The sequence below is a fragment of the Salmo salar genome, chromosome ssa01, assembly GCF_905237065.1.
Source record: "Salmo salar chromosome ssa01, Ssal_v3.1, whole genome shotgun sequence".
NCBI lineage: Eukaryota > Metazoa > Chordata > Actinopteri > Salmoniformes > Salmonidae > Salmo > Salmo salar.
The window spans coordinates 56,378,822-56,523,000 of record NC_059442.1 but is presented as its reverse complement, the minus strand read 5'-3'; the positions used below and the strand labels follow the sequence as shown (position 1 = coordinate 56,523,000).

The 144,179-nt window shown below is 44.2% G+C and overlaps 2 protein-coding genes and 1 long non-coding RNA gene across 6 annotated transcripts; 2 read left to right on the top strand and 1 right to left on the bottom strand.

The window, feature by feature from the left end:
* The first annotated feature begins 45,251 nt into the window (after nt 1-45,251).
* Nucleotides 45,252-89,659, top strand: LOC106605759 (E3 ubiquitin-protein ligase UBR2). 4 transcript variants are annotated; one of them, XM_014201684.2, is made up of 46 exons: nt 45,252-45,408; nt 57,854-58,113; nt 58,574-58,652; nt 59,255-59,365; nt 62,553-62,683; nt 62,826-62,964; nt 63,051-63,113; nt 63,252-63,372; nt 63,558-63,665; nt 63,862-63,950; nt 70,303-70,401; nt 71,162-71,325; nt 71,438-71,537; nt 71,885-72,013; nt 72,157-72,340; nt 72,449-72,510; nt 74,588-74,698; nt 74,808-74,900; nt 75,017-75,139; nt 75,230-75,293; nt 75,517-75,641; nt 76,116-76,168; nt 76,366-76,517; nt 77,213-77,367; nt 77,471-77,573; nt 77,845-77,954; nt 79,008-79,091; nt 79,190-79,371; nt 79,499-79,698; nt 79,928-80,021; nt 80,558-80,716; nt 83,129-83,220; nt 83,411-83,480; nt 83,588-83,736; nt 84,219-84,274; nt 84,371-84,467; nt 84,653-84,720; nt 84,964-85,099; nt 85,312-85,408; nt 85,614-85,744; nt 85,878-85,986; nt 86,351-86,407; nt 86,890-86,967; nt 87,261-87,431; nt 87,508-87,609; nt 87,800-89,659. In XM_014201684.2, exons 1-46 carry the CDS (start codon nt 45,325-45,327, stop codon nt 87,939-87,941), a joined length of 5,286 nt encoding a protein of 1,761 aa, XP_014057159.2. In that variant the 5' UTR covers nt 45,252-45,324; the 3' UTR covers nt 87,942-89,659. The 4 variants fall into 4 exon arrangements, with proteins under 4 accessions (XP_014057159.2, XP_014057166.2, XP_014057174.2 ...); XM_014201691.2 differs by lacking the exon at nt 70,303-70,401 and adding an exon at nt 70,131-70,229; XM_014201699.2 differs by having other exon boundaries at nt 45,253-45,408; nt 74,835-74,900.
* A 2,927-nt stretch (nt 89,660-92,586) lies between these two features.
* On the bottom strand, nt 92,587-98,481 carry LOC106605756 (peripherin-2). Its single transcript, XM_014201669.2, has 3 exons — nt 97,347-98,481; nt 95,335-95,581; nt 92,587-94,014 (listed from the first exon to the last, which is right to left on the bottom strand). The coding sequence occupies exons 1-3, from the start codon at nt 97,925-97,927 to the stop codon at nt 93,808-93,810; spliced, it is 1,035 nt and encodes a 344-aa protein (XP_014057144.1). The 5' UTR covers nt 97,928-98,481; the 3' UTR covers nt 92,587-93,807.
* Nucleotides 98,482-100,181: 1,700 nt separating this feature from the next.
* On the top strand, nt 100,182-102,924 carry LOC106608641 (uncharacterized). Its single transcript, XR_001329556.2, has 3 exons — nt 100,182-101,370; nt 101,522-101,606; nt 102,047-102,924. It is a non-coding gene; the product is annotated as an uncharacterized lncRNA (long non-coding RNA).
* Nucleotides 102,925-144,179: the final 41,255 nt, after the last annotated feature.

Genomic DNA, 144,179 nt, shown 5'->3' with positions numbered 1-144,179 from the left:
CTCTGGCAACAGCTCTGTTGGACATACCTGCAGTCAGAATGCCAATTGCACGCTCCCTCAAAACTTGAGACATCTGTGGCATTGTGTTGTGTGACAAAACCTCACATTTTAGAGTGGCCTTTTATTGTCCCCAGCACAAGGTGCACCTGTGTAATGATCATGTTCTTTAATCAGCTTCTTGAGGTGGATGGATTATCTTGGAAAAGGAGACATGCTCACTAACAGCGATGTAAACAAATTTCTGCTCAAAATTTGAGAGAAATATGCTTTTTGTGCCTGTAGAACATTTCTGGGATCTTTTATTTCAGCTCATGAAACATGGGACCAACACTTTACATTTTGCATTTATATTTTTGTTCAGTATATTTCATCCACAATATTGTTGCTTTCTCAGCCGCTGTCCTTGGTCTGCATCATACAGCCCGGGAGTCCTCAGTCCTGTAAGACACTCGAAACCCATAGGTTGTTGAATAGTCATTATGTCGGTCATGGATCCATTCCATACATTACGATTTTGCTGTTTTTAGTTTAACTCAGAGAACTGAGACTCAGGGAGGGATTCTCTCTCTGTATACAGTCAAGACAGTGCTGTCGGGTCCTACCCACTTTGTACCTCTACACGCAGGCCAAGCCACCGTTAACTAGCTATCCATTTCACATCGGTTACCCTTTTGACCTCCTCCTTTTCCGCAGCAACCAATGATCCGGGTCACGGCACCAATGTAACAGTATAGCTTCCGTCCCTCTCCTTGAACTTTACCTGAACTGTAGTTTGCACGTTTTGATATTACTTTGCAGCATTTTGTATCACACTGGCAAGCAAGCACACACTCGCTTTCACAGCTAAGTTTATTACTGTAGAGACACCTTTCAATTTTGGAGACAGCTTCGTGTTTGGTAACATAAAAGGTGGTACCGTAGCGTTAGCTAGGACCGGTAAAGCAGGGATATACTCATTGACCTATATATTAACTTACCTACTTCATATGGATGTACTTCAGTGCACAGTTACCTATACTATAGATAGCTAGCCAGCCAGACTTGTATATAGTTATATGTATATGCCCAACAAGTTTACAGAAACGACGATGTATCCAGCTGTGTTGACATTTCACCTATCCACGTCTTTATCAACTTTTGATGTCACTAGCTAGCTATCCAGCTAATGTTAGCTAGGTGGCGTTAGCCATGAAGCTAGCCCCTGATATGTGTGCCTTAACAGGCTGCCAAGTGAATGCCAGTAGCTAATCAGAATAATATTCCCTCTTTTCCTACTCACCGTTTCATTTTACATTTTTACATTTTAGTCATTTAGCAGACGCTCTTATCCAGAGCGACTTACAAATTGGTGCATTCACCTATAATATCCAGTGGAACAACCACTTTACAATAGTGCATCTAAATCTTTTAAGGGGGGGTTAGAAGGATTACTTATCCTATCCAGGTATTCCTTGAAGAGGTGGGGTTTCAGGTGTCTCCGGAAGGTGGTGATTGACTCCGCTGTCCTGGCGTCGTGAGGGAGCTTGTTCCACCATTGGGGTGCCAGAGCACGCTTTTACTGGGCTGAGCGGGAACTGTGCTTCCTCAGAGGTAGGGAGGCGAGCAGGCCAGAGGTGGATGAACGGAGTGCCCTTGTTTGGGTGTAGGGCCTGATCAGAGCCTGAAGGTACGGAGGTGCCGTTCCCCTCACAGCTCCGTAGGCAAGCACCATGGTCTTGTAGCGGATGTTTCCTGTCACACACCCCCCCCCAACAGCTCCAGATTGAACTAAGTGCATTACAGACAGCAGTAATATGTAGCACCAGGTTGTAAATGGGAAGTAATGAGCCCGTACATGTACATGTTTTGTAGGTGGTTCCAAATAAAATAAAACCATCCTATAAAACCATCCTACGCAAGACACGTATAGTCAGATATAAATGTACGTCATTTTCATCATGAATCACACGGTATAGACGCGGACCCGGTTCAAGCCCAAATATATTGACTCAAACAATGACTTATTGACTTAAAAAGTGCAACGTCACAGGTCAAAAGGATTTTCACTGGTGTATGTGTTTAACCTTGTTATCCACTTTTTCTTCAAACAAGGAGGTGACTGAAAATGTTGTTGTAATGTGTTTGATGCAAGAAACCACTTAAAAATATTATTAGTATTATTACAGCGAATCAGACAAAAAAATGTATGCTTTTTGAAGCCTTTCTCAAAACACAGCACTGCTCCTATAACCCCTTAGGGCTGATGTCACTGCAAACCCATCATTGCCTGCGGGCCAAATCTCACAAAAAACGTTATGAAACATGATATGTACTGTAACAGACCAGGAACAAGGAAACTAACATTCTTTCCTGAAGCCCTTTTATAGTTTCTCAGGCCGTGTCTAGACTTGACAGTTAATGCAGCTTTAGTATTCTGATCATAGAGTTCTGATCATGGAATTCCAAACGCGTTATGCGTCGACACCTACAGTGGGGGGAAAAGTATTTGATCCCCTGCTGATTCTGTACGTTTGCCCACTGACAAAGAAAGGATCAGTCTATAATTTTAATGGTAGGTTTATTTGAACAGTGAGAGACAGAATAACAACAAAATTATCCAGAAAAACGCATGTCAGAAATGTTATAAATTGATTTGCATTTTAATGAGGGAAATAAGTATTTGACCCCCTCTCAATCAGAAAGATTTCTGGCTCCCAGGTGTCTTTTATACAGGTAACGAGCTGAGATTAGGAGCACACTTTTAAAGGGAGTGCTCCTAACCGCAGCTTGTTACCTGTAAAAAAGACACCTGTCCACAGAAGCAATCAATCAATCAGATTCCAAACTCTCCACCATGGCCAAGACCAAAGAGCTCTCCCAGGATGTCAGGGACAAGATTGTAGACCTACACAAGGCTGGAATGGGCTATAAGACCATCACCAAGCAGCTTGGTGAGAAGGTGACAACAGTTGGTGCGATTATTCGCAAATGGAAGAAACACAAAAGAACTGTCAATATCCCTCGGCCTGGTGCTCCATGCAAGATCTCACCTCGTGGAGTTGCAATGATCATGAGAACGGTGAGGAATCAGCCCAGAACTACACAGGAGGATCTTGTCAATGATCTCAAGGCAGCTGGGACCATAGTCACCAAGAAAACAATTGGTAACACACTACGCCGTGAAGGACTGAAATCCTGCAGCGCCCGCAAGGTCCCCCTGCTCAAGAATACATATACATGCCCGTCTGAAGTTTGCCAATGAAAATCTGAATGACTCAGAGGACAACTGGTGAAAGTGTTGTGGTCAGATGAGACCAAAATGGAGCTCTTTGACATCAACTCAACTCGCCGTGTTTGGAGGAGGAGGAATGCTGCCTATGACCCCAAGAACACCATCTCCACCGTCAAACATGGAGGTGGAAACATTATGCTTTGGGGGTGTTTTTCTGCTAAGGGGACAGGACAACTTCACCGCATCAAAGGGACGATGGACGGGGCCATGTACCGTCAAATCTTGGGTGAGAACCTCCTTCCCTCAGCCAGGGCAATGAAAATGGGTCGTTGATGGGTATTCCAGCATGACAATGACCCAAAACACACTGCCAAGGCAACAAAGGAGTGGCTCAAGAAGAAGCACGTTAAGGTCCTGGAGTGGCCTAGCCAGTCTCCAGACCTTAATCCCATAGAAAATCTTTGGAGGGAGCTGAAGGTTCGAGTTGCCAAACGTCAGCCTCGAAACCTTAATGACTTGGAGAAGATCTGCAAAGAGGAGTGGGACAAAATCCCTCCTGAGATGTGTGCAAACCTGGTGGCCAACTACAAGAAACGTCTGACCTCTGTGATTGCCAACAAGGGTTTTGCCACCAAGTACTAAGTCATGTTTTGCAGAGGGGTCAAATACTCATTTCCCTCATTAAAATGCTAATCATTTTATAACATTTTTGACATGCGTTTTTCTGGATTTTTTTGTTGTTATTCTGTCTCTCACTGTTCAAATAAACCTACTATTAAAAGTATAGACTGATCATTTCTTTGTCGGTGGGCAAACGTACAAAATCAGCAGGGGATCAAATACTTTTTTCCCCCAATGTACATTTAAATGTGTTCCTGTGCTATATTCTAATGCCAGTATGCATTCTACAAAAGGTGGAATATGCAAAATATGATAATAACACAACAGCAAATGTTGGCAGTAGCTAAATACTGTAGCTAACTAGCCAGCTAACCTCTGTAGCTAACCAGCAAGCTAGCAAGCAATGCTAAAGGGATTGCAAATGGATTAGCATAACTCTAGCCAAACAACACATTTTTTTCCTAAATATTAGCTAGCTGGCTAGCATTTATGAGGCCAGCAAACACGTTTCTCACACGCTAGCAACATATTCCTCCAACGTTTAATGGAAAGGTGCCTTTTGGTCCCAAAACACAAGTTTTCTGGAGACTTGAGTGCTGATGAAGTCGCCCACTGTATGCGCTTTCGGTAGCCTGATTGAGTCCAGACTGAGGAGAAATCTGCACTCAATGCATCCCTGACCACCTCCTGAAGTTGTCAGCCAGATCTGAGCACAATTAGACCACAAAGCAACCTTTGTGTGACTAGACCCATCTTTTCAATGCAATCTTTGTGTTCTGATTGTAGATATAATGGCGCCCGAGGGGATGGCTGCTGTTTTACAGGCTCCTAACCAACTGTGCTATTTTGTTATTTAAAAAAAAATAAAGTTGCTGCTACCGTCTCTTATGACCGAAAAGAGCTTCTGGGCATCAGAACAGTGATTACTCACCTTGAACTGGACAAAGATTTTCTCTTTAATGAGTCCTATGCGAAGGCTATACTGCTTTCCGGAGACCAGGCCCAAATCCCCGTCATTCGCGTGAAGAAAAGGGGTGTCATGTTCGTCGTAAGGATGGGATCAAGGCGCAGCGGGAATGTGAATACTCATCTTCTTTATTATGAAGAAAACCAAAATAAACACTTAAACAAACACAACGATGAGAAACCGTCCTGTTAGGCACACAGCTAAACACGGAACAACTACCCACAAAAACCCATGAAAAAAACACCCCTACTAAATAGGACCTTCAATTACAGGCAACGAGGAACAGCTGCCTCCAATTGAAGGTCAACCCAATAAACTAAACATAGAAATAGAATAACTAGACACAGACATAGAAATAGAGTAACATAGAATATTAACCAAAAAACCCCGAAACACATAAAACAAACACCCCCTGCCACATCCTGACCAAACTTACAATAACAAATAACCCCTTTACTGGTCAGGACGTGACAAGGGGGAGATACAGAGGGAGAATTTCGGGGTGCCTTGTGAGGATTCGGAGGCGAGTGAGTAAATCGCCACAACTATCGGTTCTATTGGTCAACATGCAATCACTGGAAAACAAACTCGATCTACGGTCGAGACTATCCTACCAACGGAACATTAGAAAACGTAATATCTTATGTTTCACAGAGTTGTGGCTGAACGACACGGATAATATAGAGCTGGCTGGGTTTTCTGTGCATCGGCAGGACAGAGGTCTCGAGGTATTGCTCGCCTGAGGTAGAGTACCTCATGATAAGCTGTAGCCCACACTATCTTCCAAGAGAGTTCTCATCTATTTTAATGGTAGCCGTCTATTTACCACCACAAACAGATGCTGGCACTAAGACCGCACTCAATGAGCTGTATAAGGCCATAAGCAAACAAGAAAATGCTCTTTAACTGCAGGTAAACTTAAATCCGTTTTACCTCATTTTTACCAGCATGTCACATGTGCAACCAGAGGGAAAAAAACTCTAGACCACCTTTACTCCACACACAGAGACACATACAAAGCTCTCCCTTGCCCTCCATTTGGCAAATCTGACCATAATTCTATCCTCCTGACTCTTGCTTACAAGCAAAAACTAAAGCAGGAAGTACCAGTGATTCGCTCAATACGGAAGTGGTCAGATGACGCAGATGATACTCTACAGAGCTGTTTTGCTAGCACAGACTGTGGTTCATCCAATGGCATTGAGGAGTATACCACGTTAGTCATCGGCTTCATCAATAAGTGCATTGACGACGTCATTCCCACAGTGACCGTACGTACACATCCCAACCAGATAGCCATGGATTACAGGCAACATCCGCACCGAGCTAAAGGCTATAGCTGCTGCTTTCAAGGAGCGGGACACTAATCCGGACGCTTACAAGAAATCCCGCTATGCCCTCAGACGAACCATCAAAAAGGCAAAGCGTCAATAAAGGGCTAAAACTTAATCCTACTACACAGGCTCGGACGCTTGTCGGATGTGGCAGGGCTTGAAAATTATTACAGACTACAAAAGGAAACCCAGCCACGAGCTGCTCAGTGATGCCAGCTGACCAGAGGAGCTAAATGCCTTTTATGTTTGCTTTGAGGCAAGCAACACTGAAGCATGCATGAGAGCACCTGCTGCTCTGGATGACTGTGTGATCACGCTCTCCGTATCTGATGTGAGCAAGACCTTTAAACAGGTCAACATACACAAGGCCGTGGGGCCAGACGGATTACCAGGGTGTATACTCAGAGCATGTGCGGACCAACTGGCAAGTGTCTTCACTGACATTTTCAACCTCTCCCTGACCGAGTCTGTAATACCTACATGTTTCAAGCAGACCACCGAAGTCCCTGTGCCCAAGAATGTGAAGGTAACCTGCCTAAATGACTACCACCCCGTGGCACTCCCGTCAGTAGCTATGAAGTGCTTTGAAAGGCTGGTCATGGCTCACATCAACACCATCATCCCGGAAACCCTAGACCCACTCCAATTCGCATATTGCCCCAACAGATCCACAGATGAAGCAATCTCAATCGCACTCCACACTGCCCTTTCCCACCTGGACAAAAGGAACACCTATGTGAGAATTCTGTTCATTGACTACATCTCAGCATTCAACATCATAGTGCCCACAAAGCTCATCACTAAGCTAAGGACCCTGGGACGAAACACCTCCCTCTGCAACTGGATCCTGAACTTCTTGACGGGCCGCCCCCAAGTGGTAAGGGTAGGCAATAACACATCTGCCACGCTGATACTCAACACTGGGGCCCCTCAGGAGTGCGTGTTAAGTCCCCTCCTGTACTCCCTGTTCACCCACAACTGCGTGGCCAAGCACAACTCCAATACCATCATTAAGTTTGCTGATGACACAACAGTGGTAGGCCTGATCACCGACAATGATGAGACAGCCTATAGGGAGGAGGTTAGAGACCTGGCAGTGTGGTGCCAGGACAACAACCTCTCCCTCAATGTGAGCAAGAAAAAGGAGGGCCGAACAGGCCCCCATTAACATCGATGGGTCTGTAGTGGAGCGGGTCGAGAGTTTCAAGTTCCTTGGTGTCCACATCACCATCAAACTATCATGATCCAAACACACCAAGACAGTCGGGAAGAGGGCACGACAATAAGATTTGGCATGAGTACCCAGATCCTCAAAAAGTTCTACAGCTGCACCATCGAGAGCATCTTGACCGGTTGCACCACTGCCTGGTGTGGCAACTGCTTGGCATTCGACTGTAAGGCGCTACACAGGGTAGTGCGTGTGGCCCAGTACATCACTGGGGACAAGCTTCCTGCCATCCAAGACCTATATATTACGCGGTGTCAGCAGAAGGCCCAAAAAATTGTCAAAGACTCCAGTCACCCAAGTCATAGACTGTTCTCTCTGCTACCGCACGGCTAGCGGTACCTGAGCGCCAACTTTAGGTCCAAAAGGCTCCTTAACAGCTTCTACCCCCAAGCTATAAGATTGCTGAACAATTAATTAATCAATTGGCCACCGGGACTATTTACATTGACCCCCCCCCCCCCCCCCCCCTCCCCCCTTTGTTTTTACACTGCTGCTACTTGCTGTTTATTATCTATGCCTAGTAACTTTACCCCTTCCTACATGTACAAATGACCTCGACTAACCTGTACCCCGCACATTGACTCTGTACCGGTAACCCCTGTATACAGCGTCATTATTGTTATGTAATTTTATTGTGTTACTTTTTAGTTTATTATTTACATTCATTTATTTAGTAAATATTTGATCAATTCTACTTCTTGAACTGCGTTGTTGGTTTGGGGCTTGTAAGTAAGCATTTACACCGGTTGCCTTCGGCGCATGTGCCAAATAAAATGTGATTTGATTTTAGAAGTCGCATATAAGCGTCAAGTGTAGACATGACCTCGGTTAGTCGGAATGTGTGTGCAGGGTTTTACTTTGAAATGGCTTATACAATGGCTTTATTCAGAACTTCATCAGAGCCAAGTGATATTCTTGCTCTTATCAAAGTGTCATTCTTTTATATTACAAATTTCAATTTATGCTTTACTGGTTATTATCATGTACAAATGATAACCAACCATTCCAGCCCCTCCACATCCTCTGACCCCGTCTTTTCCTTTTAGCCGTACAAACTCAATACGGACGTCTTAAGGCCATTTTTCACACTGTTATGAAGGGATCAATAAACTATTGAGCACAACGGTTAAACAACAGTCATTAAGGAAGCGCTGAGTGAATTGATTTGACACTGAGAGAAACGGATCTCCTTCTTAACTGTCCTTTCGGTTGAACAGCAGAGTGGACTCCACAGAGAGGTGGACTGCCTTGCGAAATGGCAAAACACACACCCAGGTGTAGAATCCTCATTTGACCTGTGACCTCATGATCTTTAGTTACTATTATGTCTTTTGTTCTGAGCGAAGCTACATGAGAGAATCCCTCGTCATTTTTCTGTATCTGTCTACCCCCAACTCTATTTATTTTCCTTTCTCTCTCTCTTCCCCTCTTCCTCCTATTATCTGTCTGACTTTGTCTGTCAATCTCTTTCTCTCTACCCCCCTCTGTCACTCGATTGATACCTCTGCAAGTTTACCAAGGGCTGCGCCTCTGTTGTCATATCACCATGACAACATCATGTTGCTGTCTCCATCTGTATCTTTAATTACATTTAGACAAAAGTCAGTGTCTGTTTTTTTTCTTCTTCCTCTTTTTCACATTCCCCCGTCGGAACCTTCCCTCCCAGCTCGGGCTAGACGTGATTAGCGTTCGTCGGATGGATTTGCATAAGCACAGTGAGACAGTGGCGGCAGCGATGGGGTGTAGGAGACCCCAGGAGAGATTAGCGACATTAGCATGCTGGAGCCTACAGGGCCCTTCCTACAACTAACTGTGTCTGTGCAGGAGGCTCCACTGATCAGCTTCTTAGAGAGAAACATGGACAGTTGAAGGTTGGACAGATACAATTTACATGCAATATTATAACTAATAGGATCTCTGTAATTGTACACAGGTTTCCTATGGGCCTAGTACTTACTCTGTCCTAGGGTCCTCTGTCCTAGCGTCCTCAGAGCTGGGCTAGGGTAAGTCAAATCAAATCCAATTTTAAAAGTCCTTTTAGTGCAGCATCTTGGTTAGTGTGGATCTGGCCTGGAATCTGAGCTTACAAGAGCTGCTTGTTTGCCAAGGGGCTTTTCTTGTCTATGGGGTTGTTGGCTGGGGGGGGTTTCTATGCTTTTGACAGGACAGAGAAGCCAAGTCATTCATCTCACTGTCCGTACCATTCTATACATCTGATCCCAGAGATGAGATTCCCAGAGAATCAACTACTGCAGAACTGATATCAACTACTGCAGAACTGATATCAACTACTGCAGAACTGATATCAACTCCCGCAGAACTGATATCAACTCCCGCAGAACTGATATCAACTCCCGCAGAACTGATATCAACTCCCGCAGAACTGATATCAACTCCCGCAGAACTGATATCAACTACTGCAGAACTGATATCAACTACTGCAGAACTAATATCAACTCCCGCAGAACTGATATCAACTCCCGCAGAACTGATATCAACTCCCGCAGAACTGATATCAACTACTGCAGAACTGATATCAACTACTGCAGAACTAATATCAACTCCCGCAGAACTGATATCAACTACTGCAGAACTGATATCAACTCCTGCAGAACTGATATCAACTCCTGCAGAACTGATATCAACTCCTGCAGCACTAATATCAACTCACGCAGCACTGATATCAACTACTGCAGAACTGATATCAACTACTGCAGAACTGATATCAACTCCTGCAGCACTAATATCAACTCACGCAGCACTGATATCAACTCACGCAGCACTGATATCAACTCCTGCAACACTGATACTCATTCCTGGGGTCAGGAATGAAATGACTTCACTGTACTGAAGGAACTCAACATTGAGAGAATGGAGTAGCCATTACAGCTACACATACACAAACATAGACCCTCTCACACAGATAGACACACACATTGTCTCATGATAGAGAAATGCCATCACTCACTCACACACTCACACACACACACACACACACACACACACACACACACACACACACACACACACACACACACACACACACACAGAAGACGACTCTGTGTCACAGTCCATCAGCAGCAATGCCCAGCCTTGGCTGAGATTAAACGTAATTGCCCTGGCCTGCTTTGAGACTTTGAGACCACCACACAGCTGGAAAGGGCCTTCGCCATAAATAGGCAGCAGTATTTTGCTGACAGTGTGCAGATACATCACGGAGAGAGGAGCAGGACAGGCTACTGCTATCATCAGGGGATATGTGCAGGAGTCTGGCTCAGAGACAACACAGGGCTGAAAGTTTGGCCCAGAGCTTGCTTCGTTTACACCTGTGGCAATGGACACCTTTCTGTCACCTTTTCCCATCTACTGAATCCAGAGATGCTGTCTATAACCATCTCTCTGTCCCTCCGCGGCATGACTGTTTTTCTCCATGTACAGTCTTTCTGCCAGTGTAACAGCACTCTGTCCCACTGCATAGCGCTCCGTCTGTGTTTGTATAGGGTTGCTGTGCAGTTTGTGTGTGTAGAGGTGGGCTGTGTATGGGGGGGACTGGAGGCGGGTGGAACAAGGATGATGATAGGAGGAGTGTGTGAACAAATGCAAATGAGAGTAATCATCATATCCACTGGGATAATTGCTGTCTGCAGGGGCAGAGCTTAGCTTTCACTCCCATGGGTGGGAGGCATAGCCAGGGCCCCCCTTCTGTGCGTAGAATTGTGCCCAGTATGGGCAATCGCTACCTGATTTTCCAAGTTGAACCTGTACAGAGAATACTTTTGACTGGTACTGTGTATATATGTATGTATGTGTGATGGGAGGTATAGACATTATGGACAGTATGTGGATAGAATATATAGTATATCTGAAGAATACGTGGATAGAATAGTATGTGTACAGCATTCGTTGAATAGGGCACCCTTAGAGTTGATTAAGTATTCAGATTTAGAATTCAAAGCCATGCCAATGACTCATGCAATAGAAGCATTGTTTCAGTAGTTCATTATGTTTATTATGGAAAACGTGCTAATGCTATGTTGGAGTAAAATGAAATAAGGTTGAAGAGTTGAAATAATGTTGAAGAACGTGTGTTTGCCTGAAGAGTCTCAGGAGTGAATGTCAGAAAATAGAAAAACAGGCTTATGATCATTTTTATTGGTGAGATATTCTTTTCATCATCGCTATGCAAACAAGGCTGATTTGAAATCTGGACCTCGAAGCCAGTTCCACTGCTTTTTTCATCCTTCCCCTCTAATCAGGGACTGATTTAGGCCTAGGCCACCAGGTGGTGCAATTAATTATCAGGTAGAACAGAAAACAACATCAGCTGTGGACCTCGTAACGGAATCACATATTAAAGTGACCAGTGTTCCATTATTAAAGTAACCTGTGTTCCATGTCTATGTACATAGGGCAGGGGGGTAACATTAGGCTATAAAGGTACAAATTGAACAGGATTCATCAAGGATTCATGAACAGGATAATCCAAAAATATTTCAGCACTGTCTCTCTCTGGACAGCTCCCAAGACATGGGCAAATCAGAATGCCACTTTCCTAACCTTCATGTGGGCAACGTTTTCTATCATTCACTGTCATTTCTCAATCAACAAAAAGAAGAGCAAGGCAAGAGAGGCGCTTCAAGTTTTAATCAACTTCAGATGGCTGAAAGACTGCTCTGTCTGCGTGCTGCTGATGTTTAGGCTAATAGTAGAGTTAGCCTAAAGACCAAATTAAATTGACAGTAGTCTGATGGTTGAGAATATTAATTGATTGTTAAATTGTAGGCCTATATGAAGAAAATGATGAACAGCGCAGGTAGGAATTGACACAGAGGCAAGGAAGCGACGCCAAAAATAATCACACGTTTCGCTTCTACGGAAGTGGTTTCCAATTATAATTTAAATTTTTTTTTAACTAGGCAAGTCAGTTAAAAACCAATTCTTATTTACAATGACGGCCTACCGGGGAACAGTGGGTTAACTGCCTTGTTCAGGGGCAGAATGACAGATTTTTAACTTGTCAGCTCATGGATTTGATCCAGCAACCTTTCGATTACTGGCTCAATGCTCTAACCACTAGGCTACCTGCTGCTCCAAATCACCTATCCTTGTCAAAGAACCCCGTGAGCTCTATAACTTAGCCTAATATAGCCTATTACTTCTTGCCAGAATTATCACAAGTCCTTGCGTTCCCTGCATCTGCACTCTCAACACTCAATGCACAGTAATACTGTATATTTAAACCAAAAAATATGCCATCCTGTTTTGAAATGCATTTTCTTAAATTCATGTTCTTTAAGACCTACCTTAACCTCTATGGGCTAGGTGGGACGCTTGCGTCCCACCTACTCAACAGCCCGTTGAATCCTGTGGCGCGTTATTCAAATACCTTAGATATGATATTACTTCAATTTTTCAAAAATATGACTATTTTACACCATTTTAAAGATAAGACTCTCATTAATCTAACCACACTGTCCGATTTCAAAAAGGCTTTACCATGAAAGCAAAACATTAGATTATGTCAGCAGAGTACCGAGCCAGAAATAATCAGACACCCATTTTTCAAGCTAGCATATAATGTCACATAAACCCAAACCACAGCTAAATGTAGCACTAACCTTTGATGATCTTCATCAGATGACAACCCTAGGACATTATGTTATACAATACATGCATGTTTTGTTCAATCAAGTTCATATTTATATCAAAAACCAGCTTTTTACATTAGCATGTGACTAGCATGTGACTAGCATTCCCACCGAACACTGCCGGTGAATTTACTAACTTACTCACGATAAACGTTCACAAAAAGCATAACAATTATTTTAAGAATTATAGATACAGAACTCCTCTATGCACTCGATATGTCCGATTTTAAAATAGCTTTTCGGTGAAAGCACATTTTGCAATATTCTCAGTAGATAGCCCGGCATCACAGGGCTAGCTATTTAGACACCCAGCAAGTTTAGCACTCATCAAAGTCAGATTTACTATAAGAAAAATGTTATTACCTTTGTTGTCTTCGTCAGAATGCACTCCCAGGACTTCTACTTCAATAACAAATGTTGGTTTGGTCCAAAATAATCCATCATTATATCCAAACAGCGGCGTTTTGTTCGTGCGTTCTAGACACTATCCGAAAGGGTAAATAAGGGTGGCGAGCATGGCGCAATTAGTGACAAAAAAATTCTAAATATTCCATTACCGTACTTCGAAGCATGTCAACCGCTGTTAAAAATCTATTTTTATGCCATTTTTCTCCCTGCTTGAAATCTTCTCAGGTTTTGGCCTGCCATAGGAGTTCTGTTATACTCACAGACACCATTCAAACAGTTTTAGAAACTTTAGGGTGTTTTCTATCCAAAGCCAATAATTATATGCATATTCTAGTTACTGGGCAGGAGTAGTAACCAGATTAAATAGGGTACGTTTTTTATCCAGCCGTGTCAATACTGCCCCCTAGCCCTAACAGGTTAACTCATTTATAATGAATTATCTTTGTGATGGTGTTTGTTTAATGGATTTTAACACTTCAATTGTAGTGTTTTAGTGGTCTTTCATTTGTTCATACAGTTACATAAACGAATGAAAATGCTAATGTTACTTAAGACCTTCATAAACACAACTGAATTATTATTTGGGGGTTTGCATAATGAAATGCATTTATTAGACTGTTCGAATGTTGACATCCAAAAGACTCATCATTGGCTTGAAGTGGGGTCCGTCGACGCCAGGCTTTTCTAGATTTAAATTAATGCAGATATAAATGACTTATCAATGCCAAAATACCTATTTTTGAAACAAAGTATAGCAATCAACAACAACAAATTCATAATATCATTTATTCTGCTTGTGACAATGTTTTTGCAATATGACAAACGTTCTTGGGGGCCCCTCTCATTGGCTGCCTGTGTGGTTCCCAGGAGAATCCTTTGGTCCAAAGCACACAATTTATCTGTGAAGGGGACCACATAATTATACCCAGCTTGTTTAAAAGAGGACAGAGGACCCCACACACCTGGTTGGTCACACATACATACACACACCTGTGTCACAGTCCATTTGCTGCGTGTGATTATCCTATGTAGATTTCAAGGTGATCCAGTCAGATAAAATGGAGGACCTTTATGACACAACATCCCATTGATGTTCTACAACACTGCTTCTTGTGGAAATTTCTGGGCTGTGATGAGGGTCCTTTTCTCTCACAGTTGGAGTTTTACACTGTGCCTTTTTCCAATGAGTGTGTGGGTGTCTGCGTGTTGTGTGGCACAAATGACAGTGTTTGTTTTGCTCATTGACGATGATCAATCTCTCTCTCAACCTTTCTATCTCCTTCCCCTTCTCGTTTTCTTTCTCTTTCACAATTTTCTTCACTTTCTTTCTGTCTCTAGACTCTTAAGGATCTAACCCTTTTTTTCAATTTTCGCCTAAAATAACATACCCAAATCTAACTGCCTGTAGCTCAGGACCTGAAGCAAGGATATGCATATTCTTGATACCATTTGAAAGGAAACACTTTGAAGTTTGTGGAAATGTGAAATTAATGTAGGACAATATAAAACATTAGATCTGGTAAAAGATAATACAAAAGAAAACAACATGTGTTTTAATTTTTTGTTTTGTTCTATCATCTTTGAAATGCAAGAGAAAGGCCATTATATGAGTTAGGAGTCTAGGCACAATTTAGATGTTGGCCACTAGACAGCAGCAGTGTATGTGCAAAGTTTTAGACTGATCCAATGAACCATTGCACTACTGTTCAAAATGTTGTATCAAGTCTGCCCAAATGTGCCTAATTGGTCAATTGATACATTTCCAAGTACATAACTGTGCAACATCCTCAAACAAGCATTGTATTTTTTTCACTGTAACAGCTACTGTAAATTGGTTAGTGCAGTTAGATTAACAAGAATTTAAGCTTTCAGCCCGTATAAGACATGTCCTGGAAAATGTTCTTATTACTTACAATGACATGCTAATCACATTAGCGCATGTTAGCTTAACCGTCCCGGGGGGGGTCATCACTCCCATAGAGGCTAGCTGGCTGTCCCGACTCTCTCATAATGGAGTTGCATCACTTCCGGGCCCTCAATGATGAACAGTGTACCCAAACAAACAAACAACCCCACCCCAAACTCCTATCTGGAGGGAAACTAGAATACCTACCTCTACCTCCACCCCAGTCTCAACCTCAGCCATCCTGTCTCATTCAGGTCACATGGGAAACCTGCCATGGTCTCTCTGTCACATTGTCACATCTGACACTCCTTTATTGTCTCCTCTGGTGCCACACCTCCAAACAGCCTAACATCTGTCCTAAGGAGCAACACCTTTCTCTCCATCCATCCCTCAACCCCTCAGCCAGGGAGAGCAGGAGTCATTCCCTTCCTCGGAGTGGACGAGAGGGTTTTAAAAGGGAACATCTAACATGCTGACCAGACTGGACAAGTCGCATGCGCAAGTGTTGCAAAATAAATGTAGAAATCCATGTTATTCAATTATTGCACCCGCACTGCTCGTGCGCGCCAATGAGCTTCTGGGTTGCCAAGGGCTAAAATAGAAGTCATTCCTATTTCTGATGCAGATCACGCTGCAAGTCCTGCCTCTCCCATCTCCTCATTGGTTTATAGAAGCGGGTACCCACGTGCCATCTCCTCATTGGTTATACCCACGTGGGTGATTGAAAGACAAACTGTTTTGCCTGTCGTCGTGGTAATACTATGAAAGTTTAGATGCCAATCACCATATAAGTTCAAAGATGAAAAAGCCTGGAAGGAGGGAACATGACTAGAAACGATTCGGTTGACCGTTTTATGTGTGGATTAATTGTCGGAGTAGAGGACCTTGTGCATTTCAGGTAAAATAACAACTCAGTGTTTATATCCCAGGACAAATTAGCCAGCAACAGCAAGCTAGCTAAATAGGACAAATTAGCTAGCATGTGCAAGCTAGCTAGCTAAATGCCATACATGTTTAATGCTTTCGACCTGTCCCCAAATTCATGTAATTGGTTCAGAGTTTGTTTTGATATTTTAACCTGCGTGTCGTGATCGCGTTTGGTGTGGGGGACAAAATATATTTATGCACAATTTTATTTATTTTATTTATTTCACCTTTATTTAACCAGGTAGGCAAGTTGAGAAGAAGTTCTCATTTACAATTGCGACCTGGCCAAGATAAAGCAAAGCAGTTCGACAACATACAACAACACAGAGTTACACATGGAGTAAAACAAACATACAGTCAATAATACAGTAGAAAAATACGTCTATATACAATGTGAGCAAATGAGGTGAGATAAGGGAGGTAAAGGCAAAAAAAGGCCATGGTGGCAAAGTAAATAAAATATAGCAAGTAAAACACTGGAATGGTAGATTTGTAGTAGAAGAAAGTGCAAAGTAGAAATAGAAATAATGGGGTGCAAAGGAGCAAAATAAATTAAATAAATAAATGCAGTAGGGGAAGAGGTAGTTGTTTGGGCTAAATTATAGATGGGCTATGTACAGGTGCAGTGATCTGTGAGCTGCTCTGACAGCTGGTGCTTAAAGCTAGTGAGGGAGATAAGTGTTTCCAGTTTCAGAGATCTTTGTAGTTCGTTCCAGTCATTGGCAGCAGAGAACTGGAAGGAGAGACGGCCAAAGGAGGAATTGGCTTTGGGGGTGACCAGAGAGATATACTTGCTGGAGAGCGTGCTACAGGTGGGTGCTGCTATGGTGACCAGTGAGCGGAGATAAGGGGGGACTTTACCTAGCAGGGTCTTGTAGATGACCTGGAGCCAGTGGGTTTGGCGATGATTACGAAGCGAAGGCCAGCCAACGAGAGCGTACAGGTCGCAGTGGTGGGTAGTATATGGGGCTTTGGTGACAAAACGGATGGCGCAAGCGATGGCGCAAGCGGGCAGCCGGTTTGGGTTCTGTGTAATTCTGTCTACTCTACCGCTCAATACACTTTATTCACCCCCTATACCAGGGGTATTCAAATCTTACCGTACGAGGTCCATAGCTGATATTTTTTTCTGTTCTACTTGATAATTAATTGCACCACCTGGTGTCTCAGGTCTAAATCAGTCCCTGATTAGAGGGGTTGTTTGCATAGCGATGATGAGAAGAATATCTCACCAATAAAAATGACCATAAGCCTGTTTTTCTACTTTCTGTCATTCACTCCTGAGACTCTTCAGGCAAACACACTTTCTTCAACATTATTTCAATTAACTCCAACATAGCATTAGCACGTTTTTCATAATAAACATAATGAACTACTGAAACAATGCTTCTATTGCATGAGTCATTGGCATGGCTTTGAATTCTAAATCTGAATACTTAATCAACTCTAAGGGTGCCCTGTGGCTCCATCACTCAGTGAAATGCTACATTTTGTAAGCTTAAAGGGATACTTCTGGATTTTGGCAATGAAGCTCTTTATACTTCCCGAGAGTCAAATTAACACATGGATAGCATTTTTATGTCTCTGCATCCAGTATGGAGGAATTTAGAGGTAGGTTCACGAGCCAATGCCAACTAGATCTACCGAAATGACTGTCAGTCTATGGTATTTACTAGCATGCTAGCAGTTACCATAGAATTCCAGTCATTGCGCTTACACTTGTTAGCAATTGTGCTAACACTAGTTGCACCTTTCTTCAAAATGCACGCAGAGACATAAAAATAGTATCCACAAGTTAATTTGTCTCTGGGGAAGTAGATAAAGGGCTTAATTAAAAAATTCCTGAATTATCCCTTTAAGTTGTGTGAACTGGATGGTTAAAAGCCCCTCCCAGAGCTGGCCGTTTATGCAGATATGTGATTGAGGCATGCAATAATGAAGGCAATTAGCCTTTGTCACAGAAACAATTAGCATGAATATGTGTCTGGTCATAATGCTGTGTGTGTGTCTGTGGTTCTGTATATGAACTGTATAATGTGTACGTGCTTGTGCATGAATGCACCTCTCTTTTGCTCTTTCTTTCTTTCTTCCTCTCATTTTCTCTCTCTCTCTCTCTCTTTCAATCTCTCTTCTTATATCTTTCTCTCATTTAAAGACTTAATAGAGACATGAAATGCCTATTGCCAAAGCGGAAATTCATAAATAACTAATGAAGTAACTACTGAATCTCAGTAGAAGCGGTACCAGCGGTATGCAGTGGAGGAGTGCCTACTCCAGATGGGAGGAGTGTTGTGTCCAGATGGGAGGAGTGTTGTGTCCAGATTTTTTATTTAATTTTTTTATTTCACCATTATTTAACCAGGTAGGCTAGTTGAGAACAAGTTCTCAATTACAACTGCGACCTGGCCAAGATAAAGCAAGGCAGTGGGACACAGACAACAACACAGAGTTACACATGGAGTACACAATAAACAAGTCAATGACACAGTAGAAAAAAAAGAAAGTCTATATACAGTGTGTGCAAAAGGCATGAGGTAGGCAATAAATAGGCCATAGGAGCGAATAATTACAATTTAGCAGATTAACACTGGAGTGATAAATGAGCATATGATGATGTGCAAGTAGAAATACTGGTGTGCAAAAGAGCAGAAAAGTAAATTAAAAAAAACAGTATGGGGATGAGGTAGGTAGATTGGGTGGGCAATTTACAGATGGACTATGCACAGCTGCAGCAATCGGTTAGCAGCTCAGGTAGCTGATTTTTAAAGTTGGTGAGGGAAATAAAAGTCTCCAACTTCAGCAATTTTTGCAATTCGTTCCAGTCACTGGCAGCAGAGAACTGGAAGGAAAGGCGGCCAAATGATGTGTTGGCTTTGGGGATGATCAGTGAGATATACCTGCTGTGTCACGCCCTGACCTGAGAGAGCCGTTTTTCTCTGTTTAGTTAGGTCAGGGTGTGATATGTAGCGAGGGCCAGCCGACTAGAACATACAGGTCACAGTGGTGGGTGGTATAAGGTGATTTGGTAACAAAACGGATGGCACTGTGATAGCAAACTGGATGCAGTCTGAGTAGAGTAATGGAAGCTATTTTGTAGATGACATCGCCGAAGTCGAGGATCGGTAAGATAGTCAGTTTTACTAGGGTAAGTTTGGCGGCGTGAGTGAAGGAGGCTTTGTTGCGAAATAGAAAGCCTATTCTAGGTTTGATTTTGGATTGGAGATGTTTAATATGAGTCTGGAAGGAGAGTTTACAGTCTAACCAGACACCTAGGTATTTATAGTTGTCCACATATTCTAGGTCGGAACCGTCCAGGGTGGTGATGCTAGTCAGGCGGGCAGGTGCGGGCAGCGAACAGTTGAAAAGCATGCATTTGGTTTTACTAGCGTTTAAGAGCAGTTGGAGGCCATGGAAGGAGTGTTGTATGGCATTGAAGCTCGTTTGGAGGTTTGTTAGCACAGTGTCCAAGGAAGGGCCAGAAGTATACAGAATGGTGTTGTCGTGTCTTTGGGGGTACCATTAAACGGAAGATATGTTTATCAATTAGCTCCCTGTAATTATTATCACGCGATTAAACTGATTAATCGTTTAGTTGTAATTAACTAGGAGGTCGGGGCACCAAGGAGAATATTCAGATTACAAAGCTATAATTTTCCTAATATAACTTTCCTGTACTATAATATTATATTCTATTATAGTATAGGTCGATTATCTTCTAAGTTTAAATGGTGGATTTACCTCTAGTCCAGTCTCATTCCAAAACGTCGTAAATTGTTGTATCTGCACGAACCCAGTCTTTACTAAAATCATCCATACATCAATTGTCTTAAAATCATTTATTTACTACACTAAGTAATTAACAGAAAAACATACAAACAGTAATTATCGTCAACAAAGGATTGGTATCGGAATGTGCCCTTGTGGGCTAAACAGGCTGGTCGGCCTGTTGAACAATGGGTCATAAATGGTCAGCTGAGAAGTTTACACAGAGTTCATTAACAATTGACAATTGAAGGCTCACTCATTCGGGAACAATTGCAATCAATATATATATTTACGCTCAGTGTGTCGTTCTGATTCTTGTTGGAGAGTAGTTTTGTTGGGGAGTTTTGTCCGCGTTCTCTCTCTCTCTCCCGGTTAGAATGGATCTTTCAGAGCGACCTTCATTAATGTCGTCATCGAATGGTTGCTTCGTTGGTCTTCGCGTTCAATGATATAATTTACTTAGCTGCAGACTAATAATTAATATCAAAGACTTGTTCTTATTCTGTCAGTATCGATAGTCTAAAAGTTAACCACGTGGTATGGTTCACTTTCAGTAGAGGAATTAGATGGTAGAACCTATTTGGCCAACGGAGTGTAGGCCTGGTCTGATGAAATGTAAATCAGGGAGTGTTTTATAGTGCCCATCGAACAGGCTGGTCAAATGACGCCTGGTCCTGTATATGTCCCTGGGGCGTGCCTATGACTGAGTTAGATTTGGTTACAGAAATACAATTCTATCACATTACATCAGTACATAGCATCTCAATGTCTTACAAAAGCTTTATCCTTATCAATACATTCCATACACCCATATGAGGCAAGTCTTAAACTGAGTCTATTATATAAACAGTTTTATGGTAATATGGCTACATTGTCTCTTCTGAGTATCACAAAATGGTACCAGCGGATCAGTTCGTAGCTGGATTCTTCAATTCTATGAGTTGGAAGAATTTCCTTTGTCTCTCTATGGGCCATGTGGCCAGAGACTTTCCTGGAATTTTAGAGTTTTTCTACCCTTTACACACAGGGTGGATTGTGTGCAAAAGGGAGAGGCCAACGTCATGACAGTGTCGTCTGCATAGAGGTGGGTCAGGGAATTGCCCGCAGCAAGAGCGACATCATTGATATATACAGAGAAAAGAGTCGGCCCGAAAATTGAACCCTGTGGTACCCCCATAGAGACTGCCAGAGGTCCGGACAACATGCCCTCCAATTTGACACACTGAACTCTGTCTGCAAAGTAGTTGGTGAACCAGGCGAGGCAGTCATTAGAAAAACCAAGGCTATTGAGTCTGCCGATAAGAATACGGTGATTGACAGAGTCGAAAGCCTTGGCCAGGACGGCTGCACAGTACTGTCTTTTATCGATGGCGGTTATGATATCGTTTAGAACCTTGAGCGTGGCTGAGGTGCACCCGTGACCGGCTCGGAAACCGGATTGCACAGCGGAGAAGGTACGGTGGGATTCGAAATGGTCAGTGATCTGTTTATTAACTTGGCTTTAGAAGACTTTAGATAGGCAGGGCAGGATGGAAATAGGTCTGTAACAGTTTGGGTCCAGGGTGTCACCCCCTTTGAAGAGGGGGATGACCGCGGCAGCTTTCCAATCTTTCGGGATCTCGGACGATACGAAAGAGAGGTTGAACAGGCTGGTAATAGGGGTTGCAACAATGGCGGCGGATAGTTTTAGAAAGAGGGTCCAGATTGTCTAGCCCAGCTGATTTGTACGGGTCCAGGTTTTGCAGCTCTTTCAGAACATCTGCTATCTGGATTTGGGTGGAGGAGAAGCTGGGAGGGCTTGGGCGAGTAGCTGCGGGGGGGGGCTGTTGACCGGGGTTGGAGTAGCCAGGAGGAAGGCATGGCCAGCTGTTGAGAAATGCTTATTGAAATTTTCGATTATCATAGATTTATCGGTGGTGACCGTGTTATCTAGCCTCAGTGCAGTGGGCAGCTGGGAGGAGGTGCTCTTGTTCTCCATGGACTTTACAGTGTCCCAAAACTTTTTGGAGTTAGAGCTACAGGATGCAAATTTCTGCTTCAAAAAGCTAGCCTTTGCTTTCCTGACTGACTGTGTGTATTGGTTCCTGACTTCCCTGAACAGTTGCATATCGCGGGAACTTTTCGATGCTATTGCAGTCCACCACAGGATGTTTTTGTGCTGGTCAAGGGCAGTCAGGTCTGGAGTGAACCAAGGGCTATATCTGTTCTTAGTTCTGCATTTTTTGAACGGGGCATGCTTATCTAAGATGGTGAGGAAATTACTTTTAAAGAATGACCAGGCATCCTCGACTGACGGGATGAGGTCAATATCTTTCCAGGATACCCGCGCCAGGTCGATTGGAAAGGCCTGCTCGCATAAGTGTTTTAGGGAGCGTTTGACAGTGATGAGGGGTGGTCGTTTGACCGAAAACCCATAGCGGATACAGGCAATGAGGCAGTGATCGCTGAGATCCTGATTGAAAACAGAGGAGGTGTATTTGGAGGGCAAGTTGGTCAGGATAATGTCTATGAGGGTGCCCATAGAGGGTTCCTTGATGATTTGTGTGAGATTGAGGGCATCTAGCTTAGATTGTAGGACTACCGGGGTGTTAAGCATATCCCAGTTTAGGTCACCTAACAGAATGAACTCTGAGGCTAGTTGGGGGGCGATCAATTCACAAATGGTGTCCAGGGCACAGCTGGGAGCGGAGGGGGGTCGATAGCAGGCGGCAACAGTGAGAGACTTATTTTTGGAGAGATTCATTTTTAAAATTAGAAGTTCGAACTGTTTGGGTATAGAGCTGGAAAGTATGACAGAACTTTGCAGGCTATCTCTGCACTCCTCCCCCTTTGGCAGTTCTATCTTGACGGAAAAAGTTGTAGTTGGGTATGGAAATCTCAGACTTTTTGGTGGCCTTCCTAAGCCAGGATTCAGACACGGCAAGGACATCAGGGTTGGTGGAGTGTGCTAAAGCAGTGAGTAAAACAAACTTAGGGAGGAGGCTTCTGATGTTGACTTGAATGAAACCAAGGCTTTTTCGATCACAGAAGTCAACAAATGAGGGTGCCTGGGGACACGCAGGGCCTGGGTTTACCTCCACATCACCCGAGGAACAGAGGAGGAGTAGGATGAGGGTACGGCTAAAGGCTATCAAAACTGGTCGCCTAGAGCGTTGGGGACAAAGAATAAAAGGAGCAGATTTCTGGGCATGGTAGAATAGATTCAGGGCATAATGTGCAGACAGGGGTATGGTGGGGTGCGGGTACAGCGGAGGTAAGCCCAGGCACTGAGTGATGATAAGAGAGGTATTGTAGTTGTAGTAATTTAGTTTGCTAGCCGGGAGATGCGCCTGGCTCACGGCTAACTGGTGCTAGCTTCGGGCCTGGGACATTAGCCACTATAGCCACTCAGTAGCAGCGGTGATCCGGTGCCAAGGTCCAGAGCTTACGGCGAGGATCCGGCGTAACCTGCCTCACTGGGTGAGGCAGGTTACCGGAAGGTATAATTGAATTGAAATGGAAAAGAGATTGAAAATAAAATTGAAATATATACAAAAAAAGACGAAAAATACAAAAGTACACGAGAGGACGAACAAAACACATCTCCACTGCTACGCCATTTTGGGATTTTTTTTGAGGGGAGGAGTGTTGGAGGAGTGTTGTGTCCAGATGGGAACAAGTGTTGTGTCCAGCCCTCTGTGGAGCAGGCCTGCTGCCTGAGGACGACAGAAGGATGATCCAGTGTCTGCTCAGCAACGGTTTGGGATGCAGGGTGAGACACACACACACACGCAAGCACACAACACATGAAAAGACACTGGATCTATTGTTCACTGCCCTTTGTTTAGATTGGGTACCCTGACCCTTGGCCTCTCCTCATCTTTTCTCGGATTGGTGTTTCCATCAGCAACGCCCTCCCCTCCATCACGCAAATGCAATCATAGTACAATTAAGATGTAATTATGACACAATTTGCATGATGTTCTCTAATTAGCCAGTCGATTAAAGATTAGGATGTAGTTCACCATTCATTAGGGCTGACTGATTGCATGTTTGCAAACATCAACATCATCATTACAGGGATCTCTCTCTCTCACACACTTTTTCCTTTCTCTGTCTCTCTCTCTCTGGCTCCACTAATGGAAACAGCAGCCTAGCTTAGGAAACAAGGTTATTTTATTGGAGCCACAGGAGTCTCCTTGCCTTCAAAGAGATATATGTCACTCAAGACTGCTGTTTTAAAAAGAGAGAAAGAGATAGAAAGAAGGAGTTTGTGCCTGTGTGTGTGTGTGTGTGTGTGTGTGTGTGTTCTGTGTGTGTGTGTGTGTGTGTGTGATGGCACACTCGCGTACGTACGTTCCAGTCCATCCAGAGGTCTGGGGGAAGCAGATAAAGCCTTTATAGGTGTCCGGCTGCTACTATAAGAGGGGGGTCCTGTCACTTTAACACTCCCCGAGATGCAGTTCTCTTTCGGGGGGGGGGGGGGTAGGATAATGGTGAGCTGGCTTCTCTCACAGACTCCACATACATAAATCAATATCGCCCCACTCCCTCTTTTTTATGTCCTCCCTGATAGTGTTTGTGAGCTGGCTTTAGAAGCCCCCTGCTGCAGCTCTGGCAGGAAGTACAGCTCAGATAGACTCTGGCGGACCCGGCTGCAGCCGTAAGCGCCAATAGAAACCGTGGTCAGGAGAGGCGACCTGTAAACATGGAATAGGACTGGTTATCTCTCTGGCCGTGCAGGTCCTCGTCTCGTCCACCAGCCGGCTCTCGGTTGCAATTAGCCGGGGGACAGGCCCTAGCACATAATCTGAACTCAGTCAGGGGAGGTCTTTAGGGCCAGATAAGGAGAACTGCAGGGTGTGTGTGGGTGTTCATATACTGTGTGTGTGTGTGTGTGTGTGTGTGTGTGTGTGTGTGTGTGTGTGTGTGTGTGTGTGTGTGTGTGTGTGTGTGTGTGTGTGTGTGTGTGTGTGTGTGTGTGTGTGTCTGTTTGTGTTAGAGAGATAACCATGCAATATTCCCTTGAGTCTTTTGTGTGTCTGTGTAATTGTAGTTAGCAGATGTACAGCAAGAGAGTGTCTTTATGACTTGTGTCTGGAGTGACATGAAGGTGCGAGAGTCAGAGGCTTTCTTCTTATGAGAGAGAGAGAGTGAGGGATGAAGAGGGAGATGGAGAGAAAGTAAGGGTGTCAGGGAGGGCAGAAGGGGACGACTTTGGCACTTCATCAGTAAGCTCTCTCACAGAGCTCTTCTTAGAGCGTCACTAGAATGCACTCATTTAGAAGGGTTCACGCTGCTGCTGTCACACTTAGTTCAAACCTTCATGCTTCTGTACTGAGACAGACTCTGCAGTGTCCTGAACCTACACAACTCTGTCTGTCTGTCTGTCTGTCTGTGTTCCAATCACCAAAGGCTAAACACCCAGCTGGCCAATTGGCGGGTGCGTGAGGGCCTGTTAGTGTGTTACAGTTTTTCTCAGTCGCTTTGGTGCATTTTTCACATCATCCCTAACATGTGCAAAATAATAAGTGCATTTCTCAGAACAATTTGTACAAACTGCAATATACAATAGATGTGTTTCTAAAGCTAGTCAGTCACTAAAAATCCTTAGTACATCTCTCAAAAGTAAATATTCATGCCAATGATCATGTCAGTGTCATCAGAATGATAAGTCATTGAGTCATTGTTCACGAACAAGGTCGTCAAAATGTTTAGGCATGTTGTCAATGGAACTGTGTACTTTGACAGTATTACCTGATGTAAACTTAAGCTACAGTTTGGATGACAGTTACTGTATTGAAAATGCACAAGGCTGCACTTCTATGGCATATATCAATTTCAACAGTACTATTTACATATTACTGTATGTGGGTTATTGATTGAAAGAGACTGGACAACCCAAGGGGCACAAAGGAAAAAAAACGATATTAGAAAGAAACACAGGAAACCTCCCCTAAGGCACATCTTTGCCCGCAGCGCTGTTCTAGTGCTGTCTACACATCCAGACGTTCCTGTCTGTCGGCCAACATATTCTCATCCACATCACACCGGATATTTTCCCTTCCAATGTAACGTGGAAAGAATCTTCTGGAATGCCTTATCCATCCTCTGCAGGCGTCTACTGTGATGTCCTCACATGCTGCATCCATTGCAGCCAGCAGGGTCATCTGTGTGTGTGGCTGACGATCGTACACCTTCCACCTCCATGCTGAAAAGAACTCCTCAATTGGGTTAAGGAATGGTGAATAAGATGGGAGGAATTCTATGAGCATCCTCGGGTGGGTCACAAACCATTGCCTTATGATGTTTGATCGATGGAAACTCACATTATCACAAATGACCACATACTTTGGCAAATCCTCTCTAAACAGACCCCTCTCATCATCAGGGATGAGAGCCCTGTAGAGAGTCTCTAAAAAGTTGAGTAGATGCTGGGTGTTGTATGGCCCTATAAGGGGGATATGGGTTAGGACACCATGCTCCGAAATAGCAGCACACATGGTGATATTGCCTCCCCGTTGGCCTGGCAAATCCACAGTAGCTCTGTGACCGATGATATTCCAACCCCGGCTTCTGCATTTGGTCAGGTTGAAGCCAGCCTCATCCACGTATACAAAGTTGTGAGAGGGTTCACTTGATTCCAACTCCATTATACGCTATATCCCAGAACACACAGTTGAATTTGTTTTGGTAAGGAAGAGTGACATAAAATGTACATATATTGCATGTTCCTTCCACAGCAATGGAAATGTGTGCAGTTTATGCTTACTGTACTATGTATCACTATAAAATGTTGCTGTAAAGTAGTTACATAGATATATGTTTTACCTGTACATACTGGTACCGTAGCTCCTTAACTCTGTCCTCATTCCTTTGGAATAGTACACGGTACAGCTGTTTCATACTCATCTGGTTTCTATGCAGCACCCTGTCGGTGGTTGAGATGCTAACTGTATGGATGTTTTCAAAGACATCGTTGTCTTCTATAATGGTCCTTTGTATTTCCCTGAGTCTCATGGCATTGTTTGCTCGGACCATGGTGCAAATAGCCTCCTCCTGTTGAGGTGTGAAAAGGCGTCCTCTGCCACCGGTTTGAGGTAATCTTGCAGTCCTATGAGGGGAAGAATGCAGTGATGCATCGCACACTTTCACATAGACAAAAACTATGCGAACACACATTTTACTGTAAAACATACAGGTGGGTGCATGTAAGGTGCAGTATTGTATCTGTATAGAGTATATTTCTGTATGCTGTGAAATACAAGTGGACTACTGTAATATGAAGCATTGTAGGAAGTATACAGTATACTGCTTATATACAGTAACTGTGCACTGTACATTGGTGGACATACCTGTTCTCTCTTCGAAACGTTTGAACTATTGAGGACACGGTTGATCTCCCAATATTCGGCTGCACCCTTCGACCCGCCTCAGCCATTGTAAGGCCATAATTGACAACATGGTCTACAATAGTGGCCCTTATGTCATCAGATATGCGCCTATGTCCTCTTCTGCCTCTTCCTCTGTTTTGCCTTCCACCACGCATCCTTGCTCCTCTTCTTCCTCCTCTTGGCTGTTGACCCTGTTCATTTCCTGGTCCATCCATTATTGGAAAATTGCAACTCTGTGTTGTGGTCTGTCTATATATGCTTGCCAATTGATTCTTCATGAGATGCACCTTTGAGCAATTTAGACAACTGGTTGATTGTTGGTTGAACTAACACTTTACATTCCTTCATGAGTGAGGGTCAATTTCACCTGCACCATTCATCAATTCACGTTTTTGTACAAAAGGTCTAATAGAAATGTGTAAAACTATGCTTGACAGTTTATGACAAATAGTTCAACAATTTTGCATGTAATGACTTATGCAAGGAACTAATGCCTAGATGTTTTGAGGGGTAAGACTATTCAACAGAGAACCATCTGCTATATTTTGATCAACATGACATGAGCAATTGAAAATGTGGAAAAAAGCTGACACTTGTACATTATCAATTGCAATATGTACAAAAGCAATTGCAATTTGTTCAAAGGAATAAGAAATTGCTTTAATGATGTACACAAGTGACTAGATGATATGGAATTTGTACAAGTAGTATCAAGAATGGCACTTTTGATCTAAGAAATGCACCAAAGCGACTGAGAAAAACTGTAATGTGGCCATGTATTTCTTTGTGTCAGCGTATGTGTGTATGTTTGCCCTCTGAGGGTGCTGTCTGGGGTACTGTGATCCGTTGTGTTGCTCGGTGGAGGGAGGCGAGGGGAAATGGGTTTATCAGCCACCGGAGCCCTACTGTAACCCTTGCTACACCCACTCATGTGTCTTCCACACTCCATTGGGCAGCTCTGTCTCTATACCAGCCATGCAACCCACCCACTGGCCAGCCCTTAACGCAACCCTCAAACCTCACCCCCACCCCCACCCTCATCCTCCACCCAACTTAGCTAGACAAAAGACTTAGAGTATTTTTTTTGCTGACCAAGTGACCTGATCAGGAAAAACAGAAACCTGGTCATAGGCTTTTGTAGATAGGCTCTAGCCGTCAAACAGTTTTCAATTTGAGTTTGTTATAGTGATATGACGCTTCTGCTGAAGTGAGACTTAAGACAAGCTACTGTGAATGTTGCAGTAGAGTATTAAAAAGTACTTCACAGACAATCAGGTCAACGTGCTTCAGTTTAGTATAGTGTTGAGTCCTGAGAGTCCCCCATTTGGGCAGATCTGCACATCGCTGTGTGTCTCTGACAAGCTCGGGAGTTTGATGAAGCGGCTGTTCAGAGTTTTCTGCCGAAGATGGTGATGGAGGCTCATCCGAGGGAAGACTGGGGAAGAACGAGGGAGGGGGAGGAAGAAAGAGCCTGTCAGAAGTGCTCCTCTTCTCCCCTCGTCTCATCACAGGCGGCGCCATGCAGGAGTTTGGAAACGAAGCTGCGTTTGTCACCCAGACCCTGAGAGGAGAGCTGCTATCTGTCACACTTAAAAACAGCTGATAATATAAGGGAAAAACAACAACAAGCCCCCTTTCCTTCAAAACTCCAGCCCCTTTGATGAAGTGCAAAATCACTGTTGCGCTCCAAAAGACGCAGTCGAGCTAAAAATACAAAGCATCTTCTAGACTTTCACATGCAGGTTGGGTTGCTGCTGGTGGGGGAGCATAGAGAGATAGCACCACCCAGTGTCCATCGTAGGAACTTGTATACAACCTGTGGGAGAAGATTCAGCCGGTCATTATGCCTTGAAACCAGGGGGGTGCATCTCTGTAGGCAAAGATGGCTTCCTCTCCACGACTCGTTTCCCTCATCTGCAGTGATGTGATGGAACTAGACTGACGAAAGCAAATGAATGGCTGACATCCATTGGAAAGGAAAGGGAGCCACTATAGACTATTAAGATGGATCCCAGTTCAGGTTTTCAGTGTGAATAAATGGATAATATTATTCAGGCAAGGTGTTGTGTGTCTCCTTGCAGTTTGTGTTCTGCTGTGACTGTAAGGAGGGGTTCCATGAGGGGACATGTGGTGTGAGGTCAGCACCTGTCACAGGAGGAGCTCTGCAGGCAACTGAGCCAATCAGCTATGTGCTGCTCACTGATGCACTGTCTCTGCTGCCCCCCTACTGTCGACATAACCAGCATTAGTATCTCAACACTGATGAGGGAACACTCTGAAACACACTTGTAATGGCTTGTATTACAAGTGTGGCCCTGGGTCTGAACCCCGCCCTGTGCAACTGGGTCCTGGACTTCCTGACGGGCCACCCCCAGGTGGGGAAGGTGCTCAGCCCCCTCCTGTACTCCCTGTTCACCCAGAACTGCGTGGCCAAGCACGCCTCCATCTCAATCATCAAGTTTGCAGACGACACAACAGTAGTGGGCTTGATTACCAACAATGATGAGACAGCCTACAGGGAGGGGTTGAGGGCTCTGGGAATGTGGTGCCAGGAAAATAACAGCTCTTCAGGCTCAGTGGGAGCATGCCTCCCAGGAGACTATAGATGAGACTATAGATGTCCATGTCCACATTGCAAGGTCCCTGTGGAGAAGAGTGGTAAGGCACTCTGTTTCTCCATCCCTCCATCTCTCTCCATCCATTCTCTGATCCTTGTTCCAATACATACACATTATGTTCTATATCTACGTTTTTCTCACTCTCACTATATAATAGATTTCTCCTTCTTGCCTGTCTATAATGTTGTGTTTCTATACTGTGGTCCCAGGGGGCTGTATGCACATGGTGTGCCCCCCTGCCCAGTGTAAGTTTGAGTGGTGCTGGATCTGTCTTGTGGAGTGGAACAGGGAGTGTATGGGCAACCACTGGTTTGGCTGACTCTGAGACCTCAGGCAGGCATGCTGCCACTCCGGAATCCTTACCAAGGATTGGAATGCAAAATCAATCATGTGTTTTAAAGACTCAATAAGGCTTTTCCCTGACCTATCATAAACTCTTAAGCAGTGACCTCATTGCCTTCAGTCACATTGTATGAAGACAGAACTTTTATCCAACTTTAACTGGACAACATACTGGATTACACATGTCCCTTTTTTTCTTCTTGTCAAAGGGTGTCTCTGCGGTCATTGTACTGTACATCACAACCTTGTTATAAGAACGCAATTATTTCTGTGTTTATATAATAGATGCCATTTAGCAAACGCTTTTATCCAAATCGACATAGTCATGTGTGCATACATTTCACGTACCAGTGGTCCCGGGAATTGAACCCACTATCCTGGTGTTGCAAATACCATGCTCTATCATCTGAGTTACAGATGACCACTTTTTCAGTCTTTATGTTACTCAATGGTCTGTAGTCTTTCTTTTTTTCACACGCTTTGTTGACCCAGAGTGGACTTTAGCTCTTCAACACTCCACCCTTCTTTTGACATAATTGTGGCACCTGTCAATCACATTGTTATGGCGACCACGTCCTGTCAATCAATGACAGCTCTGAGCTGTCGCTGCATGTGGCCAAGTCATGGTGTTGTCACTTTGGAGGCTTTTTCTAAGATAAAAATAGATATGAAAACACCATCGGGACCCTATGTCTAGGCATGAAACTGGTTGTTTGTCAAGAGCGGGGCCACATCTGTGTCAAATCAAATCAAAGTTTATTTGTCACGTGCCCCGAATACAACAACCTTACAGTGAAATGCTTACTTACAGGCCCTAACCAACAGTGCAATTTTTAAGAAAAAAATAGGTATTAGGTAAACAATAGATAAGTAAAGAAATAAAATAAAACTGTAAAATGACAGTGAAAATAACAGCAGCGAGGCTATATACAGGTGGTACCGGTACAGAGTCAATGTGTGGGGGCGCCGGTGTCGAGGTAATCGAGGTAATATGTACATGTAGGTATAGTTAAAGTGACTATGCATAGATGATTATGTAAAGCGTCTGTGTGTAGCTGGTGAGATGAGTCAGGCGCAGGACAGCAGATATGAGTAATGAAAGCAATTTTACTCAAATATATAACAATACACGTCGTATAAAATACAAGGCCACACATACGGACTGCAATACAATAAACAATTACTCACAAACAAACATGGGGGAACAGAGGGTTAAATAATGAACAAGTAATTGGGGGATTGAAACCAGGTGTGTAAGACAAAGACAAAACAAATGGAAAATGAAAAGTGGATCGGCGATGGCTAGAAGGCCGGCGACGTCGACCGCCGAACGCCGCCCGAACAAGGAGAGGGACCGACTTCGGCGGAGGTCGTGACAGATTACTTGCATACTTGGTGATTATATGTACCTTATCAAGCCAAAATGCATCTGCACTGAGCACACATCAGCTGATAAGAAGCCATAAACATGCACACAGTTTCTTCAACACCTCTTAACAGTTAATACAAACTCCAATGCTGTTAGACATTAGAAGATAAGACCATTGCTTTGTCAGTGTCATTGCCTGTCAACTTTATAACATAAAGGCTGTTTAGGCTGTTGCAAAACATGCACGTGGGTCAGACATGGGTCAGAATGAAGTGGGAACACTTCTCACTAGTAAACAAACAGCTTGAATGAGAAACAGTGAATGGGCCTGCAGAAGACTTTCCCTTTACCTGCTATCTGCCTAACAACAATCCACTCCTTATCCCTGTGGATCACAAGGCTTTAGCAGGTTCAGAATCTATCGGAATCTATCAACTGCCTGTGTTTTGTGTGTCACTGCAGTCTGAAAGGCAGCCAGTTGTTGGAATTCAGATCTCTAAGACATCGGTGACGAGTGCTGTCAGTTGCAACTGCCCAGTGGGCATCTTATACCTGCAGCCGCTGGAAACGAGCCTGCCTTCAGTGTGTGAGGAGAAAACCCACAGGTACCATTGCAGACGACACACCAAACTCAGATAGGACTTCAAATACTCAAAACTCTTTCAGTGGACACTGGACACCACTGACACACAGAATAACTTACAATTCAGATAAACTACTCTAACCTCATAACCCCTGCATGCCACGATCAAGTCATTTAACCATTTAACTTCCTGTGCCTACTACAGTTCTTTCCACTGTATCTCAGCCCTTTACTTCAAAGAAGTTTCACTCACTCTATAGTCTCAGACTGATATCAAGACAGTATGATAACCTTTTTGTTTAAAAGGGAATTCTTTGAGAGCATGTACAAAGGCCTGGTCTGGGATGAGGACGTCATAGATGGAGGAGACAGAAGCTTCAACCTCAATATAAGTCTGCTGAACCATTTCAGAGATCTGGCTTCCAGCAATCAGGACACTGATGAGGTGAGGGGTGGATGGCATTCTGCCTTTGTGTTGTAAATTGGGGCTAAAGGTATAGATTAAGATATAGATTAGATATGGTCTGATTCGTACAATCACTCATCCTGTTTGTTCATAGGTGGACCTTCAGTACCTGAATGATGTGATGGTAGATGGAGCCGACCCCAACCCAACAGACAGGTTCGGACAAACTGTCTTACTGAAATCTTTACACGTGATCAAATGACTCAAATACCTTCTGTTGTGGTAGATCGTTCTCAGGGAAGGCCTCCAGACAGTGTGTGTTCAACAGGGCTCTTCTGCCTGGTTGTAGATCTCGAGGTTGTGGAATGTGGACGCGTTGCGTTTCTTCCTGGAGAGGGGGGCTGATGTCCTGCATCCTGACTCCTACGGGGTCACGCCCCTGCATATTGCTGCAGCTCTTGACTATGTGGAGGTGATCCACTTCCTGTTGGAGAGGAAAGATCAGAGGTCAAACGTGTGTTTGCCATTTGTGTGTGTATGTGCGGGAGTAATTTGTATGTGTATTGTACTGTAGTTCACATATACATGTCCCATCCCTTCAGCTGACATTGATGCTAAGACCAACATGAACCATCAGACGCCTCTCCATTATGCAGCTAAGAACGACGCGGTGGGGGCACTCAGGGTGCTGCTGCAGTATGGGGCAGACATCTCCCCACAAGACTAAAAAAAGAGAACCCCTCTACAACTGGCTGCCAACCTAGGTACTGCTACCCTTACAGATGAAGGATCTTAATTTGAGCCAGTTTGCTACAGCAGAAAAATAATCGTGCAGCAACAGGAAATGGGAATTATTATGTGGATTATAATGAAGGGACATTTCTGTAGGGGTTGATCAGTTTTTCATTAGAGCACATCAAGTCTGGAATTTCAAAGTGGAAATTACAAACTTTAGAAGCCTTTTTAAAACGGAAATACACTACAAGTTTTCATTTCCTACTATGCAGGAAAAAGCTCAGCAACAAAAGGGTGAGCAAATTAAGATCCTACATCTTTACTTGCCTCTGTGTGCACTGTTGATTCTGTTAATTTCACATATTCAAATACGTTGTTTTAGAATAGAATAAAACACACCTTTATTGTCCATCCGTAGATGGAAACGTGCCCACGACCTCACCTTACAAATAACTACATTGCACATTACACAGTTATACTGTAGCTGATCATACTGCTTTTGTGGTGCTCCTGTGTATTCAGACCGGATTGAGGCTGCACGGACGCTAATGGTCCCGGGGTCCGACGCTGGGGTGATGGACTCTGATGGTCAACTCTCCATCACCGCCATGACAAGATGACCTCAATGGTAAATAAGGGTTGGATGGTGACGGACCCAATGAGTCACAGTATACACCTCCAATTGTATAGTTAGGCCTGACAATGTGCTAGTTGATGTGACTTAGTGGGTTCTGCATGTGGTCATCCTATAGCTTTGTTTAGCTCTCTTTGGTCTTGTCAGGCTCATATGGGGATGAACCAGTTCCATGTGACTGACCGGATGACCAGGCAGCAGTTCTACTACCTCCACCTGCTGGAGCCAGAGCCACCCTGCAAGCAGAATCCACCAGCACAGGGCTCACAAGGTAACCTGTCTAAACAGTTAAAAATAAAAACAGCTCATCTAGACTTTGGGGATCTTTTTTTTATATATATATATTTTTTTACTTTTTTGTCATCTCTAATTTCTCTTTTCTTGTCTTCCAGAGAGAGTGGCCAGTGAGCCTACATCACCAGTATGTCCTTCTCTTTAAGGCTAAACAGACTAATAAAGTGATAACGGATGAAAACTCAAATAGAAGACTACGTATGAGCCAAATTTGTCAAATGAGTCAACTAATTTGATGATAATTGCTGTATGAATTTTCTCTGAGACGTTTTTCTCTCTCTCGCCACAGTTGCCGTTCATAGTGCACCAGTGAAAGCTGGATCTCATCATGCACCCTGTGGTTCTAAAGCTCATCACTGTCAAGTGGAAACTACATGACAGGTCAGTTCATCAGAGAGAGAGAGAGAGAGACTTTGAGAGTGAGCGAGAGAGAGAGAGAGAGAGAGAGAGAGAGAGATAGAGAAGGGAGAGACTGAGAGAGAGACTGAGAGACAGACAGAGAGAGACAGACAGAGAGAGAGAGAGAGAGAGAGAGAGAGAGAGAGAGAGAGAGAGAGAGAGAGAGAGAGAGAGAGAGAGAGAGAGAGAGAGAGAGAGAGAGAGAGAGAGAGAGAGAGAGAGAGAGAGAGAGAGAGAGAGAGAGAGAGAGAGAGAGAGAGAGAGAGAGACTTTTGCCAGAAGGGAGTGGCAGGTGTGTCGCTCGTGCCAGATGGATCTCCCCTCTTGCCCCCCTCCAGTCTCCTGCTCTCTCATAAATAAAATACACTATAGGCACTAAACATTCACACAGTTAGACACATACCGTAGCTAAAGGGATCTGTTAATACAGTACTGAATGGTGGCTCAGTATTTCACTCTGAATAGTAAACAGGTGACTCTGTAGGTTGGGGGCTTGGATACTCCTACTCCTCAACTTCCTGTTTATCGCCTCCTGGACGACCGTGGCCATCTCTGTGTCTGTCATCCGAGACAAGGAGCCGTATGTTTTCCCTGAGGTGAGAAATTGAAGAAGAGAGAGAACTTTACTCTTTTTTATTTATTTTTGACATAGACTCTTCAGAACTACATTCAAAGGGTGATGTTTTAAGATTCACTCACATTTGAATCCTTAGTTTGTATCCAAAATGGTGAATATAAAGTTCCCAACTATTTTACAGGTCATACAATTGGTAGAGCATGGTGTTTGCAACGCCAGGGTTGTGGGTTCGATTCCCACGGGGGACCAGTACGGACAAAAAAAAATGTATGAAATGTATGCATTCACTACTGTAAGTCACTCTGGATAAGAGCGTCTGCTAAATGACTAAAATGTAAAATGTAATACAGATGCTAGGACATGCTTGGGCATGCTTGGATTGCTCATAAGTCACTGTGGATTCCATTGTAAAAGCCAATGGGGATCCAAATAAACAAATCGAAATACAAAAATGTATATCTTCCTGCAGGACTGGTGGCGTGTGTTTGCGGTGGTGGTGGCTCTGGGGCTGACAGTGGTGGAGGTGGGCTGGGAGGTGGCGGAGATGATAGGCTCCAGGAGGAAGCTGAGGAGCTGGCAGCGGTGGTGTGAACGCTGGATCAACGATGACCTGCACTGCACACATCCCATGTGGCCCAAGGTACAGCACCTTTTATTTTGTTTATTTATTTGTTTCTTTTTTTACCCTTTTTCTCCCCAATTTCGTGGTATCCAATTGATAGCTACAGTCTCGTCTCATCGCTTCAACTCCCGTACGGACTCGGGAGAGGCGAAGGTCGAGAGCCGTGCGTCCTCCGAAACACAACCCAACCAAGCCGCACTGCTTCTTGACACAATGCCCACTTAACCCGGAAGCCAGCCGCACCAATGTGTCGGAGGAAACACAGTACACCTGGCGAATGTGTCAGCGTGCACTGCGCCCGGCCCGCCACAGGAGTCACTAGTGCACGATGGGACAAGAACATCCCTGCCGGTCAAACCGTCCCCTAACCCGGACGACGCTGGGCCAATTGTGCGCCGCCCCATGGGTCTCCCAGTCGTGGCCGGCTGCGACAGAGCCTGGGCTCAAACCCAGATTCTCTAGTGGCACAGCTAGCACTTCGATGCAGCGCCTTAGACCACTGCGTCACTTGGGAGGCGTACAGCACCTTTTCTCACCCACTAGACACACACAGGCACACATCTTACTGAAGTTTCTAGACCTGATCTCGGCTTACACAATTACCCAAATGAAACTTAATTAAGATCTAAGGAGAGTCCTCCTATTGGTAGTATGCCCTTTGTAAGGCTACATGTTGTTATAATCCCATTGAGAATGTAATGTGCAGCGTTACATATTCTTGCCATTTTTTGTCTTCCTGCTCCAAAGGAAAAACATTTCTTGGAAGAGCAAATCAAGATTATCCGCCGCATGAAGGGAAACTACTTACAAGACCCCTGGTGAACGTGTTTGTCTTATACACAATACATCTCATATTGATATGATTTAACTCTGGCCTAGCTGGCAAGCAGGCGGTGATATCGATTTTGGCTGTGTCACAGGAACATCTTCGATTGGCCGGTGTACATTCTGCTGATGGCAGTGTTTGGGATCCATGTGGCAGATATCTTCTTGCTGGCAGGCACGCTGCGAGACTAGAGCCTGCGCCTCTTTGCTGTGGTCATCATTTTCCTCTGGCTCCGGCTGATGAAGCACGTCCACACTGCAACCACTAAATAGATTCCTCTTTTTGGCCCCATTTCTTTACTTGATCTCACTATCCCTTCATTTTAGAGCATCAATCTGGTGGTGGAGATGAATGAGTCTTTACTGCCGAACTTCACCATTCAAGACTGTTCCCTGGTCCCCAATGGATCATGGAAGGGAACAAAACAAAAGGAAAAACATAGCTAAACAGATCACATGGACCGGGTGTTAGGTTCTCATAGAAATGCGTATTGTTCATGGGGTAGCTCAGGTATAATCATGACACCTGGTCAGTGTCCTTGTGGGTACACCTGATGTTCTCAGGTTCCATGACAACAACACATAAATGGGGCGCCACATTGTCCCCACTGCCATGACAAGAAAGGAAATAGAGCTCATAGGCCCCAACATGGTCATGGCCCTCCTGTCCAAAATAGGATACTTTTTTGAAACAGCATGTCTGGATATTTTCAAGTATAAAGTAACCAAATATAATACAATAATATAATACACATAATACTGATCTTAGAATCATTCACGACATTACACCAATACCACTACCTTTCATCCTCATTTTATACAGGGTTATGATTCCTTTCATTGTCATGCTGGGGAAGATTGTGGGGGATGTCCTACGTTTCCTCTTCTTCTTCCTATATGCAGAGATCTTTGTCCCTTATGCATGTGACTTCTGGATTATATTTCGGAGGTAAACCCAATTTGATCAAACAGATACCCACAAAATGACATAGTATACGCTACTGTAGCTGTGCTAGTATGATAAAAAAAAATACACATAAAGAAATATATTTACAGTATGTCTGTCTGAGTCTGTGTGAACTGTCCTCAACAGGTCAGGTGTCAATACCCAGTATGCGGACTGTGCCACAGCTGCTCTACAGCCTGTACCGCATCACTCTGGTGGATGAGATGAGTTTAATGCCATGATTCACATTTTAAAAAATAATGATTAGAAATTCTTCACATTTTCGAACAGTACATTTATATTTTTCCAACGGAGCTATACATTTGGGTGAGGTTTTTTTCTCGCCTGAGTAGCCTCGTTTCACTGCCAAAAATAAAATTAAACCATCTAGTGTTCAGCGAAATAACAACACAATGTCAAATACAGGTAGCCTAGTCAAATAATTAACATCCAATCACATTAACTGTTACTCTCTTGCGGCAAACCACTCTTGCACAGACACTTAGAAACGAAACATGACAATTAGAAAAATAAGCCACAGGATTTTTTGGAGCGAGAATAAAGACGACTTTTCGAGTAGTAAGACATGTATAAAAGCAACAGATTCCATTAATAAGAAGGTGCTAGGAGCGTATTATATGGTGAGCTACCGAGTGGCTATGACAGGCAAGCCCCATACTATTGTGGAGGACTTAACTCTTCCTGCTGCCGCAGATATGGCTGGGACAATACTGGGCGAAAAAGCCCAAAAAACTACACAGACAATGCCTCCATCAAACAACACTGTTTCACAACGCATCAGCGACATGGCAGGAGATGTTTTGAAACAATTACTGCGTTTTATACAAACCAGTGAATTATATGCATTACAGCTGGATGAGTCAACAGACGTGGCGGGCCTGGTACAGCTCCTGGTATATGTCCGTTACGTTTATGGGGGGTCAATTAAGGAAGGCATCCTCTTCTGCAAACCACTGGAAACCAGGACAATATGAGAGGATATTTTTAAAGTACTGGACAGCTTTGTGACATCAAATGGACTTTGGTCCATTTGTACTGATGGAGCAAAAGCTATGACAGGGAGACATAGTGGAGTGGTAACGCGCGTGCAAGTAGTTGGTCCCGACATCACTTGGGTACACTGCAGCATCCACCGAGAGGCTCTTGCTGCTAAGGGAATGCCTGACAGCTTGAAAGTCGTTTTGGACACTATAGTGAAAACGGTTACTTTGTTAAAGCAAGGCCCCTGAACTCTCGTGTATTTTCTGCATTATGCAATGATATGGGCAGTGACCATGTAACGCTTTTACAACATACAGAAGTGCCCAGGTTATCAAGGGGCAAAGAATTGACACTTTTTTTAAATTGAGAGATGAGCTTAAAGTTTTCTTTACTGACCATAATTTTCACTTGTCTGACCGCTTGCATGATGACGAGTTGACCTATCTGGGTCATGTTTTTTTCTCACCTGAATGATCTGAATCTATGATTACAGGGACTCTCCGCAACTATATTCAATGTGCGGGACAAAATTGAGGCTATGAATAAGAAGTTGGATCTCTTTTCTGTTTGCATTAACAAGGACAACACACAGGTCTTTCCATTATTGTAGGATTTTTTGTGTGCAAATTAACTCAAGCTTACGGACAATGTCAAATGCGATATTGCGAAGCACCTGAGTGAGCTGGGTGCGCAATCACTCAGGTACTTTCCAGAAACGAACGACGCAAACAACTGGATTCGTTATCTCTTTCATGCCCTGCCTCCAGTCCACTTACCGATATCTGAACAAGAGAGACTCATCGAAATTGCAACAAGCGATTCTGTGAAAATCTAATTTAATCAGAAGCCACTGCCAGATGTATGGATAGGGCTGAGCTCAGAGTTTCTTGCCTTGGCAAATCGCGCTGTTAAGACACTGATGACCTTTGCAACCACGTACCTATGTGAGAGTGGATTCTCGGCACTCACTAGCATGAAAAGTAAATATACACACAGAATGTGTGTGGAAAATTATTTAAGACTGAGACTCTCTCTAATACAACCCAACATTGCAGAGTTGTGTGCATCCTTTCAAGCACACCCTTCTCATTAACCTGTTCATTTTTTTGTTCATTTTTGAATACGATGGGAAGGCTGCGAACTGCCAGGGGTTCCTTTTACAACTGGACCTATACCTGGCCACCGTCCACCCAGCTCCGTCGGGCCGTGAGAGGGTGTCTGCCGTCTCATGCCTCACCGGGAAAGCCCTGGAGTGGGCCAACGGCGTGTGGAGAGAGGGAGATGCGGCGTTAGACCAGTTTGAGGAGTTCACCCGCCGTTTCCGGGCAGTCTTCGACCACCCGCCCGAGGGTAGAGTGGCAGGTGAGCGCCTCTACCATCTGAGGCAGGAGACGAGGAGCGCCCAGGAGTTCGCCCTGCAGTTTAGGACCCTGGAGTTTAGGACCCTGGCTGCCGGCGCGGGATGGAACGACAGGGCCCTGATCGACCATTACTGCTGCAGTCTGCGCGAGGACGTCCGTCGGGAGTTGGCCTGCAGAGACACCACCCTCACGTTCGACCAGCTGGTGGACCTGTCCATCCGGCTGGACAACCTGCTAGCTACCCGCGGACATTCAGATCGGGGTCTGGTGGTTCCATCCCCCGCGCCCCCTGTCCAATACCCATGGAGCTGGGAGGGGCGGTGCGCAGGGATACCGGAGGGGGTTCCAGCTCGTGCACCATCTGTGGCCGCAGAGGTCACACTGCCGGTCGGTGCCGGGTTGATTCCTCTGGGGATCAAGGCAGCAGGCAGGGCGCTCTGGCGTCACCCCAGGTGAGCCGGCACCATTCTCACCCAGAGCCCTCTGTTGCTCATATGTTTGTCTATGTCACTTTTTTGAGTTTTCCCCGCATTCCAAGCATAAGGCGCTCGTCGATTCAGGCGCGGCTGGGAATTTTATAGATAGATCGTTCGCCCATAGTTTAGGGATCCACATTGTTCCCGTGGCTGTGCCCTTCTCCGTTCACGCCTAAGATAGTCGACCATTATGGTCAGGTTTGATCAGGGAGGCCACCGCTCCTCTCAGCATGGTGACGCAGGGGGGGCACAAGGAGAGAATTAGTCTCTTCCTTATTGACTCTCCTGTGTTTCCCGTGGTGCTAGGCCTACCCTGGTTAGTTTGTCATGACCCCACTGTTTCTTGGCCACAGAGGGCTCTCACGGGGTGGGTGCAGGAGTGCTCGGGGAGGTGTTTAGGGGTTTCCGTTGGTGCTACTACGGTGGAAAGTCCAGACCAGGTCTCCACCGTGCGCATTTCCCCTGAATATGCCGATTTTGGCTCTCGCGACTCAATTACCACCCCATCGACGGGGCGATTGTGCGATAAATCTCCTGGTAGACGCTGCACTTCCCAAGAGTCACGTGTATTCACTCTCACAGGCAGAGACGGAGGCTATGGAAACATATGTCTCCGAATCCCTGCGTCAGGGGTACATTCGGTCCTCCACTTCACCCGTCTCCTCGAGTTTCTTTTTTGTGAAGGAGGGAGGTCTGCGCCCGTGTATTGACTATCGGGGTCTGAATCAGATCACTATGAGGTATAGTTACCCGCTACCACTCATAGCCACAGCGATTGAGTCAATGCACGGGGCGCGCTTCTTCACCAAACTAGATCTCAGGAGCACTTACAACCTGGTGCGTATCCAAGAGGGAGACGAGTGGAAGACGGCTTTCAGTACCACCTCAGGGCACCATGAGTACCTCGTCATGCCATATGGGTTGATGAATGCGCCATCAGTCTTCCAAGCCTTTGTAGACGAGATTTTCAGGGACCTGCACGGGCAGGGTGTAGTGGTGTATATTGATGACATTCTGATATACTCCGCTACACGCGCCGAGCATGTGTCCCTGGTGCGCAGGGTGCTTGGTCGCCTGTTGGAGCATGACCTGTACATCAAGGCTGAAAAATGCTTGTTTTTCCAGCAGTCCGTCTCCTTCCTAGGGTATCGCATTTCCACCTCAGGGGTGGAGATGGAGAGTGACCCATTTCAGCTGTGTGTAATTGGCCGACTCCCACCACGGTAAAGGAGGTGCAGCGGTTCTTAGGGTTTGCCAACTACTACCGGAGGTTTATCCAAGGTTTTGGTCAGGTAGCGGCTCCCATTACCTCACTGTTGAAGGGGGGCCCGGTGCGTTTGCTGTGGTCGGCTGAGGCGGACAGGGCTTTTAGTCACCTGATGGCTCTGTTTACCTCGGCTCCCGTGCTTGCCCATCCGGATCCCTCTTTGGCGTTCATAGCGGAGGTGGACGTGTCCGAGGCTGGGATAGGAGCTGTGCTCTCTCAGCACTCGGGGAGGCCACCGAAGCTCCGCCCCTGTGCCTTCTTCTCGAAGAAGCTCAGCCCGGCGGAGCGAAACTATGACGTGGGGGACCGGGAGCTGTTGGCATCAGAGTCAGAAACAGCATTTTACATTGGTGCATGATGTTCAGAAAATGTATTCCCACCAAAACGTCCGGTGAATGAGCACATCAATTTACAAAAATACTCATCATAAATGTTGACAAAATATATAACAATTATTTAAAGAATTATAGATAGACTACCCCTGGATGCAACCGCTGTGTCAGATTTTAAAATAGCTTTACGGAGAAAGCACATTTTTCAATATTCTGAGTACATAGCTCAGCCATCACGGTGAGCTATACAGACACCCGCCAAGTTCGGGGCAACCTAAACTCAGAATTAGTATTAGAAATATTCTCGTACCTTTGCTGATCTTCGTCAGAATGCACTCCCAGGACTGCTACTTCCACAATAAATATTGTTTTTGTTCTAAATAATCCATATTTATGTTCAAATACCTCCGTTTTGTTCATGCGTACAGATCACTTATCTAAAGGCATAACGCGAGAGCGCGGAACCAGAGACGAAAAGTAAAAATGTTCCATTACCATACTTAGAAGCATGTCAAACGCTGTTTAAAATCAATCTTTATGGTATTTTTAACGTAAAATTGCGATAATATTCCAACCGGACAATAGCGTATTCATTCAAGAAGAAAAAGAAGGAACAGCGTGCTCGTGTGACCGCGCATATCCAATCCCTTTGTTGCCAGGCAGTCCACTCAGAAACGGAGCTCCTATTATCTGCCCAGTAACAGGAGAATGCTCAAACCACTTTCTGAAGGCTTTAGACAGCCAATGGAAGCCTTAGGAAGTGCAATGTAACCCCACGGATACTGTAGTTTCGAAAGGGACTAGAAAGAAGAACTACAATTCTCAGATCCTCCACTTCCTGGTTGACTTTTTCTCAGGTTTTTGCCTGCCATATGAGTTCTGTTATACTCACAGACACCATTCAAACAGTTTCAGAAACTTCATCGTGTTTTCCATCCAAATCTACTAATAATATGCATATTCTAGTTTCTGGGCCAGAGTAGTTACCTGTTTAAATTGGGTACGTTTTTCATCCGGCCGTAAAAATACTGCCCCCTAGCCCAGACAGGTTAATAAATGTATTGCGTAGTGTGTGTGGCAGGCTTACAATGATGGCAAAAAAACTACATTTGAGAGTGCGCTGACCCTGGTGCTAGAGGGGGTACGCAGCTGCAGGTTGAATGTTTGAAGGGGTACGGGACTATATAAAGTTTGGGAACCACTGAGCTAGGGGATCCGTGTGCATATCAGTGTGTGTATAAGCCTTTACAGCTTACACTCGTGTACTCACTCAAGTACTATATACTGTTTGTCTTCATCAGGTATCAGTGTTTGTCCCATTCTCAACAAACCAACATATCACTCAGTGTGCATCTGTCACTCTCAGCATCAGTATGAATGAGTGTATCGCACTTACTGTGTGTACGAATCTCTTCTTTCAGGGTATGTGACAATGCACTGTCTCTGCCGTTGCTATGATGACCACCACACCTACCGCTTCTGTGCCCTGCTTGGGGAGCTTTACGACGATGACATCATAACTGTTTACCTGAATCTAGGAGTATGACACAACTTTGCTGTATTGTGGAATATTTCCAGGCGTGTGTCAAGATCTCTCTCTTCCTGTCTCTCCTAGGGGGAGGCGCTTCTCATCTCCTGTGCAGGGGGAACACCTGCATACTCTTCAGAGGCTCCAGATGGACGATAGCCAGCAGAGCCAGGACCTCAGTGCCCTGAGGGCAGACATGAAGATCCTGCAGGCCCTGATCCACCAACAGATCCAGTCCCAGACCAGCTCATGTCAGTACTAGGTTGACACTAAGACAGACCAAATGACTAGTCTAGTGTAGTCTGACTGGGTCAAAGACTAAACAAAGACTGAAGTCCATTCAAAACCTGAGAGAGTGCATATATAGATTGAGAGCTATAATCTGAGTCTTTTCACATGATGTAATTCGTACTGACGTCGTTTAAATACGAGAAGGCCTACCATAGAAATGTAATCTATGGAGTTTACTCTTTGACCCAGTCAAACTACACTACATTAGTTCTATTTAGGCCTACTATGATAACCTGACTATGTGCCTGTTTCTTCCGTGTATCTCTGTGCTAGAGTATATGTTTCACAGTCTCCTGTCTTTACCATAGCTGATAGATTACATTATTGTGTCTCTGTGCAGGCGTGGGCTGGGGTGTGAAGGCAGCAGAAAGCACTAGGTCAGAGACTGTCGAAGCTCCACCATATAGGTGAGGTATCAGTGGTTTATGCATCTTGATTTTCTGTAATGTCTCTTTGTTGTAAGCCAGTAATTGCATAGTGCACTCTGCAGATGGCCACAGTGTGTCTAAGAAGTCTGTCTAATTTGACCTGTTTACTTTGAACTCACAAGTGTTGTACTCTCCAGTCCTCCAGGGCCTCAACAGTCTGACTCCTCGATGCTGAAGATGACTGTAACCATATTGACTGTACCAGCACCAGCAACCAGAGATACAAGACCAGAAAATAAGGATGAAGCCTTCTAACTAACATCTACATGACTACAACACATGCACTATTTTTTGCTAATGTTATTTAGCCTATTTATTTGACTTAGTTGTCCCAGATCTTTATAACCTGCATTCTCATCTAAATATAAGGCTTTGAGTTTTCATGAGTGAATCAAGAGCCACCCATTTAGTTGTAATTTTACTGATCTGCTTGGAATATGATGCTGGCTTTAAATGTGAATTAGCAATGATCCACTCATGTCTGGCAGTCTGTCTATATACAATCTCAACATTATTATTGTACAGTGTAAATAAATCTATTGCACATATGCCCTTTTGCAATGACTTTATGGAGTATGTCACTACAATTATCATCAGCCTAATCATTATCATCATCATCATCATCATCATCACTAACAGCATCATCATCATCCTCAAAATCATCATCATTATTAATATGTTGAACTATTCTGATTTTACAACTACAGCGTGTCTTATGTCCCCAGTGCATCTTTGAAACAAGTAACCTAGGTTGGCTTTCCCTGACCCTGTTGTGTAAGCGTTGATCCTACACAGCCTCTCATTTCCCATAAGTCAGCTCAAAAGTTTCCCCACTCTCTCGCTCGCACTGCGAAGTAACGGCTGATATCCGTTTCCTTCCACACGGGGAGAGGGAGTGAAGATGGCGGCGGCCGAATCTGATCGTGAAGTACCTTCAGCTCTGTGTACTGAGTTCCTGAATTTCTCTGTCAGAGACACAGCTTCGGTAAGCGACAGTTGTTATATGTGTATATATTTGATGTGATTGTTCTTTTCGAAGGGATCAGAGCGCACCAATTTCATCGCTAATATTTATTTCTCTATTTTTTCCATCTCGACTTGTTTTTCTAAGATGCGATGATGGCTGTACGGGAACTTGGCTAACGCTTACTAGCTAGCTAACGTTAGCTATCCTTCTATAAAATTGTATTTTAGCTCATATATGGCACTGCATTAACGTAAGAAGGATTGGATGAGATACTATTCCAGGTATTTTATATTGAGAGATGTGTCCAGGATTATTTAAAAACATATGTACTTTAGCTAGCTACCGGTCACTAGCTAGTGTTGTATTTCTAAGCTAGCTAACAGCTAGCTGTTCACTTGGCAGACAAAACAATATTAATTTCCTCGTCTCTGCGTACGAGCTGCAGCTTCTGCTTCTGCTTCTGCTGCTGTTAACGCCATAACTAGCACAGCAGTAGCTATCCTGGCAAACTTGCTAATCAAATCCCCCGTAACATGGCTGGGCGAGATATATTTTTTAAAAGTATGACTGTGTTTGGCGTCATTTTAACTGTTTTAAATAATAAAAGTTCAATATATATGAGTAGTTCGAGACTCTAGTGTGGCAACACACATTACGTGATCTCAATGGGGATTTCGCCATACTGATTTGTTTTATACTGTTAAATCTAACGTCAACCAAAAACACATTTTCAGCATTTTCATCCATTTCTGCGTCTCCTGCACTTTTGTAATACATTCCGCACTGTGCCACTTAGGGCTGCATGATAGATATGCATTTTGGGCAAACAATCTAGGCCTAGTTTATTGGTGAATTGTTGGAATCATGGAAATATAATGATTATTGTATTTGGAATATAGTGGGCAGCACTTTGCATACATTGTTGTTTGACATGATGACAAATGAATAAGCCAGGGATGAATTATTGTGACAGGGTAGGACACATAGTGTTGGTCAGTGTTTCCCAGGGGACTGTATACGATGTTACATTACGTTTTTTTTTTCTTCGTGTAACTACATGACCAAAAGTATGTGGACACCCACTTGTCGAACATCGCATTCCAAAATCATGGGCATTAATATGGAGGTGCTATGGGAAGTATTTTGACTAGATGTTGGAACATTGCTGCGGGGACTTGCTTCCATTCAGCCACAAGAGCATTAGTGAGGACGGGCACTGCTTTTTTGACACTACACTTCAAAAAGCAAGTTCTGCAGGCTCTAGTTTTGTCTTATCTTGATTATTGATCAGTCGTGTGGTCAGGCGCTGCAAGGAAAGTCTTAGATGAGGTGTAGGCGGCACAGAACAGAGCGGAACGTCTTGCTCATCATTGTAATCAGAGAGGCTGATATAAATACTATGCATGCCAGTCTCTCTTGGCTAAGAGTTGAGGAGAGACTGACTGCTTCACTTCTTATTTTTATAAGAAACATTGTGTTGAACCATTGCATTTCTGTTCAAAATGTTGTATCAAGACTGCCCAAATGTGCCTAATTTGATTTATTAATACATTTTCAAGTTCATAACTGTGCACTCTCCTCAAACAATTGCATGGTCTTCTTTCACTGTAATAGCTACTGTAAATTGGACAGTGTAGTTAGATTAACAAGAATTCAAGCTTTCTGCCCATATCAGATATGTCTATGTCCTGGGAAATGTTCTTGTTACTTACAACCTCCTGCTAATCACATTAGACTACGTTAACTCAACCCTCCCGCGGGGGGACACCGATCCAGTAGAAGTAAAATAAAAAAAATTAATGTAGTTCTGTCCTTGAGCTGGTCTTGTCTATTAATGTCCTGTATTATGTCCTGTTTTGTGTGGACCCCAGGAAGAGTAGCTGCTGCTTTTGCAACAGCTAATGGGGCTCCTAATCAAATGCCAAAGATGTTGGGTGATTAGGCCTGGCTCACAGTCGGCGTCCCAATTCATCCAAAAGGAGTTCGATGGGGTTGAGGTCAGGGCTCTGTGCAGGCCAGTCAAGTTCTTCCACACCGATCTTGACAAACCATTTCTGTATGGACCTTGCTTTGTGCAAGGGGGCATTGTCATGAGGGCGGAAATAACATTTTACAGTTTTAAAGCTGGTTTCCAGCAATTCTACCCATTTTGTGATGGGCCGAGAGAAAATGTGCAGTTTTTTTAAAGCAAATTTGCTGCAATTCTACACATTTTGTCATAGCATAAGAAACACGGCATATGCATCTGAGTGATTCGAACATTATAACAAAATCAATTGGGACCCCATGACATTTTGAAATGTGAGATTCTCCCTGACACTAGTTTATATTCTGATCTTATTAAAAAAAAATATATATATATATATATATATATATATATAGCTCCATTATCTTTTCTACATAATTTATCTGTTTTTAGTCATTTAAATTCACACTGAAAGTGTTTTACTATCCTGAAAATTATGTAAAGAAATAGTTAAAAAAAAAAATACGAAAAATTGTAGTGACGACCTGCTGCTGATAAATGAATATAGGATAAACACTGCAGTGAGAGAAAGGGAGAATTAATAATGTTTTTGGCAATGACTGGTTTTTGGTGACAATCATCTTAGAAATCAGCATATTTTGCGTTATGGTTTGCGAACAAAGTACTAGTGTTGCACGGTATACTGGCACCATAGCAATATCGTGGTACGGAAATAGCTTGATGCTTATGATGCCAACATTGAGTACCATAGTACTATTTCAAAAGATACTACCAAATGTTTCAGCCCTACCGATCTAAAGAAGCAGCTGGCACCTGCTTATAACATCTTTGTAAAGTCAGTTTTGTTTATAAATTCAGTTACATTTTTCCAGCAACTAGTCTCTTGTATGCGCCAGTCCAATGTCCACTTTCTTGGCATCTCAAGTGTGGCAACTGTCACTTCCAGCCATCACTCACCTGCTTCTCTCCGTTTGCTCCTACTGCACATCTATTCCTCCATCAGTTTAAAAATACATATACAATTTAGCCATGATGGCAATTGGGGATACAGACCCTAATAAGTCTTCTGTTACATTTTATAAATTGGAGCAGAGCGAGCAAAGTTGATACTTTGTATAATTTCATTGCCTGGTATAACAAAGAGCAAAGGCCAGTCAGAGTAGGCTTTGCAGTTGCATGTTCGTGGTCAAATCAAATTTTATTTGTCACATGGTCCGAATACAACAGGTGGTAGACCTTACAGTGAAATGCTTACTTACAAGCCCTTAACCAACAATGCAGTTTTAAGAAAAATAATTAAAGAGCAGCAGTAAAATAACAGTAGTGAGGCTATATACAGGGGGTACCGGTACAGAGTCAATGTGCAGGGGCACAAGTTAGTTGAGGTAACATTGTATCTCTCATGCAGCTTCTGAGTGACAGAGGAAAATGGAGCACAGCACCGTGACAGGCATGCTTGTAGCTTTTAAAGCAAAGAATGGCATCTCTCTAGCCCAAATGGTTAAAAAAAATATGACCGTATTACCGGAGCTACCTTTCATCTTCCTGACCGATTTCGCACCTGATTTTGCACACATTACACAAACCATGCCGCGGGCTGTTTTTAAACTAATCCCAGGTCGCTAATTATTGCTTTCTTAACAAACGTTCAGTCATGTTACCTAACTAGCTAACAACCTGCTAACATGACGGTAGGTCTAGGCAAATTTGATTGGCTACTCATGAGATGTGCTTCAAAGGTAGGATTCATATAGGCCAAAAGTAAGCCTAAACTCTTTCTGGTACTCCTTTTAAATTATGTTTGGTACGTAATGTTTTTAAAGTTGGGAGCAGTGTTTGTGTGAGAGAGGGAGACCGTGTGTGTGTTAATGGAAGAGTGAAGAAGGTTTCATGCAGTATTTTCCCCTTACTGCCACAATGAAATGCAGATCATTATGCATGTTGATTCCTCCAGACAAGTCACAGTTAGGCCTTGGCAAATAAACTCAGCACAAAAAGAAAAGTCCTCTCACTGTCAACTGTTTATTTTCAGCTAACTTAACATGTGTAAATATTTGTATGAACATAACAAAATTCAACAACTGAGACATAAACTGAACAAGTTCCACAGACATGTGACTAACAGAAATTGAATAATGTGTCCCTGAACAAAGGTGGGTCAAAATCAAAAGTAACAGTCAGTATCTGGTGTGGCCACCAGCTGCATTAAGTACTGCAGTGCATCTCCTCATGGACTGCACCAGATTTGCAGTGAGATGTTACCCCACTCTTCCACCAAGGCACCTGCAAGTTCCCAGACATTTCTGGGGGGGAATGGCCCTAGCCCTCACTCTCCGATCCAACAGGTCCCAGACGTGCTCAATGTGATTGAGATCTGGGCTCTTCGCTGGCCATGGCAGAACACTGACATTCCTGTCTTGCAGGAAATCACGCACAGAACGAGCAGTATGGCTGGTGGCATTGTCATGCTGGAGGGTCATGTCAGGATGAGCCTGCAGGAAGGGTACCACATGAGGGAGGAGGATTTCTTCCCTGTAACGCACAGCGTTGGTTGCCTGCAATGACAACAAGCTCAGTCCGATGATGCTGTGACACACCGCCCCAGACAATGACAGACCCTCCACCTCCAAACCGATCCCGCTCCAGAGTACAGGCCTCGGTGTAAAGCTCATTCCTTCGACGATAAACGCGAATCCGACCATCACCCCTGGTGAGACAAAACCGCAACTCGTCAGTGAAGAGCACTCTATGCCAGTCCTGTCTGGTCCAGCAATGGTGGGTTTGTGCCCATAGACGATGTTGTTGCCGGTGATGTCTGGTGAGGACCTGTCTTATAACAGGCCTACAAGCCCTCAGTCCAGTTTCTCAGCCTATTGCGGACAGTCTGAGCACTGATGGAGGGATTGTGCTTTCCTGGTGTAACTCGGGCAATTGTTGTTGCCATCCTGTACCTGTTCCGCAGGTGTGATGTTCGGTTGTACCGATCCTGTGCAGGTCTTGTTACACGTGGTCTGCCACGATCAGCTGTCCGTCCTGTCTCCCTGTAGCGCTGTTTTAGGCATCTCACAGTACTGACATTTCAATTTATTGCCCTGGCCACATCTGCAGTCCTCACGCCTCCTTGCAGCATGCCTAAGGCACGTTCACGCAGATGAGTAGAAAGGCCTCTTAAGTGTCCTAAGTCTTCATAACTGTGACCTTAATTGTCTACCATCTGTAAGCTGTTAGTGTCTTAACGACCTCCACGGGTGCATGTTCATTAATTGTTTATGGTTCATTGAACAAGCATGGGAAACATGGTTTTTAACCCTTTACTATGAAGATCTGTGAAGTTATTTGGATTTTTATGAATTATCTTTGAAAGACAGGGTCCTGAAAAAGGGACGTTTCTTTTTTTTGCTGAGTTTATGAGCAAATCAGCCATTATATGCAGTTTTCTATTACACAGTGTGAATTCAGTAAGTGTTTTGTGAATGTCAGTGACAGTGTTTTTTGCATAGCACATGCGCATAATGTTTAGAAAACGGGAACAAGCGTCCATGGGACAGGGTGAACAGGATGCTAAGCTACTGAATTGCCCCCCCCTCGTGTTATCTTGGTACTTGGCCTGGTGTCGTTACTAAAATGTTGGTATCGTGACAACACTACAAAGTACTAAATAAAATACATTTGTATTTCTCACATGCGCTGACTACAACCTTACAGTGAAATGCTTACTTACAAGCCCTTAACCAACAATGCAGTTTTAAGAAAAATAAGTGTTAAGTAAAAAAGAACTTATTTAACTGTGCTCTTTAACAGTAGTGAGGCGATATACAGGGGGGTACCGGTACAGAGTCAATGTGCAGGGTCACCAGTTAGTCGAGGTAATATGTACTGTTTTGGCTAAGGTGAATATAAACTTTATTGTTTACATTTTTTTGTTGTTGCAATTCCTGACACTTTAATCCAAGTAAAACTGCCCTGTTTTAGGTCAGTTAGGATCACCACTTTTATTTTAAGAATGTGAAATGTCAGAATAATAGTAGAGTGATTTATTTCAGCTTTTATTTATTTAATCAAATTCCCAGTGGGTCAGAAGTTTACATACACTCAATTAGTATTTGGTACCATTGCCTTTAAATTGTTTAACTATGGTTAAACGTTTCGGGTAGCCTTCCACAATAAGTTGGGTGAATGTTGGCCCATTCCTCCTGACAGAGCTGGTGTAAATGAGTCAGGTTTGTAGGCATCCTTGCTCACAGATGCTTTTTCAGTTCTGCCCACAAATTTTCTATAGGATTGAGGTCTGGACTTTGTGATGGCCACTCCAATACCTTGACTACGTTGTCCTTAAGCCATTTTGCCTCAACTTTGGAAGTATTCTTGGGGTCATTGTCCATTTGGAAGACCCATTTGCGACCAAGCTTTAACTACCTGACTGATGTCTTGAGATGTTGCTTCAATATATCCACATACTTTTCTTCCTTCATGATGCCATCTATTTTGTGAAGTACACCAGTCCCGCCTGCAGCAAAGCACCCCAGCAACATGATGCTGCCACCCCTGTGTTTCACGGTTGGGATGTTGTTCTTTGGCTTGCAAGCCTCCCCCTTTTTCCTCCAAACATAACGATGGTCATTATGGCCAAACAGTTCTATTATTGTTTCATCAGACCAGAGGACATTTCTCCAAAAAGTACGATCTTTGTCCCCATGTGCAGTTGCAAAGCGTAGTCTGGCTTTTTTATGGCTGTTTTGGAGCAGTGGCTTCTTCCTTGCTGAGCGGCCTTTCAGGTTATGTCGATATAGGACTCGTTTTACTGTGGATATAGATACTTTTGTACCTGTTTCCTCCAGCATCTTCACAAGGTCCTTTGCTGCTGTTCTGGGATTGATTTGCACTTTTTGCACCAAAGTACGTTCATCTCTAGGAGACAGAATGCGTCTCCTTCCTGAGCGGTATGACGGCTGCGTGGTCCCATGGTGTTTATACTTGTGTACTATTGTTTGTACAGATGAACGTGGTACCTTCAGGCATTTGGAAATTGCTCCCAAGGATGAACCAGACTTGTGGAGGTCTACAATTATTTTTATGGTGTCTTGGCTGATTTCTTTTGATTTTTCCCATGATGTCAAGCAAAGAGGCATTGAGTTTGAAGGTAGGCCTTGAAATACATCCACAGGTACACCTCCAATTGACTCAAATGATGTCAATTAGCCAATCAGAAGCTTCTAAAGCCATTACATAATTTTCTGGAATTTTCCAAGCTGTTTAGAGGCACAGTCAACATAGTGTATGTAAACTTCTGACCCACTGGAATTGTGATGCAGTGAATTATAAGTGAAATAATCGGTCTGTAAACAATTGTTGGAAAAATTACTTGTCATGCACCAAGTATATGTCCTAAATGACTTGCCAATACTATAGTTTGTTATCAAGAAATTAGTGGAGTGCTTGAAAAACGAGTTTTAATGACTCCAACATAAGTGTATGTAAACTTCTGACTTCAACTGTACATGTAGGTTAGTGACTATCCATAGATAGATAGATAGATAGATAGATAGATAGATATAAAGAGTAGCAGCAGTGTAAAAGAGGGGGGGGAACAATGCAAATAGTCCGAGTAGCTGTTCAGGAGTCTTATAGCTTGGGGGTAGAAGCTGTTAACCTCTATGGGCTAGGTGGGACGCTAGCGTGCCACCCGTGGTGCACTCCATCAACAGCAGGTGCATTTCAAGAGCGGCAAATTTGAATCCAAATAAATGTCAAAATTCAAATTTTTCAAAAATACAACTATTTTACACCATTTGAAAGATAAACATCTCCTTAATCTAACCACGTTTTACGATTTCAAAAAGGTTTTACGGCGAAAGCATAAATTTAGAGTATGTTAGGACAGTACATTTACAAGAGTTGTGTGTAATGTTTTGTCAAGTCAAAGACAGGGTCACCAAAACCATAAAACCAGCTAAAATGATGCACTAACCTTTTACAATCTCCATCAGATGACACTCCTAGGATATTATGTTAGACAATGCATGCATTTTTAGTTCTATCAAGTTCATATTTATATCCAAAAACAGCGTTTTACTATGGCATTGATGTTGAGGAAATCGTTTCCTCCAATAACCGGCAGTCAAGTCAGCGTCACAAATTAAATAATTAAAATTAGAAAACATTGGTAAAATATTATATTGTCATTTAAAGAATTATAGATTTACATCTCTTGAACGCAATCAACTTGCCAGATTTAAAAATAACCTTACTGGGAAATCACACTTTGCAATAATCTGAGCACTGCGCCCAGAAAAATACGCGTTGCGATACAGACTAGACGTCATGTTGGGGAGATCTAAAATCGAAAATACTATGTAAATAATCCATTACCTTTGATTCTCTTCATCAGATGTCACTTCCAGGTATCACAGGTCCATAACGAATGTAGTTTTGTTCAAAAAGCTCATCATTTATGTCCAAAAATCTCCGTCTTGTTCGCACATGATCTAAGCCAGCCGGACTTCGTCATGAACGAGGGGAAAAAATATATTTCCGTTCGTTCAAACATGTCAAACGTTGTATAGCATAAATCATTAGGGCCTTTTTAACCAGAACATGAATAATATTCAAGGTGGACGAATGCATACTCTTTTATAACGTATTGGAACGAGGGTACCCAACATGAACTCGCGCGCCAGGTGTCTAATGGGACATCATCGTTCCATGGCTCTTGTTCGGTCAGATCTCCCTCCAGAAGACAAACACTTTGTAAAGGCTGGTGACATCTAGTGGAAGCAATAGGAAGTGCCAAAATATTCCTAAACCCCTGTGTTTTTCAATGGGATAGGTTTAAAGTCAATACAACACATCAGGTATCCACTTCCTGTCAGAAAATGTCTCAGGGTTTTGCCTGCCAAATGAGTTCTGTTATACTCACAGACACCATTCAAACAGTTTTAGAAACTTTAGTGTTTTCTATCCATATATAATAAGTATATGCATATTCTAGTTACTGGGTAGGATTAGTAACCAGATTAAATCGGGTACATTTTTTTTATCCAGACGTGCAAATGCTGCCCCCTAGCCCTAACAGGTTAAGAAGCCTTTTGGACCTTGACTTGGTGCTCCGGTACCGCTTGCCCGTGCAGTGGCAGAGAATAGTCTATGGTTAGGGTGGCTGGAGTCTGACAATTTTTAGGGCTTTCCTCTGTCACTGCCTGGTATAGAGGTCCTGGAAGCTTGGTCCCAGTGATGTACTGGGCAGTACGCGCTACCCTCTGTAGTGCCTTGCGGTCGGAGGCCGAGCAGTTGCCATACCAGGCAGTGATGCAACCAGTCAGGATGCTCTCAATGGTGCAGCTGTAGAAGTTTTTGAGGATCTGAGGACCCATGCCAAATCTTTTCAGTCTCTTGGGGCATAGGCTTTGTCGTGCCCTCTTCACAACTGTCTTGATGTGTTTGGACCATGATAGTTTGTTGGTGATGTGGACACCGAGGAACTTGAAGCTCTCAACCTGCTCCACTGCAGCCCCGCCGATGGGAATGGTGGCGTGCTCGGTCCTCCTTTTTCCTGTAGTCCAAAATCATCTCCTTTGTCTTGATCACGTTGAGGGAGCGGTTGTCCTGACACCACACCGCCAGGTCTCTGACCTCCTCCCTACAGGCTGTGTCATCGTTGTTGGTGATCAGGCCTACTGCTGTTGTCATCGGCAAACTTAATGATGGTGTTGGAGTCATGCCTGGCCGTGCAGTCATGAGGGAACAGGGAGTACTGGGGACTGAGCACACGTACGCCTGAAGTGCCTCCGTGTTGAGGATCAGCGTGGCTAATGTGTTACCTACCCTTACCACCTTTGGTTCGGCCCGTCAGGAAGTGCAGGATCCAGTTGCAGAGGGAGGTGTTTCGTCCCAGGGTCCTTGGCTTAGTGATGAGCTTTGAGGGCACTATGGTGTTGAACGCTGATCTGTAGTCAATGAATAGCACTCTCATATAGGTGTTCCTTTTGACCAGGTGGGAAAGGGCAATGTGGAGTGCAATAGAGATTGCATCATCTGTGGCTCTGTTGGGGCGGTATGCAAATTTGAGTGGGTTTAGGGTTGATGGTGTTGTGGGTTTTGAATTGATGTTAGCTTCAGCTGGAAGCTAATAAGAAAATTGGCTTACAATGCTGGACGCTACCGGTGTCGTCTTGCATTGTAATGGTCATTTGTTTTGCGAACCAGTAATTAACAGTTGCCATTTTCTACATGCTGCGGTGCATTATTCAAGTTTGTTAACTTCTGTGGGGAGCTAAATTGATGCAGCCAAATGAGTGCAGTGGTTCCCCAGGACAGGCTAAATCTAGCAATGAGTAAGTGGAGCAGGCAAGGTGCTCTCGCGCTATATAAGGGGACATCGACTGTGCTAATAGACAGACTTGGTCCTTTTGCAATCAGTAGATGCGAGACACATTTGACTGACGTGCCGAAAATACAAAAAAAAAATGTACTAGTCATGTTCTAGTTTCTAAAAAGTACCCAAGTACTGGTGGATAAATGTAGAGTTCACTCAGTCTGTTTTCCATAGAAAATAATGGGCAGTTCCGGTCTGCTTAAGGGGGTGGCTCTCCCATATAGCAGCTAGGTCTGGTCTACTTAGTTCATTGACTGTAATTGAGGTACTTTATATAATGACAAGATGGTCTCGTGTTGCATTAACACACAATTCTGTGTTTTTCACACACAAAATTCAAAAGAAAACGCATTAGAAATGTCTTTTAAACGCTGATCTAATAGTTTAATTTCTGCTCGGCATCAGACTAATTTTGTGCTTCAGTTGCACTTCTCCACTCTTAGAATTCACAAACGGGCATCCCATCAGCTACGTTTCTCTGGTACTTTTTTTTCTTCGGTCTAGCCGACTTTTCTCCAGTAAAATGCAAGATTAACTTTAAGCAAAACATTAGGAAATGTAGCTGGCTACATTTTTCTATAATTTAACTTTAGTGGACAGATTGACCCGAGTGGACCCTCTCGCTTTGCGTCTTCCTCTCTGACTAAACTAACGTGACCAGCCCAACTTTTTTTATACTGCCACCCTAGTGACCAATTAATGAGTGTTGCACTGCCAAGTCTAAGGGTATTTTGGTCACTCTTGAACTCTATAATACCCACTGCTGGTAGCCATGTATTCTTCTAACAGTAAATTCGGTGTCCTAAAAAAACATTGCAGTTTTACCCAATAAGGCCTATGTGCACATTTTGCACGCTCCTTTGTCCATAGATTTTCAAGTAGATGTTTTTTTATTTAAATCTCGGCCACTCAGGAAAATTCAGTCTTCTTGGTAAGCAACTCAGGTGTATATTTGGCCTTGTGTGTTAGGTTATTGTCCTTCTAAAAAGTGACTTCATCTCCCAGTGTCTGTTGGAAGGCAGACTGAACCAGCTTTTCCTCCAGGATGTTGCCTGTGTTTTAGCTCCATTCCATTTACTTTTTATCCTGAAATTCCATTTACTTTTTATCCTGAAATTCCATTTACTTTTTATCCTGAAACTCCAGTCCTTAACAATTACAAGCATACCCATAACATGATGCAGCCACCACCACTATGCTTGAAAATGTGGGGAGTGGTACTCAGTAATGAGTTGTATTGGATTTGCCCCAAACATTTGTATTCAGGACAGAAAGTGAATTGCTTTGCCACTTTAATTTTTTTTCAGTATCTCTTGAGTGCTTTGTTGCAAGCAGGGTACATGTTTTTTTATTCTGTACAGGCTTCCTCCTTCACTCTGTCAATCAGGTTAGCTTTGTAGAGTAACTTCAATGTTGTTGATCCATCCTACATGTTCTCCTGTCACACCAATTTAAACTAACTATTTAAGTCACCATTGGCCTCATGGTGAAATCCCTGAGCGGTTTCCTTCCTCTTCGGCAACTGAGTTAGGAAGGACGCCTGTATCTTTTTAGTGACTGGGTGTATTGATACACCATCCAAAGTGTAATTCATAACTTCACCATGCTCAAAGGGATATTCAATTTCTGCATTTTTTTTTACCCATCTACCAATAGGTGCCCTTTGCGAGGCATTGGAAAACCTCCCTGGTCTTTGGTTGAATCTGTGTTTGAAATTCACTGTTGACTGAGGGACCTTACAGATAATTGTATGTGTGGGGTACATGGGTGAGGTAGTCATGTTAAACACTATTATTGCACACAGAGTTAATGTGACTTATTAAGCACATTTTTACTGTTTAGGCTTACCATAACTAAGGTGTTGAATACTTGACTCAAGAAATTTAGAAAAACACAATTCTACTTTGAGTAAAAAAATTGAATAAATATATTTTAAATTCAGGCACGTAACATAACAAAATGTGTGGGAAAAAAGAGTGTAAATACTTTCTGAAGGCATTGTAACTTGGTCAAATTCATACAAGTTGAACTTGGAGTGTGTTGTCACATGTCTTAACTGATTTGTTATAATATTCACGGTCTCACTGTTGCCCCCCTCTACACAGAAATGGCTCCAGGTGACTGACCTGTACAAGGAGGTGTACCATCACCTGGCCCGCTATGTCCCAAAGATCTACTGCCTGGGGCCCAACCTGAACCCCCAGAGTGAGGACTTGCTGGCCCAGATGCTGCTGCAGGCCCCTCTGGAGTGGTACCTGTGTGGGGAGGACCCCTCCACGGGCCTGGCCAAGCTGGAGCAGAACAACCAGCCCTCACAGCTCTGCGGACACGTCTTCAAAGTGGGAGAGCCCACCTACTCGTGCAGGTGGGGGTAGTTGAGGTCTCATTCAGACAGACGGAGACGCGCGCACATACTAGCTGTCCTTTCCTGTGAATTGGGTCAGGTTAGCCCTGTGTTAAGTCTGAGGTCAAACCGTAAGCTTCCTGGTAAGAGGTACTGTCTGGATAAAGTCGAGGTCACTTCCATTTACAGGAGCAGCTTGCTAATACTAGCCAATTCCATACACTCAGGTGTGTGTTCAATGGAAAACCATTGCGACGCATATCCATGCTTTTTGTACTTGTATAGCCTAATTGTACACCCATTCCATGAGTATTGCTGTTTTAAAAATGTTCTTGAACTCCTTTGTATTGGGTTTGAGTGACATGTTCACTGAGTCATGTTAATATGGGATCAAGACATGACCTGGTTGAACATTGGAGGAAGATGTTTGACACTGTTGGCTGTCCCTCCTTCTCACTCACAATCAATCTCTCTCCTGCAGGGAATGTGCTGCAGACCCCACCTGTGTGCTGTGTATGCAGTGTTTCCTGGGCAGTGTGCATAAAGAGCATCGCTACAGGGTAAGGACGACAACCTCTACTCCGCACTCAATGTTTCAGTAGAAGCAGACCAGCAGCCTAAACGATGGCTAGGTTTCTGTAGAGGTGCTGTTGTGGAGTGGGTGATTGGCATGAGACGGGTCACTCAGTTGCTGCTCTGAATCCAGGCTGAGGATCAGGAAGGCTTATCCCATTTGGGGCTGGCCACTCTGCTGCCATGTGGTCCTCAGGATGGGTGCACCTAGGCTCCTCAGCTCTGTTCACCCAGGAGTAGGTACAAGTTGCCCCTAAACACTGCTACAGGGTCAGATATGTAGTTGTAGTCCTATTAACGATTAAGGTTAGGATTGGGGATAGCGTGAATTGATCCATTGCAAATTTGACCCGGAGTGCTGACTCATGCATTCTGGTCTTATCTTACTCCACTTGTGTTCTAGAGCATCGTAGAACATTCTAGTTCAGGGCAATCAGATGTACGTATGTCTGTTACAGGTTATGTAGAAAGTTCTATTTGTCTTCCAAATGTAAATGATCCAGCAGCTTCTCTGTCTACTGCGTGCGTGTGTGTGTGTGTGTGTGTACACAAGTGTTGTCTTGCCTCACATCTCTTGTCTGCCCTCCAGATGACGACCTCTGGGGGAGGGGGTTTCTGTGACTGTGGAGACACAGAGGCATGGAAGAAGGGCCCTTACTGTCAGAAACATGAGCCCAACATCAGTGACTCCTGTCAGGAGGTGAGCATCTCTTAGCCACCGCTATATTGCGTCTCATTGACATCCAATAACTATACACAGTTCATTGCTGTTGCTCTTACACATGTTATTACATTACAAGTTGTTAGAGATTGCTATTGGCACTCTAAAATAGGCTATTTCGTTTGATTTAATCATTGTTTGAGTTCGACACTCCCATAGTTACAGTGCGTTTGGAAAGTATTCAGACCCCTTGACCTTTTCCACATTTTGTTAGGTTACAGCCTTATTCTAAAATGGATTTTAGAATAAGGCTGTTTACACACAATACCCTGTGATGACAATCTACAGTCGTGGCCAAACGTTTTGAGAATGACACAAATATTAATTTTCATAAAGTCTGCTGCCTCAGTTTGTATGATGGCAATTCGCATATACTCCAGAATGTTATGAAGAGTGATCAGATGAATTGCAATTAATTGCAGTCCCTCTTTGCCATGCATTTCCACTGCATTTCAGCCCTGCTACAAAAGGACCAGCTCACATGTCAGTGATTCTCTCGTTAACACAGGTGTGAGTGTTGACGAGGACAAGGCTGGATATCACTCTGTCATGCTGATTGAGTTCGAATAACAGACTGGAAGCTTCAAAAGGAGGGTGGTGCTTGGAATCATTGTTCTTCCTCTGTCAACCATGGTTATCTGCACGGAAACGCGTGCCGTCATCATTGCTTTGCACAAAAAGGGCTTCACAGGCAAGGATATTGCTGCCAGTAAGGTTGCACCTAAATCAACCATTTAACGGATCATCAAGAACTTCAAGGAGAGCTGTTCAATTGTTGTGAAGAAGGCTTCAGGGCGCCCAAGAAAGCCCAGCAAGCGCCAGGACCGTCTTCTAAAGTTCATTCAGCTGTGGGATCGGGGCACCACCAGTACAGAGCTTGCAGGCAGGTGTGAGTCCATCTGCACGCACAGTGAGGCGAAGACTTTTGGAGGATGGCCTGGTGTCAAGAAGGGCATCAAAGAAGCCACTTCTCTCCAGGAAAAACATCAGGGACAGACTGATATTCTGCAAAAGGTACAGGGATTGGACTGCTGAGGACTCGGGTAAAGTCATTTTCTCTGATGAATCCCCTTTCCGATTGTTTGGGGCATCTGGAAAAAAAGCTTATCCAGAGAAGACAAGGTGAGTGCTACCGTCAGTCCTGTGTCATGCCAACAGTAAAGCATCCTGAGACCATTCATGTGTGGGGTTGCTTCTCAGCCAAGGGAGTGGGCTCACTCACAATTTTGCCTAAGAACACAGCCATGAATAAAGAATGGTACCGACACATCATCCGAGAGCAACTTCTCCCAACATCCAGGAACAGGTTGGTGACAAACAATGCCTTTTCCAGCATGATGGAGAACCTTGCCATAAGGCAAAAGTGATAACTAAGTGGCTCGGGGAACAAAACATCGATATTTTGGGTCCATGGCCAGGAAACTCCCCAGACCTTAATCCCATTGAGGACTTGTGGTCAATCCTCAAGAGGCGGGTGGACAAACAAAACCCCACAAATTCTGACAAACTCCAAGCATTGATTATGCAAGAATGGGCTGCCATCAGTCAGGATGTGGCCCAGAAGTTAATTGACAGCATGCCAGGGCGGATTGCAGAGGTCTTGAAAAAGAAGGGTCAACACTGCAAATATTGACTCTTTGCATCAACTTCATGTAATTGTCAAAAGCCTTTGACACTTATGAAATGCTTGCAATTATACTTCAGTATTCCATAGTAACATCTGACAAAAATAACTAGACACTGAGGCAGCAAACTTTGTGGAAATTAATATTTGTCATTCTCAAAACTTTTGGCCACCACTGTACACACAATACCCTGTAATGGCAAAGCGAAAACTGTTTTTTAGACATTTTAGCAAATGTATTAGAAATAAAGAAAACATACCTTATTTACATAAGTATTCAGAGACTTGAAATTGAGCTCCAGTGCATCCTGTTTCCATTGATCATCCTTGATGTTTCTACAACTTGATTGGAGTCCACCTGTGGTAAATTAAATCGATTGGACATGATTTGGAAAGGCACACACCTGTCTATGTAAGGTCCCACAGTTGACGGTGCACGTCAGAGCAAAGACCAAGCCATGAGGTTGAAGGAAATGTCCTTAGAGCTCCGAGACAGGATTTATGTCGAGACACAGATCCTACGAAAGGGTACCAAACAATGTCTGCAGTATTGAAGGTCCCCAAGAACACAGTGGCCTCCATCATTCTTAAATGGAAGAAGTTTGGAATCACCAAGACTTCGATGGACGCTCTGACAGATCTCTAGAGTTCCTCTGTGGAGATGGGAGAACCTCCCAGAAGGACAACCATCTCTGCAGCACTCTACCAATCAGACCTCCATGGTAGAGTGGCCAGATGGAAGCCACCGCTCAGTAAAATGCACTTGCCAGCCTGCTTGGAGTTTCCCAAAAGGCACCTAAAGAATCTCAAACCATGAGAAACAAGATTCTCTGGTCTGATGAAACCAAGACTGAACTCTTTGGCCTGAATGCCAAGCGTTACATCTGGAAGAAACATGGCACCATCACTACAGTGAAGCATGGTGGTAGCAGCATCATTCAACGGAGCAGAGTACAGAGGGATCCTTGACGCAAACCTGTTCCAGAGCGCTCAAGACCTAAGACTGGGGCAAAGGTTCACCTTCCAACAGGACAATGACCCTAAGCACTCATCAAGACGATGCAGGAGTTGCTTCGAGACAAGTCTCTGAATGTCCTTGAGTGGCCCATCCAGAGCCCAGACTGAAAATGGCTGTGCAGCAACACTCCCCATCCAACCTGACAGAGCTTGAGAGGATCTGCTGAGAGGAATGGGAGAAACTCCCCAAATACAGGTGTGTCAAGCTTGTAGCATCATACCCAAGAAGACTCGAGACTTTAATCAGTGCCAAAGGTGCTTCAACAAAGTACTGTGTTAAAGGTCTGAGTACTTATGTACATTTGATATTTCTGTTTTTTATTTGTAATTTTACAAACATTTCTAAAAACCTGTTTTTGCTTCGTCATTATTGGGTATTGTGTGTAGATTGAGGGGGGGAAAACTATTTCATACATTTTAGAATAAGGCTGTAACATAATCTACATTTTGTTAAGTCAAGGGATCTGAATACTTTCCAAGTGTGCTGTATATTTGGCTGATCATTATTTAATTGTTTATTTGCAGGATCCCCTGGCCCACCTCTCAACAGACATGATTGCCCGCTGCTATAATGTCTTCTCCATTGTGCTGAAATACGCCGTGGACATGCTCACCTGGGACAAGGAGGATGAGCTGCCCCCGGGCCTGGAGCCTCCGTACGTACACACACACACACACACACACACACACAAAGTAATTTGTGATTCGTTTTCATGTTCTCGCTGGTCATCATGACAACCCAATAATTTCCATCTGTATCCAGTTGATAGTCATGTCTCTCTGCTTCTTATTTCTCAGAGACCGAAGTGACACCTATTACTGCATGCTCTTCAACGACGAGGTGCACACCTACGAGCAAGTCATCTACACCCTACAGAAGGCGGTCAACTGCACCCAGAAAGAAGCAGTCAGCTTCGCCACCACAGTGGACAGAGATGTGAGTCGTGTGTGTGTGTAGCCCGCAAACCTACAGCATCATTGACTAATGGCTTGATATGTGTGTAATCATCTCCTGCTATACAGGGAAGGAAATCGGTGCGCTTTGGCGACTTCGCTTTCTGTGAGCTGGCCAAGTCGGTCATTGTGGTGAGTGGCTTGGTCTGGGGAGCTGGATGCATCTCTTTGAAATCTCACGATGACATCACACTGCTGCCACCAATTAATCTGTTAAGTCATTTTTCATGAGTCTCTATATATTAATCGTGTGTCTGTGCGCGTGTGCAGAGGAACACGAGTCGTCAGTCCAAGCCGTTGCGGGTCCAGGTAATGCACTCCTCGGTGGTGGCTCATCAGTGCTTCGCTCTCAAAGCCCTCCACTGGCTGGGCCACGTCATAGGATACTCAGGTCAGTCTCCTTCCACTCGCCAAACTATTAATGTGAGTATTGTCTACCTGCCGTTGGATGGTGCACTCAGAATCCTCTTTAAATATAAAGAACTTAACACAATATTTAAATGTTTATCGGGGGTGTGACCCGCGTGTTCATCACGTGTGCCCGAGGGCCCATTGACAGCGTGTGTGTGTGTGTAGATGCTCTGAGGAGGATCCTGTGTCAGGTGGGCCTAGAGAGGGGGCCAGATGGTGAGAACTCCTCCCTGGTGGACACGCTCATGCTCTGTGACTCCAAGATGTGGAAAGGTGAGGAGGAACTGCATCTTTTTTAGTTCTTCTGACAGCTTTGGGAACAGTTTCACTCAATAATAAATACAAAAAAAATCCTCAGATTTGGGGTAGTCGTTGACCGACCCCAACCCTGTCTCCTGCAATGCACATAAAACACAAACACTTCCATGAGCACTCTGTTCTGACTCTTAACACCCAATTTCCACTCTAGGAGCCAGGAATGTCTACCACCAGCTCTTTATGAGCAGCCTTCTCATGGACCTCAAATACAAGAAGCTGTTTGCTATCCAGTTTGCAAAAGTAAGCTTCTTCTTTTGATCCTTAATATGAAGAGCCAGTATGGCCGCCTAGCGCCGCTATGTGGGAAGTCATATTGCATTCTGCATTAGGGGAAAGGCTGAAAGTGCTAATGTCAAACTAACTGCTTCCTCCAGCTGACCCCCCCCCCCCCTTAATGAGGAACTAATGTGTCAATATCACATCAGCAAGGGCGAGGGTTTTAGTCCTAATGTACATAAGCGCCAGCTCCGTGTCTCTCGAATGTAAACATGCTCTGGATGCACATTTCTGTCCATTTTGCTGCCGACTGAGTGTCGTTAACCGGTCACAAGTGGTAAAAAAAGAAAACTAAACAGTAAAATGACGTGATCAACAGAAGTTACTATCAGAGTATATAATGACGAGATGCTTATGTTTCCGCCCTAACGATGGGAGTCGTCCTAAGGCGGGAAGGCCCAGCATCAGCCCATAGAAACGCATTGGACTTATTTTGGAAAGATTTTGGCGCGAGTGAAACTTCACGCTTTGTCTCTTCCAACCCTGCATACAAGGACAGAACATTTTTCATTTAGAACTTAATGGAAACATGCAACAATAACCAGCCTATCGTCTTAGTCAAAAGGCTATAGCAAGTCCTGTAATGAAGCAGTGAATGAAATGCCATTTCAAACATTTGCCCAAATGCAATTCGCAGAAAACCCAATTCTTAAACTGCTCACCTAATTCGAGCAATTGCATATGTGACAGGCATGAAAATCTCCGTTAGAAAGAAGGGGGTATCTAGCAACTACTATGATGGGTTGCTAATATGACTAGGATTGGGTCTTTGGCCTCTGGACAACGAAAGAAAGTTATGAAAACCAATAGAACAGCAGAGAAATGCTACTTGGTGGCATGAGGAAGTCTTTAGAAAATAATTGCCTCCACGTTTCTATGGATGGGTGTTCACAAGTTAAGACATGGCTCATTATTTGAAGTACATTAAAACGTTGAGGTTTCAACCAATTATATTGCCTCAGGCTCACATTGCGACGTGGTGGGTGATGCTCTGATAGTCAATGGTAGGCAGGCTATAGTCCTATGCATCCAAATGGGGAATGGGAGGTGCGCTTTACTAGTTGAGATTGACAAATAAAAATAGCTTCTTTAACCTGTCTGGGAACCTGGGACGCTTGCGTCCCACCCTAGTCAACAGCCAGTGGAATCGCGTCGCGCGAAATACAAATACCTCATAAATGCTATAACTTCAATTTCTCAAACATATGACTATTTTACACCATTTTATAGATACACCTCTCCTGAATCGAACCACGTTGTCCAATTTCAAAAAGGCTTTACAGCAAAAGCAAAACATTAGATTATGTCAGGAGAGTACCCAGCCAAAAAAAATCACACTGCCATTTTCAAAGCAACTAGCAAGCATCACAAATACCCAGAAGACAGCTAAATGCAGCACTAACCTTTGATCTTCATCAGATGACAACCCTAGGACAGTATGTTATACAATACATGCATGTTTTGTTCAATCAAGTTCATATTTATATCAAAAACCAGCTTTTTACATTAGCATGTGACGTTCAGAACTAGCATACCCCCCGCAAACTTCCGGGGATTTACTAACAATTTACTCAATTACTCACGATAAACGTTCACAAAAAGCATAACAATTATTTTAAGAATTATAGATACAGAACTCCTCTATGCACTCGATATGTCCGATTTTAAAATAGCTTTTTGGTGAAAGCACATTTTGCAATATTTTAAGTACATAGCCCAGCCATCACGGGCTAGCTATTTAGACACCCGGCAAGTTTAGCCTTCACCAAAATCAGATTTACTATAACAAAAATGTTATTACCTTTTGTTGTCTTCGTCAGAATGCACTCCCAGGACTTCTACTTCAATAACAAATGTTGGTTTGGTCCCAAATAATCCATCGTTATATCCAAATAGCGGCGTTTTGTTCATGCGTTCCAGAAACTATCCGAAATGGTAAATCAGGGACGTGGCGCAATTCGTGACAAAAAAAATCTAAATATTCCATTACCGTACTTCGAAGCATGTCAACCGCTGTTTAACCTCTTGGGGCTAGGTGGGACGCTAGCGTGCCACCCGTGGTGCACTCCATCAACAGCAGGTGCATTTCAAGAGCGGCAAATTTGAATCCAAATAAATGTCAAAATTCTAATTTTTCAAAAATACAACTATGTTACACCATTTGAAAGATAAACATCTCCTTAATCTAACCACGTTTTACGATTTCAAAAAGGTTTTACGGCGAAAGCATAAATTTAGAGTATGTTAGGACAGTACATTTACAAGAGTTGTGTGTAATGTTTTGTCAAGTCAAAGACAGGGTCACCAAAACCATAAAACCAGCTAAAATGATGCACTAACCTTTTACAATCTCCATCAGATGACACTCCTAGGACATTATGTTAGACAATGCATGCATTTTTAGTTCTATCAAGTTCATATTTATATCCAAAAACAGCGTTTTACTATGGCTTTGATGTTGAGGAAATCGTTTCCCTCCAATAACCGGCAGTCAAGTCAGCGTCAGAAATTAAATAATTAAAATTAGAAAACATTGGTAAAATATTATATTGTCATTTAAAGAATTATAGATTTACATCTCTTGAACGCAATCAACTTGCCAGATTTAAAAATAACCTTACTGGGAAATCACACTTTGCAATAATCTGAGCACTGCGCCCAGAAAAATACGCGTTGCGATACAGACTAGACGTCATGTTGGGGAGATCTAAAATCGAAAATACTATGTAAATAATCCATTACCTTTGATTCTCTTCATCAGATGTCACTTCCAGGTATCACAGGTCCATAACGAATGTAGTTTTGTTCAAAAAAGCTCATCATTTATGTCCAAAAATCTCCGTCTCGTTAGCACATGATGTAAGCCAGCCGGACTTCTCGTCATGAACGAGGGGAAAAAATATATTTCCGTTCGTTCAAACATGTCAAACGTTGTATAGCATAAATCATTAGGGCCTTTTTAACCAGAACATGAATAATATTCAAGGTGGACGAATGCATACTCTTTTATAACGTATTGGAACGAGGGTACCCAACATGAACTAGCGCGCCAGGTGTCTAATGGGACATCACCGTTCCATGGCTCTTGTTCGGTCAGATCTCCCTCCAGAAGACTCAAAACACTTTGTAAAGGCTGGTGACATCTAGTGGAAGCAATAGGAAGTGCCAAAATATTCCTAAACCCCTGTGTTTTTCAATGGGATAGGTTTAAAGTCAATACAACACATCAGGTATCCACTTCCTGTCAGAAAATGTCTCAGGGTTTTGCCTGCCAAATGAGTTCTGTTATACTCACAGACACCATTCAAACAGTTTTGGAAACTTTAGAGTGTTTTCTATCCATATATAATAAGTATATGCATATTCTAGTTACTGGGTAGGATTAGTAACCAGATTAAATCGGGTACATTTTTTTTATCCAGACGTGCAAATGCTGCCCCCTAGACCCAACAGGTTAAAATCAATTTTTATGCAATTTATCTCATTAAAAAGCGATAATATTCCGACCGGTAACCTCCTTTTCGGTAAACAGAGGAAAAACCAGAAAGACGGGGGCGGCCAGTGCACGCGCCTAAGCCCACAGTCCCTTGATCGGCCACTTGAGAAAGGCGATAATGTGTTTCAGCCTGGAGCTGGAATGACGACATTCAGATTTTTCCCGGGCTCTGAGAGCCTATTGGAGCCGTGGGAAGTGTCACGTTACCGCAGAGATCCTTTGTAATGGAATGAGATGTCAAAGAAAGACAATAAATGGTCAGACAGGCCACTTCCTGTAAAGGAATCTCTCAGGTTTTGACCTGCCATTTGAGTTCTGTTATACTCACAGACACCATTCAAACAGTTTTAGAAACTTTGGAGTGTTTTCTATCCAAAGCCAATAATTATATGCATATTCTAGTTACTGGGCAGGAGTAGTAACCAGATTAAATCGGGTACGTTTTTTATCCAGCCGTGTCAATACTGCCCCCTAGCCCTAACAGGTTAACATCTCGTGAATGCAACCGCATTGCCAGATTTAAAAATAACTTTACTGGGAAATCACACTTTGCAATAAACGAGGTGGTATGCTCAGAAAAATAGGCTAGGCGATACAGATTAGCGCCATCTTGGAACCATCTAAAATCAAATATACTATTGTAAATATTCCCTTACCTTTGAGTATCTTCATCAGAAGGCACTTCCAGGAATCCCAGGTCCACAACAAATTAACTTTTTCGAACAAAACTACATTTATGTCCCAATAGCTCCTTGTTAGCGCGTTCCGAAGGCTACTCATAATGTACTGTAGCGCGCGGGACTTGGCGTCACGAAAGAGCAAAAAAAAGATATTTACGTTCGTTCAAACATGTCAAACGTTGTATAACACAAATCTTTAGGGCCTTTTTCAACCAGAGCTTCAATAATATTCAAGGGGGACGATTGCATTGTCTTACTAAACGTTTCGGAATGAGAGAGTACCCATGGGCGCCCGCGTCATAGTAGTAATGGCCCTCCCCCTGTGACCAACTTCCCAAGCCTCTCTTTCGGTCAGTTTCTACCATAGAAGACTCAAACCACTTTGTAAAGACTGTTGACATCTAGTGGAAGCCTTAGGTAGTGCTAAATGAATCCTAACTCACGGTGTGTTTCATAGGCAAATTGTTGAATGTGATTCCACAAATCAGATTTCCACTTCCTGCATGGAATCTTCTCAGGTTTTTGCCTGCCATATGAGTTCTGTTATACTCACAGACACCATTCAAACAGTTTTAGAAACTTTAGTGTTTTCTATCCAAATCTACTAATTATATGCATATTCTAGTTACTGGGCATGAGTAGTAACCGGCCGTGCAAATACTGCCCCCTATCCCCAACAGGTTAAAAAAAATATATATTTTTTTTTTCAACATGCGATTTGCATTTGAATTGTTTGTTGCGCGATGGCCGGGTTTACAAAAGCAGGTTTCACTCCAGTTGCCTACAGGCTTTTTGAGGAGCCACTCTCGCGATGTTTGACAGGTGGTAGTCTGTTCCGCTCCTCAAACTAGGCTTGGCATTGCTGAGCGCGCGTGATTTTAATTCCACAAAATTATGCAAATGGACCGATAAGCATGACCGGTCATATGTGTTTTTGCCGGCTAACCGATTTAATAGTTACCCGTTAGCATCCCTAAAACATACCGTTAGGGTATAGCTATGAAAGAGCATTTGATACTTTCTTGAATTGAAGATTGATATGTCGAACAAATGTATTGTATGAATATGAGTGTTTTCATAAAGATCATCCCATGAGTTCTCTGACAGAGACTGACACCATACCCATTTGGTCATGTAAACACAAACACACCAAAGCGGGTATAGTCTTATCATAACAGCAGATTGAGGGTGTTTTGGCACGAGCCCTGGCTGGGGCGTTAACTGCGCCCATCACATCCTTTTACTCTGTCCTCCTGGGTGGCAGAGCTGAGAGGATGGAAAGACAGCCTGCTTGACATGTAACACAGCCCCACACATGCCCAGTCCCTGTCGGACCCCATTTAACCCAAAGTCCTAGGCTGTCCGCTCTGCTCTCACACACCCAAAGCTCTACAGGTGTCTTGAGCTGAACCTGAGAGCATAGATATGCACTCACTAGATCACACACGCTGAACCTGAGAGCATAGATTTGCACTCACTAGATCACACACGCTGAACCTGAGAGCATAGATATGCACTCACTAGATCACACACGCTGAACCTGAGAGCATAGATATGTACTCACTAGATCACATGAGCTAAGACTTAGACCGGATATTGGATAAGATTGACTGCCCAAATTCTTACATGGAGGAATATTGAATCTAAACTTTTTGATTAGACTCAATTGGTCTCTGATACTATTTTGTGATTCTGTATCTATGCTCTCTGAGACTTGGGTGGTCAAGGATCAGAAAGCTTTAGAGGCTTAGTAGGGGGAGTAGGATGAAGTTGCCCCGTAGACACTCATCTGAGGTCAGTTTTGCTTTCCCTCTCCGAAAGGGTTAAGCTTACGATTTGACAAGTAAGCTGATCCTAGATCTGTGTCTAGGGGTAACTGCTCACCAGAGCATAGAAAGGGATTGGGGGAGTGGGGAAGGGGGGCCCACGGCCTTTGACCAGGAGGTGAATGTCCCCCTTGTCATTTAGAATTACCGGCGCCTCCAGACAGATTTTATGGAGGATGACCACGAGCGTGTAGTGTCAGTGACCTCTCTGTCAGTTCAGCTCTTCACCGTCCCCACCATGGTGAGTAACCCAAAACTCCACAACTGACCACACACACCTCTTCTCTTGTCTTCCCCCATGCCACTGCTGTTAGAATTATGAGCGCTTGCAGAGCGACTATGTGAAAGATGACCACGACAGGGAGTTCTCGGTCACTGACCTCTCGGTGCAAATGTTCACAGTGCCCTCCCTGGTGAGTACAGGCCGCACGGGTTGGGGTGACGTGAGTTAGTACCACCCGAGATGGGACGCATGCAGAGAACCTCAAGGATTTTTAGACTGTTAATTGATGTCACGTCCATAGAGTGAAAGGATGGCCATCTTAACCACGAGTGTGTCATCTTCATTATGTTCAGAATATCTCCGTTCTCATCATTGATTCCTTGAAAAGGGTGTTGCATGCCAAACTGATGTTTTAGATGTATAACGTTGTTTTAAGAAACATCTAGGATCCCATTTCATGTGTTTTATCACAATAACTGTTATAGAAATGAAACTGTTAAAGATTTGTGATCACCCTAGCAAAGTATGCTATTCCAGTTGTATGCTAATGCTGTAGTGTAGTTTAAAGGGATACTGCGAGATTCTACTTACCCAGAGTCGGATGAACTCGTGGATACTGTTTTTTTTTTTTTTTCTCTCTGCGTGCAGTACAGTATGAAGGATGTTAGCGGTAGTTTTACGAGCCAATGCTAACTAGCGTTAGCACAATGACGAGGTCTACAGGTGTGGTAGCATAACCGGTAACTTCCTTCATACTGCACGCGGAGACATAAAAACGGTATCCAAGACTGGGTAAATTGGGCTTAAATGCCAGAATATCGCAATATCCCTTTTTAAGTCTGTAGTATAATTGTCATATTTTTACATAGATTGTCTTTAGGGGTGATTTGACTCTGGAATGTCCTGCTACTTGAGGCCTCTAAACCCTCCTCCTCTCCCCCCTGGCCCAGGCGCGGATGCTGATCACCGAGGAGAACCTGATGACCATCATAATCAGGACCTTTGTGGACCACCTGCGCCACCGCGACCTGCAGGGACGCTTTCAGTTTGAGCGCTACACCGCCCAGCAGGCTTTCAAGTTCCGCCGCGTCCAGAGCCTCATCGGAGACCTCAAGTAAGATGACTGTGCGAACACACAAACACTGGGCTGTGTGTGTGTAGATTAGTTAAGTGTTGTACAAAGTCAGCGTGTGTTGTAAACTGTGTGTGTGTGTGCGCGCACACAGGTACGTCCTCATCAGTCGGCCCACAGAGTGGAGTGACCAACTCAGGGAGAAGTTCCTGGAGGGACTGGACACCTTCCTGGAGCTGCTCAAGTGCATGCAGGTTAGAACTAGTCACCGTTAGTGGTGGGAGACTGGGAGTCCGTAACCCCTCTGGGCTTTATTGAGACTCGAGATGTGTCTGCATCTCAGTAGTCTAAAGGTGCTTCCTCTCTGTCTCCCCTATTTCACCTACACTGCCCTAAAAAATACGATTTGGTTAAAGAAATATGATGGTAGACTAGCCTTCAGTAGAACTTGCTTCCACCTGTCCAGTTCTTTCACGTCAGAGAAGAATGAGGAAATTAGATCAGAGGAATGCATTTCAGACTCCTATGTTCCTCCCCATATCTGGTTCATTTTGGGGGTAGTGTTTAGCAGAGTCTGTGCTCTCTGTCTCTCCCTCATCAGGGAATGGACCCGGTTGTGAGGCAGGTGGGCCAGCACATTGAGATGGAGCCTGAGTGGGAGGCAGCCTTCACCCTGCAGATGAAGCTCACACACATCATCTCCATGATACAGGAGTGGTGCGCTACAGATGTGAGTGGCTTCACTTATACATGAACACACACACACACTTTCTCTCTCACAAACTCTCTATTGGTCACTCACGAACATGCACCTGCCTTTTCTCACCTGTGGCTCCTACTGTTTTTTTCCCCCCTTCCTGTGTGTGTGTACAGGAGCGTGTGCTGATTGCAGCCTATAAGAAGTGCCTGACAGCCCTTACACACTGCCACAGTGGCTTCACTGACGGGGAGCAGCCCATCACGCTGAGCATGTGTGGACATTCTGTGGACACCATCCGCTACTGTGTGTCTCAGGAGAAAGTCAGCATCCACCTGCCTGTGTCCCGTTTACTTGCAGGTCGGACACTAGCACACAGCAGAATGACAGACCGCTGACGCTTTGGCTATGATATTGACGGAGATTCTTCTACCCGTTATTAATATGGTCACTGCTTCTTCTGTTTAGGTCTCCACGTTCTCCTCAGTAAGATGGAGGTGGCCTACAGATTCCCTGAACAGCTTCCGCTGGTAAGTAGGGCTGTCACGGTGACCGTATTACCGGCGGTCAAGAGTCATGACCGCAGTCAAATTCCACGTGACTTATTAGTCACGGTAACTAGGCTTCTCCAAGCTCTGATGCTGTTGATGGTCATTAGTAGCCTACCAAACGTGCTACTTGTCTGGTACTTTACTCTATTGTCCCTCTAATCACCCTGACATCATTGCAAATGTCATTGAAAATCTGATTCAAACACTTCATGAGAGTCAATGAGCTCATGTTGCTCAACATTTCTACAGGCTATGCAATTGCGTGAGAAAACAGAGTGATGTCCTCAATTTAAGAGGATCCCATCAGCTTTCTATAGGCTAGGCCTACTATATTTATTTCTCAACGTTCCTAATATTAAGCACATTGCTTCTCATTACAACAGAAGTATAGCCTACCTGGCTGGTGTGAAAATGAACCAGGGGAAAAGCGTCTGCCACTCGCTATTTAAGTGTATAGATGATGTGCATTTTATTTATCTATCTATTTATCACTTGTGAGTGATGAGGCAAGAAACAGCGCATGCCTTTTTTTGCGCGACTTTTTCTAATCATAGTCGCACACGTCATGTTGCCTAGCCCATAGGGCTGTATTTTCTGATGAGGTATGAATCACAACTAAAGTTGCCAAATAACTTCTTAAAATGAAGCAAATTAATCAACCGGTGTAGAGTCTAACTGGCATACATGGGCAGCGCGTAGGCACCTTTTTTTTAATAAAGCGTTACATGCATAATTGCATTTGCGGTCAATTTTGAGATTGGTGGGGGTTTTTTCCCGCTAATTGTTTGCATGTTGGAACATTATAGCCTTTTGCCGTGTGCGCATTGCTGCGCTTATAATGTGAAGAAATAGTTTATGAACATTGGAACCTAAACGTTCTGATCTGTTGCATCAGCCTCATTGCTTTTAAAAGTTTTTTATGTTAGTGGTTGTATTAATCTGTCGCATCCCACAACTGTCCCAGACTATATTTGGAGTATTTATTTCTCGCACAGAAGGACAAGTTGACAAATAGAATAGGTCAACTTTTGTACTATGGGGTATAGTAGATTGTCATGGGTTTGTGCTTTTGCTGTTCGTTAGGCCTGCTCATCTTGTTGGCTGACAAAGTAAATGTGGACAGTTCTTCCAACATCTTCAAAATAAGCGCCTTGGAATTTGATAAGGACCCGCGCAGTTGCGTCCCCGACGTGTCCGTCTTCACTTGTAGCCTGTGAGAAGGACCCGTGATGCCTACAGGACCCGGTCACTTGACAGGCATTGGCTAATAAGAATTGAGATATAGTATCTGAGAGAGCCCATGTGAGTGCGAGGTGCTTCGGAGCGCACAGTGGGGCAGAAGGGAATTATAATGGATTTTTTTTTTAGGGGTCATTACGGCCACACAAAGGGGATGCCGCTGGGAAATTCGAGGAATTATCAAGTGCATGTGAAATTGTGAATGAGAGAGCAGAGCTCGTGTCTTTTCATGCAATTTTTATTTAAATATTTTATTTAATTTTTTATTAAAACATTTTTTTTTTCAAATCATCATTAGTCTCATCATGCAGCCTTAGAATGTATTAAAATCAAAACATATAGCCCAACGTTTGTAGAACAACTAAAGTTACATAAACTCTAAATGAAGCATATAGGAGCACATGTTTCTTTGGTAACCGCTCAACACTGAATGGCCGCATGCGCGCACTCCCTCTGAAATCGCTATTTTATTCAGCTGTGTTCAGTTGTATTCTTCCTACTATAAAATAATGCCACTGAATTCTATGCATGTCTTGTCTGCTAAATGAACTAGTGTAGCCCACAGCCATATGGCATAGCCAGATCAGCACCTAACAGAAGGACAACTCAGTGTGTGTGTGGAAGCCATGAGATGCTAAATGTGTTTGTCAATTACCGTGAGACCGGCAGTTATTTGCTTGACAATCACCAGCTGCCACATTTTCATCACTGCCACACCCCTACTGGTAAGCATGCAGGAGTTTTCTGTGTGTTTTTGTAGCAGCTAGACTTGGCAAAACGTGTGTCTTCTCTAATAAATGTATCTCATTGTCTACAGAGTGAGCTAAGCCCCCCCATGCTAATAGAACACCCCCTTCGCTGCCTGGTCCTCTGTGCCCAAGTGCACGCTGGGATGTGGAGGAGAAACGGCTTCTCATTGGTCAATCAGGTAAAATTTCCCCTTCCGTCACTATAATACCTTTTCTTCTTTTCCCTCTCCGCTGTGCATCAGAACACTAACACGTGTGTTGTTGTTCTTGTGGCATTTTATAATGAAGGTAGTTCATAGTGTACTCTGGTTGCAGATCTACTACTACCACAATGTCAAGTGCAGAGTGGAGATGTTTGACAAGGACCTCATTATGCTGCAGGTCAGTTTTTCTTTCTTTTGTTTCAGCTGACAACTTAATGCCGCTAACGTTAAACAACGCGCTTCGGGCTTTAACGAGAGTGTGTGCGCGTCTGTCGCCGTTTGCGTTCTCTACAGGCCGGCGCTTCCATGATGGATCCCAACCACTTCCTGATGATAGTCCTGAGCCGCTTCGAGCTCTACCACATCTTCAGCTCCGCCGACTGCAGGAAGAGATACAACCGGGAGAACGCCAACAAGGTCTGCTCTCTCGCTGACAATGACAACTTAGATTAGGCTTTATGCTCTTGCTGATTTCGGACTGACCTGACTCCCTGTGCCCTCTGTCAGGACGTGGTCCAGCAGAACAACACTCTAACGGAGGAGATGCTGCACCTCATCATGATGGTTGTGGGTGAGTGCCACGCTACGCTACTGCTCACTAGGACTTGTTTTGTTTCAGCGTACATTGTACTCTGTCAGCCTCTGTTTGACTTGATTCCTTATGTTGACTTTTTATTTTATTTTATTTTTTTAAGATGGGTAAATGGTTGGGGTTTGTCGGGTAAATGGTTGGGGTTTGTCTGGTAAATGGTTGGGGTTTGGCTACAGTACCTGACGGGTATGTGTGTTTTCAGGTGAGCGTTTTGAAGCTGGTATCGGCCAGGTGGAAGGCTGTGACGAGATCAAGCGGGAGATCCTTCACCAGCTTTGTATTAGACCCATGGCCCACAGCGAGCTGGTCAAAGCCCTGCCTGAGAACGTAAGGCATTTCGCTCGCGCTCTCTCTCTCCCTCCTTCCCTGTCTCACCACACCTAGATCAGGCTCACTTCCTGGCTGCAGTTTCCACTTGGAATATCTCAACAACGAGTTATAGCCAACAATATTTAACTAGTGACATAAGCTGTTGTGGCATCTGCTTAGACACCTCCCATTTTCCATGATCTACACACCATATGTACTTTTGGGTGTGATGTTTTCTCTGCTAGTGGATTAATAGTGTATCTATTTGACTAGCCTGACACCTAGTGGTGAATCTAGGCAGTGCAGGACAGGTACAAGTCAAAGATAGTAATCTCGGACAGTTAACCCAGAACTAAAATGTTGCGTGATTTGGTCACATATGTTTACGTAGTCTGTCCACATGAGATTAAGCTTGGCCAAATGACCACTACAAATGGCTAGGAACGAGGCTATTCTAAAGCCAACCTGTATGTGTCTGACACTATCCTTTAGGAGAACAAGGAGACTGGTATGGAGAGAGTGATCGACTGTGTTGCTTCGTTTAAGTAAGTAGCTTTCTTCAGTTGTTTTGATGTGACATTAAGTTTCAACTGACCACTTCCTGACCCCCCCCAGGTTAAAGTAAAATAGTTTGTTCCTGTTTTACTTGGCTAAATGAAGATCTGACAATTGGATACCTATGACGCGCCCGTTGTGTCCAGTTGTATGACATGTTGATCACACATGCCCTCTGTGCCCACAGGAAGCCTGGCGTGACAGGCAGAGGGCTGTATGAGCTCAGGCCAGAGTGTGCCAAGCAGTTCAACCTCTACTTCCACCACTACTCCCGGGCCGACCAGTCCAAGGCAGAGGAAGCCCAGAGAAAGCTGAAGAGACAGAACGGAGAGGACACAGGTAGAGAGTCTCAACGAGAAACACTTGCTTCATCTCTGTGGTGATTGGCCGTGGTATACAAGAACATCTTGGAAGTTAGTATTAAATGGAATTGATTTGAAGTGATTGTTGCAGACATTGTGATGATTGGTTGTGGTATTTCAGCTGTCTATCGAGTGCTGTTTTGCTCTAAATGTATACACTGAGCGTACAAAACATTAGGAACTGCTCTTTCCATGAGACTGACCAGGTGAATCCAGGTGAAAGCTTTGATCCCTTATTGATGTCACCTGTTAAATCCACTTCAGTCAGTGTAGATGGAGGGGAGGAGACGGGTTAAAGAAGGATTTTTAAGCCTTGCGACATGGGTTGTGTACGTGGGCCGTTCAGAGGGTGAACAAAATATTTAGGTGTCTTTGAACGGGGTATGGTAGTAGGTGCCAGGCGCACCGGTTTGTGTCAAGAACTGCTACGCTGATTTTCATGCTCAACAGTTTCCCGTGTGTGTCAAGAATGGTCCACCACCCAAAGGACATCAGCCAACTTGACACAACTGTGGGAAGCATTGCAGTCAACATGGGCCAGCATCCCTGTGGAATGCTTTCGACACCTTGTAGAGTCCATGACCCGACTAATTGAGGCTGTTATGAGGGCAAAATGACTGGGTGAAACTCAATATTAGGAAGGTGTTCTTAATGTTTTGTTCTGTGTTGTAGCCCTCCCTCCTCCGGTGCTGCCCCCGTTCTGCCCGCTGTTTGCCAGCCTGGTGAACATTCTGCAGTGTGACGTACTGCTGGGCATGCTGGGAGCCGTGCTCCAGTGGGCCGTGGAGCCCAGCGCAGGACACTGGTCTGAGTCCATGCTGCAGAGGGTGAGGGAGACCAGGACCACGCTGTGCGTGTGTTAGTGTCCTATGTTTATTTGCAGGACCATTCGAGGTATCTCTGTGCATAACCGTGTCTGTCCGTCTCCAGGTGCTCCACCTAATAGGCATGGCTTTACTGGAGGAACAGCAGCAGTTAGAGAACAGTAGTGAGGACAATGACGTCTACTTCAACTTCACCCTCAAAATGTCCCGTAAGTCTCTCTCTTAGCCTGGGAACCAGTCTATCATTCCACTCCTTGTCATGCTAAACATGATGTGGAGTACAAGGAGTGGATTGTTAGCCTGAAGTCCAGAACCTGTTTTGCTATCTTTCTCTCCCGCTGTGAAACTGAAAAAGGAGAATACCTGCACACTGTTGTTTGAACGGCCCATTTTTATTTTATTTTTGAAATGGCAACATGTTGTAATATTTCCACTACTTTTTAACTAGTGTATATACTGCCGTGTGTGTGTGTGTCCTAGGTCCAGGGGAAGCCCCCGGTAACACAGCCAGTGTCCTGGCCCTCCTGGAGAACCTACAGAATGCCCCTCACCTGGAGGTCCACAAGGACATGATCCGTTGGCTCCTCAAGGTAGGTCACCGTTATTACAACTCCACTACCAATACAACTCTCACAGTTGGGGTGACCACATTTTAAATACCCAAATGCGGGACAATGGGCTGATTTTTGCGGGACAGTGTATCCTGTACATGAATAATTCCCCCCCCACACACACACAATCTTCTTCCCGCTGGACCGAGTGAGCTAATTCAAGCGCATGTTGCCTTCTCTTTTGCCTTGCGCAAAATTTGGTGATGCATAAATGAGACCGCTTGTTTGGCCAAGGAAACATTTCTGGTTGGTCTCACATTCCGTAAACAGTTAGGAAGGGAGACTTTTAAAAAACTGTTTTGAAGTGAAGTAGCAGCAAATATGTTGAATGAGCAACTGAGCATGGAGGGCCTTACAAGTTTGACGAAATGACCTTATCTTTCAGTCTAATACGGCTATTTCCTTATTTTTGTAGCTCTTCGTTAGCCGCACACTTTTTGTAAGTAGTTAACCGTCCTCTCCAAGTTTAGCTGGAATTTAGCCCAAAAGGATTTGACAAATGTGATTGGCTGACGATATGACATTGGCCTATTGCGCTGCTCAGAATATCAGATCTCAATAACGATTGGAGAAGTGTTTAACATCACCAGTACCACATCCTTATCGAATATCTTGTCATAAGTGCAACGTGACTGCGAAAGAGACGGGTTGGAGTGTCTGTTCTCGTCAAATGAATAGGAAGTCTCACTGAAATACAGTACTTAAAAAATAAATAATCTATTGATAAAGTCGAGACATGATTGTTTGCTTGTCACGAAGGGTCAACATTCGGGACTGTCCCGCGCAATCGGGGATATGTGGTCACCCTACTCACAGCAGACATCTCATCCAAGGGCTATTTGAGTTGGTACAATATTGTACATGCCGTAGCCACCAGGAGGCAGCATAGGACAGCATGCAACCAGTGGTCCTCATGACTAATGCATATCTACGATTACTTCCAATATCAGAATACAAAGATTTATTATTAAAATATATTTTGTACCCCCCCCCTCCCGTTTGCCGAGGTAATGTTATTGTGTCCCTGTGCAGACGGTGGCCGGCATTAAGACGATGCGGGAGCGTAGCGCTTCCACTTCCACGGTGACCGCCAGCGGGAGCCGCGGTCAGGAAGAGGTGGGTCGAGCACATCCTATGAGGAGTCATTTTTGCTATCTCCGTGAATTTGAATCGTAAAGTATACGGACACTGCGTCTGCGTCTCCCCTCCTTCAGACGGCGTGCGACAAGGACAAGGCGGAGAGGAAGAGGAAGGTGGAGATGGCCCGCCTGCGCAGGGAGAAGGTCATGGCCCAGATGTCAGAGATGCAGAGGCACTTTATCAACGAGAACAAGGAGCTGTTCCAGCAGAGTCTAGAGGAGCTGGATGCTTCCACCTCTACCTCACTGGAGCACAGGTAGTGACACACACACCGTTTTTAAACTCTATCCCCCACCACACACACACTTTTATTTCACTACCCAGATCCCCACCGTAGGCTTATAAAGTTTGTTTGTCTCTCACCCCCCTATCCCCTCTTGCAGCCCCACGTCGTCAGACGCAGCCCTGGCGTGTGTGGGCCCCAGGCGGTCACGTCCCAGGGAGAAGAGGCAGGTTGTTACGTGTATCCTGTGCCAGGAGGAGCAGGAGATCCGGGCTGACGGCAAGGCCATGGTGCTGGCTGCCTTCGTCCAGCGCTCCACCGTCATGTCCAAGAACCGCAAGAGACCACCGCACGACCCCAGTGAGTGGAAGAGATGATGGAGGGCTTTAGGTCGCAGATGGGTCGAAGTTGCCCTTAGGTACAGATCTAGGATCAGCTTTCCCTCCTCCAAATTGTTACTTTTAACGATTTTAAGATCAGTGTCAACGGGCGTCTTCAACCTACATCCCTTCCGTGGTCTTGTCTATTTCTGCGTTTTTGTCTGTGAATGATATACTAGCATTGCTTGACTTTTTGGTGTGTTTTCCAGAGCGCTACGACCCTCTCTTCATGCACCCTGACCTGTCGTTTGGCACGCACACTGGCAGCTGTGGCCACATCATGCACTCTCACTGTTGGCAGAGGTGAGCCAGGTTCTACAACACACTGGTAGTAGAGGCCTTCACGGGTCCAAAAAGTTGGACCTGTTCCGAAGTGGACAGGGGCTTTGCTATCCGGACCCGATATGCATAAGTAAAACATTTGGACCTGTTTCGAATGGACCCGAGGATAACTCAACCCGTTCCGTATATACCTGGTCTGGATCCAGACCCGATATGAGCGAGAGCAGCGGAAAAGTAAAATGAAGCTAGTTTATTAACCAGAGCTGAGAGATAGTGACACACTAGTAGCAGCCTACCTGTTGGCTCTTGGTCTTTGTAGCCTATCCTCCTTGAACTTTTAATTCCGTCATTTTCATTCACTTTTCCATTGGCTGGATATCTCCTAACTTCTGCCCCACATGGAGGCTCTATAACGGTAGCCTATTGCCGCTTTGATGACTTGTGATTGGCTAACAACAGGCTACACACACCACTCTCTTGAAAAGCAATGAGCGTCAACATAAATTATACAATTTCTCTGGGAAAAACTTTGGCCAGTAGTTTTCGTGTGTGTGCAGGTATTTTGAGGCGGTGCAGGCCAAGGAGCAGCGGCGTCAGCAGCGACTGCGTGTCCACACCAGCTACGATGTGGGGAACGGGGAGTTCCTGTGTCCGCTGTGCGAGTGCCTCAGTAACACCGTCATCCCCCTGCTCCCCCGCACCAAGAGCTCCAGCAGGTACCCAATATCTCTCTCACACACACTCACACTCACACACGTTACTTTGAGGTGCGTCTCTCAAGTCATGTTGTTTCCTCCCCTTTCCTCGATCTGATCTGAAAAGGGATAGGTGAAAGCAGAAGGTCTATGGTGAATTCTCAATGGCAATTGACTTTCCCCATCCAATACCTTTTTAGATTAGCACAGATGAAGGAGACGGCAAGAGGAAGCCACTTAAGACTATTGAGATACACCCTCGGTCAGGAAACCAAACTTTTGACTGGTAGTGGGTACATGGCCACAGCAACCCCAGACTGTTTAGTGGTTGTCACGAGATGAACCCCTTCTGGTCACTTGCTTCTCATTCCATCCCCTCCCCCCCGTTAAACCAGCGTAATCCCCTTGAGAGTTCTGATGTCACTGGTAACACCCTCACCCGAGGTCAAGGCTCGCTCAGTCGTTGGGCTCCCGAGTGGCGTCACTACAGACCCTGGTTCGATTCCAGGCTGTATCACAACCGGCAGTGATTGGGAGTCCCATAGTGCAGGCCCACAATTGGCGCAGCATCGTCCGGGCCGGTGTAGGCCGTCATTGTAAATAAGAATTTGTTCTTAACTGATTTGCCTAGTAAAAAAAAAGAAATGAACTCAGCAAAAAAAGAAACGTCCCTTTTTCAGGACCCTGTCTTTCAAAGATAATTCATAAAAATCCAAATAACTTCACAGATCTTCATTGTAAAGGGTTAAAAACCACGTTTCCCATGCTTGTTCAATGAACCATAAACAATTAATGAACATGCACCTGTGGAACGGTCATTAAGACACTAACAGCTTACAGCTGGTAGGCAATTAAGGTCACAGTTATGAAGACTTAGGACACTAAAGAGGCCTTTCTACTGACTGAAAAACACCAAAAGTAAGATGCACAGGGTCCCTGCTCATCTGCGTGAACGTGCCTTAGGCATGCTGCAAGGAGGCATGAGGACTGCAGATGTTGCCAGGGAAATAAATTGCAGTGTCCGTACTGTGAGACGCCTAAGACAGCGCTACAGGGAGACAGGATGGACAGCTGATCGTGGCAGACCACGTGTAACAACACCTGCACAGGATCGGTACATCCGAACATCACACCTGCGGAACAGGTACAGGATGGCAACAAATGCCCGAGTTACACCTTGAATGCACAATCCCTCCCTCCAGTGCTAAGACTGTCCGCAATAGGCTGAGAGAGGCTGGACTGAGTGATTGTAGGCCTGTTGTAAGGCAGGTCCTCACCAGGCATCACCGGCAACAACGTCTATGGGCACAAACCCACCGTCGCTGGACCAGACAGGGCTGGCAAAAAGTGCTCTTCACTGACGAGTCGCGGTTTTGTCTCACCAGGGGTGATGGTCGGATTCGCGTTTATCGTCGAAGGAATGAGCGTTACACCGAGGCCTGTACTCTGGAGCGGGATCGATTTGGAGTGGAGGGTCCGTCATGGTCTGGGGCGGTGTGTCACAGCATCATCGGACTGAGCTTGTTGTCATTGCAGGCAATCTCAACGCTGTGCGTTACAGGGAAGACATCCTCCTACCCTTCCTGCAGGCTCATCCTGACATGACCCTCCAGCATGACCATGCCACCAGCCATACTGCTTGTTCTGTGTGTGATTTCCTGCAAGACAGGAATGTCAGTGTTCTGCCATGGCCAGCGACGAGCCCGGATCTCAATCCCATTGAGAACGTCTGGGACCTGATGGACTGGAGGGTGAGGGCTAGGGCTCCCCCCCCAGAAATGTCTGGGAATTTTCAGGTGCCTTGGTGGACGAGTGGGGTAACATCTCACAGCAAGAACTGGCAAATCTGGGAGTCCATGAGGAGGAGATGCACTGCAGTACTTAATGCAGCTGGTGGCCACACCAGATACTGACTTACTTTTGATTTTGACCCCCCTTTGTTCGGGACACATTATTCAATTTCTGTTAGTTGAATCTTATGTTTATACAAATATTTACACATTTTAAGTTTGCTGAAAATAAACGCATTTGACAATGAGAGGACATTTATTTTTTTGCTGAGTTTTATAAATATATTTTGAAAGTTGTCCTTCCACAACCGCAGAGGTCCTTCAGACCGTTCACACTTTCACAAAGCGAGGGCTGAGAAAAGGTCTCAAAGATTGAAAGACAAAGGGAGAAGCTAGCAAACGTAGGTGTTTGTTCTTTTTATACAATCCCGGTCAATATTGTGAAAGAAAATGTGTTTACCTGCTAAAATGGATGGATATCAATCAATCGGAACGGCTTTGATTCATCTATACCGACATCCTTGTTTATTTAGCATGTCAATTGAAGAAGCAAGGGCCAGCCCGTATTCCTATGCTGTCCATAAGTGTATTAATGAGTAGGTCAATGCGTTGTCTAGTCCATTGACAGGCTCCTTCTCTCCAGTTGTGAGCAGCCTGGCCTGGGTCAGTGGCTGAAGACCAGCGGTCAGCAGATAAAGGCCATGCACTCTGCCCACAGGAAACTCCAGCCCGTCAGTGAGTATTGGAACGCAGATCGTTGTGTGACAGGCACCCACACGTTCCTGTCATCGGACAAATGTCCAATGTCATTGTTACGCAGAGGTCCCATTTACACCGGTGTAGAGAGGAAATTGTGATCGAAAACACTACTGTGTCTATGCGTTCAAGTTACTTCACTAAGGTGTGTGTGTGTGTGTGTGTGCAGGTACCGTTGAAGAGACAGTGGAAGAAGAGTGCCCTGCCCGTGAGGTTTTCACTGTGGACTACATTCCCACGTACGTGACTGTGACCCCTGAGGGAACATGAGAGAAAGACAGGATATTTGAAGTCTTGAGATGAGTTACCACGTTGACTTGCCCGTGCCTCTTTTTACCCTCTTCAGGAATCCCTACTCCAGCACCATAAAGGAGATGCTGACCAGTTTTGGGACAGCGACCTACAAAGTTGGCCTTAAGGTGCACCCCAACGAGCAGGACCCTCGCGTCCCCATCATGTGCTGGGGCAGCTGTGCCTACACCATCCAGTCCATAGGTGTGAACCACACACACACACACACACACACGACTTGTTTTACCCTCCTTGTGGGGACCAAACAATTGATTCCCATTCAAAATCCTATTTTCCCTAAACCTAACCCCTAAGCCTTAATTAGACGATTTCCTAGTCGGGACCAGAGAAATGGCCCCACTTGTACGACTTTTCTTTGTTTTACTATCCTTGAGGAATTCTGGTCCCCGCAAGGATGGAAACCCAAAAGCGTGCACACAGAGAGAACAAGATAATAATAGAATCAGAGCAGCAAACAGTTTACAGTGACGATAAAACTCATATCAAAGGCATTCATGTGGGATTGAGTTATGTCTTCATTATTTAACGGGTAAATGAATGTTTCAACTGCTGCCAATGGTCCACAATGTTCAATCACCGCTAGAGCATAGACGCCCATTTTAGAATGGATGTTTCTCAATGCCACGTTCAGCTGCCTTTTTTTTCTCTTCTCCTTCCTTTTGCAGAGCGACTGTTGGTGGACGAGAAGAAGCCTTTATTTGGAAGTTTACCTTGCAGACAGGTAACACGTTCTTCCTTCAATTCCAACCCGTCTTTGAAACAGTTCCACGTGTAGCGATAGATCCGACGCCAGTGTTGAGTGTGTTTCTGTGTACAGGACGACTGCCTGAGCTCCCTGGCCAGATTCGGCTCAGCGTGTTGGACTGCGGCCTGTCAGCCCACCGTGCAAGGCCACTTCATCAGACTGTTAGCAGGTAGGACAGACACTATTAACAGGGATCTGCAGGACCCACTCATTTAGGATGGCCTATTCAGTGCCTGAAGTCACGTTCACTTTTTATGTGTTGAGGTTTTATTTTTTTTTATAATTTTTTTTTTGGGGGGGGTCGAGGGTTTACAGTTTCATCGTTATAGTGATGGAGTGTGTATGTTTGTGTAGCTTTGATTCCAGACCCCCAGGTGGAGGCCTCTCCGTGTATCCTGGACGTAGACATGTTGCACCTGCTGGTGAGTCCGTCCCCCCTGAACCCCCGACCTCATTCTCACCACCACCAATAATACCATCAGCCACACAGGCATTCGTGACCAGTGGCATGTCGTCTCTCTGGGTTGCCAGATCAGACGCAAACCCATTGTTGACACTACCGTAAAACCTTTTTACGTTGTGCATAAGTGTTATAGGTCAACACTAATCTCTCTCTCTCTCTCTCACTCTCTCACACTCTCACTCTCTCTCTCACCCACTCTCAGGTGAGTGTGGTTTTGTCCTACGGGTCGGTCCACTCCCAGGACTCGTCAGGGCTGAGTGTGGACGCTGTCCAGCTGCACCTCTTCCACCTCATCACTGTGGCTCACATGGTCCAAATACTGCTCACCTCTGGCCCAGGTAAGGAGAGAGCGAACCCAATACGTGTGTGTGTCTGTGCGCCTGGGGTCTGCAAGAGTATGTGTGTGCGTGCTTACCAGACCATTGGAAAGTTGTCAAAACACCGGTTAAGCTCTTACCTTCTGGATAGTTGGAAGATAGGGTCTTTGCAGTTCAACCACTGTCGTATGGCGTAGAGAAGGGAACAAACATGACATTCCGTGTGTCAACAGAGGAGGTGACCATGGAGCAGGAGAGCGGCGAGGCGGAGCGGGGGGAGGAGGAAGGCGCCTGCCGTCTCTACAACACCCTCAGAACACATGTGGGCAGGTGATGTAACACTGACTCTGTAGCCATGAAGTGTTCAGGGGGAACTCCCCTGAAATACGCACTCGCCTCTCATAATCCACCAAGCAGCCGGCTTTTCCCCGGCATTCACACGTTGTGCTTAAACCATTTTTATTTGGTATTATTTTATAATGTGTGTGTGTGTGTGTGTGTGTGTGTGTGTGTGTGTGTGTGTGTGTGATGACAGTTCCCTACCTGAGGTGGGCTCTGGTTGGCATCTGTGGCGTTGTGTGAAGACTGGCATCCTGCCCTACCTGAGAGGAGCAGCGCTGTTCTTCCACCACCTCAACGGAGTTCCTGCACCCCCAGAGCTGCATGGTCAATACAACGCACAAACACACTCGCTCTCTTTTACTCCTCTTTCAACACCTACGCGGTACCAAGCAGAGCCATGCGGGTGTTGATGTTCTCTCGGTGTGTGTGTGTGTGTGTGTGTGTGTGTCTCTTCTAGCTCTGTGTCCTGGTCAGTGGGAGGTGCTGTGCGGATACCTCAGTCTGCCCTCCAACCTGCTGCAGCTCTTCCACAGTCAACAGGAGCTACTGGAGCCCTTACTGCATGGGTAAGAGTCTCTCTCTCTCACACTCACACTCCCAGTAACCGGTCTTTTCTCCTCTTATATCTTCTGATTGGTTCAGAAGTGCCAGCTACATGACTGATTGATGCAGCGCTCAGGTTTATTTGATCCTATTGCTCTCAACCAATAACGTCGTACAATTATAAAGGTAAAAAGATGAGACCCAATTATATGGACAGTGCATCATCAATAAGTCATAAACAACAAATCGTCACACCGCTAAATCAAATATGTATATCAAGTGTCTTTAGTGGATAGTGTCATTGTCACACCATGCGATGGAGATGGGGGGGGAAGTAACACCTTTTGGAGTGAAGTTTGTCTTGCATTTTGTCCTCCTGTCCTGTAGGTGGTGCACTCACCCAGGTGTACAGAAGACCCTTCAGGGAGGTGGTGTTCTTGTGAGGTCAGTCTTGCTATTTTACTGTCTGAAATGATGGGGGGGGTGTATTCTAATGAAGGCTGAAACATCAAGCTTTTTACCTTTGCTTAAGAAGGTGGCAGGTAGCTTAGCGGTTAAGAGCGTTGAACCTGCAACCGAAAGGTTGCTAGTTTGAATCCCCAAACTGACTAGGTGAGACATCTGTCATTGTGCACTTTAGCACTTAACCCTAATTGGGCCTGTAAGTCGGTCTGGATAACAGTACTAAAATATAAAACATTGAGTTTAATGGTGAGCAAGCGTTCAGCCTTTTCAATTATATTTTTTGTTGGGTTGCGCCTCGACTTGCCACTTTCCATTCCTGGTATGGGGGGGGACTCTGATTACTTAGGTTTGATATTGGTATAAATGATTGTGTGGTCCAGAGTGGTGTTAGAACTATACAGTTCAAGTAGTTGTTGATACTGTTAAGAGCTCTAGGGCTGACCAATCCTCCCTTTGTCCAGATTTCCTCGGGAGTCCAACAGCCTGATTGACCTCCCAGATGACTACAGTGCCCTCATAAACCAAGCCTCCAGCTTCACGTGAGTACCCAAAGAACAACTGTCCATTGGTAATTCAAAAGGTGTCACAACACAGGCTTACAAAATGACAATCGGGAGCGATTGGATGTCATTGCGCTCCTCACTGTCTTATAAAACAGGGTTTCCCAAACTGGACCCCCCGTGCACGTGTTGGTTTTGCCTTAGCACTACACAGCTGACTCAAATAACTCTTCAAGCTTTGATTATTCTAATCAGCTGTGTAGTGCTGGGGGGGGGTCAGTTTGGGAAATTTGAGTGAGAATGTGTTTATGCCCTCCTCTCTCTCCCCCCAGGTGCCCTAAGTCGGGTGGGGATAAGTCCCGTGCGCCCACCCTGTGCCTGGTGTGTGGCTCCATGCTGTGTTCTCAGAGCTACTGCTGCCAGACAGAGCTGGAGGGAGAGGACGTGGGAGCCTGCACTGCTCACACCTTCGCCTGCGGAGCCGGAGTAGGCATCTTCCTCAGGTACAGACCCGACCTTGGGCGTGTGTGTGCCTTCGTTCATGAGTGTGCAAGTCTAATGCTGTCCCTTCTGTTGCAGAGTGAGAGAGAGCCAGGTTCTGTTCCTGGCTGGTAAAACTAAGGGCTGTTTCTACGCTCCTCCATACCTGGACGACTATGGCGAGACGGACCAGGGCCTAAGGTGAACGACCCTGCACATTCACTTGTTACAGTAGAGTAGTGGTTCTCGAAAGGTCAGAACAAACACCTGCGCGCACTAGTCTCCCAGAACCAACTTTGAGACCCATTGCTGTACATGTTATTGGTCTGTGCTGAAAGATGTCATTGTTTTTTGTTTGTTTTTTTAACGCAGTTTGTCTCTGTTTATCCAGGCGGGGGAACCCATTGCACCTGTGCCACGAGCGCTACCGCAAGATCCAGAAGCTGTGGCGCCAGCACAGCATCACCGAAGAGATAGGCCATGCCCAGGAAGCCAACCAAACCCTGGTTGGCATCGACTGGCAGCACCTGTGATGTCTTTGGTCACATCTACCGGAGTCGGACACACCTCTTCTCCAAACCGAAGGGGGGGGGGGGGGCACGGCACATGGGGGCGTGGAATGGTTGTCAAGGCAACACTGCCCCGCCTCTTTCGCTCCTCCCCCCGATTGGAGAAGGGGTGTATCCCTCCCCCCCCTCTGTCTGAGAGTGGATGAATGCATGTAGGTTTTTCTCCTTTTCTTTTTGCTGTTTCTCCCTGGAAAGAATGTTCCTCTATTTTCTTTGTAATTTAATATAAAAGTGTATATATATATATATATATATACATCCCTCTCAAGCATATAGCCGACGCATCGGGCACCCATGGACTGGCTCGGGTGTAACATGAATACTCAGACTATGCTATTTAATTTCTGCCTATTCAAATACCATTAAATTATTTCTAAGGTAGATGGCTGATGTATTGGTTTATTTACAGTTGGATTTGCTTTGATGCTAAACATTTGTGAGTAAGCACCAGGTTTTCCTTCTTGCTCTTGTCAGCCAGTGACTGCTCATTTCAGAGTTTGGGACATAATCTCATCAGATAGGGGAGGTCAGATTGTGCCTCTTACCAGTATTGGGATCCATTCTGTTTATATTTCAACCTAAGAGCTGAAAAATCCTTATTGAAAATAAATGGTGCTTTTCAGCTTTCGATTTGGAATTTCAATTGGTCCTGAAATGTATTGACCCCCCCCATTAGTTACTTTCTCCAGTCTGATGGACACCCAAATACAGTGCTCAGAGAATACAAGCCAATGTAAGGAAGTGCGGTAACACACTGGTGTGAGTGTTTGTTTCTGTGCTTTACTCCTGAGTGCCTGTGTTCTGGTTTTTACATTTGTCAGGGTGTATGTTGGAGTGTTAAGTCTTTTTACAGGTTGAGTATGTGTGCGTTTTGAATGTATCCAGACTGTTAGTGCTTTGTTTTTTAACACTATTTAAGTGAACCCCTTAACCCACAGATATGAGCCTTTTAAGGCAAGGCTGTCCCTTCCTTTTTTGCTAATGTGTGATTGGTTGCAGTCAATTTTATCTGATGTGCATTGATGGGGTTTGTTTGTTTTGGTAATTGTTTTTGTATTGTACATTTTAATTTTTTTTATTTTTTAATGTTCAGCAGAAACATTTTTTTCTGTATGAGAAGAGAATGCAGAAACATATCCCTCTACCTGATATATATATATATATATATATATATATAAATAAAACCCACATAGACCAGTGGGTTTGCCCGACCTGGAATAAAACAGGTAAAAGTCTTGGCCCTCATGATAAGGTTGCCTCTGGACTGTACCATTTTCTTCCACAGCTACGGCTGGGTGGACTGACGCATTGGGTCAAATATCGTCCTTAAGGCTCGGAAACAGAATAGATTAGTCAGACTCGCAAGGCACTTTAGAGGAAGGAACACACGCAAGCACACACACACACTGCTCTTTGATGCAGGTTCTCTTTGATGCAGGTTCTCTCTGATGCTGGGACCTGAAGCTCTATATTCTTCATCCCATCACTCCGTTGGCATGTTTTCCTGGTAACCACCCCCACCCCATTCTTTGGCACGCTCCCAATATCGAGGCTGTATTATTATTATTATTATTATTATTATTATTATCGTGTCAGACTTGTTAATATGTGAATTACTGTATAAATGAGTACATTGTACTATATTGTAAAAGAATACCAAAATAAATCAAAAGGAAAAGGAAGGCCTGAGTGTTGTCTTTGTGAGCTGGTGGGCTTTGGATTAGGTACTAGATATTATGATACTTGTTTTTGCGATAGTGAATCGATTCAATGGCTTACAAATCTTGGAATAGTGATATTTGGTTGTGTTCGTTTAACTGTTAAATTACATACAACGACAAATACATTCTGACTGCTGTAAATGCATTAATCAGGCAAAAAGTGTTCTTCCTGGCCCTAGTCTTTTGGGGGCTCTAAGGGAAATTCTGTTGGGGGGGGGGGCCCACCTACGAGGAAACATTTTAAAGGCCCCCCTCTTGACAGCTGCAGTTCTATAGTTTTTGCCATGGTGCATAGAGAACATTTTGCAGTTTTACAGCAAATTTCCTGCCATAACTTATGCCATGTTGCTATATCTGAGTGAGAGTGACTAACAAAATCCATTCGCAATACATGTGACATGTATCGGGATATGATTTGTGTCATGAGTCCAATACCCAGCCTTATTACGAAGACCCTACTGGGATTAGTGTGTGTGTGTGTGTGTGTGTGTGAGAGAGACACCTATGTAATATCAATATCCCTATTGCTGTGAGAAACGCTTGTCCCAGATTGGTCAGGGCCTGGGCATGACCACCATGGAGACAGGCCAGGTGGATTGTGCCGTGTTCAAGTGCTAGGCGGCACTAGGAAACTTGGATATTTCCGATTTGCTTACTGGTTGTAGTTCTACACGTGCCACGTTCAACGAATCAGAAAGTCGAAGTGAGTTTCCTAGTTCCGACTAGCATCTGAACGCGGCATTAGGCTCCCAAGGCCCAGCTGGAGAAAAGAGCTGATGGTGTAACGAGAACACTTAACCGGTTAACCAGGTATACAACAAAGCTGAGGTTAATGAAGTGTGCTCTTCACGGATGAATCCCGGTTTCAACTGTACCGGGCAGATGGCAGACAGCTTCTTGATATGCAACACCTGTCAGGTAGAGGAATCATCTTGGCAAAGGAGAAATGCCCACTAACAGGGAAGTAAATAAATTTGTGCACAAAATTGGAGAGGAGCTTTTTGTACGTATGAAACATTTCTGTGGTCTTTTATTTCAGCTCATGAAGCCTGGGACCAACACTTTACATGTTTTTTTGTTCTGTATACATTCCTATTCTTATGAAAAGTCAATTCATTTGGTTTCCTTGGTTAATTACCGTAGTGTATCTATAAGATCAATGAAACAAACCTAATCTCGTTCATAGCCACTAGTCTGGGGATGAGATTTAAAGGGTGACTGCACTTCCTGATTTGGTTCATTAAGAAATGTTAGTGACCATGACTGTATTCAGACGTGAGTTGGTTTTGGGTGTGGTTTGATGTGGGTTTCTCTTGTTTGCAGGTGGGAAAGGGTTATTTGCCAATTAGCTTCAGCCAGCTGTGAATGTTGGTTTGACTTTGGGTAGTCTATCAATGTTTTCATGTTGCACATCTTTTTAGTTGACTCATTTTAAATGCTCCGAATTGATGATTACTTGGATGCTGCCAGATGAGGGCAGGATTAAAATAAACCCAACGCACAGAGAACTGTTACGATACCCTTCATTCCGTGACGTACCATTTTTTTTCATACTGACTTTGACCAAAATTATCCTATTTACACTTTGTAGTCCATTTTGACACAAGTGTTTCTGACTGACATCGATGCCACATGGGACATTTTCAAAAGGAGAAGGAGCTTTTTCTTTAAAACACTTACCCCCCCAATCCATCCTTACCTAAAACATGTAAATATTTATTGTTGCTGCATTGTCGAGAAATGCATTTCATTGGACAGTGTATACCATGTATCCTGTACTAATAAAACTGTGATTAAATGTGCATCACTAAGTTTCCTAGTTGTTTTTTTTAGCACCATCATTAGATCTAATGTTCTGGCACTGGACACATATCCAGGCCTCCTGAGGATTTGGGCTGTATCCTGCAGGAGGGAGGGAGGTGGGGTTGCCCTGTCCCATCCGGCCCAAGATGCTTCGGGCATCTCCCTGCGTTAGAGGCACCTGTCCTTGCCATCACCTGATGGGGCTAAGCTGCACATCAAAGCCTCTTACTGCTCTTATCTCATCTGCTGTCTATGTGCTTTAGGGTTATTATTCCAGATGACAGATGTCCCTCTTACCCCCCACTACCACTCACGTATACAAGTGTCTTTACTGTACCTGCCTAACTGAACCCACCTCTCAGATAAGGATACCTCCGATTATTGCTTAGTTGGACACATTGAGGTATAGGTAAGCCTATGTAGCCTTTCAATTGTCTTGGCAAAATATGTACCTCAACCTTTCAACATGAATTATCCAACACTTAAACTTATTTAAGCTTTATTTAACCAGGAAGTGCCATTGAAGTCAGAAGACCTCTTTCATAATTGAGACCTGATAACTACATATTAATTATCAGATAACACATGTTTGTTTTCTAGCATGGATTCCATAGATTTCCTATCTTCTGAGGGTGGCCCAGTTAAAGTGACTCTAGTCACCTGTTTGTCCTGGAACAGGACTGAGGACTGGATCCCTGCTGAGTGGAATCCACACATTCCTGCTGATCTCATCAGGTAAAGCTGGCCTCTTCCTGGGTTCTTTACATGTACTGTACCCTCATCTCCCTCATCTGCTGTGAACCTCCGGCTCTCCTTATTCACCATGTCCATGCAGCCTACAATTTGCATTTCTCCCCTCATTCTTTCACTCATTCTCTGCTAGCTTCATGATTAGTTGAAATAAGGCTGAGGACCTCAACAAGCGAGGTTGTGTAGGGTAATACCTTGTGTATTATGTAAAATACTATATGAATGTACATACAGAAAATGCCTATGGACAGGAAGATTGTAAGTGTGGAATACCAATTTAGAAATGACCCATGGCAGACAAAACCCTATGGACAAAACGGACAATCACACTCTTGTTCTCATTATATATCTTTATCTTACACAGTGGAGCTGCTAAATTCTCCAGCCAACCCACAAGACTGACAGTTTCGCTGATCAAAATCCAAATTTACAGAAAATATTAACTCTTAATATTACAAAGGAAGAAAAATGGTCACACAGAAAGTAAAAATATTACAACTGATAAGACTTTTTGTATCCACTGAAAACTGACCCGTATCTCTATGTACTCACAGAAGGTATGCTGATTTAAACTGCCAATCGGATCATCTTTTGCTCTCCAAAAAGTACAGAACATTCTTATAAGTTCCCCCAGCACTTCATCTGGCCACTCAGCCCACTGTATCCCCTCAAAGGAGTACAAAACCAGAGTTAAAACTGCCTCGTACATGAAGCAGACATATAACCCGATAGCAACACTGATACATAACTAATGAATGTAACAGTGTGTGTTGTATAGGTGTGAATGCATATGGCCCTGCACTGCCAGGACCTGTATGGGGACACTGTGACAGAGGGCTGGGACAGCCAGGACCCCAGTTCCGCAGCTACCCAATTTAAGCTGCCATAAGGGGACATTTGACCGGGTTGCATTAAACACTGGTAATGTTGAGTTTTGGAGTCGGTTGAACTGAGCAGACTAAATTCTCATTACTTCACAGAACTACATATATATTTGTGTGGCTGTTGGGTTACATGTCCAGGCAACACACGTTGTGGAGTGTAACAAGGACATAGATATGAGCATAGAGAAACTGTATTAGGCTTGATGGTCTCAGGGTCTGCCCATCATTTTTCATGGAGAGGATTTCCAGGCAGGGTAAGGGATAATTATTTATTCATTACATTTTCTTCATATTCACAAGCCCAAATTCATGTATACTGTACAGATGTTTTGACAACCCAAATATATTTTTCATTATTTAAAAAAATAATAATAGAATGATTAACATATATACATAATTATTATGGACAGGATATACATTCACATTTTTGAGTTTGGTTCTTACTTCATCTGAGCAGTTGGTTAAGTTCTTCACTTTCAAAGGGTGTGTGCATGTGTGTCCATGTTTGTGTCTGTGTGTGTATGTTTGTGTACGCATTTGTTTTCATGTGTTTACATTTGTTTGAGTGTGTGTGTGTGTTGTTTCACTGAGAAGATCTCTCTCCTCTCACTCCTCTTTCTCTTTGAGCTCCCATCGATAGGACAAGCCTCAGTCCCTTTGGGTGGGACCCTCTCAACTCACAGTGGCCACTGCCTCCTCACCCTCCCCCACCTGGTTCCCTGCACCGGCCAGACCCTTGATCTTTGCTATGAAGTCTGCCACCGTCTCCTTCACGCTCTTCTCTAGGAGCCAGCCCTCGCTCTCGCTCTCTGGGTTCTCTGGGTCTGCCATGGTCTCCAGAGAAGTGGTCAGGTACTGTAAGCCCACCATCACTCCTGCCTGAGGACCACACAAACAAGATATGTACATCACTGACAGAGTCTCTATACAGACACACTGCAATTAAACAATCTGTATGGCCTCTGAACCACCATAGATCTCTGCTATCCATTCTTTTTTAGATTTAGAAAACAGTGATTCTAAATGTATTAAATCACTGATCCAAATCAACATTGATTTATAGTCACTAAGGCTTGGCTTTTAGATCAAATCTCCCATTGATGTCAATTGGACATCAATTGACATCAATCAATTGACACAGATCTCAAATTTGGATTTGGTCCAAACTGACAATTTAGTGTTGTTGTTTTGACCCAGATAGCAACCCAGTTAGTGCTCAGTCTGTAAGTTAGCACAGTGAGATCCTGCTTCCAGGAAGGCTACCTGTTGCACTTTGCTCTGCCCAGATTAACCCCTCTAAGAAACCCTGATCCTCCCTCACTGCCTATACCACCCCCACATTACGCAATACCTCGCCCTTTCAGTCCCAAGACTCCTTTAGCTGTCGTTATGGGCAATAATCTGCCCAGGGTAGTTTTCCCCACGGTCAGTTTATAACTCAGTGAATATAGGGAGGTTTGAAAAAAAGCAAAAAGTGTGTCACTCTTTCAATGGAAAAAGAGTTTATAATCAAATTCCATTTCAAACAGAGAAATATAGGTAGACCTATTTATTGGTGGGTGGGTGGATGCGTGGCATTCATGCTCATACATCTGTATCATAGATCAGACACTGGAGCTCTACATGAGATTTTCAACACCTCAGCCTTTTGGAAAGTCAGTTAGATGGTTGTCAAGTTGAGCCAAGTGAGTGCTAAGACCAACCAAGGAAATGGCATGTTTCAGTGACTGCTTGCCAGAAGGGCAAAGGTATAGTGATAGTTGGCTTGTTGTGTACCACGTGTTCTCTCAAAGTCAAAGGCAGGAGGGTTGGCATGTGTGCCCAATGAACTGGTCAGCTGTGGCCAACTTGGAACAGCTGGACCTTTCCTAATAATACTCACTGAGCTAGATACTTAGAAATGGCTGTCGTCTTCTACAATGGGAAACCAATGGAAAGCCTTATTTTCAAATCCTCTTCTCCCCAGCACTGGGCCTAGCCCTGCCCTGCCCTCCTACTTACCTACACATGCCTTTTAAGACGGTAATTGAATCAAATCATCAGCTAATCAATTACTTTTCAGTCTTGCGTGTGAGGTCACATCAATTGATCTTTAGCGTTTGTAGCCAGCTACCCTCTGAAGTGAAGGACATAGACAGGACCTCCCGAAAAATACCGCCAGCCATTTCCCTTCCCGTTCCCTATTCTTCTCTTTCTCACCTCCAGTATGATGTACAGCAGCATCAGGCCCCCGATGCTGTTCATCATGCCTCCGTAGTAGGCGACCAGGGACTCGCGGCAGCCCCGGGTCCAGATGTTGAGCTCCTCGGTGTGGTGGTCGTAGTCATAGTGGGCTGAGTTGTTGGTCAGTTGGTGCTGGATGCAGGGTCTGGGGGAGCCGGGGTTGCAGCAGCTGAACGGTACACTCTCCATCAGGAACTTCCCCTCCACGTTGCTCAGGACACGGCTGTGGAGAGGGCCAAGAGAGACACGTCAGATCCGTCACAAGTAATGTCAGCCATGTGACACGTACGTATGGCATACGGGTAACAGGTGTATGTCAGTTGCCGTAACACAGACATATGAGGCATGGATATTGAAATGATGTAAGGGCCAGTGATTATAAGAATGGTGGACCCATGAGCCTCGGTAGGAAGAGTAAACAAAGGTAAAGTATGCGATCGTAACTGGCCACATGTCGGGTGTCAGTTTAGACTAACTGTATGAGTAAATCATCAATCAGTGTTTGGCAGGTGTATCATATAGAGGCCTTGGCTGAATTTCTGTTGACAGGAGAAAAGTGGGTGGGTCTTCTGGCTAATATTGACAGGTGTTGAGTTTAAACCGGGTTCATGAGGATCCTCTTGATGTGATCATTCGTGAGTGAGTGAGACAGCCGATATCTCTTAAGTAAATGAACATATAAACATGGATGCGTAAGGCACAGTCAATTACACTGTACATGCACACACGTATACATACGTACATTAACTTACTCGAATGCATTTAAACATGCACGCTGTTCCACATGTACTATCCACACATTGCCACCCACTTCCAATGATATTCTTATATTCTCTCAATGTCCAAATTATCCTAAAGAATCTCAAATAGTTGTGAAGCTCAACGAAGTTACTTAGTTGATTTGGCGCGAAGCGCAAAAATTCTAATAGGTACCATTGGCTTGCATTGGATTTGTGCCACAAATGCTAAAAAGTTAGCACTTAAAACAGTGGCCAGGTAAAACAAAACCAAAGCTTGGATTGCTGTCATCCTTTATGCTTAGACTGCTTACAGAGTAAGGAAACCAATGTGACATTTTGTAATCTGGGTGAACTATCCCTTTAAATCAATGCCTTAAAATCAGAATCTTGATAGACTAAATATAGTATCAGTTGCCACCAGGGCACAATATTAGGGAGAGAGGAGGTTAGTGTGTTTGCGTCAGTCTATTAGTGACAGTCAACTGCTGTTTTATTATGATTTAGGGGGACAGTAAGCTGTGAAGGACGTGGAATTTAGATCCATGGAGATTATCTACTTATCAGAACCTGGCACATGAACCTGACTTTGCTTACACTGGTATCCTCTGCATCTCACCATTCTTTAATGCTTTCTACATTTATCCTGTCCTGACCCCCTTTAAGGTACACCTTGAAAAAGAGTAAGGTACAACCCTCCGCTCCCCCCAAAAACTCCACCCATTTCATAAATATAGCATTTGGTTGATTTATAGCATAAATATAGCAAAGTGTTGATTTCTAAATGTAGCAAATAACTGAAAGTAGGTGACTAACTAAACTACTTGTTTTGTATGCATGTTTTACATTAACTAAGTTGTCACTACCATACACAAGCAACAGCATATGCTACCTTGGCCCATTTTCTATCTCAAGCTTCCTGCACAAGATCACAAGAGACCATATGGGTAAAGATGGAGACTATGGGCAGGAGTGAGGAAAGCTCTTATGTAGTAGCAATGTCAAATATGTTTCGTAAGACTTAGCATGGACTAAACAAACAGTTTCTTTCCTAAAATAGTCTTTTTTCCCTCAATCGAAAGACTAAAGGCAGCTTATGAGGCCAAGGAGATTTGGTGGAAAGGTAGAGTTATCTGTTCTGGCTGACACCCAGAGAGACTGTCAACTTTTATTGTACATGGCACTTTGACCTTCTGGGTACCCTAATCAACCCAACATTGCTCTCACTCAGCTACGGATTCTAGTACTCACTCTTTGACTTCATCGTTGCTGAAGTCCAGATAGCGGTTGCTAATCCATTGGACCTCAAACCAATCCCTATAGTTGTTGTTGCCACAGCAGCGGAACTCGATCTGGGTCATGTCCAGCGTCCTCTTCATGAAGCAGCGTCCAGGTGTATCCGTATCCTTGTAGAATTTGATCCCATTCTTCAGACCCTCGGCCAGGGCGAAGTACAGCTGGAACTGCATGCAGAAGCACAGCAGAGCTGTGAAGAACAGGAGGATGTTGAAAGCGAAGCAGCCCATCAGGTAGCCCTTGACCATGGGCTTCCACTTGGCGAACTTCATAGCATCCAGAGAGTCGTGGCACACTTTGCCGCCAAAAACATTGAGCCCGCAAGCAGCTAGGCCTACTAGGATCAACAGGTTGGGCACAAAATGGCTTTCGTTGTTGTTCATCATCTCACTCCTCTTCCGGAGCTCGATCTTAAAGAACAGCCCCAGGCTGAAGACCAGGATGCCGGTCATCACTGCCAGCCAGTACATGAGCCATAGACCCTGGGCAAGCTTCACCCGCTTGGGCAAGTCAAACTTTACCTTCATCAATGCCATGCTTACCTCAGAGTGTATGCTATTCCCAAATCAAAACTGGGTTTCAAAAAAAAGAAACAAATTTGAATTTACAGAAGATTCTAAACTAGTTTGTCAATGTTTTTTCTTATGTAACAGGTAAGGAATTCAGTTGACCTTAGGCAACTATGTTCCTGTGGAGAATTTCAGTTGGAAAATTGTAATCCGTTCCAGATTGGAGCTGCAGAATGTGTTTTGGCAAGGGTTTCCCTCTTCATATCCATTCTGACCACCCTCAAATCAGGAAAGTCCATAGTGCTGGGTGGGCAGAAGAGTCTGCCACCCAAAATTCCACCCAAAAATATTTACATAAAATCCCTCAAAATGACAGGATGGTGGGTTACACAGCTATTCCGGGTAGATCTTTTTCCTGCAAAAGGAGGTAGCCAGGCAAGTAGCAGAGTGATCGAGCCACAAAGTTGCAGTACGTCATCCTAAACTCCGCTAATCAGCCCTGATCCCATTTGCAGCAGATGAGCCCTGAGCTCTAATCTCTTGTCTTACCATATAATTGATTTGTTGCTTAAGAGTCAACTTCCTCCATTACCTGCCTGCGCTGGGATGGGGAGACAGGAGACAGTCTTGCGGCCGCAGGAACTTCTAACTTGTCAAGTGTGAACCATTGGGTGACAGCCTGGGTCGTGTTTTAAGAGGAAGACTGTGCTGCCTAATGTGTTTGCCAAAATAGCTACCTAATAATGTCACAGCATAACATCATTTTGCCTCTTCACCAAGCAGAATCTCTCATTTATTCCTTGCAAACAAGAACAAAGGATCCTCATTATCTCCTTGTGTTGTCAGGGTTTGGATTAAGGTTAAGGCGATGTATTATTACTTCCTTCCCTTCCTTTGAGGCTGTAAATTCAAGTCTAAGTGCAGGGCAGAATGTAGCACAAAATTATCACCTAAAATGCCTTTTTGTATTGTTGTAGCTTCACCATCTTTTTTTTGGAGATAAATACAAATACAAGTGCCTTTTCTCTGTTGGCTCCACATATCACTCTGAGGCACACCCTGTTCCAATTCTATAGTTGCTAATGTTTATAACGGTCAATAAATAACTGTTTAGAACATTAACTTTCATAGGACTTTCCATAAAATTGACAAATTGCTGGTGGCTAATGTAGTTTCCTTTTCCAGTGCAAAAATGTATAATTATATGTTTGGCTCAGAGACTTGGCGAAGTCTAAAGCTTTATTTAGCCCAACCTTAATCCAATTTGTGGCCCACATTTGTTTTAGTATTTACTCTAGGCCTATCATTGTCTTAAAAGTATGAATAGGCCTAGGCATTTACAAAAGGCTTTGTTCCCCACCCCAACTACATCAACCTGGACTCAGGGGTAGACGTAACATAGTAAATGTAATTCCGGGACACTCCAATTAGTATGAGATGTCACGTTTCGTATGGTATGCATTTTATTTGTTGATGTTCATCATCCATCTCGTATGATATGTTACAAATTCAAATGAGTATGATATGTTACAAATTGCAATTCGTACAATATGTTAATAATTTTCAAAATTAATATTTTACGAATTCCAATTTGTTGTGGCTAATGTTAGCTAGGTGGCTAAGGCTCACGTTAGCTAGGCGACTAACTAACGTTAGCTAGGCGGCTAATGGTTAAGGATAGGAGTTAAAGTTTAAAAAAAAGTTTAATGGGTTAAGGTTAGTGGAAGGGTTAGCTAACATGCTAAGTAGTTGCAAAGTTGATAATTAGCTAAAATTCTCAAGTTGTCCGTGATGAGATTCGAACATGCAACCCTTTGGGTTGCTAGAAGTGTACGTTCTATGCCCACCTATCCACCCTTTAAGTAACCTTGTCTTATATAACCATACCAAACGTAACATATCATACTAATTTGAGTGTTCGTGTATATAAATGTACTATAATACATCTAGTCTATGAGACCAGGCTGACTACATAGGGGAAATACTTTCAGAATGTCTGTCAGTCAAAACCCATACAGCGCTATGAAGCTCAGAGCGTTCTGAGTTCTGACGTCATTTCTAGCATTGTGTAGTGTGTAACAGGTGCGCTGACTCGCTTTATTAGCTGGTTGCTCTGCCATATGTGACAATGGCTTCAAATGAAATCCCAAGAACATTAGGAAACGGGGGCACTCCAAAATGTCTGACCTTTTTATTTTTGGCCTGGGCAGGCTAATGCGTTTCGGCAGTTATGCCTTCATCAGATCATGTTTATAGCATGTCACTGTACGGCCACTGTGTTCCAATTTAGGTGCTTATCAGTGCCAATCTGCCATTTTCAACCTGTATACTGGTACGAGTTTAAAGGGTTAAGATCAACACACCTGAACATACTTAACAAGATAGAGGAGAGAGAGAATTTTGTTGATAATGAGAACGGAATGTATTATTCTCTGAACAATACTAAAGTTCTTGTGGTTTTTATGGAAAGTTCTCTTCATGTTCTGAAAACAAAATTTAGAGCTTATTGAGGTTTGTGTAGAATTCAGTTTTTTTAGAACATTCCTAGAATATTGCCAAGAACTGTCATAAAAGAGAACCAACCATACAGTCACTGAACATTCTGAGAATATCGCTTAAGTCACACCATTTTTGAGAACTTGCCCAGAATGTAGTAAAAATATTAATAGAACCACATGGGAACTTGTGTGGAATCTTCTGTGGAAGCACTGAAATTCCCACAGAATAATGGTGTTTAACGTTCTCGGAACATTTTGAGAACATGAATTTAATCAGAACGATGAGGAAACCGGTAGGAAATGTTATGCTGATGTACTGAAATTCTCACTGAAAAACATTTTCTTAACATTCTTGGAACAATTTGAGAACCTTCCCAATGTCAACCAGTTGGAGAGCGTTCCTAGAACATTACCAAAATTGAAATGAAATGTAACCATGTTTGAAATTTTAGGAAATGTTCTGCTAAAGCAACGAAATACCAAGATAATCCTGCACCAGTCCCAGGAAGTTGTGGAAAGTTTATATGCAAAATAACCTTCGGACAACCACACTCTCACCAAGCTCTAAGAAACATATGGTTATCAGAACGTTGTGTGCTAGCTGGGTAACCTATATTCTTGTAAAATCGAGTGATGTTGTTTATAATCCACCAGAAGGCCTTTATTTAATCCTAGCCAGAATTTTAGCATTTTCAATAAAAAATACTAGCTATTTAATGGATGTGTCCTGGCAGATAATGGCTGGAAAAAAATACTCAATAGGCTAATTCAGTTTCAGTATAATCTACTAGTATTATTTTCATGTGATATAATAGACGTTATAAACTGTTAAATTAGCATACCTAATTAGCCGGTTTCCAATTTGGAATCTGTCGTTATATTATTCACATCCACGCGCTTTCAGGACAGAATTTCACAGGGCTTTCCTTACGGTATTCAGAGCATAAAATAAGACATTTCCCTTTTAAGACGGTGAGTTTACTGTAGTTTAGGCCAAATATTATACAGGCTAGTTTAGGAAAAATGTGTGGTCGCCTAAACAAAAGTTTAGACATACATAGATGGTTTGGATTAAATCGATTACACAACAGTCTCTAAAAACAGTTCGGTGTGTTTCGATCAGAAACGATGCCTCTGTTTGACAAGTCTTGGCTCCAAAAGAGTGTCCGCTTCGTGGGCGTAGGCGTGAACCTATTCAAGTACAGTAAGTAAGTAAATACATTTTGTAAATGTTAAACCATCTAGTGTTTGGTAGCTAGCTTCAGCAGGCCATTATGTGTTTAATAATGAGCTAATTGTTAGCTAGCCAACTTGACATAATGTAGCCAAGTGAAATATCATCAGATAATAAGATGTTAACTAGCTTGTTAACTTGATGTAGGCCTATTGATCATTGTAAATTAAAAACTCATGCTCCTAATGCATTTGTAGGTAACAGCAATGGAATTGGGTGAAAGGATTGTTTGCTTCAGCTGTCAGAAAAGGGAGTAGGTGTACTACGTAGATAAGCAAAGTTGTGGGATGATATTATGCAAATTCTCTAGTTTTAGACCCTAGAGGGGAAAATTATGAAGACAGACTGTGTAATTGTCAGGACTGTTTAATTGTAATTAAATGAAGCCTGTTTCTTTGTTATGCCTGTCCCCAGATATGGAGAGCTGTGAAAGCCTGTCTGTAGATGAAGAGGTCCCAGTGAATGTCCCAAGAGATTGCTGGCACATCCTTGTATGCCATGGGTTGTATGTGTATTTATGTTAACAAATGTTGTATACAACAATACAGTTAAAAGTCACACAGAATGTAGGCTACAAACTTATTACAACTGTAGCAGGCCAATCCTTCTCCTGGAGGTATGCTGGGTGTGCACGCTTTTGTTCAAGCCCAGCACTAACACCTGATTCAAACCTATTGAGTTGAGAATGTGTATTTTTGCTGGGCTGGAATACTGCTCACCCAGTATATCAGGGAGTGGAGCAAGGTTGGCAACCTCTGGTATGGCTTTTTTGTACACCTGAAATTAGGCTTTAGTAATAATATCCTACTTACTAAGATGTCTAACATTTACAAACACGTTTTGTACAAACTTGTACATTTTTAAATTCAATGTTGATTCATTGAAGTGTTTAAACTGGTTTTAATTGTTAACTTAAAACATTCAAGTTGTGGCAATGTTCATTCATGACAGAACACAATTCTGCAATAAAAAGGTGTGAAGAGGATCTGTCTCTAATTTGTCTGTTTCTGTGTTGCTTTCGTGAAGTAACATTACCTTTTTGTCCAGTTGTGAGCTCTCCAATCGGTTTTATTTGATTGTCACTCTCAGGATATCAGCCATGTGAACCCATTTTGCAGCTTATCATAATGGCATGCATCACCAATGCAGCCATAGGCCTAACGTTTGATGGCATTACTGGCCTAATGGGCATGTCCATCAACGTGCCCCTTGTCATTGTACATCTAATGCAGCTCTACGGACAATTTCTTTGACCTCGTGGCTTGGTTTTTGCTCTGACATGCCTTGTTAACTGTGGGACCTTATATAGACAGGTGTGTGTGCCTTTCCAAATCATGTCCAATCAATTGACTTTACCACAGGTGGACTCCAATCAAGTTGTAGAACCATCCCAAGGATGATCAATGAAAACAGGATGCACCTGAGCTCAATTTTGATTCTCATAGCAAAGGGTCTGAATACTTATGTAGATAAGGTATTTCTGTTTTTTGAATGCATTTGCTAAAATAAAAAATAAAAAACTGTTTTTGATTTGTCATTATTGGGTATTGTGTGTAGATTGATGAGGGGAAAACATATTTAATCAATTTTAGAATAAGAATGTAACAGAATGAGGAAAATGGAAGGGGTCTGAATACTTTATGCAGTGTGTATGTTTGTAGGCTAATGGTAATTCTACCTGTTCTTTTTGCTGAGAATGATTTTAGAATACAGAGACAAAGTCAGAAGGTCAACGGCATGGAGGAGGATTGCAGAGCTGTTGGTGGGTAGAGATTTACACAACAATGTTTGTGCAAACCGAGTAGGGGTGGAAAGATCTCCTTTATAGTAAAAGCATTGAATGAATCTATCGTCGTGTCCGAGGAAAAATTGGCATTCATAAAAATGTCATCCAATTCTGAGTTTTTTAATAGCCTACAACACAAATGACCGAAAATACAGGCTAAGAATGGATAGAGGGGTTTGTGCTTTTTGCCATTTTCTTCAATAAAAGTTAGACCTCTCATACCACCTCAATTTGAGTCTTGGTTTTAACTTAACAGCCCTTTACTGACACGGAGGTAGGCTATTTAAAGAGTGCATGGTGGGTGGAGGAGTTGAAGACAAATCTATGGATATAACAGCCTATAGACTAATTATTTAACTAGGCAAGTCAGTTAGATAGGCCTACCTCTTATTTTTTCAATAGGAAGAAATTAGTCTCCAACACAAAGCCCTCTTGTTGTTAGTAAAGTCCAATTAAAATGAAGACGGTTGAAATGAATTATGCTTACTCTAATTTGCCTACTTTCAGCCCCATGAGCTGTCCATTTCCGAGGGATCGTGCCGCAGCTGCTTTCAAGTTTCAGCACCATAATGTAAATTGCTAGAATCTGGTTTATTGTGAGCTTATTTTGAGGTCAATAGTGCAGTTTAAAGACTAGGCCTAATCAAATATATTTTCAGAAGAAACCTTTGACTCTCCTGAACTGCCATTGTAGCCCTACACAGCACAGCCATTGGTTAAGCAGCTCACACAAACATTTTAGATCAGCAAGTGCAGAGCAGGCCAGGGCTCAGGGTTGGAATATCCATTGCTGTGTGTAATACAGCCTAGTTTTATTTATACCATCCCAGCAGCTATCTTAGAAATACAACTTTGCTCTATGCTCCTCTGAGCATGCACTTCGTAGCCTATAGGCTATGGGTCATTTGATTGAGACCACACTAAATAGCCTATAGATGCAATTGATATTGCTCACCCAGCAGAGAATCAGAGATGAGGAGCAGCATTGGGTACACATCAATTTTTATTTTACATCTTCCACCCCCCTGTGTGCATGTGTTGTGTGTATCTGTGTGCCTGTACCACTCTTATGCTTAGTAGTAACAATACAACTTAATTTTAAAACACAGAGAAATATTGACATTTCATCATTTACAAATTACATGACCCTACCCAGGATTAGATTTAAAAAAAATAAAAAATTAAACTCCCCTTGACTGAAATTGAAAAAGCATGTCCCTCCCCCATTTTCCTCCATGTAACCATTCTGTAAATGTCGATCTCTCCCTTAGTAACACGTGACATATAAATAGTTGGAAGTAAAACATTTCCCAAATTGCAAATAGTTAGATTATTTTGTGAATAGTCCTGTAAAGTATGGTGACACTTGGTGTTAATCTCCTTTCTTATCCAGCCAAAGCCTGTCCTAAACCTACTCGTAAATGTGATGTCAATGGTCAAGACAGCAGCTGGCATCACAGTTAGGAAATAATGAATAAGCCCTTTTAGATATCAGACAGAACTAACCCATGTGTTTATGCTCTCCAAGAGCACATAACACACATTTCTGCCTCTCCTTTTTTTTCTCCTTTCTCCATGGTGACCAAGGACTATAACGATACCCCCACCCTGCATCTCTCCACTTCAGTCACTATGGATTATGATCGGTTGCCTACTATGCATCCTCCAGATCAGTGGTTCCCAAAAGGTTGGTCACCAAGGGGACAACTCCCAGGCAATGTTCTGAAGCAGGGCTTTCTTCACCAGGTTCAGTTAACCAACTGGTTGAATCACAGCCTCTTCAAAATGATTCAATCCAGCATTCAGACATGTACAAATGGCCTTTGCCTGAGTGGAAGAGAGCAGGTCTGTTGCAGGGACAGGGGAAGGGTCTCAGTGCAGGGTTCACCCCCTCTATCGTTGTGGACACACATGTGGGCACTGGGTCCACTGCCCCCCCCTCCATAACAGTAGAATCCAGCCTGGGCCTAGCACATCCCAGGGGCTGTTCAGGCCTGCCCCAACTCAAGCTTACACAGTCACCAGTATGGGCCTACAGTGTCTCTCCTCCACCGATACCAGACACAGTCCACAGGAGGTCAGTCAACCACAATGGCCAGAAGAGACCCACCAGCAGCCCCCAGATGGTCCACCACATTATAGTCCAACCCACTCCAGGCCCAGGGCAGGACCTGAATAGACTAGTGCATCAGACTCAACAGACTGGATCCACAGAGACCACCACTCCCATTATCAATGTATCATCCTTTCCGGGCATATACTGGCCAATCACAGAGCTGAGGCTGAGCCAGTTACTGGGCAGAACTGTTGAAAACGGCGACTGGAACAGGTTTCCAGGTAAGAACATCATGATAACCTATACAGATCTCTCTGGCAATACACATTTACTCAGTCATGTAATGCTTGTCATTCATATTTGTTCATAATTCACTGTTTTTTCTTCAGTACTTCCCCTCTCTTCTCACAGTTGTTCTACTTAAATGTCAAACACTATCAGTGACAGAGATTACATGCATAATTTATCCTCTTCTCCTCCTCATAACATGATGAACTTAACAGACCTGCCACTCAGCAGTTCCCTAAAGGAGACCTGTAAGTACTTTTATCTGCCTGTGAAGCTCAGCTCAACTGGGAAATCCAGATCCAACATTAACTGGCCACCTTATACTGCTTATATAAATAACTGACATAACTACTTGTCCTTATAGCTACTGCCTTACCTCTCCCTGAACTGTATAGCCAAAACACTAGACTCCGCGCCTCTCTATGACTGTGAAACTGGGGTAGTTATTTGTGTGTGCGTGTGCGTGTGTGTGTGTGTGTGTGCGCGTGTGTGTGTGTGTGTGTGTGTTAGGATCCTCCAGCAGATAGAGCAGGACCATGCCAGGGTCCTGGACCCAGACCTGTCCCCCTTCACTTCTCTGGAGGATGCTGTCAACCCACCTTCTACCATGGCTTCCAGATCATACTACCCACACAGGAGGATCTATGGAGAGGTACGGTAGTCATCAGCTCACACTACAGAGCAAGGTTGTAATTCTTTCAAATCTCTCTTATCTCCCTCTGCAGTGGATGAGGAGTTTTAAGCAGAGGCCACTGAGGTCATGATGCAAAATGAAGCTATGATGAACAAGTACCAGTGTCTCATGCTGGAGGAGTTTGAGGTGTGACACACACACACACACACACAAACACACACACACACACACACACACACACACACACACACACACACACACACACACACACACACACACACACAAACAAACAAAAACAAAAACAGCCAAACATTTTTGGTTTGTTTAGACAGTATAAAGGGAAATGTGGTATCTCCTATTGCCCTGGAAGAGACCACTGATATATCCCTTAAACAATGTAAACTATGCTTTAGGCGGGGTGGGAAACATGATTTCCAGGTGGGGAGGGGGGATGCGGGCAAGTGGATGGGGACATAGGGGGGATTTGTTATTTTTGTATGTATTTTTTTGATCGTTTTGTACCTGTAACTCCCCCTCTGGAATCAACTTTACCCAGGACAAGAGGCTGGCACTGCTGGATCCAGGTGGGTAAGAGGGGAGAGCTCAGGTTTAGCAGTAGCAATGCTTAATAAATCCTCTACAGGATCAGTGGGTCCTCCGCGGGACGGTTGAGCTAACGTAGGCTAATGTGATTAGCATGAGGTTGTAAGTAACAAGAACATTTCCCAGGACATAGACATACATATCTGATATGGGGAGAAAGCTTACATTCTTGATAATCTAACTGTACTATCCAATTTACAGTAGCTATTACAGTGAAATAATACCATGCAATTGTTTGAGGAGAGTGCACAGTTATGAACTTGAAAATGTATTAATAAACCAATTAAGCACATTTGGGCAGTCTTGATGCAACGTTTTGAACATAAATGCAATTATTCATTGGATCAGTCTAAGAATGTGCTGATGATTAGATGTCTTCTCTCTCTCGCTCTGTCTCTCCTCTCTTCTCTCTCCTCTCTCTCTTATGCAGAAATATGTTTTTCCTGGCAGATTTTGGCCATTTCTCATTGGCTGAAGAACTGGCAACAGTGAATATAGAAGGAGACGTACTGTACTGCATTTGACTATTTTATTAGAGCAGCCACCAGGTGTGATTGATTAAGCCTGTTGATCTGTTCTAAGAACCATTCAACCCATTAAGGCAGGCCATAGACTAAACATAAAGTGACTCCTTCCCTGAGTTGGATAATATACCGTACTGCATTCTTAATGTTCATTTTACTTAGTGCCATTTGATTATGTTTTGTACCTTGAAGGTATGTGATCTCTTAGTTGGAAGTGCGATTGTAATTTATAAATGAGAAGAATGGATAACATTAAGGACCATGTTTTCAAGAACCGTGTTGTCTCGCGAAAATATATTTGTTGTTGTATTGTAATATTTAATCCAAGTAGTGCTTTATTGCACTTTGAAGCAGTGTGTTTTGCATGAGTGAGAGGATGAAACATGTTTCTACAGGTGTGCCGCCTAATTGTGTTTACTTTGTATTTAGATTTTTGCACGTAAGATATTCAGAAAATTAATAAAAATAGCTTGATCATGTTGTCTACAATGAGTGAAAGAGCAAGTCATATTTGAATGTTTTTTTTATATTGTTTTTTTTAAATACAACCCATTTCAATACCAGAGTTTAGTGTTTTTCTCCATGTATGACTTACTATATGATATTGTCGCTAACTGAGAGCCAGGGTAGTCTGAAGATGAATACCATTCATATTACCACAAGAAGCTGTGCTATAGGCTGACATTGACATGGCTCAACACTGGATTATCTGATAGATAAGAGCCTTACCATGTTAATATGCTTCTGATTACAATGCCTCTCAGTGACCAATCAAAATGCACAGTGGATACAATCCAATGGACAAGAGGTTGAACAATGCTTTTGGTTTGAGTTTTTCCTATCTTTTTGTGAAAGTTTTAAAAGAAGCCCAAAGAAAACTCAGATGATGCCACTGATGCAACCACCAGTCTACCATGGCCACATGTTTAAGGAGTGGGAAAAGTACACTGAACAAAAATATAAACGCAACATGTAAAGTGTTGGTCCCATTTTTCACAAGCTGAAATAAAAGATCCCAGAAATTTCCACACGCACAAAAAGCTTATTTCTCTCAAATTTTGGGCACACATTTGTTTACATCCCTGTTAGTGAGCATTTCTCCTTTGCCAAGATAATCCATCCACCTGACAGGTGTGGCAAATCAAGAAGCTGATTGAACAGCATGCTGGGGACAATGAAAGGCCACTCTAAAATGTTCAGCTTTGTCACACAACACAATGCCACAGATGTCTCAAGTTCTAAGGGAGAGTGCAATTGGCATGCTGACTGAAGGAATGTCCAACAGAGCTGTTGCCAGAGAATTGAATGTTAATTTCTCTACCATAAGCCACCTCCAACATTGTTTTAGAGAATTTGGCAGTACATCCAACCGGCCTCACAACCGCAGACCACGTGTAACCACGCCACCCCAGGACCTCCACAATCAGCCTCCTCACCTGTGGGATGCTCGGGGGGGGGCTGAGGAGTATTTCTGTTTAAGAAAGCCAGTGCGTGGACCTGGCTCTAAAGTGGCTGGGCATCATGTGAAATCCTTAGATTAGGGCCTGATGAATTTATTTCAATTGACTGCTTTCCTTCAATGAACTGTAACTCAGTACATTTTTGAAATTGTTGCATGTTGCGTTGATATTTTTTTTCAGTATTGCTTGACAGCAGGGTTGATTGATGGACAGCTTTCAGGGGTGAGGCATTAACACCTCAAGAGGAAGGAAAGTGTTCTGAATCAGCAAGAGGTACCCCTATTATTAGCATGCTGTGGACAAGATTAGAGTCAGCCTTGGGATTGCAGTGAATTACTGCCCGATCCGTTTACAGGGGCACAGAGTCACACGCAGATCCGCACGCAATGAAACTGCGCCAGCAAAACTCATGCCCATCCATGATAGAACAGTATTATTATACCCAGCGTGCGGTGGTTGGGTACGTCAGGGCCTGAAAGTATGGGCACACCCCTAGCACGCCCACACGTGTGCCCACCCTTGCTGTAAATGTCATGACATTGGTCTCTCTCCAAAAGTAACAGGATACCAAGTTAGATTATATTGTTATGAAACGGTTAGATCTGATTTAAGGATCAAATTCTGATAATTGTCATAGAGAGGTGTTTTTCTGTTGTCATTTTGTCCAAAATGTTTGATTTTCTGCCATTGACTTGATTTTCAATTTATAGAGTAAGATTCTATACAATTATTAATCACATGGAGACACAAACAATCCATAAAAGCTAGAGGAGGGTATTTCTGAACATTTTATTGAGTGTGGTCTAGCCCCCTAAGACACTGAATGGCTGTTATAGAGCTGTTTCAATGTGGGAAGACACCACTGACATCTTGTGGTACAATGCCAAAACTTCATTCACTCACTGCCATCTCATGGATGAGAATGAGTTCACATGTGCTTTCCATTAAATTGTACCCTCACACGCAACTCAATGTATTTGCTTTTGCCAAACAGTCATTACCCTCACACGGAATTCAATGTGTTCGCTTTTGCCAAGCAGTCATTGTCAAAGAGTATGTAGGATTCACCTGCTCTACGCTCGTCAACCTGAGAAGCTATTCCAGAGTTGGTATGCTGCTGAGAGCTCCTCTGACTCGTCAACCTGAGAAGCTATTCCAGAGTTGGCATGCTGCTGAGAGCTCCTCTGACTCCGTTGTGGGACAGGGATGGTTTGAGCTCATCATCTTGGAAGCCACATTTGGTTCCACATGGCCACTCCTAGATAGAGACAGAGCATGTAGCCTGTCTCCAGCCCTACCTTATGGCGCACAGGCCTCAGCCGCCTCAATCTCACAAATAAACTGTGGATTAGCGTTGTCTGTGGCTAATTAAGGACCTGCCGAGGGATTCACGTACGCTTCAAAGGCCCGTGGCCGCCCTCCCCTTCTCTCCTGTCCTCTGTTTTCCGCCTGGGTTTGATGGTTCTCTAAACGGTGCCACGTGTGAGAGAGAGCCCTGTTTCAGGCCCCTGGTGAGGAAGAGGACACTGGAATGTGTTTGTTCATAATCCTCCTTTTATCTATAATCATCTGTTTTCACATCCTGGGACGGGTTATGGGCAGAGAGCTCAGCTCAGCTCTCCCCTCTCTATCTTTGTCTTTGTTGTCTTTATCTGCCTCCCTCTCTATTCTCTATGTTCTCTATGTTCCCAGCTGTCCCTTTGGTATGGAATACATAGTGGTTGCTGCTGAACTTATACACCCACTGGCCTGTGTATCTCAACATGCATGAGAGAGAGAAAGGGGGGGGGGCTAAAGATAGTGACCTTTCATGTGTACTTATATGTAGGCGAGTAGGAGGGAGCTTGTTTTGATGTGATAGAGATCGATGAACAGATAGTAGAATCCCCAGGGGGATGATGGGTGTATACACACTCCCCTGAATGGAGGGAGAGGGGGGAGAACGTTACAAGAATTTCATAACAAGCATAAAACCATTAATATGTCACGGCTTCATTGGAAGCAGATGTGTGATTTATTTTTATAGGCTGGTAGTTGAGGTCGCTGCAACAGGCTGTGGAATGCCTCCTCCTCTTCCACTTCCTCCTCCTACGCCTCTTCCTTCACCCTAATCCTCCACCCTCCTCCTTCATCATCCTCCTTCTCCATCCTCCTCCTCCATCGTACCCCTCCTCCTTCATCCTCCTCCTCCTTCCTACACCTCTTCATCCTCCTTCTCCTCTTTCTCATCTGCTACCATCCCAGCCTCAAGTCCCTCCCCTTCTCTCCCCTTTGTCTTTTTTTGTCAAGCAATTATGCTTCTTCATCTTTATCTTTCAGCATCCATGTTTTTCACACTAGATGCTTAATGGCCTACACAGATCAAACTTCATGAACTAGGAGAAAAGTGATAAAGCACGGTTGAGATGCAGGACCAAGCTTCTTTTGGCTGCTGTTGGATGCTGGGGAGCCGTGTGCTGGTGTGATAGACAGCTTATCCATCTTCTCATGCTCTACCACGCACGCACACACACCCATGCGCACACACACACACACACACACACACACACACACACACACACACACACACACACACACACACACACACACACACACACACACACACACACACACACACACACACACACACACACACACACACACACACAGAGAGAGTGATGTCAAGCCCTCAGACTGACAGCCTGATCGCAGGAAGTGGTCCATTATTCAATCAATGGAATTGCGACAATTTGGGAAAATTTGTCAGAAGGAAAAACAAACGAGCAGCCAGTGTGCTCATAATTCAGACATCAGTTTAAACCAGATAGGAATGTAAAAATGTGTGCATGTTCTGTGTGTGGGAGTCCTGTAAGTTAATGGTATGGGTGGACTGTACTGAAGCAGTTCTAGAAATGACTAACAGGTCCGGAGAGAGAATATCGGCGTGTCAGATTGTTTTTGAAGAGAAACAAAACCTTCCTATCCATCATGCAAACGTATAGTGGGGTCCGAAATGATTGACACCTTAAATAAAGATGAGCAAAAATTTGGGAAACTATATTATTTTATACCAATACAATTGCTCAGTGAAAGAGATTTTGTTACACAAGTAATATTTTTTTCTCTCAAAAAGGTAGGCATCCAAATTATTGACACACCTGTTTTCAATACCTCACCTTGCAAGGATAACGGCACTGAGCCTTTTTCTAGAATATTTTATCAATTGGAGAACACATTGGGAGGGATCTTAGACCATTCCTCCATACAGAATCCTTCCAGATACTTGATTATTATTTTTTTATTCATAATGTTTGTTCACTTGAAAGCACTATAGTGGAAAAGGAAATGTGAGTAACGTCTGCAACAGAATGTTCTACTGTGGTGAAAATCAACTGTCCCTCGCTCCGGCCCTTACACTTTTTTTTGATGACGCTAACTGAATTGGAAAATGGCACACTCTGTGGAATAAGCCAGAGCCAAGAAAAGGTTAGCCAATAAAAAAAGGAGAAAAGTCACCACCGAAAACGAGAACATTTCTTCTGTCGGTGACAATGGCGTGCACACAAACCCCTTCTGGCCAAAATGCCTCTCTGTGAGCGGCCTGACATGCCGTTTTTATGTGAGGCTAAAGGTGAGTAAATAAAGTCGTTAACAGTGACTGCTCCGGGTTATTTTACTGTCTGAGCAACTCGACAGCTTTTGGTAAGCTGCCACATAAAACATTTTCCACAGAGAGACATACTGTACAGTACACAGACAGATAGAGTAGGAGAGAAGGAGGAATCGAAGAGAGTGAGAAAAGAGACGCGGGAGAGAAGAGAAGGGAGGGATATGTGGAGGAAGAACAGAACTACAGTCCTGTCTGCACTCGTCTCTCACGAGGCCATTAAACGTGAACACATGCAAAAAACTGGTAATACACATTTGATTTCCATTAGCCTTTGCTGCAAACATCCCCGATTTATCAAGATGTTGGAAACTCGGCCCAGACCTGAAACAAGGACCAGTCATATTTACACAAAGCGGAGTTATCATACTTTCTGTGTTGTTCGTGTTAACTGTCTGACAGGAAATAAAATAAGCAATGCTATTGACCTAGGGGATGCTGCAGGATGTCAAGACCCAGCATGGGGTCTCCGCACCACACCCTGCCCAGACACACTGAGCATAGCATGGGTCCTGGAAGAAAGAAACCTTTCTCTTCCTCCCTCACTTCCCATTATCTCACGCACACGCACACACACACACGGTTGGATGCTGTCACAAAATGTTCTACAAGCTCTCACAGTTTCACATCATCCATGTTTCAAACGTCAAATTTAGAAGTGTTTAATGTTACGTTTAGGTGCTAACTCAGAATTCTAAAGGTTAGGCATTAACTCCAAATGGTTAAGGTAAGGATTAAGGTTTGGGATAGGCTTATAACAAAAATGTAAAAAAACGACTTTCTATTGCTAAGTTGCGCTCACAACTTTTGGAATCAGAGGTCAGATGCTTACGCCCATCCGCCATCCCCGTACACAATGCCCTAGCAAACCCCAGACCTACTTGAAGGTAACGGCGATCACTGTTGCTCCAGTAGCCTGGCTTCTACATCATATCCCAACGTCCTCAGACGTGGATGGACGTTGAATACTGACTTGTATCACGGGTGACCTGGCTGAAAATGTTATCGTGGCTGTAAAATCGGACAGCAATAAATCACACGGAGACACACTCAGTAGAAAAACACTGGTTATGAGGCCAAGGAGAGAGAGGAAATATAAAATACAAATATAGTAAAGTCCTCACAGTGTTAGCGTGATAGGAGCCAGCGAAGGCTTGAGTGTGATGAAATGTGTGTGTGTGTGTTTGTACTGTGTGTGTGTGTGTTGCGTGAGCTAAAGGCTGGGCCGTTACTCCAGCTTTTCCTCTCCAATTACAGCCCTGTTGATCTGAGGGTCTCCGCTTCACTGCTGTCTCCTGCTATTCTCATCCAGCTGCAATAACATCTCTATAGAACACTCCACACTTCGTACAGACACACGCGCACATACGGCATACGAACACTCGCGAGCACGCAGACACACAGATCAACCCTAACACATTTTAGACAGAACAGACAAAAACCATCCCAAATATCATGCCATTTAACAGATTATTTTATTCAAAGCGACTTCCAGTCATGCATGCATATATTTTACATATGGGTGGTCCCAGGAATCAAACCCACTACACTGCCATTACAAGCACCATGCTCTACCAACTGAGCTAAAAAGGACCCCACACCAACACAAAAGCAACATAATCCGCATGAAACACAAATCGCTCGCACGCAGGCTCACACGTGCTCACACACACACACACACACACACACACACACACACACACACACACACACACACACACACACACACACACACACACACACACACACACACACACACACACACACAGACAGTTGTCAGCTGAGAGTCTGTCTGATCTCAGAAGTACTAGGTTCAGACTCTGTCTGTCCTGTCCAGTTTGGCTGAGTGCACTTCAAAGTGCCCTGCTGGAGTCCACAGAAACCTCCCCTCCTGCCTTCTCCCCTCCAGACTTGGCCCAGAGAAAGTGAAAACCAGAGGGCTTTTAGGAAACACTCCCTAGGGGACCCTTAGACGATACATTCCCGCCTCATTGTAAGAGAGATCTGTCACTTTGAGTTTCCCTTGCGCCAGAGCCAGAGTAGGGCCCGTACAGGGCTGATAGATGGCCAGGCGAGGGGCCTTGAGCTGGGGGAGAGTGGTGCGATGCAGGTCCGGTGCCCCCTGGAGATCATCAAAGAGATAGAACACAGGAAGAATAAGTCATAAAGTACAATGACAGTCTTGACGGCTGCAGCATGGATCCTATCCTCCGCTTGTCTGAAATGGAAAAGACGTTGCTGCACTTGAGCTGTCTCCCGGACATTTGTTACATCAACACTCAGTTCTGTTTCTGTTGGGCTAAAAGAAAAAAAAGAGCCCCTCTCTGATTCCGAACGTGGTGCTCTGCCAAAAGAGGCCAGGGAAACTGATCCACCTTTGGGTCCTGGATTATATTCTTTGTCTGAATTCCAAGATTCCACAAGCGGCCAGAAGAGATTTGAGGTTTCTACTGAACCCACGGTAGACGGCGGCAACAGCTAGCAGCAAACAGCAATCAGTGTGTATTAGCCCTGATGTCTGCAGCTACCAACTTTACCTGAACTTTATCCGATGCATTCTCCGTTGAGAGTTATCCAATGCACTAACATGTGTGTAAGTGTGTCAATAGACCTTCCATTCGGCCAGGAGTTTTTCCCTGCTCAGGCCAGGGAAAACTCCAGGCCCTACTGAAGGCATGTAGTCCCGGACACACACACACACACACACACACACACACACACACACACACACACACACACACACACACACACACACACACACACACACACACAAAGCCCACCTCCAATCCCTCACACACCTACATAGCACAGGTCAGGGTGATGCTGTTACTGCTCTGCAGTAAACGCAAGGCCCTGGGTCATAGAGTATATACCAGAGGTGTCAGGTCATAGCAGCTGTGTGTTTGTGTAGTTACATTGTAGTTACTCCACAATACTAACCTAAGTGACAGAGTGAAAAGAAGGATGCCTGTTCAGAATAAAAAATATTCTAAAACATGCATCCTGTTTGCAACAAGGCACTAAAGAAAAACTGCAAAAAATGTGGCAAAGCAATTAACTTTTTGTCCTGAATACAAAGAGTTATGTTTGGGGAAAATCCAACACAACACATTACTGAGTACCACTCTCCATTTTTCCAAGCACAGTGGCGGCTGCATCATGTCATGGGTAACCGTTAAGTACTGGGGAGTTTTTAAGGTAAAAAAATAAACCGAATGGACCTAAGCACAGGCAAAATCCTAGACGAAAACCTGGTTCAGTCTGCTTTCCACCAGACACTGGGAGATGAATTCACCTTTCAGCAGGATAACAACCTAAAACACAAGGCCAAATCCACACCCGAGCTGCTTACCAAGAAGACAGTGAATCTTCCTGAGTGGCGAGTTGCAGTTTTGACTACTTGAAAATCTATGGCAAGACCTGAAAATGGTTGTCTAGCAATGATCAACAACAAATTTTGCAGCGCTTGAAGAGTTTAGAAGGGCAAATGTTGCACAATTCAGGTGTGGAAACTCTTAGAGATATCCTCAGAAAGATTCCCAGCTGTAATCACTGCCAAAGGTGCATCTACAAAGTATTGACATTACATTTACATTACATTACATTTAAGTCATTTAGCAGACGCTCTTATCCAGAGCGACTTACAAATTGGTGCATTCACCTTATGATATCCAGTGGAACAACCACTTTACAATAGTGCATCTAAATCTTTTAAGGGGGGGGGTTAGAAGGATTACTTTATCCTATCCTAGGTATTCCTTAAAGAGGTGGGGTTTCAGGTGTCTCCGGAAGGTGGTGATTGACTCCGCTGTCCTGGCGTCGTGAGGGAGCTTGTTCCACCATTGGGGTGCCAGAGCAGCGAACAGTTTTGACTGGGCTGAGCGGGAACTGTGCTTCCTCAGAGGTAGGGGGGCCAGCAGTCCAGAGGTGGATGAACGCAGTGCCCTTGTTTGGGTGTAGGGCCTGATCAGAGCCTGAAGGTATGGAGGTGCCGTTCCCTTCACAGCTCTGTAGGCAATCACCATGGTCTTGTAGCGGATGCGAGCTTCAACTGGAAGCCAGTGGAGAGAGCGGAGGAGCGGGGTGACGTGAGAGAATTTGGGAAGGTTGAACACCAGACGGGCTGCGGCGTTCTGGATGAGTTGTAGGGGTTTAATGGCACAGGCAGGGAGCCCAGCCAACAGCGAGTTGCAGTAATCCAGACGGGAGATGACAAGTGCCTGGATTAGGACCTGCGCCGCTTCCTGTGTGAGGCAGGGTCGTACTCTGCGAATGTTGTAGAGCATGAACCTACAGGATCGGGTCACCGCCTTGATGTTAGTGGAGAACGACAGGGTGTTATCCAGGATCACGCCAAGGTTCTTAGCACTCTGGGAGGAGGACACAAGGGAGTTGTCAACCGTGATGGCGAGATCATGGAACGGGCAGTCCTTCCCCGGGAGGAAGAGCAGCTCCGTCTTGCCGAGGTTCAGCTTGAGGTGGTGATCCGTCATCCACACTGATATGTCTGACAGACATGCAGAGATGCGATTCGCCGCCTGGTTATCAGAAGGGGGAAAGGAGAAGATTAATTGTGTGTCGTCTGCATAGCAATGATAGGAGAGACCATGTGAGGATATGACAGAGCCAAGTGACTTGGTGTATAGCGAGAATAGGAGAGGGCCTAGAACAGAGCCCTGGGGGACACCAGTGGTGAGAGCGCATGGTGCGGAGACAGATTCTCGCCACGCCACTTGGTAGGAGCGACCTGTCAGGTAGGACGCAATCCAAGCGTGGGCCGCGCCGGAGATGCCCAACTCGGAGAGGGTGGAGAGGAGGATCTGATGGTTCACGGTATCAAAGGCAGCAGATAGGTCTAGAAGGATGAGAGCAGAGGAGAGAGAGTTAGCTTTAGCAGTGCGGAGAGCCTCCGTGACACAGAGAAGAGCAGTCTCAGTTGAATGCCCAGTCTTGAAACCTGACTGATTAGGATCAAGAAGGTCATTCTGAGGGAGATAGCAGGAGAGCTGGCCAAGGACGGCACGTTCAAGAGTTTTGGAGAGAAAAGAAAGAAGGGATACTGGTCTGTAGTTGTTGACATCGGAGGGATCGAGTGTAGGTTTTTTCAGAAGGGGTGCAACTCTCGCTCTCTTGAAGACGGAAGGGACGTAGCCAGCGGTCAAGGATGAGTTGATGAGCGAGGTGAGGAAGGGGAGAAGGTCTCCGGAAATGGTCTGGAGAAGAGAGGAGGGGATAGGGTCAAGGGGGCAGGTTGTTGGGCGGCCGGCCATCACAAGACGCGAGATTTCATCTGGACAGAGAGGGGAGAAAGAGGTCAAAGCACAGGGTAGGGCAGTGTGAGCAGGACCAGCGGTGTCGTTTGACTTAGCAAACGAGGATCGGATATGGTCAACCTTCTTTTCAAAATGGTTGACGAAGTCATCCGCAGAGAGGGAGGAGGGGGGGGGGAGGGGGAGGAGGATTCAGGAGGGAGGAGAAGTTAGCAAAGAGCTTCCTAGGGTTAGAGGCAGATGCTTGGAATTTAGAGTGGTAGAAAGTGGCTTTAGCAGCAGAGACAGAAGAGGAGAATGTAGAGAGGAGGGAGTGAAAGGATGCCAGGTCCGCAGGGAGGCGAGTTTTCCTCCATTTCCGCTCGGCTGCCCGGAGCCCTGTTCTGTGAGCTCGTAGTGAGTCGTCGAGCCACGGAGCAGGAGGGGAGGACCGAGCCGGCCTGGAGGATAGGGGACAGAGAAAATCAAAGGATGCAGAAAGGGAGGAGAGGAGGGTTGAGGAGGCAGAATCAGGAGATAGGTTGGAGAAGGTTTGAGCAGAGGGAAGAGATGATAGGATGGAAGAGGAGAGAGTAGCGGGAGAGAGAGAGCGAAGGTTGGGACGGCGCAATACCATCCGAGTAGGGGCAGAGTGAGAAGTGTTGGATGAGAGCAAGAGGGAAAAGGATACAAGGTAGTGGTCGGAGATTTGGAGGGGAGTTGCAATGAGATTAGTGGAAGAACAGCATCTAGTAAAGATGAGGTCAAGTGTATTGCCTGCCTTGTGAGTAGGGGGGGAAGGTGAGAGGGTGAGGTCAAAAGAGGAGAGGAGTGGAAAGAAGGAGGCAGAGAGGAATGAGTCAAAGGTAGACGTGGGGAGGTTAAAGTCACCCAGAACTGTGAGAGGTGAGCCATCCTCAGGAAAGGAACTTATCAAGGCGTCAAGCTCATTGATGAACTCTCCAAGGGAACCTGGAGGGCGATAAATGATAAGGATGTTAAGCTTGAAAGGGCTGGTAACTGTGACAGCATGGAATTCAAATGAGGAGATAGACAGATGGGTCAGGGGAGAAAGAGAGAATGTCCACTTGGGAGAGATGAGGATTCCAGTGCCAAATTAAACAGGAGTTGTTCAATTTGATAAACTCTTTGGTTAGTGTCAGTTGGCTCGATGCTCGCTGGCTCGATGCTCTAGGGGTATGCGAGAACACGTGGGCAGACGAAGAGAGAGCAGTAGGAGTAGCAGTGTTATCTGTGGTAATCCATGTTTCCGTCAGCGCCAGGAAGTCTAGGGACTGGAGGGTAGCATAGGCTGAGATGAACTCAGCCTTGTTGGCTGCAGACCGGCAGTTCCAGAGGCTGCCGGAGACCTGGAACTCCACGTGGATCTTGCGCGCTGGACCACCAGGTTAGAGTGGCAGCGGCCACGCGGTGTGAAGCGTTTGTATGGCCTGTGCAGAGGGGAGAGAACAGGGATAGACAGACACATAGTTGACAAGCTACAGAAGTGTTGTTTCTATTGACATAGGGGTGTGAATACTAAATTAGATATTTTTGTATTTAAATTTCAATAAATTTGCTAAAATGACTAAAAACATATTTTCAATCTGTCATTATGGAGTATTACGTGTAGACGGGTGAATAAAAAAAATATTTGATACATTTTTAATTCAGGCTGTAACACAACAAATTGTGGAATAACTCAAGGGGTATGAATACTTTCTGAAGGCAATGTATCTTGTTTGTTCTATCAAGACATGAGGTGCGTGCATGACCAGGACAGCTGGAGCGCACCTGATTGGTAGGGTTAAAGACGAACTGTATAAAAAAAATACAAAAACATCTTCTGCTACATTCCCAATTAAGTGAGATTATGTGATCCATTTTAGTCTATATAATATTGTAAGGCAAAATATTGTGGTTGCGTAACATTGCGACGTTGACGCATGGTTCATTTCCATCAATTTCAAACCTATAGCATTAATTATACAAATCAACACAAACATGAAATTATGGCTGATAGTACATTTGTTGGAAGTAACAAGCATTACAAACCAGAAGCATGAATATAAGACAGATATTGTGCACTTCTCGCCAGCTGTTACTTCCTTCCCCGCTGGCAGGTACAAAAGTAACATTGCGGTAGTTCTATTCTCTGTCTATTTAGTTTCAACTAATTTACCCTAGAAATTAAATTATTGTTGCTGATGATCGAGGACGTATGTGACCGACCGGCTCAAATCGCTCTTATGTATCAAAATTTGAAATTGTGCTTTTTACATTGGATAAAAGTAGAGACTCAGAGCTACACAACTGTATATCATACAGTGCTTTTTTGAGGAACAATGGGCAAGTAATTCTGCTTTGAAAGTTGATAAACTTGGAAACTCACTTTTGAGAAAATGGCATTTGAATGTTTTGGTACCTACTGGAGAGCTCTCCATTGTCTACACCCATTCAGAATTGTTCACAGCCTCTTAAGCCAGCCCCACCCATCTCTTTAAGGATTCATATGTGAGGTCATGTGCTAAACAGTGAGTAGTGTAGTAAAGATTAAGACTAAAAATGGTAAAAGTAGTAGCCTACAATAAGGAAAAATTCCAGTTAAACAGAAAGTGTCCAGATAAATATTAGATGATGGGCTCCCGAGTGGCGCAGCGGTCTAAGGCACTGCATCGTAGTGCACGAGGTGTCACTGCAGTCCCTGGTTTGAATCCAGGTTGCATCACATCCGGCTGTGATTGGGAGTCCCGTAGGGCGGCGCACAATTGGCCCAGCGTCGTCTGGGTTTGGCCAGGGTAGGCTGTCATTGTAAATACAAATTTGTTCTTAACTGACTTTCTTAGCTAAATAAAGGTTAAATAAATTATGCTTACCCAGACACGCTTATCTAAATTGATGGGTCATGTGAAAGAAATGCTATAACCCCCAGCCACATCTTGCTAAATGGCTGGGTCTCTACAGAAGGTGTAAATGGTACAGCCAGATGGTTACTTGCATAGTAGCAATATCAGAAATAGATAGTGTCAATATGAATACAGTATGAACAATATCAGTGATAGATGAGTAAGTTATATGCATACAATCAGGGGTAAAGTGGCTGAGCAGCAGGATAAAAACATTGTAGCAGTAATGTATGTGTGTGTTAGGAGAGAGTAATTTGAATAGAGGTACTGCAGATAGTGCTGATGACTGGCCTGTCCAAACCATGCTTGAACAAGGGAATCTATATTCTGAGAGCCTGGTTCTGTCCTGCCCTTGACTTTAGTGCAGGCCATGTGATGTTCATAGCCTTTTCGTCGCAAAACTCCCCGATGTTCTCAAAAACTAAGTTTGTCTAGCTGTGTCCAGTCCAGGTGGTGCTTGTATAGGCAGGAAGGATATCAGATTGCGCAGCAGCTGAAACCTGGTCCTGACTGAGTCTGTACACTCCTTGGCGACAACAACACCAGGCTACAGAGCATCGAAGCTGTAAAACAGGAATTAACAAAACATATTGAGAAGACATTACAATCTTCGACAACATCAATTCACCTCACAAGTTTAGATAAGAATAATAACCTCATAAAGTACTATAAAAAAGCTATGCCAGCCATAGCTTTCCACCAGCACCGTACCATCCTCCAGTCCAACCAGCTGTGGGATGTTGTCATCGATTCCTTGTAGAGACACCACACTGCTGCTTTTATCACATGGGATGGCAGCAGCTTTCCACCAAAGTGTTTGTGTCCTGGGTGGCGTCCTGGTAATACTATTGCATTATCCTCTGCGTAGTTGTTGATGAAGTTCACCACTCGCTGAAAGTCCTCATGCTTCAGGTGTAACCTGTGCTTGCTTGGGACAGATCTCTATTTGATGGGAGGCATAAAACCATTCTCCTTGTATGACGGATGGAGGAGAGTCATGCGTGTTCTACTTATGCTGAAAGACAAATTCCAGATACAAATATTTTGGCATTATTATACAATCGCCAGACACACTTGGTTAACTTGATGGGTTGTGTAATCATCTGGCGAGTCTTTTGTTCAGACATGCTAGCTAAACAATGAACCATAATCGTAAACCATAGAGTACTAGTGTCACAAACCGATCGTCATAGCTAGCTAAAGTCAACCAAATAGGTTCAATGTTAGCTAGTTAGCTAGCTAACAATAGGCTATAACTAGCAATACGAAATGGCATTCTGAGATAACATTACTACACACAGATCATAAACGTAATGTTAGCTAGCGAGCCAGCCATCTAACGTCAGCTAGCTAGCTAACAGTCAGCTTTAAGGAGTACTTTGTTTATACATGGAGCTAGCTAGGTAGCTAAACAAGGAACCATAATCCCAATCCATAGAGTACTAGCAATACAAAAAAAAAGTTAACGTTCAATCGGCTCTCCTATGAAGTAGTGACCCTCAACATACGCCTAGTTTCCTGAAATGGGTCACATATATAAATTGTTTGTCATAAAATATGGTGTCTCTAACTCTATCGATCTCTGAGTAATTAGGAAAAAACAAAAGTGTTACTTTTGCCCCGGTTCTCACCTATAGCGTGTCAGTACAAATGTTGGACCTTATTTGACTCGTTTCGTCACAGGAAGAAAATAATCTTGCAGCTTTTGAATATGTGAAGAAATATTTAGAATCGCCGCCAGGTGCCATAATCAGCCATAAAATAACGCAATATACAGTATGTTACAACAGGTGTAAATATATGGGGAATGACAGTGTTATGACCTTATTATGACAGGTTATGACAAGTTATGTCAGCTATTAAGACACATTATGTCATAATGTGTTATGACGCTGGGTGTCAAGTAAATATTTCCTTATTTCCCACGGCAAATCTACTGTAGCAATTTACCCAACATTTTGTATGAATGGAAACTAATGTTGGTGTAGCCTACTGTTATTATTTTATTCATTTATGTTATCTGAGAGTGTCTGGTACAGTCATTTCTTATCAAGATTGGGGGTAAAATATCCCTGACTGTTGATATTTGTGCCAGAAGGGCGTGGGCCAGAATCGAACCCACGCCGATATGGTAGGCCTATATGTGAGACCTGAAGGCAGTGGCCCTAATCGCTATACCATCCCAGGCCAAATTTTTAACAAAGTTTGACAGTTCATTCGTAACGTTAGGATACATTTGACACTTACTTGTTGTATCCTAGTGTAGACCAATATCGATATAAAAACGACAGATGTTGATGTGTATGGCTGCATTTCAGATACATTTTTGTACATTTGAATGTTGCAGCAATAGGACCTAGGCCTAGCGTTTGAGCGAGAGATCAATTATTTTGATAACAGGCCCTGATCCCAATGACTCGACTTCCCCCGCATGGAGAGGAGGAGATCTGCTCATTTTCAGGGACTCACAAGGCTTATTTGAATTTCCAAAAGCAGTAAGATAATTCTCTGCGACAAAAGTGTGATCAAGTTAAGATCTGACATCTGTACGTTACGTGAAATATGTGTATTTATATGGATGTACGTCTAAGTGTGCATGTTCATTCTTTGTATCTGATTGGAGTGTGTGTGTATGTGTGTGTGTGTGCGCGAATCTCCCTCTCTCTGTCTTTAATCAGTGCAAGCTCTGAGTTCCACTGTGCCAAGTTCCATTCAGCTGTGCATAGTCAGATTAATGATTTCCACCGACCGTCGTTCCCCACTACTTTTCCTGGCTGATCCTCATGGTACTGTGTCAGCACAGGGACCTCTAATAGACACACATACACACACATTTGCACATACATGCATGTACACACACACACACACACACACACACACTATGAATTTTATATGCTGTGCATCAATACCTTCTTATAAGCCCCTCATCCTCCATCAGTATGATGCCATTATGACCAGCCTATATTCATTAAAGGCCTGTCAGAGTGAGGATTCTGATCACAGATCAGCCCATGCTTATTAAAGTCCTGTCACACAGAGAGGCTACTCTGAACAGAGATCAGTGTGTCTTTATTACAATCCGTGTCACAGTGGAGGCATTCTGAGCAGCACAAAGCCTCCATTGGCCTAATCCCTCGTCAGGGGCAACGGCATTAAGTTGTCAATCAAAGTGGAGGACAGGTTATTATACACTGTAGGGTTTCTCAATAATCACCTCACCTGCCACAGATTAAAGGACCTGTTGGAGGGGGCCATGCTGATGCCTGTTGTAACTCCAGTCCTTCCAGATAAGGTCACATCTTCCTTGAGAAATATAGGTCTGTCCAATGAGTATTACCTCCTCTAGAAAGAGTTTTGTGGTCAGAGCTTTGGCCAGTGGGATAAATAACAGGCAAATATAACACATGCCTGCTACAACAGGCCTGTTTTATATTTAAGTTGTACCTAGGGCACAGAACCACACAGAAACAGAGAGACAGACAGAGATACTGGGCAGATTAGCAGAGAGTGTGAGAGAGATATCAGGAAAGACAGAGACAGACAAGGAGTAGGTTAGGACTGTTGAGAGGTGCCTCTGTGTCTCTTTTAGGGCTGGTCTCCCTCCAAACGCGCACGCAAACCCGCACAAACCAACCTCAACCCCCCCGTCGCCCTATGCTCTGCACTGTCCTCATGCGCTCCCACCGGTCTGCGTTTAATAAGGCATAATGCTGCGGCTCGGCGGGCACCGTTTCCAACAGGCAGGCTTAAAAGCAATTTTCTCCTTATTACATGCATGATTTTAACTGATCCCAGAAAAGCAAACACATGGATTCCCCACGGACCACTCGGATTCCGGCTCAACTGCTGAACTGACAGAATGTGGTGGGAATAAAAGGTGCAGGGTGGCGGGTCGACAGAGAGGAGGGGTTTGCGGGGGGGGGGCCTCTCACACCTTTGTTCAGCCATTCACACCGCATGGCCTGGCTATACAACGCCCCTCTTGTTGGAGGAGGAGAGCTATGGAACGTCCTGGAGCTCTGAAACTTCACCTACTATCTATAAAGAGACACACCCTTGATATACACACACACGCACGCACACATGTATTTTGTCCATCCACACCATCTCTCGATCCTCTTATGGCGTGGCTCCTAGGACCTAGTGGTCAGCCAGTGGTCTCACCGGTAGACAGGAATCAGTTAACAGAGCAGATCGAATCAAAGTTTATTGGTCGCATACACAGATTTGCAGATGTTATCGCAGGTGCAGTGAAATGCTTGCCTAACAAAACTTAACAATACAAAAAATAGCAAACAATACAAAAAAATACACACATAATCCACAAAGTAAAAAATAAAGAAATTAAGAAAAATCAGAACAAGCAATGTCAGAGTCCAGAATATATATATATATATATATATATATATATATATATATATATATATATATATATATATCACAGTTGAAGTCGGAAGTTTACATACACTTAGGTTGGAGTCATTAAAACTCGTTTTTCAACCACTCTACAAATTTCTTATTAACAAACTATAGTATTGGCAAGTTGGTTAGGACATGTACTTTGTGCATGAAACAAGTAATTTTTTCCAACAACTGTTTACAGACAGATTATTTCACTTATAATTCACTGTATCGCAATTCCAGTGGGTCAGAAGTTCACATACACTAAGTTGCCTTTAAACAGCTTGGACAATTGCAGAAAATTATGTCTTAGCTTTAGAAGCTTCTGATAGGCCAATATACATAATTTGAGTCAATTGAAAGTGTACCTGTGGATGTATATATTAAAACGATATATTAAAACTCAGTGCCTCTTTGCTTGACATAATGGGAAAATCAAAAGAAATCAGCCAAGACCTCAGAAAAAAATGTAGACCTCCACCAGTCTGGTTCATCCTTGGGAGCAATTTCCAAACGCCTGAAGGTACCACGTTCATCTGTACGAACAATAGTACACAAGTATAAACACCATGGGACCACTCAGCCGTTATACCGCTCAGGAAGGAGATGCGTTCTGTCTCCTAGAGATGAACGTACTTTGGTGCGAGAAGTGCAAATCAATCCCAGAACAACATAAAAGGACCTTGTGAAAATGCTAGAGGAAACACGTACAAAGTTTCTATATCCACAGTAAAACGAGTCCTATATCGACATAACCTGAAAGGCCGCTCAGCAAGGAAGAAGCCACTGCTCCAAAACAGCCATAAAAAGCCAGACTACGCTTTGCAACTGCACATGGGGACAAAGATTGTACTTTTTGGAGAAATGTTCTCTGGTCTGATGAAACAAAAATTTAACTGTTTGGCCATAATGACCATCGTTATGTTTGGAAGAAAAAGGGGAGGCTTGCAAGCCGAAGAACACCATCCCAACTGTGAAGCACAGGGGTGGCAGCATCATGTTGTGGGGGTGTTTTGCTGCAGGAGGGACTGGTGCACTTCACAAAATAGATGGCATCATGAGGGAGGAAAATGATGTGGATATATTGAAGCAACATCTCAAGACATCAGTCAGGAAGTTAAAGCTTGGTCGCAAATGGGTCTTCCAAATGGACAATGACCCCAAGCATACTTCCAAAGTTGTGGCAAGGACAACAAAGTCAAGGTATTGGAGCGGCCATCACAAAGCCCTGACCTCAATCCTATAGAAAATTTGTGGGCAGAACTCAAAAAGCGTGTGCGAGCAAGGAGGCCTACAAACCTGACTCAGATACACCAGCTCTGTCAGGAGGAATGGGCCAAAATTCACCCAACTTATTGTGGGAAGCTTGTGGAAGGCTACCCGAAACATTTGACCATAGTTAAACAATTTAAAGGCAATGCTACCAAATACTAATTGAGTGTATGTAAACTTCTGACCCACTGGGAATGTGATTAAATAAATAAAAGCTGAAATAAATCATTCTCTCTACTATTATTCTGTCATTTCACGTTCTTAAAATGAAGTGGTGATCCTAACGGACCTAAGACAGGGAATGTTTACTAGGATTAAATGTCAGGAATTGTGAAAAGCTGAGTTTAAATGTATTTGGCTATGGTGTATGTAATCTTCCGATTTCAACTGTATATAAATATATATATATATATATATATATATATATATATATATATATATATATAAGATGTGTGTCTTTCTGTGTTTGTCTTGGATCAACAGCAACTGAGTCCTCAGCCAAACCTCTGCCTCGAAATGGAGAGCAGCACTCCAAACACAGTGGGCTTTATTAAAGTATAATTAAAGTGATTAACAGAGAGTTTGGAGAGGGAGGCCCTTTCTGGTTTCAAGATTAAATAAAGAGTGAAATATAAAGTAAATAGACGTTTTGTTCTTTGATTCTTTTGGTCTTGGCCACGGCAAGCGGGATTAGATCATCAGCAGATGTCATAGCCTTCTGTCATCTGCCAAGGAAAATAAGAGGAGAGGAGATGAGAGGGCAGAGAGAGAGAGAGAGGGAGGACTTAGAGGGAGAGGGAGAGAGAGGAGTTAGAGGCAGGAAGAAAGGGAGAGAGGAGGGAGAGGCTAAAGGAATAAGGGTCAGAGAGAAAGTAAGAAAGTACATGTGAGAGAAAGAGAGTACATGTCAGAGAAAGTGAAAGAGAAAAGTGAAGATTGACGTTTGTCGAGACAAAGAAGGAAATTAGTTTGAAAAAGAAGGAGGAGAGGAGAAGAGCACGGTTAGAGAGAAGAAGATACAAGGTATGGGTTGAGTTGGAGAGGGGAAAAGAGAACTGAGAATTCCAGCAAACTGGAGACATGATTTGATATCTGGATTGCTTCTAGGTGGAGAAATGGTGTTGAGCATTGGGTTGGTGAGACTGAGCTGAATATGAAAGAAGAAGTGCCACACACACACACACACACACACACACACACACACACACACACACACACACACACACACACACACACACACACACACACACACACACACACACACACACACACACACACACACACACACACCACTAGACCAAGTCAAACTGCTGCAATAAAAGAGGCAGACTGGTTGCTCAGTTAGGAGAATGATGGACTCAAACTGGGGAAAGAACCTACACACCGTCCTACCCATCCTCTGGTGTTGGTACATACATCTAATAGGGAGGAACCATCATCAACCCTGTATAAAGACTGGACCTTATCTCTGAGATATAGAGAAGCACAGGCTGCTGGTCAGTTAGTTTGAATCATGAGCAAAGACACAGTACACGAGTAGAACATTATCTGTAGTGTTGAGAGATTTACTTTGACATTTTTTTTACCGATTGCTTACACACTGAAAGTGAATGCTTAGTCAAAAGCATCAAAACCGTAACTTTTGTAACCATACCTTAAACAAAGGCACCAAAAGTACAAACACATGTTCTGCTTTGCACTTTGTTTGCAGTTCTGCAACACACTTGCAAAACACTACCCATTGTTTCTTACATTAGACACTTCGTTCAAGAATGAAATCTATTGCAGTCATTGGGAAAACACTTCTATTCAAAATGCAAAACATACCTGAAATTTGCAACACCCCCCCACACACACACATGAGAACACTTTTACAAGTAATTTAACACCAAATAGCCTGAGCCTTAGCACTACAAATAGACCTCAGATAAGCTCACCTCTTTTGTGAGAACTTTGCAAACATGGAGGCAGTGAGAGTGAGAGGAAGGGGAAGAGGTAGAGGAAGAGTAAGAGAGAGAGGAGTAGGAGGAGGATGAGGACAAGAACAAAGAAGGGGACTAGGCAATAGACGGAGACATATTTCCGGTGACATTAGGGCCATTTTGGTGGACCATGTCATAAATCATGGCCAGACGATGAGGGAGGCTGGGCAGAGAGTCCAGCCCAACCTGAGTCGCTACATGGTAGCATCCATAATACAGACATTTAGACTGGAGAACAGGTACAGTGGGGGAAAAAAGTATTTGATCCCCTGCTGATTTTGTACGTTTGCCCACTTAAAGAAATGATCAGTCTATAATTTTAATAGTAGGTTTATTTGAACAGTGAGAGACAGAATAACAACAAAAAAATCCAGAAAAACGCATGTCAAAAATGTTATAAAATGATTAGCATTTTAATGAGGGAAATAAGTATTTGACCCCTCTGCAAAACATGACTTAGTACTTGGTGGCAAAACCCTTGTTGGCAATCACAGAGGTCAGACGTTTCTTGTAGTTGGCCACCAGGTTTGCACACATCTCAGGAGGGATTTTGTCCCACTCCTCTTTGCAGATCTTCTCCAAGTCATTAAGGTTTCGAGGCTGATGTTTGGCAACTCGAACCTTCAGCTCCCTCCACATATTTTCTATGGGATTAAGTGTTGGTGGTTGGAGATATCCCTCCAGTGGTGTGGAGGCTGTGCTTTGGCAAAGTGGGTGGGGTTATATCCTACCTGTTTGGCCCTGTCCGGGGGTTTCATCGGATGGGGCCACAGTGTCTCCTGACCCCTCCTGTCTCAGCCTCCAGTATTTATGCTGCAGTAGTTTATGTGTCGGGGGGCTAGGGTCAGTCTGTCACATCTGGAGTATTTCTCTTGTCTTTTCCGGTGTCCTGTGTGAATTTAAATATGCTCTCTCTAATTCTCTCTTTCTCCTTCTTTCTTTCTCTCTCTCGGAGGACCTGAGCCCTAGGACCATGCCTCAGGACTACCTGGCTTGATGACTCCTTGCTGTCCCCAGTTAACCTGGCTGTGCTGCTGCTCCAGTTCCAACTGTTCTGCCTGCAGCTATGGAACCCTGACCTATTCACCGGACGTGCTACCTGTCCCAGACCTGCTGTTTTCAACTCTCTAGAGACAGCAGGAGCGGTAGAGATACTCTCAAAGATCGGCTATGAAAATGCCAACTGACACTTACTCTTGTGTTGCTGACTTGTTGCACCCTCGACAACTACTATGATTATTATTATTTGACAATGCTGGTCATTTATGAACACTTGAAAATCTAGGCCATGTGCTATTATAATCTCCACCCGGCACAGCCAGAAGAGGACTGGCCACCCCTCATAGCCTGGTTCCTCTCTAGGTTTCTTCCTAGGTTTTGGCCTTTCTAGGGAGTTTTTCCTAGCCACCGTGCTTCTACACCTGCATTGCTTGCTGTTTGGGGTTTTAGGCTGGGTTTCTGTACAGCACTTTGAGATATCAGCTGATGTAAGAAGGGCTATATAAATTAATTTGATTTGATTAAGGTCTGGAGACTGGCTTGGCCACTCCAGGACCTTAATGTGCTTCTCCTTGAGCCACTCCTTTGTTGCCTTGGCCGTGTGTTTTGGATCATTGTCAAGCTGGAATACCCATCCACGACCCATTTTCAATGCCCTGGCTGAGGGAAGGAGGTTCTCACCTAAGATTTGACGGTACATGGCCCCGTCCATCGTCCCTTTGATGTGGTGAAGTTGTCCTGTCCCCTTAGCAGAAAAACACCCCATAATGTTTCCACCTCCATGTTTGACGGTGGAGATGGTGTTCTTGGGGTCATAGGCAGCATTCCTCCTCCTCCAAACACGGCGAGTGGAGTTGATGTCAAAGAGCACCATTTTGATCTCATCTGACCACAACACTTTCACCAGTTATCCTCTGAGTCATTCAGATGTTCATTGGCAAACTTCAGACGGGCATGTATATGTATTCTTGAGCAAGGGGACCTTGCGGGCGCTGCAGGATTTCAGTCCTTCACGGCGTAGTGTGTTACCAATTGTTTTCTTGGTGACTATGGTCCCAGCTGCCTTGAGATCATTGACAAGATCCTCCCGTATAGTTCTGGGCTGATTCCTCACCATTCTCATGATCATTGCAACTCCACGAGGTGAGATCTTGCCGAGGGATATTGACAGTTCTTTTGTGTTTCTTCCATTAGCGAATAATCGCACCAACTGTTGTCACCTTCTCACCAAGCTGCTTGGCGATGGTCTTGTAGCCCATTCCAGCCTTGTGTATGTCTACAATCTTGTCCCTGGCATCCTTGGAGACCTCTTTGGTATTGGCCATGGTGGAGAGTTTGGAATCTGATTGATTGATTGCTTCTGTGGACAGGTGTCTTTTTTACAAGTAACAAGCTGCGGTTAGGAGCACTCCCTTTAAGAGTGTGCTCCTAATCTCAGCTCGTTGCCTGTATAAAAGACACCTGGGAGCCAGAAATCTTTCTGATTGAGAGGGGGTCAAATACTTATTTCCCTCATTAAAATGCAAATCAATTTATAACATTTCTGACATGCGTTGTTCTTGATATTTTTGTTGTTATTCTGTCTCTCACTGTTCAAATAAACCTACCATTAAAATTATAGCCTGATCCTTTCTTTGTCAGTGGGCAAACGTACAAAATCAGCAGGGGATCAAATACTTTTTTCCCCCACTGTATACCTTCAACTTTCTACAATGTAGTCCGACAATATTAGGTCTATGCTCCTCAGTGTAGCAAACAGATAGATATAGTGCTGTGAAGTACATGTAATATAGTTGATGTTACTGTGTACAGTATGACAGTACAGTATGTAAAAAATAACCTAACCAATGACATCATATTCTTGCATTTTCTACAGAACTGCCAGACAACCTCCTGAGGGTGGAAGGCAACATATGTTCACACATGAACAGGAACTGGCCATTGTCAATCTAGTGTTGGCAAACAACACCATCCGCCTACATCAACTACAAGAGCAAATCATCGCAGATCACACAACATTCATAATATCAACCGTGTCAGTATGTCGACACTCTGCCGCATCTTGAGTCAACACCAACTTACAATGAAGCAGCTGTACAGGGTTCCATTTGAGAGGAACAGCGCTAGAGTCAAAGACCTTCGCTATGACTATGTGCAAGTAAGTGTCACTAGTGTCCTATTGGCACTGCATAAATACATTCAGACAAAGCAGTATGTGACCAAGGTTGTCTGTGGGGGCACCTGCCTTGCCTGTAGCTTGTAGTTTTGACTGAATGTGTCCGACCCAACCCACCCCCCACCCCAACCCCCATCCTTGTGTGAAAATGTAGACATTGTAGTCCTGTGTTTTGAGTTACACCATATTCACGGTACAGTGTATACATTTTCTGTTACAGAGAGTCCTGGACTTTCATGCAGCTGCACAGCCTCATGAGTTCATTTTCATTGATGAAGCTGGATTCAGTCTAGCTAAAACCAGGCGATGGGGCCAAAACGTTATAGGACAAAGAGCTGTTGTGAATGTCCCTGGACAGCGTGAGGGAAATATCACCTTGTGTGCCGCCATTAGCCTGCAAGGAGTTCTCCATCACCATGCCACCCTAGGTCCCTACAATACTGCACACATAATCATATTTCTGGATGCACTACATAATGCAGCTGTACAGGACGGACCAGAGCAGCCCAAGTTTTTTGTCATCTGGGATAATGTTAGTTTCCACCGGGCTGCTCTGGTCAGCGACTGGTTCACCAACCACAATCACTTCACAGTTGTATATTTGCCCCCTTACTCCCCATTTCTCAATCTGATTGAGGAATTATTTTCGGCTGGGCATTGGAAAGTGTATAACCGCCAACCACATGCCCACCTGCCTGGAAGAGACATGCAGAGACATTGAGGTGGGGTCAGTCCAGGGTTGGATACGGCACACAAGGCGATATTTTCCCTGTTGCCTAACCAGGGATGACATTGCTTGTGATGTGGATGGGGTGATGTGGCCAGACCCTAACAGAAGGCGGGACCATCCACCCCATCCCTTACAATCCCTTACAATATTATTTTTTGTTTACCATTGTACTGTAATGTTACTGTAATTATTTTTGTTTCCGTGAGTTTACAGTAACATATTGTATTGTACTATAATTCTACTTTTCTTTGTGTTTTTTTGTTGTAAAAACCTGCAATGGCAAAAAATAAGCTGTATATATTTTTTTCTGAAGCCTTTCTATTTTTGTGTTCATTGAAATGTGAGTAGATGTACTGTACTGGATCAATCTTTCACAGAAGCCTGTATGAGAAAATGAAAAAGCTATATGAAGTACTAAAGACAGCAGTGTTTTGTATTACAGTTTTTTCCAACTGCTTACACACGTTTTCAAAACGGGTCTCCTTTTTTCAAAACTCTACACACAATTCCCAAAACTGCACACACAAAATGCAAAATGCCTCACATCTCCTTCAAAATGTAACACTGCATTCAAAATGCCATAAACACATGTCAGAATGAAGCATTTGCATCAAATGGCAAACACTGCTTTCATAACAGTACATTTTTGGATATAGCATGTAAACACTGTTGTTCTAAATCTAAAGCTCTTTGGTCTTTCATAGGCTTATATCTACATTTCAATACAATGTTCTACAGTGAAAGTAATCTGCTGAGAGGGGTAACAAGTACACTGTAAACACCAATGCAATGTAGAAACAGAAAATATTTATTAGGCCAAACATTACTGTTGTATACAGTAGCATACAACAAAACCATAAACATATGTAAACCAAAAGTATATTCTTTAGAATACAGTAAAGAACACAATTGTGTGTGTGGGGTCCCGGGGGGGCAGTCCAGGAATTGGTAGGGGAGGGGGGGGGGACAATCACCAGTGCTAAGCTACGCTTCATCTCCTCTCCGGGCTGGATCTGGCCGCAATACTTCGTCCACATCACAAGATACGTTTTCTCTTGCCAAACATCGAGGGAAGTATCTCCTAGCATGGCATATCCAACCTTGGACAGAGGCAACCTCTATGTCCCCACATGCGTCCTCCATTGCCTGGAGAAGCGGCATGCGGGCATAGGGTTGGCGATCATACACTTTACACCGCCAGGCTGAGAAGAATTCCTCTATGGGATTTAGAAAAGGTGAATATGGGGGTAGGTACAAAACAACAAATTGTGGATGGGTGGCAAACCAGTTTTGGACCAGAACAGCCCGGTGAAAACATTGTCCCATAAAACCACAAATCTAGCAGGCTCCTGATCTGGATCAGGGACAAGCATTGTGTAAATTGCATCCAGAAAAGTGAGCATATGGCCGGTGTTGTACGGACCCAGTGTGGCATTGTGATGGAGGACCCCGTTTTGAGTGATGGCAGCACACATAGTTATATTACCTCCACGCTGTCCAGGGCCATTGGTAATTGCCCTCAGTCCTATTGTGTGTGTGACCTGGTGAATAAGTGTAGCATTTTGATTGGTTGTGTTTGGAAAAGGAAAGCAAGTCACTTCCTGTTAGATTTTTGTGTTTTAGGTAGAGAATTGTGTGTAGTGTTTTGAAAAAAGTGTTTTATGCAATTGACAACTGAGTCAAAGGCTGAGAAAAAGCTTATGGTTTTGGATATTTGGTGTGTAGTTTTGCACTTTGAGTAAGAGCTTTCAAAAATCGTGTGACATGAAAAGATGTGTGTGTAAGCAGTTGGAAAAAACTGTAAGTACATCAGTGTGTTGCTGCTTTGAAAGAGTAATTCAAATGGTGCATGTGTGTATCATTTTGTTGCAAAATGCCATTTCAAAAAGAATTGTTAGGTTTTGATTGCAGAGTTTCATTTTAGAAGTGAAAAGTGAGATGTTTATCTCCAAGTGTTGTGTCTTATTTGGCTTGAGTGCAAAGTTTTGACACAATGAGCCAATTTCCGCAACAAGTGTGTAAACAATTGCAAAAAACTGTAATATATTGTTGTATTGCTAATGAATTTCCATGGTGTCACGGGTGTCGTAGGGTGTTGACCAAAACGCAGCGGGGAAATGCATACTCTTCTTTTTATTTAGTGAAAAAGGAAAACAAACAACGTATACAAAAAAAACAAACGAACTGGACAGTCTCGTCAGGCACACAGCTAAACAAGAAACAATCTCCCACAAAATCCCATGACAAACACATTCCTATTTATAGGACCTTCAATCAGAGGCAACGATAGACAACTGCCTCCAACTGAAGGCCCCAACACCAATTAGCTAAACATAGAAATACAAACGACTAGACTGAACATAGAAATAAACTAACATAGAACAATAACCGAAACCCTGGACTAATAAATCAAATACCCCCTCTACATGAACACATACACAAACACACCCTGAACCACATAAAACAAATACCCCCTGCCACGTCCTGACCAAACTATAAGAACAAATAACCCCTTTACTGGTCAGGACGTGACAGTACCCCCCCCCAAAAGGTGCATACCCCAGATGCACCTTACAAAAAAAACAAAAAAAATAAACCCCTAAACTAAAGGGAGGGAAGGGAGGGTGGCTGCCTTCACCGACGGCTCCCGTGCTACACCCCCCCTCCCCAAACCTCCTACAGTGGAGGTGGCTCAGGCTCAGGCCTTAGTCCCCTACCTGACCAATCAACCCCCACTGAAGACCTCTCCCTGAAGCCAGTCAGTGCAGACCCTGGACTGTACTCTGGGAGCTCCGGCCTGTAGGACGACTCTGGGAGCTCCGGCCTGTAGGACGACTCTGTTGGTTCCGGACAGAGGGCCGTCTCTCTTGGTTCCGGACACTCTGGACGAGGCACTGTTGCCGGACACTCTGGACGAGGCACTGTTGCCGGACACTCTGGACGAGGCACTGTTGCTGGACACTCTGGACGAGGCACTGTTGCTGGACACTCTGGACGAGGCACTGTTGCCGGACACTCTGGACGAGGCACTGTTGCCGGACACTCTGGACGTGGCATTGTTGCCGGACACTCTGGACGAGGCACTGTTGCCGGAAGTTCTGGACGAGACACTGTTACCGGAAGTTCTGGACAAGACACTGTTACCGGAAGTTCTGGATGAGACACTGTTACCGGACACTCTGGACAAGGTACTGTCGTCGGAAGCTCGGGTCTGGGCTGACGCACTGGAAGCCTGATGCGTGGGGCTGGTAGTGGTGGTACCAGACTGGGGACACGCACTTCAAGGCTAGTGTGAGGAGCGGGAACAGGACGTACTGGACTAGGCTGATGCACTGGAAGCCTAGTGCGTGATGCTGGAGGTATCAGACTGGAGACACGCACTTCAAGGCTAGTGTGAGGAGCGGGAACAGGACGTACTGGACTGGGCTGATGCACTGGAAGCCTGGTGCGTGGTGCTGGCTTAAGATGTGCCAGAATGGAGACACGCACCTCACGGCTAGTGCGAGGAGCAGGATACACTGGACCGTAGAGGCGCACTGGCGGTCTCGAGCGCAGGACTGGCACCGCCCGTACTGGCTGGGTGCCCACTTCCCCCTGGCAAATGCGGGGCCCTGGCACTGCGCACACCGGCCTGAAAATACTTGGCCTCGCCACAGTACGCATAAACCCGAAGCACGGGACCTGTCCAGTCATAGGTTGCTTAACAAAAGCACAGGGATTTGGCTTGGGGCTTAATCCTCGCCCAGCCAAACTACCCGTGTGCCCCCCCCAAAAAAATATTGGGGCTGCCTCTCCGGTTTGAACGCCAACCGTGTTCCCCTGTAACATTCCCGGTCCTCTTTCGCCTTCCTCCATGGGCCCACTCCGGCTTTAATCTCCTCCCAGGTCCATGACATCCCGACAGTCCATCTGTTGCTGCTCCCTCCTCCGCTGCTTGGTCCGTGTTTCGTGGGAGATTCTGTCACGGGTGTCGTAGGGTGTAGACCAAAACGCAGCGGGGAAATGTATACTCATCTTCTTTTTATTTAGTGAAGAAGGAAAACACAAACAACGTATACAAAAAAAAAAAAAAAACTGGACAGTCTTGTCAGGCACACAGCTAAACAAGAAACAATCTCCCACAAAATCCCATGACAAACACATTCCTATTTATAGGACCTTCAATCAGAGGCAACGATAGACAGCTGCCTCCAACTGAAGGCCCCAACACCAATTAGTTAAACATAGAAATACAAACGACTAGACTGAACATAGAAATAAACTAATATAGAACAATAACCGAAACCCTGGACTAATAAATCTAATAAACATCAACACTAATAAACCCCCTCTACATGAACACATACACAAACACACCCTGAACCACATAAAACAAATACCCCCTGCCACGTCCTGACCAAACTATAAGAACAAATAACCCCTTTACTGGTCAGGACGTGACACATGGAAATTGGCGCCAAAAATATGTATCTAGGGGAGGATAGCAGCACCAAGAAGATTTAGCATGGAACACAACTAGATTCCAGCCATCCACTCTAATCTCTGACCAGAGGGACGGGTGTGTCCCAACAGAGCTCCATCCAGGAGGATGTGTTCATCCCAGAGCGCCTCCTACCAGGAGGGTTGAGGAGATGGCTTTGCGGGTCTCAACCAGGAGTGTGTCTGCAAATGAGAAGCAGGGGCTGGCGTTTTCCTGATGAAAACATTACATCAGAGTCATGTGTATCACACATGTGCACTGGCTCTGGACTCACACTTGCGCAGGGCTGCCGACTGTGGAGGGGGCCAGGAGGCTTAGAGGCTGGGGAGGCAGGGAGCCTGGGAGCCATGGACGGAGGCTGTGAGCGGCACAGATATCGTTTCATGTCCTACAGTGGCGCCTCACTTTCTGTACCGATGAAAAGTGTCCTCACATCCCAAATAGAGACCAGTGTCTCCATAATTTTGCAAGTGTTTCATTCAAATCAAATCAAATGTCATTTGTCACACGCCGTTCACGGCTGGTATGAAAGGCGCCTATGTGCTAGCTACCTCAACAATTAATTGTGTTAGTGAATAATTAGTCAAGCACACACCATGGATGTAGCTGAGGGTGTTATTGTGTAGCTGTAGGTACAGTTCTTTGGACAACTGTAAAATTGTTCATAGTAGGACTCTTTGTGCGGGGCTAAGGCAACTTGTATGCGTGTCAGTGGAGGTGTGTGTGTGTGTGTTTGTGTGTCAGGGCCTGCTCTGGTCCCAGTGAGAGGCCAAGCTGTAGCAGTAGGGGAGCACAGTGAGTCTGGGAGGGATGAAGGGCTGTGGGCTGAGGGTTCAACGTTGGTTCCTCTGGAATCTTAATTCTTCCCCAACAACACAAATAGGACATAAATCCTCGCCCAGTCCCAGCACACAGGACAGTATGGAACGCTGCTCTTTCATGTGGCTGCGCTGGATAATCACCCTCTCTTTCTTTCCCTCTCTCAGACTTTTCCTCGTTGCAGGACTCTTTCTCTCACTCCCTCTCTCTTTCTCTCTCTTTCTCTTTCGCTCTGTCTTTCTCTTTATCAGATTCAACTTCATTAGCTTTAATGACAACGCCACTGTTGCTTAAGCAAAATGGGATAATGACATCCACAATAATAGTAAAAACAAATAAAGCTAATGGTAATTAGAGAAAGGGGAATATATAAAATGTAGTACCAGGGAAAGTTTGGACACACCTACTCATTCAAGGGTTTTTCTTTATTTTGACTATCTTCTACATTGTATAATAATAGTGAAAACATCAACACTATGAAATAACACACATGTAATCATGTAGTAACCAAACAAGTGTTGAACAAATCAAAATATATTTTATATTTGAGATTCTTCAAAGTAGCCACCCTTTGGCTTGATGACAGCTTTGCACACTGTTGGCATTCTCTCAACCAGTTTCATGAGGTAGTCACCTGGAATCCATTTTGATTAATAGGTGTGCCTTGTAAAAAAGTTAATTGTGGAATTTCTTTCCTTCTTAATGAGTTTGAGCCAATAAGTTGTGTTGTGACAAGGTAGGGATGGTATACAGAAGATAGCCATATTTGGTAAAAGACCAAATAGGTCAGTCAGTCCGGAACACTGAACAGTTGATGTTGAGATGTGTCTATTACTTGAACTATGTGAAGCATTTATTTGGACTGCAATCTGAGTTAACTCGAATGAACTTATCCTCTGCAGCAGAGGTAACTCTGGTTCTTCCATTCCTGTGTTAGTCCGAAACTTTGAACGTTTCTTCAAGTGCAGTTGCAGAAACTGGCTCTCATGAGGACCAACACAGGAAAGGAAGAACCAGAGTTACCTCTGCTGCAGAGGATAAGTTAATTCGAGTTAACTCGAATTGCTGCAAAGAAACCACTACTAAAGGACACCAATAATAACAAAAGACTTGTTTGGACCAAGAATAACGAGCAATGGACTTTAGACCTGTGGAAATCTGGAAATTTGTTCTGACGAGTCCAAGTTTTAGATTTTTGCTTCCAACCGGTGTGTCTTTGTGAGACGCAGAGTAGGTGAATGGATGATCTCTGCATAAGTGGTTCCCACCATGACGCATGGAGGAGGTGTGATGGTGTGGGGGTGCTTTGCTGGTGACACTGTCTGTGATTTATTTAGAATTATTAACACTTAGAACACTTAACCAGCATGGCTACCACAGCATTCTGTTGAGATATGCCATCCCATCTGGTTTGCGCATAGTGGGGCTATCATTTGTTTTTCAACAGGACAATGATCCAACACAACTCTAGGCTGTGTAAGGGCTATTTGACCAAGACGGAGAGTGATTGAGTGCTGCATCAGATGACCTGGCCTCCACAATCACCCGACCTCAACCCAATTGAGATGGTATGGGATGAGTTGGACCCGACAGTGAAGGAAAAGGGAACTCCTTCAAGACTCCTTCAAGACTGTTGGAAAGCATTCCAGGTGAAGCTGGTTGAGAGAATGCCAAGAGTGTGCAAAGCTGTCATCAAAGCAAAGGGTGGAAACATTACGTTACAGCCTTATTCTACACACAATGCCCCATGATGACAAAGCGAAAATAAAAACCAGAATTACCTTATTTAAGTAAGTATTCAGACCCTTTATTATCAAACTCGAAATGGAAACCTGGCAACATCCCTACGGTGAAGCATGGTGGTGGTAGCATCATGCTGTGGGGATGTTTTTCAGCGGCAGGGACTGGGAGACTAGTCAGGATCGAGGCAAAGATGAACAGAGCAAAGTACAGAGAGATCCTTGATGAAAACCTGTTTCAGAGTGTTCAGAACCTCATACTGGGGCGAAGGTTTACCTTCCCACAGGACAACGACCCTAAGCACACAGCCAAGACAATGCAGGAGTGGCTTCTGGACAAGTCTCTGAATGTCCTTGAGTGGCCCAGCCAGACCCTGGACTTGAACCCGCTCGAACATTTTCAGAGAGACCTGAAAAAAGCTATGCAGCAATGCTCCCCATCCAACCTGACAGAGCTTGAGAGGATCAGCAGAGAAGAATGGGAGAAACTCCCCAAATACAGGTGTGCCAAGCTTGTAGCGCCATACCCAAGAAGACTCAAGGCTGTAATCACTGCCAAAGGTGTTTAACAAAGTACTGAGCAAAGGTTCTGAGTACTTATGTTAATGTGATATTTCATATTGTGTGTGTTTATAAATTTGTAAAAATTTCGAAAAACCTATTTTTGCTTTGTCTTTATGGGGTATGGTGTGTAGATTGATAACGAAAAAAAACAATTTAACCAATTTTAGAATAAGGCTGTAACCTAACAAAATGTGGAAAAAGTCAAGGGGTCTGAATACTTCCCGAAGGCACCACATTACCAAAAGTATGTGGACACCTGCTCTCCGAAGATCTCATTCCAAAATCATGGGCATTAAGATGGAGTTGGTCCCCTCTTTGCTGCTATAACAGCCTACACTCTTCTGGGAAGGCTTTCCACTAGATGTTGGAACATTGCTGCAGGGACTTGCTTCCATTCAGCCACAAGAGCATTATTGACGTCGGGAACTGATGTTGGACGATTAGGCCCGGCTTGCCATCGGCGATCCAATTAATCCCAAAGGTGTTCGATGGGGTTGAGGTCATGTGCAGGACAGTCAAATTTTTCCTCACCGATATCAACAAACCATTTCTGTATGGACCTCACATTGTGCACGGGGGCAATATCATGCTGAAACAAGAAAGGGGCTTCCCCAAACTGTTGCCAAAAAGATGAAAGCACAGAATCTTCTAGAATGACATTGTACGCTGTAGCGTTGAGATTTCCCTTCACTGGAACTAAGGGGCCTAGCCCAAACCATGAAAACAGCCCCACACAATTATTCCTCCTCACCAAACATTACAGTTGGCACTATGCATTGGGGCTGGTAGCGTTCTCCTGGCATCCCCCAAACCCAGATTCTCCTGGCAGCCCAACCCCAACTGTCTTGTTGGAAAGGTGCATTATATGAGGGTGCCATGCTGAAATTCACTGAGCTCTTCAGTAAGGCCATTCTTCTGCCAATGTTTGTCTATGGAAATTGCATGGCTGTGCGCTCGATGTTATACACCTGTCAGCAACAGGTGTGACTGAAATAGCAGAATCCACTCATATGAAGAGCTGTCCACATACTTTTGTATGTATATATATATACATATAGTTGAAGTCGGAAGTTTACATACACTTACGTTGAACTCATTAAAACTCGTTTTTCAACCACTCCACAAAACTATAGTTTTGGCAAGTCGGTTAGGACATCTACTTTGTGCATGACACAAGTCATTTTTCCAACAGTTGTTTACAGACAGATTATTTCACTTATAATTCACTGTATCACATTTCCAGTGGGCCAGAAGTTTACATACACTAAGTTGACTGTGCCGTTAAACAGCTTGGAAAATTCCAGAAAAGGATGTCATGGCTTTAGAAGCTTCTGATAGGCTAATTGACATAATTTGAGTCATTTGGAGGTGTACCTGTGGATGTATTTCAAGGCCTACCTTCAAACTCAGTGCCTCTTTGCTTGACATCATGGGAAAATCAAAAGAAATCAGCCAAGACCTCAGAAAAAAAATTGTAGACCTCCACAAGTCTGGTTCATCCTTGGGAGCAATTTCCAAATGCATGAAGGTACCACTTTCATCTGTACAAACAATAGTATGCAAGTATAAACACCATGGGACCACGCAGCCGTCATACCGCTCAGGAAGGAGACGCGTTCTGTCTCCTAGAGATGAATGTATTTTGGTGCGAAAAGTGCAAATCAATCCCAGAACAACAGCAAAGGACCTTGTGAAGATGCTGGAGGAAAAGGTACAAAAGTATCTATATGCACAGTAAAACGAGTCCTATATCGACATAACCCGCTCAGCAAGGAAGAAGCCACTGCTCCAAAACCGCCATAAAAAAGCCAGACTAGTTTGCAACTGCACATGGGGACAAATAGCATACTTTTTGGAGAAATGTCCTCTGGTCGGATGAAACAAAAATAAAACTGTTTGGCCATAATGACCATCATTATGTTTGAAGGGAAAAGGGGGAAGCTTGCAAGCCGAAGAACACCATCCCAACGTGAAGCATGGGGGTGGCAGCATCATGTTGTGTGGGGTGCTTTTCTGCAGGAGGGACTGTTGCACTTCATAAAATAGATGGCATCATGAGGGAGGAAAATGATGTGGATATATTGAAGCAACATCAGTCCTGACATCAGTCAGGAAGTTAAAGTCTTGTCGCAAATGGGTCTTCCAAATGGACAATGACCCCAAGCATACTTCCAAAGTTGTGGCAAAATGGCTTAAGGACAACAAAGTCAAGGTATTGGAGTGGCCATCAAAAAGCCCTGACCTCAATCCTATAGAACATTTGTGGGCAGAACTTAAAGCGTGTGCGAGCAAGGAGGCCTACAAACCTGACTCAGTTACACCGGCTCTGTCAGGAGGTATGGGCCAACATTCACCCAACTTATTGTGGGAAGGTTTTGGAAGGCTACCCGAAACATTTGACCCAAGTTAAACAATTTAAAGGCAATGCTACCAAATACTAATTGAGTGTATGTAAACTTCTGACCCACTGGGAATGTACTATTATTCTGACATTACATATTTTTTAAATAAAGTGGTGATCCTAACTGACCTAAAACAGGGAATTTTTACTTGGATTAAATGTCAGGAATTGTGAAACTGAGTTTAAATGTATTTGGCTAAGGTGTATGTAAACTTCCGACTTCAACTGTATATAGTTGTATTTTTTTTAATGATTAGAAATAAAATAAATAATTACAAATGGTAATAGTAATGTGATCATTTAAAAAGCTTTTTTTTATACAAGAAGATGATAGTGCTTTCAGAAAATATTTCACACCCCTTGACTTTTTCCACATTTTGTTGCGCTACAAATTAGGATTGAAATGAATTTAATTGTAATTTTTGGACAATGATCTAAAAATAAAAATACAAAATGACAAAATACTCTGTAATGTCACAGTGGAAGAAACATCTTTAAATTTTAAAAAAATGTAAGAAAAATAAAACATTTGAATCAATACATGTTAGAAATACCTTTGGCAGCGATTACAGATTTGAGGCTTTCTCGGTAAGTCTCTAAGAATTTACAGATCTGGATTGTGCAACATTTGCCCGTTTCCGTACCTTGTCACACCAGCCTGGATTATTGACCTCTGCCTGCCCTGACCCAGAGACTTCCTGCGCTCTGTACCTTTTGCACTCCGATCTGGATTACTGACCTCTGCCTGCCTGTCACGTCCTGACCAGCAGATGGAGCTGTTGTTGTAGTTTTGGGGTCAGGACGTGGCAGTCTTGTGTTCTGTGTTGGTCTTGTGACTCCTGATCAGGAACAGCTGGGGATCGTTGTTCCTGATTGGGAGTCATATATGTAGGAGTATGTTTGTCACTTGGTTTTGTGGGTAGTTGATTTTGCACTGCTGTATGTAAGTACTTAGCCTGTAAAACTGTCGGTCTGTCGTTCTCTTTTGTTTATTGTTTTTCCCGTGTTCACGTTTATTTAATAAATTATCATGATGAACACGCAACCTGCTGCACCTTGGTCCATTTCCACAGAAGACAGCCGTTACAGAACTACCCACCACCAAAGGACCAAGCAGCAGAAGAGGAGGAAGCCACAGGAGAGAAAAAGGGAACAATGGACATGGGAGGACGTCCTGGACGGCAAGGGAGCCTACACCTGGGAAGAGATCCTGGCCGGAAGGGATCGCCTCCCATGGGAACAGGTGGAGGCACTCAGGAGAGTGGAGGCAGCTGGACAGAGGAACCATCGGGAAAGTTACGCTGGAACACGGTTGGCTAGGAAACCCGAGAGGCAGCCCCAAGATTTTTTTGGGGGGGGGCACACGGGTAGCTTGGCCAGGCCAGGGAAGAGCCGTAAGCCAGCTACCCGTGACTACAGGGAGGTGCGTACGAGGTGGAGGGCGTCATGTTACGCTGAGGTGCGCACCATCTCGCCTATACGGACGCACAGCCCAGTGCGCCCAGTACCAGCGCCCCGCAGGTGCCAGGGCAAGGGGAGCATCGAGCCGGAAGGGGTGATGCCAACCCTGCACTCAAGACCGCCAGTGCGCCCTTTCGGTCCGGTGTTTCCCGCTAGACACACTAGCATGGAGGTGCGTGTCTCCAGGCTGGTACGTCCAATACCTGCCCCACGCATCAGGAGTCAACAGTCGTCATCAGAGCTGCCCGCCAGTCAACAGTCACCAGAGCTGCCCGCCAGTCAACAGTCGTCGGAGCTGCCCGCCAGTCAACAGTCGTCGGAGCTGCCCGCCAGTCAACAGTCGTCGGAGCTGCCCGCCAGTCAACAGTCGT

Excerpts from the sequence above, each read along its gene's own strand:
- LOC106605756 (XM_014201669.2), bottom strand. The coding sequence starts at position 97,927 with ATGGCATTGATGAAGGTAAAGTTTGACTTGCCCAAGCGGGTGAAGCTT. Across the intron at positions 95,582-97,346 it reads AGCAACGATGAAGTCAAAGA|CCGTGTCCTGAGCAACGTGG; the intron begins GTGAGTACTAGA and ends CCCTCTCCACAG. Across the intron at positions 94,015-95,334 it reads TGCTGTACATCATACTGGAG|GCAGGAGTGATGGTGGGCTT; the intron begins GTGAGAAAGAGA and ends TGTGGTCCTCAG.
- LOC106605759 (XM_014201684.2), top strand. The coding sequence starts at position 45,325 with ATGGCGGCGGCCGAATCTGATCGTGAAGTACCTTCAGCTCTGTGTACT. Across the intron at positions 63,114-63,251 it reads TGGCCAAGTCGGTCATTGTG|AGGAACACGAGTCGTCAGTC; the intron begins GTGAGTGGCTTG and ends GCGCGTGTGCAG. Across the intron at positions 79,699-79,927 it reads GAGACCACCGCACGACCCCA|AGCGCTACGACCCTCTCTTC; the intron begins GTGAGTGGAAGA and ends TGTGTTTTCCAG.